The sequence below is a fragment of the Oncorhynchus nerka genome, linkage group LG6, assembly GCF_034236695.1.
Source record: "Oncorhynchus nerka isolate Pitt River linkage group LG6, Oner_Uvic_2.0, whole genome shotgun sequence".
NCBI lineage: Eukaryota > Metazoa > Chordata > Actinopteri > Salmoniformes > Salmonidae > Oncorhynchus > Oncorhynchus nerka.
Genome location: NC_088401.1, coordinates 59,347,105 through 59,491,283, shown reverse-complemented (window position 1 = coordinate 59,491,283; position 144,179 = coordinate 59,347,105). Strand labels below are relative to the sequence as shown.

The 144,179-nt window shown below is 45.9% G+C and overlaps 3 protein-coding genes across 10 annotated transcripts in view; 1 reads left to right on the top strand and 2 right to left on the bottom strand.

Moving 5' to 3' along the window:
- npm1b (nucleophosmin 1b) overlaps positions 1 to 488 on the bottom strand; it is a 21,333-nt gene extending 20,845 nt beyond the window's left edge. Inside the window, exons 1-2 of the mRNA XM_029662217.2 lie at positions 407 to 488; positions 31 to 113 (exon numbers count right to left, since the gene is read on the bottom strand). Of these exons, the coding sequence (XP_029518077.1) occupies positions 31 to 113; positions 407 to 458 (135 nt within the window). The 5' untranslated portion in view covers positions 459 to 488. The remainder of the gene's footprint in view (positions 1 to 30; positions 114 to 406) is intronic.
- A 4,598-nt stretch (positions 489 to 5,086) lies between these two features.
- Positions 5,087 to 16,266, bottom strand: tlx2 (T cell leukemia homeobox 2). 4 transcript variants are annotated; one of them, XM_029662210.2, is made up of 5 exons: positions 15,196 to 16,266; positions 9,474 to 9,692; positions 8,761 to 8,998; positions 6,030 to 6,210; positions 5,087 to 5,593 (listed from the first exon to the last, which is right to left on the bottom strand). In XM_029662210.2, the coding sequence occupies exons 1-5, from the start codon at positions 15,659 to 15,661 to the stop codon at positions 5,525 to 5,527; spliced, it is 1,173 nt and encodes a 390-aa protein (XP_029518070.1). In that variant the 5' UTR covers positions 15,662 to 16,266; the 3' UTR covers positions 5,087 to 5,524. The 4 variants fall into 4 exon arrangements, with proteins under 4 accessions (XP_029518070.1, XP_029518072.1, XP_029518071.1 ...); XM_029662212.2 differs by having other exon boundaries at positions 5,087 to 5,447; XM_029662211.2 differs by having other exon boundaries at positions 8,761 to 8,995.
- Positions 16,267 to 43,281: 27,015 nt separating this feature from the next.
- Positions 43,282 to 126,439, top strand: adad1 (adenosine deaminase domain containing 1 (testis-specific)). Of its 5 annotated transcripts, none has more exons than XM_065019749.1 (13): positions 106,756 to 106,882; positions 110,664 to 110,784; positions 115,476 to 115,649; positions 117,282 to 117,422; positions 117,523 to 117,690; positions 117,817 to 117,891; positions 118,072 to 118,197; positions 123,776 to 123,899; positions 124,376 to 124,513; positions 124,628 to 124,860; positions 125,169 to 125,409; positions 125,566 to 125,698; positions 125,914 to 126,439. In XM_065019749.1, the coding sequence occupies exons 3-13, from the start codon at positions 115,484 to 115,486 to the stop codon at positions 126,025 to 126,027; spliced, it is 1,659 nt and encodes a 552-aa protein (XP_064875821.1). In that variant the 5' UTR covers positions 106,756 to 106,882; positions 110,664 to 110,784; positions 115,476 to 115,483; the 3' UTR covers positions 126,028 to 126,439. The 5 variants fall into 5 exon arrangements, with proteins under 5 accessions (XP_064875819.1, XP_064875821.1, XP_064875820.1 ...); XM_065019748.1 differs by having other exon boundaries at positions 124,355 to 124,513; XM_065019746.1 differs by having other exon boundaries at positions 124,343 to 124,513.
- The last annotated feature ends 17,740 nt before the right edge of the window (positions 126,440 to 144,179 follow it).

Genomic DNA, 144,179 nt, shown 5'->3' with positions numbered 1-144,179 from the left:
TCGATCTCAGAACTGGCATCAAAATCTTACTGCTTTGAGTGACAGCTGATGATCCGCATCATCGTCCTCCACCTCGACTTTGAACTCCTTTTTGTCCGATTTGAGTGCACAACCTGATGTTCACAACACACAGGTTAGCAAACTCTAAGCAAATAGCTGTAGACATTCTACATTGAAAACAGAAACATAACAGTATCATTGATAACAAATTAAGCTAGCTAGCCTGCTAGCTTGCTAGCTAACAAAAGAGGGTATTGCTGAATTGGCGCGAGAAGCTCATATGCATTGCTAGCTTAATATAGATATTTGGTGTGTTTGGGAGAGTTATAGCTATGTAACAAAGTACAAATGTCTGCTATTACTAACTGTGCACTGAAATTTATCGTGGCAGTACAGACGTGCTCACCAAATAAATACATTTGAGGTCTGGTTAAATCTGGGACGCTATCCTCCGCCATTTTCCCCCTGAATGTTATTGTTCTGTTCCGTAAAGGCAAGTGACAGCTCAGGTACCCAATGGGATAGCTAAAAGGGAGTTGTGGAAATCATATTCGTCCAATCGAATCAAAGCCTGGGTGGGACAAAAAGGGGGAACCCCACTGTGGTTTATGTCCAGCAGATGGAGACATTGCAAAGGAACTATAAATAATCCTGTGATACTTGAGATTTGAAAATCTACTGTAGTATATGATATTGCTGTTTTGTAATGGTGAAACACTTGCCATTAATATTGGGTATACTGGGTATACTTTTATACCTGTGTAGTAACACTGTACATCTGTAGCCCTGAAGTGTTTTGAAAGGCTGGTCATGGCTTACACCAACACCATCATCCCAGAAACCCTAGACACACTCCAATTCGCATACCGCCCCACATATGACGCAATCGCTATTGCACTCCACACTGCCCTTTCCTACCTGGACAAAAAGAACACCTACATGATAATGCTAGTGATTGACTACAGCTCAGCGTTCAACACCATAGTGCCCTCAAAGCTCATAACTAAGCTAAGGACCCTGGGACTAAACACCTACCTCTGCAACTGGATCTTGGACTTCCTGACGGGACGCCCCCAGGTGGTAAGGGTAAGCAAAAACACATCTGCCATGCTGATCGTCAACATGGGGGTCCCTCAGGGGGACTTAGTCCCCTCCTGCACTCCCTGTTCACCCACGACTGTGTGATTTAGCACGACTCCAACACCATCATTATGTTTGCAGACGACACAACAGTGGTAGGCCTGATATCACCGACAATGATGAGCCTATAGAGAGGAGCTGTCCCTCAACTTGAGCACGACAAATGAGCTGATCGTAGACTACAGGAAAAGGAGGGCTGAGCCCCCGAATCACATCGACGGGGCTGTAGTGGAGCAGGTCGAGAGCTTCAAGTCCCTATGTGTCCCCATCAAAAACAAACTATCATGGTCCAAACACACCAAGACAGTTGTGAAGAGGGCACGACAATGCCTATTCTCCCTCAGGAGACTGAAAAGATTTGGCATGGGTCCCCAGATCCTCCAAAGATGTTACAGCTGCACCATCGAGAGGCTACTAGGTACTGGTTGCGTCACCGCCTGGTATGGCAGCAGCTCGGTATCCAACCACAAGGTGCTACAGGGGGTAGTGCGTACGGCCCAGTACATCACTGGGGCCAAGCTTCCTGCCATCCAGGACCTCTAAACCAGGTGGTGTCAGAGGAAAGCCCTAAAAATTATCAAAAACTCCAGCCACCCAAGTCATAGACGGTTCTCTCTGCTACCACACGGCAAGCGGTACCGGAGCGCCACGTCTAGGTCCAAAAGGCTTCTTAACAGCTTCAAAATCCAAGCCATAAGAGTGCTGAACAGTTTACGCTGCTGCTATTCGCTGTTTATTATCTATGCATAGTCAATTTACCCCTACCTACATGTACATATGACCTCAATTACCTTGACTAACCCATACCCCTGCACATTGACTCGGTACCGGTAGCCCCCGTATATAGCCTCATTATTGTTATCTTATTGTGTAACTTTTTTTTGCTTCATTTATTTAGCAAATATTTTCTTAACTCTTTCTTGAACTGCATTGTTGGTTAAGGGCTTGTAAGTACGCATTTCACTGTAAGGTCTACACCTGTTGTGTTCGGTGCATGTGACAAACACAATTTTATTTGATGTACTACAATAATATTGCTACTTTTGTCAGTGCACAGTATTGGAGTAGTGTTTGACATAAGGAGCTGTCCCTATTTCTCCAATTACATAAACCACTTGCTGTGCAAAAACAAAAATACTATCTACAACATGTTAATTCAGCGTTGTGTAAAAAAAACTGTTTCTACTAGGTACAAGACCAACCTAACTTAAAGTGTTGCAATGGGTCAAAAGAACAGGAGCAATTTTGGGGGGTCACATTATTTTAATGTATCTTCATTCCTATTAAGGATTTTGAAATGCTTGTGTCTTCTAGATCAATTAAGTGTTTATCGTTGGTTTGTCAGCTGTCCTGTTTTAAAAGAGATTTAGTGTCGCAACCTCATGCAGGTTCAAGGTGAAAAGCATTTATGCTACGACTCAATAGAAACAGAGCACACATTAAAGGTGACTGACCCATATCACACATATAGCTTAACTCAAAGAGATGCCTGTATTATCATACATCCAGAAGGAATGGCGGTGTTTCATGCATGTGTGAAAGAGCCTAAGGTTTGAAGTCTTGTTTTGTGTAGCGAAGTCTGCTCTGGCTTGTCTCAAGAGCCCTTTGTGCAGGTGATACATGGCCCCATGCACTCAACCAACACTTTTCTTCCAGGTACCCTGTGAATCATAAGAGGGAGCACTCTCATGTCACCACGATCAGGTAGCTCTGGACTGATGCCACAAAGACTACTGTCATTACGACAAGGCGACTCCGCCACTCCACAGGTCAGGTTGCACTTGAAGTGAAATATCATACTATACTAGCTTGTGTGTTAAAACACTGAAAGTTAATGCTATTTATTTCTCCAAGCAGAATGTCTCTGGTTTGGTGACAACAACACGCTTACTGTACACATGCCCTTAGTAGCTACATATACCTTTAGGACGACCCCAACTTGTAATATTAAATCCATTTTGTTTAATAAAAATACATTTTTAATTCAGTGAGAGAACTAAATTGCGTGGCTATTCTTAATAATTTAGTTAAGGACAAGATAAAATATATTTTGCCGATTAGATCTATTTAACAGGAAAACAACAAAGATCCCAATCTCCTGTGAGACCTATGGACTGGGTTTATTTAATCAGCAGCAGCATTTTGGCTTATCTTTGACGTGTGTTGACTTCTTCCCACCAAAGCGAATCTTCAGTACAAAACATCCGTGCTTCATTCAGAAGTTTTCATTCAGAAGTATTCATTCAGAAGTATTTTGAAGTCGTACACATGCTACTAAAGATGCCAGACCCCACTGAGGGTTGAGGAAGAGGGCAAAAAAACAAAAACCTTTTTTTTTCTCACACTCTCAACAGATTGAGTGTTGGAACCAATTGGAAAATGTAGAGGTCTTCGATACTTCTCTTTGAGTGTGAACCACTTGTTTATGTATTTAACTCGTCACAGGTTTCATTCACACAAAGGCAGCTGAAGAGGTTGGGTGAATGCTGGTATGGTATCCAAAGGAAGTATTTTATATAGGCTTTTTGACTGTAAATGGATCCAAAATCACAACTGACCATATAGTTTTTTTTGCTTTCGATACGCTTTAAGAAACTGGAAAAGGGGAATCTGTATTAATAGAAAGGGGTAGTCGCAGTTCTAACATATGATGTGTAGTAGTGTTTTGGTGCCCTGATTGAAAACAGAGTACCTGATAGGAATCCTGATGTACTTTGAACCTCTTGTTCTAGTGTGGTGACATTTTATTGGATACGGGTAAGGCGCTTTAGTGGAAAGGGTAAAAAAACATACTCAGCTTTAGAAAAAAAAGTTTTTAAGCACCTGTAGCAAAACACAATGCACGATTTTGAAAACAGTAAGGATGAGGTATTTTTGTAAAATGGGCCAAGTCACGTCTTAATGGTATCTGAGACAGCAGGATGAAAGAGGCCCATGGTCTGGGCAGAGGAAATGGGGGTTGAGTAGGCGTCACCTGGACAACTGCCTGCAATTGACAGGATCTCAACCAGGCGAGACACCCTCTAAACCGACAAAACACGCAGTCTCCGTGCAGAAAGGGTGGCAGACAGTTGTTTTGAACTATGGAGATCCTACTACTTGGGTAGACTGATGCTGTTGATATCACCAGAAAATGGATGTGGTTGAACGTGAGATTTTGCCAGGATTCTAACGTTGAGTTCCAGGGGGTGTTTTCTGGGCTTTTTGTAAACAGTACAACAAGGGAACACTACACAATGGAATAGTACTACTTCCTGGTGTAGGCAACCATCTGTGATCTACGCGAAGTAGAGAGAGTGATGCCTCATTTACAAACAAGAAAACTGCAGTTATAAAATGCCCCACCCTAGAGATCGATGTAGATTAGCAGTGTGTTGTACTTCCAGATAGGACATTTTTGTTTTGACTTGACATGGATGATAATGGAAGTTGACAACTGTCCAATGTCTCTAGGTAGACATGGATATTTGTGGATCACAGACCCCCAAGGTCTAGGGTTTTAGAACAAACTGTTCAGAAGACATCCCTCCTGGGCCTCGTTTCCCAGAGAATTCGCTGCGTTGGGTTAATTGTTGGATTCGGACTTTATGTGCATCACTAGCATCCAAGCAGTCTCACAGAAAAACATTGTTGTAATAAAACGTATATATTGTACCTCTCGCTTTACTGATAAGAGCACTCTATGCAAAACGTTTAACCTTTTCTGGTGTTATGTGAAACATGGCCTGCTGGTTTGGCTGTGGAGATGAAGTTGTCATAAGGATGGAATATTGGAATGAATTAGAAACACTGAAAGATTCCAATAAGTGTGGCATAGTCAACAACATCATGTTGATAGATTAGAGGACACTTAGGAGGTATGAAAACGTGTGAAACTGTGTGATTGCGTGAAATGTTGCAGTTATCTTTTCTGGTGAAAGAACAACAACAAAAGAGAGGCTTCCAATGTTGATCATCTTTTCAAAAAGTCATGATATCATTTAATATAAAACACCTTAAAAGGTGTAAAACACCTTATGAGTAATCCTCGAACAGATACCACTTGCAAACTGCAGTCAGGGAAAGGATCCACCTGGAAGGCTGGTGACTGCAACGGCAATTCCAAGTGCACACAGAAATATTTGAAACATGCATTACTACATTGTACAGTCAAAAGCAAAGGAATGGGATCCAGTTTTGTTGCCGTATGGCTGAGAGTCAGTGCTCCCTGTTGGCAACAGGACAGTCTTGATGGTAGGCATCTACCGATGTGTCTGTTAGTGGTCTGGTAGTGAGGATTTCGCTTCGTCCTCTGTTTAGACAGACAGCTGAAGGGAGAGTGAAAATCTAGTGTAAGGTAGGAAAATGACTTGAGAGAATCAGGTCTGAAAAAAACTTAGTAGACTCATTGATCATAGTCCATTTCAGTGGAACTAAACGTATATCTGTCCATGCCAAGAAGTCCACATATGATCTATAAAAGAGAATACGTGGTTTGTAAAGAAATACATAGACAAAACGTCATATCCTATAGGTTTGTCCTTGTCCTTAATGGCAGTTGGTATGCAGATTAAATAAGGATATAATGTCAATTTTAATCATCCAAAACATATTACTGTACAATCCCACAATGCAACAGGCTTTACATAAAATACATTTGAATGCTAAGGCCTCAGGCTCCTCATATGCATCCATCTAGATATGAGTGGTCACTCCCCAACAAATGGCCCACCCACATTTTCCCTTTGAAAAATCAGCAATATTACTATTATATTCTTATTATGAATCACACACACACACACACACACACACACACACACACACACACACACACACACAAACAACCTCCCCCCCAAACACACACACACGATCATTCAGACCACAGATGCCAGGGAGGTGACGGAGGTCACCTTGTTGTCCTCCGCCCAGGGCTGTAGGTTCTGTAAGGCGTACAAGGAGGAGTTGTGCAGACAGAGAGGGTCCTGCTGCAGGGGCTGGCTCAGGGTCTTCTGAAAGGCCTCCTGTTGGAGCTGCAGCATCAGACGGTTGGCCTGCTGTCTCTCTGCCTCGCGCTCCTCGGCTGTCTGTCTCCTGGTTCCACAGTGGGGAAAAGGGCCATTTCAAAACAGTGCCTAAATATTCATACAGTATGTCACCATAAATACTACTTTCAAATGCAAATGCCAAATGCTTCCTGAAATACAAGTATTCAGTCCACGACAAAGTGATAATGTATTGTTAAAAATAACAACATAAAAAAAATGGATAACCTGATTATTTTACTTCTTTTTGACCCTTATTTCCTTTGGATTACCGTTATTTAATTTTCATGAAAACAATGATGTATGTCATTCTCACATGGATATTATACTGTATGTGTTTACATGTGATTGTTAGGCCTGCATGTGCAACAGGGTCAGAAAAACACCTCTAAAATGCTGTTTCATACACACCATCCTCCTTTCATTAGCCACACGTTATTGCTAACTACATTATCCTAATCCGATTTCGTTGCTGTTCATTTGATCATATGCTTGTTACTAGCGTAGCCGTCCCACAAATACATCCTTCATGCACATCCTATCTACACACTATGGGGAAATACCATAAATCACACCAAAACTAGCTCAGAAATCAGGAAAGTGAGTTAGCCAATTCCCTGGTTATTCATGATATGCCATCGAGACGTTCTGTTTTTCATCTGTGTTTTGAATTTCAGAATTCAACAGAGATGCAACTGATCACTAAAATACAAACTGTACCATTACATTTAATTGTCCTTCAAAACAGATCTTGATGTTTTCTATAGAAAACATGGCCCTGTGTCGACACCTTGCATACAAATACCTATTGAAATAAGATCTCAGGCTTTACTCTTACACCTGGTATTAAAATGTGTCGTGTGCCAGCTTTTCCCATATCAGGTGAAGGTCCACCAGATCGGATTACAGGACACATTTTAATGCAAGGTGTGCCAGAGCCTATGAGTCAAGATGACTCAGACAAACAGGAACTACTTCTACATTCATTCCCTTTAGGTCCTTGTTTGACATCAAGGTTAAATAAAGGCAAGGTATTATCATTTGATAGTCCGCTCATTTATTTCATATGACCATAAAAAAACAGTTTAAGTGAATTAGGGGAAGAGTTTCTGCCATGGACAATGCACTCAACTATTCAGACTAGTGGGTCAGTATTGCTTTTTTCCCCCTTTATTTAACTAGGTAAGTCAGTTAAAGAACAAATTCCTATTTTCAATGACAGCCTAGGGACAGTGGGTTAACTGCCTTGTTCCGGGGTAGAACAACAGATTTGTACCTTCTCAGCTCAGGGATTCAATGTTGCAACCTTTCAGTTACTAGTCCAACACTCTAACCACTAGGCTACGCTGCCATCTTTGGACAGCACCATTCCAGAAAGACTTTTAAGAACAGGGCTAATTGTGCTTGGTCAAGGGAATTGGCCTCTAAAAACAAGTAGGAGCTAAGCTAAGCAAAAAAAGGTGTTTCACTGTCACAACAAAAAAAATGGGCCAGGCACATTATCAACCACAGGAATATAGTATATTCATATAACACATCACAAAAGCTGGCTCACCACAAAAGCAAAGCAATTCACTACCATATTTAAATGGATGCACAGTTATTTTGTGTCACTTCCCACATCAGTCTAATGTATCATAATGCTTCAGTCTAATGTATCCTAATGCTTCAGTCTAATGTATCATAATGATTCAGTCTAATGTATCATAATGCTTCAGTCTAATGTATCATAATGCTTCAGTCTAATGTATTATAATGCTTCAGTCTAATGTATCATAATGCTTCAGTCTAATGTATTATAATGCTTCAGTCTAATGTATTATAATGCTTCAGTCTAATGTATCATAATGCTTCAGTCTAATGTATTATAATGCTTCAGTCTAATCTATCATAATGCTTCAGTCTAATGTATCATAATGCTTCAGTCTAATGTATCATAATGCTTCAGTCTAATATATCATAATGCTTCAGTCTAATGTATTATAATGCTTCAGTCTAATGTATCATAATGCTTCAGTCTAATGTATCATAATGCTTCAGTCTAATGTATTATAATGCTTCAGTCTAATGTATCATCATGCTTCAGTCTAATGCATCATAATGCTTCAGTCTAATGTATCATAATGCTTCAGTCTAATTTATCATAATGCTTCAGTCTAATATATCATAATGCTTCAGTCTAATGTATCATAATGCTTCAGTCTAATATATCATAATGCTTCAGTCTAATGTATCATAATACTTCAGTCTAATATATCATAATGCTTCAGTCTAATGTATCATAATGCTTCAGTCTAATATATCATAATGCTTCAGTCTAATATATCATAATGCTTCAGTCTAATGTATCATAATGCTTCAGTCTAATGTATTATAATGCTTCAGTCTAATGCATCATAATGCTTAAATCATAATGCAGCAAGTACAATGGACAGCAGTTTTGATAAAGAATATCTCCTTTCTTGAAATAATGAATGACATAAAAGGAACCATTAAAAATGCATTACCACTGAAAGTGTTGAAGAACGTCTAGAAGTTTGTTGCTGTAATGGGTTGCTGTAATGTGTTGCTGTAATGTGTTGCTGTAATGGGCCCCTACCTCCATTTTGTCCTCCTGTTCTGGAACCAGGTTTTGACCTGTGCGTCCGTCATCTTCAGGGCCTTGGCCAGGGTGGCGCGCTCCGCTGACGCCAGGTATTTCTGCCGGTGAAAGCGTTTCTCCAGCTCGCAGATCTGCACTCGGCTGAACGAGGTACGGGGCTTTTTTCTCTTGGGTGGTGTCCTGTTCTGATAGGGGTGGCCGATGCGCCGGGTCACGGAGAAGGGCGAAAGGGCTGCTGAGAGAGAGAGAGAGAGAGAGAGAGAGAGAGAGAGAGAGAGAGAGACTATGTTCATTTTTCAGAGACAAACCGTGGTCAAGCAAGAACCTTCTCTGACATATTATACCTTTGCCATAGATTTAGTATGCATGATCACCTGTGTATATTTTATGGGGGATTTTGTTGTCCTTCCCTAATTCAACTCAATATTCCAGCATGTATCTTCTTTTTTTTTACTAGGAATTAGCCAACATTGGTTAATGGTTCATCACTGGCTATTACCCGTTGTAATATGATTACAAGTTTTTTTTTTTAAAAGGTCCTATATTCATGTTTTCCTCATATCTAACGCATATAGTACAAACGGTACACAGAGTTTTGTCCTATGGACCTAAGCATTTTGGTATTTTAACATCCCTTATGGAAACCAGGAGAAAACCAACCAGGCCAAGATGAAAGGCACATTTTAAAGAAGACCAGGGAAGTGACTCACCTGGACAAGTACCCTTTCGAAAGGGATAGTCTGCAAGTGGGCCAGTGTCTCGCAGGTGAGCGAGTTCAGGGTAATAGTGTTTGGCTAATGTTTCCATAGAGCTCCAGGTAGGGACCCTGCCGATGTCCCCCTTGGGGAGAGGGCAGAGGCCTGGCAGGGCCGGGGGGGCTCCTGGCCTCCCACTGGGGTCTCCTGCTTGTCTGTCCTCTGCCTGCTCCGCTAAAGAAAGGGAGACACAGTCAGGGACCCATGTGGAGCTGTGAGGGGTAGGTGGGGGTACTCAGGAAGTACCCTCTCATTGCTTTTATCTCAGATGGGGATTGTCATTTAGTACAATAAGTGCCTTCAGCTGATTGGTTAGGCCAAAAGTATCACATTTGGTTTGATGCCAGTTCATTACAGTCGGCTATCTAACCTATCCAGTTCTACATAGTAACTTAGGTGATCTGTACAAGCTACATTTGTTTACTTTTTTACTCATTAAAACTTAATACAAAAGAAAAGTACCAATCTCAAGCATTTTATGGTAAAATATTTATACCATATTGTCTATTGTGTCAGGCATGAGTAAACAGAACATTCACAAATGTAATATAATATGTTGGATATAGAGCCCTTTTCAAGTCCTATACCCATCTACATCCATAACATGTAAAACAGACGTTTCTGTCGAAGGGAATCAGGAGCAGGCTTCCTTGTTCCTCACAAGCTGTTTGCCTGGTTGTCTTACAGTATGTTTATTGGTCTAGTTCTGTCTGAGAGCTCACCAGCAGCCAAACTGCATATAAAACATCTCCATAGGTGCCCTGGGGGACCATTGCTACTGTGTTGAGAATGTAGTAACCTGGATTCAGTGTGAACAATCTAAATTAATTTTCCACTGAGGCACTTTGGAGATGAGATGAAACACTAATGAAACACAAGCCACATAATGCACTCAACAATCATTTCAAATCACTCTCAACCTCTCTGATTGGTTATAAACATCAATGGCAAACAACAAATGATTCACACATGATCCAAAATATATATATTTCAAAATGTAAATTGGGTACATTTGTAATTGAATTGTAAACACTGACTGCAAGTACTTTTGAATAGGTATTTTTAATCTAGAGAGGGTCCAACCCTTCTTTGCCTGAGGATAGAGATGAATAGGTCACACATTTGGAGTAAGCATGTCTGCTCCAGGCTCAACATGCAGGTCTGGGTACAGATAATACCACATTAGACTTCTATTTCAGGCCATCTGTGGACCAGCTAATGGACCAGGCACATACAAGCACGTTCACATGCAACCCAAGAGTAACACGCAAACAGACTGCCACCCAGTCAAACTTGCTAAAGGGCACCTTCAACCTAACTTGAATTCTGACACAAGATTGTCTGAATAAACAATTAAACCATATGAAATGTAACAATATTCCTATGGATGATGATTGACTGATTCATTTCACAGTAGAACAAAATACATCATGCCATAGGTTTTTATTTGAGTTTGTCTGTGATGTCCCTATTTATGACCAGCTTCCAAATAGAGAACCGAGTGTGTGGTAGTATCCCACTAAATGCAGCAGTGTGCCAAGAGCCCAGAACACACCTGTCTGTCATCAAAACATGCAGCCCTTTATGGAACAAGGTAGTTAGTTCAATTTAGCCCTCAGCCTCTTTACAGTAATAATCATTATAATGTGATGTGATTGCGTTTAATAATCAGCCCATATTACAAAGGACATCAATAAGTTGTTGTCCGAATGTTTATACATGCACAGACAATTACCACAATAATGTTATTCATTGAAGATATACTGTAATTTCCCATAACTGGGCAAGACCAAATATGGAGAGAGTGGTAGACCAGATTTCCCTCAAAGTCTCAAGGTCACTGAATTTCACAAACCAGAGAAATCTTGTTATGTATTTCACTTCATTCAATAGTTGTATTTTATTTTCACTTGAATGTTGCATAGAACATTTTCATGAACACATTGCAGGAATTGTTCTGATGTATTTTGCTCTAAGGGATGACGACGGAAATGGTGGAGAATACTACATCTGATGCCTGGGTAATATGATTTAGCATAAGCTATAAAAAAAATTATTCTACCTTAGAGAATATGGGCCCATAATAAAACCACTTATACCTAATAACACATTTCTGTGACAGCGCCTCTCCTCCCCACTGCGGATATTACCTGTGTAGCAATCTAATAAATATATATAAAGGATTCTAACGGGGATATTGAAATATAACATGAACATATTGCTATTTATTACACTTTGAGGCAAAACAGAGCCACTTGCCCACGCAATACTGGCTGAGAATAGAAGCAACTTCCCGAGAAAACTGTCCAGCTTTCCCCATCAACACCACCATTACTGCCGCCATCTTTAAATAAATGTATTTGCGGGGAAGATCATTATTTCTGACAAAGATAAAGCACTGTTATAATAATGCAATGAGATGTATAGGCATAGTCTTACCTCAATGTCTATTATGGGACCTTACAAAGGTACAGCAAGCAGGTACAATGTAATCACTTCGTATTATACATTGTACATACAACGGTAGTAGTATCTGTTACTGTATCTGTGGTTGTGTAATTACATGGCATTAATGTATTTTATGGTAGGCTATATAATGTTTTTACTATAGACACTAATCAGCGTCCTAATGCTAAATTCTCAAAATACATTGATTATTGCCGGTATGGATGCCATTCATTAAATTACAGTTACCTTACTTTAAGATTATAGTGTGTATTTTACAATATTTTACCAGGTTTTATGGCAATACATGCAGATATTGTAAAAATGAAAATACCTCTGGGCCTACATTTCGATTTGAAGTATCCTAGATGCCCATTTCTCCAGAACTTAGAGCAACTTTGTTTATTGACTTGAGGGGAAAAATCAGTTTATGCACTTCTCTGCTTCATTAACCTGAAAACTGCCAAGAAGTCAATCAACATAGAAACATGTGTTATTCCCTTTCAGCGCCTTCCAATATGTTCAGATACAGTATGTCCGGTCTGTTGTGAATATCACATCTCCAATCGTAGGCCTGTTCGCTGTTTCACTTGCTTTGACACTTGCGTGAAATTCAGCGCTGCAATCCAATATGAGAGGGAATTATTTAAAAAAGGAGAGGTCTATTTCAAGCATCCAAAGAAACGCTTTACGGTTTCAGATATGAATTTAGGTTAAGCCAACTGAACAGACAAGTGCTGACTGCTGAGCTAAGTCCATCCAGCAACTAAGAGTTACATTTTATACCATATTTATTACAATGTTTATTATTTTTAAACGTGGAAATACAATTTGCCCCTTATGCTACAATAAAAAAGTATTAACTCAAATGAAAATCGATGGGAGTGGGATTTAAAAAATAAATGTCTCAAACAATGTTGACAAATGGCTACACTGTAATATCCTACTTTAAGCACTTTCAATAAATCTCAAAACATAGGCATTTGTCTCAAATGGTGATCACCAATGATAACAAAAAGTGATCGCTTAAAAGGAATGTCTTGGTGGATGGTTGACGATGAGGCTATAACCAACACCAAAGATAAACCAAATGAAACAAGTGGCCCGTTGTGACTATGAATACAATTGATAAGCATATTTACATAAGATATTTTACAGTTGACATATCGTTCTCTGGTTTAAATAATTAATTAGGAAAGAACATCATTGTTAATATTTAATGCGAGCCAATACATAATGGTCTTCATTTCCATCTTCATGGTGGTGACGTCAAGCCAGGAAAACTAATTTCTCGGCCGCGTGGGGGTGAGATTATGGTCATCGTAGCCTAAAATATACAGGCCATCGAACTGCCAGCCCGTCGAATTAAGTTTTCATTTGCACGGCAGTTAAGTTACTACTAGCCCTTTCTATAATACTAAAATGAAATAAAATGTGAAACAGTAGGCCTATGCTGTAATAGGCCTATCATGGCCCATGCAACCCTTAGTGTTGTGCCTTTTTCTAATGGCTAATCGAAAACACCAGAGTCTATGTGAAAAAAGGATTATGACATAAGCATAACATATTTTGATCTGTCGTGCTTTTGCTAGGCCTAATATTTGAGAAATTGACTTTTCCAATATCCTAAAACGCGAGAAAAACGTTGGTCAAATGATTCCGGACCTGCAGACCTATACAGTAGGTCCTATATTCACAATCACAGCCACCATACTTGGATTACTTCTTCTTCTTTTTGTAAAATATATAGATAATTAAGTACACCTGCCAATGTCATAGAGATATAGAAGCGTTTACAAATTGACGTGAAGCATTTGAAATATTATCCAATTTACCTTGACAAGTCAATTCAATGGTTTATGGGTGAAATAAACTGTCCGACCGTACGCTAAATGTTTAGATGTCATACTTCAAAGTTTGTGAAGAATTTGTCACAATTCTTTTCCCTTTTTTTGTTTTCTTTCAGTTAGGCTGGACGTAAGAGAGGATAATTGTTTTACACTGTGTTGAAGATAGTTCTATTAAAATAAGACAGCGGTTATTCAATAGACCTAGGACACGAATTGCGTTGATGCTTTGCATTTATTGGCATGATATTCAACGCGGAAAGGGAAATATCAAATAACCCCGTGTATGCTAAACACAAAAAAATAGCATGCTTGTCAGGTGTTGATAGTGACGGCTATCTTCTCTCTATTTAGTTGGGTGTATACACAACTATAGGCCTATAAATAGCCCAGTAGAGTCCAGACAAAATTATTTAGGTAGCCCACCTGCAGGACTGCATCCTCAAAGACTTGCCGTAGAATAAATCGTTACATTTAGATCCTATTATTGGACGAGGCTATAGGCCTATTGGCCGCAATGACTAAGACAGAGCTACTATGCCTCAAAAAGTAAACGTAATAATGATAACACTACGCTAGAAAATGGTTGGTTTTAATTGTTTTTATTATAGTAAATTGTTATATTGTTATTAGACTGTTACAATAAGCAATAATAATAGCCTATAAACAACAGCAATACTCACAGACATAACAGTTAATCTATTATGTTTTATTATAGCCTATTGACACTGATGTTGCTATTATTAAACCACATTTGGATGGTGTTGAATGGTACATTTTATATTCAGAAATAAATCAGGTGTTCTGCATTTGGAAAAACAGTCATTTCTTCAAATCATGTCATCCATTTTGTATGGTGAGCTATTAATTTGATTAGGATGACGAGGGGATTTATCAACGTTATCCCCTCCATGCATATGGATTGAAAGCCGCAATCTTAACAGTTGACATTATACCCATATAATTATACAAATGTACATAACATAAACTATTAACAATACCTGCAAGTATTCACTTGCCTTTTAAATGAACTAATATGATATAGACAGGACTTGATGTAGAATCGAATTCCTCACGCCATATGCCCAGTCGCACATATGGTTTGATAAATGAGTCTGTCACAAAATTGGCTACCATGCCTTCTTAAAAGTCAAGATGCTAAAAACAAAATCCTAGGCATATGCCATACTTTTAAGGATGTGGGTTAAACTGTCAAACAACAGTTAAAGGTGACCTTTTAATGAATTCCATTTAAGTTTGGACCTCCTTTCCACTGGAAAATATGTAATATGTCTATGGAGAAATCCATGAAGCAATAGTCCCATTTTGTGACAGAATTGTAGTCTAAATAAACATAAATGCTCAGAAATGTAGGTGAATCTTACCAGTGAGTCTGTCTTTTGCGAATCTTCTACTGCTCTCCATCCACGGGAAGGTGAAGTTGGCCGCATTTCCCATACTTGTCATTGAAGTCACTGAGGGGATGCAAGCCGCGAGGCAAGGCGGATGGCTAGGAGGTGGCGGATTCGGTGGCATGGGTCTGTGAGCTGGTACCCTGATAACACCACCGGCGTTCCCTCCGTTTACGTTAACGTTCATGTTCATGCTCACATTCATGTTCATATTCACGTTATAGGAACCAGCGAGCCCAGCCGCCATGGAGCAGGCCGGGTTATAGACGCTGTTATAGCCATTGGTGTAAACGTTCGTGTAATCCGTGTCGCTGGTTCGGTTGGGCAGCATGCAGCTGCTGGACGGGTCAGTGCTGTTCAGTATCTGGTCTATTCCAAAGCTGATGGGCTCGTGTTGCTGGTGTGTCTGGTTAACCTCTTCAATCCCAGTGTTCTCCATTGCTGTATTGATGTTAGCGTCTCAAAACGACTCATATGTTGATTTTTTTTAAAGTATGCTCTATATTTGTTTTCCGTGTTGTCGCAGTATCAGGCGCATAAATGATACCCACGTCTGTGTTCAGGTTGTTTTAGCCTAAAGATACTTCCTTGAGCAGTGCGCGACCCACACCAACCGAAGCGTTGCCATTATCTGTCCCGAAGACATAGATACGGAGTAGGCTAAAATGCAATGTTAATAATCCATCGGGATAGATTGGGAGTCTTAAAATGCATATCCATCACATTGTAGTATGTCCTTTAACATATTTGTTTGCACATATCACAGTAATCGATATAGATTAATAGCCTATTGGTCATGTAAAATAGTTAGCCAGACTACTTACAGCCAAATCCGCAATTTGAGAAATTCCCAAATTCCTTTGAAGAGGATACTGGTGCCCTGTTCTGGCATTATTATTACGACATGTCCAAAAGCAGAGGGCATTTGCGACTCAACCTCTTCGTATCAAAAGATGCAGCAAAATGAAGTGTTAACTGTGCTAAACATGAGTATTAATTGGAAAAGATTGCTCTGTTACAGTGCGTCTTGAAGTGATTTCAACAGCTGAGACACCCCTTCTGCCTAAATCGTGCCATTCGGTCATCCATTGGCCCCCGCATTTCCAGTTAGACAATGTTTTGTAGCCTGCTCCCTTCTCTTAAAGAACCCGCAGCCAATTTCCAGTAGCAGTCTGTGCTGTGCTGTATGACATATAGATTACAGTCTATCAAATGTATAAATGTGTTTAATTAGGCTGCGTAGGCTATCACCAACCTTAATCCCACTATAAAAAGATGACATGAACAACTGCCTAATAGATATGGACTGTCATGCATGATGGAACTATGTTTAATTGCTATGTAACTATGGGTTTTACATCCCTGTCTATTGCCCTTTCATTGTATGTCTGATAGCAGTCAAATAGTCTAACTCAGAATTTCAACTAATTTACCATTAGGCCGATGGAAATCGCCTTATTACACACCATTAACACTGTACATCAAGAAGACAACCGTTAGTGAGGTGGGAAGTTGGAGTATAGGGCAGGCTGTTTAATCATGATTATGACAAGATTGTCTTCTTCCATCAGCGTCATGCCAGTAGAAAAACATATCTCGGGCAGAAAACTGGGAATCTTGCACTTGTCCACTTGTGCATGAACAACTCAGAAAGACATAAACATGGTCCCGCAATAAGGCCTATTCAATGGAACTTTTCATAAAATAAATGAAGATAGACTAGTGCATGGATATTAGGCCAACATTATGCCAATAATATCCATTATAGAATACTGGCTTGCCTTTGATAATGCAAAACACAGTGTTGATTGGCACAAATGATTGAACCTTTCTCTGCCTGAAGCAAGAGGACGGATTGCTCAGTCTAAATGTAATAAACATGAAAAATGACTCATAATAAAACTGCAACACCGGGAAAACGAATGTATTATATGATCGTTTTATTACGGACTTATTTCAGCTTCCGTGCGAATGAAGATATTTCTCAACTGCTCAAACTGGCTAAAGGGAATCATACAAATCAATTCTATGAATTTAAAACTATATTAATAATGGACGATGACACGTGAAACGACAATAATGGGGGTAGTGTAAACCTTTGTTTGTTTTTAAATGTGATCGAATAAAATAAAGAGGGGACGAATATTTTGGAGCCATCATTGGAAGCGCGTAAAATTGAACGATATTGCTGTTAAACTGCCTAACTGTTGATATCACCTTGGCGACGACAGGCTATGCCATTGGACATGTGGGCGATGGATGCGTCATTATGGCTAAATGAATGTGTAAAACGTCCATGATGTATCACACAACATATCCAATTGGTGACATAATGGTTATTGGAGAGGCTCTCTCTTTCGTTCTTCACAATGAAACCTCGAGAGCAAAAGGAGGATGTCTCGCTGTATCTGCGCGAGCCCTAAGGTCATAGTAAGGTGGCATTTTACCCCGCGACAGTTAAATCTACCCACATGCAGCATAGTGTGAATTAGTGGAATGAGCGTAATGCAGGTCTATGATAAACCTTGACAACGATTTTGATTGACTAAAATAGGCTAATTGTATGGGAATGGGACACGTCATTGCCTTATAGGCTAATTGATCATGCCAATAATTGATGTAGCCTTGGCTCATATGTATTGTAACAGAACACTGTAGTCTGATTGACTTATCTCAATTATAGATTCATCTGTTACATTCTACCCTCCTTGGACGCGTTTATTATCGAGGAGGGACTCATTGAGAAGAGTATGTGAAAAGCATTCATAACTGCATCATTTCTTTGCCCTGTTATTGACTTCAATTAAATTATCTTTCAAAGAGCCTAACGGTGTTCATTGACGGTCCAGTTTCTTATCTATAGGCCAGCGAGTTATAGTCACTAATGAAGGCTGCGTTTACACAGGCAGCCTAATTCTGATCTTTTCACACTCGTTTGTCTTTTGACCAATCGGATCAGCTCTTTTGTCAATAATTGGCGAACATATCAGAATAGGGCAGCGTTTTCTAAACTCAGTCCTCGGGACCTCAACGGGTGCACGTTTTGGTTTTTGTCCTAGCACTACACAGCTGATTCAAATAATCAAAGCTTGATGATAAGGTGATTATTTGAATCAGCTCTGTAGTCCCACGGGGGGGGGGGGGGGGGGGGGGGACGTGCACACCTTGGGGTCTCGGGGACCGAGTTTGGGAAACGCTGAATAAGGCTACTTGTGTAAACACAGCCCTGTTAAATACAAAACAAATTCGAATGATGCAACATAATATAGCCTTTAATTATGTCTAGTTTATCATATGTTCTAATTATTTTGAACCTAAGAAGCTCTCTCGTTATTGAACCTGACAACGTGAGCCTACCTAACTGGTGTTTCATTTCATTACGTTCATTACCAGCTCATACTGAAATTAAACTAATCAGGCAGGCAAAACATAGTTAAACCTGTATTTTCTAACACAATCGAATAATCCACAAATAAGACCAAACAATGACAGTTTCGAAAAAATCGAATAAAACTCAAAGACAACATTTTTGATCAAGATATATAAACAATAAACCGTAAGTGAATTAAGGTACATTCATAAAACGTGAAACTGTGGATGAAGCATTTGCCTTCAGAAAAAAATCACTGATATTTCTGTTAAACTTGGACAAGGATTGCATCATATTAAGATTTAAACCAATTTAATCAACCTCTCCCTCAAATGTGTGTGTGTCCCCGCCCTCCTCCTTCGCAAGCTGCTCTCTGCGTGCAATCCCCTTCTCAAATGGCAATATGAAGGCCCTTAGCTGGTTGCCCAGAGGCGATGTCTATGGCGGCTTCCATACAGCCGGTGATGAATCGTTATCTCCAGGCAGTGTTGCTCGTCTGGGTAATAAAGTACCAGCAAAGCACAAACAAAAGGAATTTGTCACAGTTGGTTCCCCGATATATTATAGTGACCCCCCAACCTCTGGCGTGTGCAACGTTTCTGAAAAAGGCTTCAAGAGATTTGCAAACAACTGCGATAGTTTGCACAAAAAGGAGCCATAATAGAAAGTGAGTCCTCTAAGAAAATGTCAAATTATGATGTAAATGCTGCAGTGAAAGGGCAATAAAACAATATTGTGAATAAAAAATCGTCAAATTGGAACAAAAACAGTTTTTGTGATCATTTTAAGGGCACAGGCACTTACTTGTCTGCTCGTTTTAAGCTAAAGGTATATAATTCTGTGCTGTGCACCAGTCACTGATGGCTGCTGATGCCGTATATGAAGTCTATATTCTATGATAGTGGTTATTCATACCTTGACTCATTGCATTTGTAATAATCATCATAAAGCAGACAACATATTCATAATTAGTACAAAGGTTTATCTTTAGGTTCTATTAACATAATAATAGGCCAATAACAGCCTGCACAGACTGTACAATAATAATAGCCTAATAATAATAATGTATATAGCCTATCACTCAATAATTATGTTGTTATATAGTAATTATTATCACTTTGCTGTTACGTCTATTCTTATAGCCTTTATTTTCGATAATCACAAGAAAATAGAGAATATGATGTTGTTTAGCTTTGTTATGGCGAAGGAAAATGGAAGAAAAGCGCCTGCATTGACTCCTGTCACTCAGGCAGGCTCGCTCTATTTGGTGCGTCTGTTCCAAAGCTCTCCACTCGAGGATGTCGTGCATTACGCTGATGAGCCTGCATGTCATCCCGAACCATTTGCATTCGCTAGGCTCTCTGCCTGTTTTGCTTTCTGCTGTAATTAGGTTGAATTCAGACCAGATAGAATTACATTATTCTGCATTTCGAGCTACAGTCCTTGACTCCCAGCTCCCCGGGGATAACCTGGCGCCTCCTGCCCAGATCAGACAACTGTAACCGGACTTAGTCGACGGACCACTCTGGGAAAAAAAGAAAAACGCTGAGATGCAGGCTCTTCAGGAGTATTGAGAGACCGTAGGCTACAAGAAGCAGCATGGCTCAAGAATCTTGAATAACGTAAATTGACAAGGCCCTGGAAAAGGTGACTTTTGCTTCACTAATTAGAAGAGGATAATTATGGCCTATTGTTACTGTCTCCACAGCAATATTGGGATGTAGGATTTTTTTGGTGCAAATTATTTTCACTCGTCAAATTGCATGAAGACTGCTGTAGGATCTGTAGTGGTTATATTGTTTTAACATTTCATGCTTTAATTTAAAAAGTATTCAATTATTATTATTATTACTATTATTATATAAAATATATGTATTCATATTATTACTAGGCATATTTGTATTATTAAGCTATCATTGATATGAATAATAAATAGCCTATTATTATTGCTACTGATGTTTTCTAATACAGCTACCAACATTGTTTTCCTCATCAGAACAGTTCATCATTGTAATGTAAATCATTTCCCACTTTTGCATCTTTCATTAAAAGTAAATAAAGATGTTATAAATTGAATTGCAGATGCTGGTCATTTAAGGGTTTTGTTCTGAAACCTGGAACCATTTATTACATTTGTCAAAATGTTAGCATTTCAGCATTGTTTCTGAAATATTGACCTCTAGTATCGATTAGATAACAGTTTCACTCCCAACCTCAACTTTTTCGTTTCAAAGTGAATTCTAGAGACTGGGCAACTTTTGGTTATTTTTTTATTTAAGCTTTATTTAAGTAGGCAAGTCAATTAAGAACAAATTATTACTTACAATGACAGCCTACCCTGGGCAAACCCGGACGACGCTGGGCCAAATGTGCACCGCCCAATTGAACTCCCAATCACAGCCGGATGTGATGCAGCCTGGATTCGAACAAGCTACTACAGTGACGCCTTTTGCGCTGCGATGGAGAGCCTTAGACCGCTGTGCCACTCTGGAGTCCACGATATTTAGATACATATAATTTACCCATGATATAATCAATCAATTTTAACTTACTTGCAGTTTGTCAAATAGATTATTGACAAAGAAGTTGGAGCTGGGTGATTGACTCATAAGTGTGCAGATACATGATACATATTCTCCATCCTACTTACTTACTCTCTGAGTGGTGGTAAGCAATTCACCTCATTTAGACTTGATCAAATTATTATTTTGTATATAAAAAAGGTTATGATTTCAACTAAAATAATATTACCTCAATGAAGAATGCGATGATTCATTGTAAAATCTTAAAGGTCCAATGTAGCCGTTTTTATATCAATATCAAATAATTTGGGTAACAATTAAGTACCTTACTGTAATTGGTTTTCAATAAAAATAAGAATAATTACAACAACAAAAAATAGCTTCTTAGCAAAGTGCCATTTCTCAAGCAAGAATATTGCTAGGACTGTGTGGGAGTGGACTGAGTGGGGAGGGAAAAACTGAAAACTAGCTGTTATTGGCAGAAAGGTTTGGAACTCTCTTTCTTATTGGTCTATTAACACATTTACCACATGGTGATGTCACCAGGCAGACCATAACTCCATCCCACCAAAACAGGCTGAAATTCCAGGCAGTCTTTTCAAACAGTTCTTACACTAAAACGGCATTATCATAATTTTCACAATTTCACAGTATTATTCCAACCTCATGGTGTGGAAATATACTGTATATAAAACACAGGAAATCATGTTTTTGGCTGAACTGGGCCTTTAATGAACAAAAAGATATTTGCACATTTCTGGTCAGATATACAGAAACAAAGAAAACGTCAGAAAAGTATTAGCAATGAATGATCAGCTTTACTGTAGCCAAATAGGCATTGTAATAATGATGCAATACAGGTCAGAAATGAATTGCAGATCGTTTTGGGGGTTTATTCTATAACAAACACTACAACAAGGACTTGATGAGAATGTATGTTGTGGCTCAAGAACCTAAATAACAGTGGGCTGTTATTCATATTTTTGTGAGAGAAAAAAAAACATTTTGTGTAGCAGAAACATAATTACACACAGACTACAGGTATCATTTGCCAGAAAAGTGAGTGTTTTAGTTTTTAGAGCACGTTGACATATCCCTTTTTCATTAATTGTATCCCAAACTTTTTGTGTTTGTTGAGCTGTGGCTGCTATGCTGCCTGTTGGGTTCAGGGCAGTCCATGGTTGTACACATGCGTTGCATTGAAGTGTAATTGGGCGTATCATTGGCTTTGTGTTGTTTACAAACTGAGCTGCATGAGCAGTAATTTAATTCCCTCCGCCGCAATGAGGAGCCACCGGCCGGCCGGCTGTCAGCTCGCCACCCCAGGCTCTGTTGAAGCAGTGTGGCCTGGAGGCTTGCTGGAGAGAGGGACCTTGTGTTAGCAACTGGTAGCTATAATACTCAATACCCCAAACCCTATGAAAACCCATTAAACGAGGGACCATGTCTGGAGAACATAGCGGACCGAGGTTTAGGCCTATACAGATCTGATGAAGGGCGGCAGGTAGCCTAGTGGTTAAGAGCGTTGGGACTGTCACCGAAAGGTGGAAATCCCGAGCTGCTAAATTACATAAATGTAATTAACATGCAATACATAATAGGATTTCAACCAAGTAGAATAGCGCTTTAGGACGAGGGGTGGCTGAATGCAACAATGACCATTCAAGCTGAGTAAAATCAAAACGGTTTGAGTCATCAACGTGTGTAGGCTAGTGGTTTGGAAAATTCAATGGACGATTTGGTTAGAACCTTTAGAACCTTAAATGTACAGTGTGTTTCTCCATTCAGAGAGAGAAGGAAAGTGGGTGGGATGGAGCAGAGTGATAGACATCATAGTGACGGGGCAGGCGTATGCTCAGCATCGAGTTTAAATAAATGTGCTATATTACCCAGACTTAAGCCGAGTCAAACAATTGATTGATTGCTTATGTTTTCCTTACTATGTCTATGATGATGAGCGTGGAGAGTGATTGATGACTGCTCAAAGTCTTCCCCATCAGTTAATAGCTGGAGTTGTTAACCAAAACAGTAGTGGTAATTAGTTGTGCACTTCTAATGATAAGTAATCATGTTGTTCATGTGGTGTTTTGTATTTTGCCACCCAGTGATCTCAAATACTCATTAGTATTATAAAATCATTATAAAAAATAACATGTAGCCTTCCAAGCACAACATTTTTCCTAAAATGTGTCACTAAAAGGTGGAATGCCAGGTAGACCAAATGAAGCCAAAACATTGAGGTACTGTGCTATATAACATGGTGTAGCCAATTCAAACAGGGTAGGCATGCCTACCCCCCCTCACCTTTTAAAGTTCAGCTGGATCATACAACAGGGTGCAGTCATTTTTCATAAAGAACATTCTGAGGCTGGATCGATGATAACAGTATGTTTGGCTGGAAAAAGGAGGGGAAAATAAAAGGCATAAAGGAGCAGGGTCCTGTGAGTCAGTGTGAGTGTGACCATTGCTGCCGTGGGGATATTGCCCTGACTACATTTATCATTAATAATATCAATTTCACAGGTGCCTGACGCAGGTGCACCAACAGACAGATGAAAACGCACTCTGCCTCCATTTCTCTCTCAGTCTCTTTCTCCCTCCCAACCTCAATGCCCTCTGTCACATCAGGGCCGTTTCCGCCGCCGTCGTTCATAAAAAGCGAAAGGACCTCTGTTGCACAACAATATTTATTTGCTCAATAGAGCTTTTAATAAAAGCTCAAGGCGGGAGAGGAAATCTGAAATAAGTCGGATTTTGCTGTCAAGAAACAGAATGCATTACCCGTACACTTCATACGGTGGATGCTGGCTCGTTGATCTCTGTTATAGCTGCCTGGCTGTTTTAACATGAGAGCTCAGCCAAACCGAGGCCCTTAGCGCCAACCAGTCCGGCTAATTACGTTTTCCATCTCGACAAGAAGAGCTGAGGATCCTTCCGATGTTATTAATCATAATGAAGCCAATGCAATAACCACCATGCATCATGCCTCTGTCAGTCCGATAGTTTGCCATTTGCAAGCACCAGTATTATTTTTTGTATTTTAATGGCTTTAGTTTAAACCAAATTAACGTACTCCGTATTCTCACTGCTCCATGGCGATAATCATGTATGGATGAGTTGACCCTTTTAGCAACATCCACCTTTACGTTTTTTCAGAGCGATTTTGTCAGGTGTCCCTTTAAAGCAAGTCCATAATTTAAAAAAATAACAAAGTGTTACCAATGTGTTTAAGGTAAAAAGCTGAGGGAACGGCCTGCAGAAATGTAATCACTCTCAATTTCATAGACAGAGCTATGGATGCAAAGACTGACCGTCCATGATACCAAAAATGATAGTTTTAACCATGTTTTGAGGCTAAAGTGTTTGCTTACATTATTTACAACCATTGGAGTAAAACCAGCTTGTATGTGGGTTCTGATGGGGTATGACTGTTGAACTTAGCTCGTGAGACATAAGTTATCCACTTCAATAATCAATGGGTGTATATTATTAATTTAAGTCCTAAAATGTATATAGCAACTAAGGAGTCAAGCTTTAACGGGAATACTGTGTGTAACCTTTAACTGTCAAAATATTGAGAGAATGCTAATGTACATGAGGTGTTTTTCATACCAGAAACAGGCACATGCTATGCAATATTGGTCTAAAAATCGACCACAAGTCTCTTTGACAAATAAAACACATGAATCATGACATGACCTCTGGTGGTAGTTCATTGGAAGAGTATAGAGACATGTTCTGTGATTTGATGTTGTGACTATGTTGTGACTTGAGACAAGCCTTGTCTCGAGGTGTTGATGGCCAGCTATAGCTTGTGTCATCCGGTCTGGCCTCTCTACAGAGCCTTGAGTGACCGACCAGAGAAAAGTTTCTACATCTGCATTGCTTGCTGTTTGGGGTTTTAGGCTTGGTTTCTGTATAAACACTTTGTGACAACTGCTGACGTAAAAAGGGCTTTAAAAATACATTTGCCTCTACAGGAGCGGTGGGTCCCATGCGGGACGGTTGAGCTAACGTAGGCTAATGCGATTAGCATGAGGTTGTAAGTAACAAGAACATTTCCCAAGACATAGGCATGTCTGATATTGTCAGAAAGCTTAAATTCTTGTTAATCAACTGCACTGTCCAATTTACAGTAGCTATTACAGTGAAATAATACCATGCTATTGTTTGAGGAGAGTACACAGTTATGAACTTGAAAAGTTATTCATAAACAAATTAGGCACATTTGGGCAGTCTTGATACAACATTTTTAACAGAAATATAATGGTTCATTGGATCTGTCTAAAACTTTGCACATACACTGCTGCCACCTTGTGGCCCAAATCAAAATTTCGCCTGCACTGGAATAATACATTATGGCCTTTCTCTTGCATTTCAAAGGTGATGGTACAATTTTTAAAAATTTTTAAAATGTATTTTTATTATCTTTTACCAGATCTAATGTGCTATATTCTCCTACATTCCTTTGACATTTCCACAAACTTTAAAGTGTTTCCTTTCAAATGGTATCAAGAATATGCATATCCTTGCTTCAGGTCCTGAGCTACAGGCTCAAAATAGCACTACAACTTACTATTGAGAGTAAGAATAGTAGAATTAACCAGGTGGAATTTTAACATTTGGTTGTGCATCAGCGTTTTTTCTCTTGTTATGTCAGTCACTGACAGTCACTCAATTAGCCATGTCAGCTAACAATTTTTAGATTGGTATTTAGCCGATCCAGCTATCTAATCACACAAGGCACATGAGGGGCCCTGACTTCCAGTGGGCCCCCATTCATTTTGATAGTCATTCTCACTTCGATATCATGACATAAGTCATTACAAAATGTGTAGAATTGCAAGAAATTAGCTTTAAAATGGTCAAAATCTATGTTGACTCCATGACAGAATAGGTAGAATTGCAGAAAACTTGCTTTAAAACTGCAATATGTTCTCTACGCACTGTGGCGAAATGTGCAGGATTGCAGAGAATTCACTTTAAAATGTAAATGTTTCTCTCTGCTATTAAGAGGGGGGCCACAAAAATGTTTTGCCGTGAGGTGGGGGGCCCTCCAACCAAATCTCGCTTAGGGCCCCCAAAAGGCTAGAACCGTCCCTGATGGTAGACCTCTGTGAGTTTCATCTTTGTGTTTAATAACACAGAGAAAAATGAAAAGATCCTGAAGGAAACCGTGCTACCAAATGTTGTTATCCGGAGAGACACTGCCATAGATGTAATTTATTGTGGTTCAGTCTATCACCTCAGGCTTCCTTTAATAAATCCCCAAACTAACAAACAGGTGAAGAACATTTCTCCTCATCATCTTTCCTTTCTGTGGTTCAACAAAAAGACCCAATATAATGACTTCATTACAAGATGACGAAATAGGGTCAAATTGATCTGGTCAGTCTTTTACTAACTTCATCAATCTTGGAAATACAATCGCACACTGTCCACCCCTAAGTTATCTTCGCCCTTTAGGAGTTGGTGATAGAGATTCATTTTCTAAGAAGGGAACCCATTCTCCCATGTGTAATTAAGAGTATCCAAATAAACTAGATGTTAGCCCTGAAGACGAACACTTGGAAACAAATAAAGGACTAATGAAGAAATGATTGCACTTTCAGTATAGGGAAGAAATGAATCTTAAGGCAGTAGAACGCGTAAGCACATCACTGTTTTTCTCATTGATTCAAATCATCTGTGGGTGATTAACAAATCTCAACATACGGTAAGCATTTCACGTCATATGAGGCTTTGAAAACACGTGCAGAATGTCATTGTTGAGTATCAGTGTGTTAAGAGCTTGAGGTACAGACCACACACATACATTTTCATGACTTGCCTTTACAAACAGATTGAAGAAGGACACAACAGCTAATTTGTGGCATGCGTACATCCTGACCTGAGAGGTACACTCATTCATTCTACAGGCGAGTATCTACAGCAGATTTGAGATCAACGGCTGTTAATTATAACAAGATGAAATCTGTATTAATAGAGAGAGTATGCTTCATTACTCCTTGCTTAACCTATAGTGCCTTTTGTAGTCAAATTCATAATGGGTGTCTTCTCTCGGATCTCCTCAGACATTTTTGATAATACCTTGTTTTTAAGATATAGAATGAATCAAATCATTGGTGAAACCTTGAAGTTAACCTATTACCTGCATGATATTTTTTTGCCAAGCTGTCGTGGTCTTGTGAAGGCTACTTCGTGGTACTTAAGTTATAGTTAGTGTAACTTTCTCACAATTAAAATGTGTCTCATAGTTCACATAATCCCAAACACGTTTTCTGTTTCTCCAAAGTGTATGCATTTTTTCGAGTGTTTACTTTTTAGGCAAGATAACTGATGGCAGATCAACCCTTTGAGCCATATGCGATGAAAGGTTTTGACTACAGAGATGAAAGTTTGTGAATTCCACACTACAACTGAGTCTCTGATTACAAAGGGGGCCAATCCACTTGCAGTGTCTGCATTCTAGTGGCAGGGACCAATACATGGTCATAGTGCCAAAGCGATGTCCGTCAGCTATTTCAGGTTTTCATGTTCAGCTGTCATGTTATGTTTCTTTTTTAATGGTCAAACATTCATCTTAAATGTGTAAATGTCATATGTACAGTACCAGTCAAAAGTATGGACACATCTACTCATTTATTGTTTACAATTTTCTACATTGTAGAATAATAGTGAAGAAATCAAAACTATGACATAACACATATGGAATCATGTAGTAACCAAAAAAGTGTTAAACAAATCAAAATATATTTTATTTTGAGATCCTGCTGACAGCTTTGCACACTCTTGGCATTCTCTCAACCAGCTTCATGAGGTAGTCACCTGGAATACATTTCAATTATCCTCTCTGAAATATGTCGTCCCACCTTGCCAACAGCCAGTGAAAGTGCAGGGCGCCAAATTCAAAACAACAAAAATCTCATAATTAAAATTCCTCAAGCATACAAGTATCTTACACCATTTTAAAGATAAAATTATCATTAATCCAGCCACAGTGGCTGATTTCAAAAATGCTTTACAGCAAAAGCACCACAAACGATTATGTTAGCTCACCAACAAGTCTCAGAAAAATCCAGCCATTTTTCCAGCCAAAGAGAGGAGTCACAAAAAGCACAAATAGAGATAAACTTAATCACTTAGCTTTGATGATCTTCATCAGATGACACTCATAGGACTTCATGTTACACAATACATGTATGTTTTGTTCGCTAAAGTGCATATTTATATTTTAAAAATCTCATTTTACATTGGCGCGTTACGTTCAGTAGTTCTAAAACTTGCACTGATTTTGCAGAGAGCCACATCAAGTTACAGAAATACTCATCATAAATGTTGATTAGAATACAAGTGTTAAACATGGAATTAGAGATATACTTCTCCTCAATGCAACCGCTGTGTCAGATTTCAAAACACTTTACGGAAAAAGCAAACCATGCAATAATCTGAGTACAGCGTTCAGACAACAAAGCAGCCAAAAAGATATCCGCCATATTGGGTAGTCAACATTAGTCAGAATTAGTGTTATAAATATTCCCTTACCATTGATGATCTTCATCAGAATGCACTCCCAGGAATCCCAGTTCCACCATAAATGTTTGATTTGTTCGATAATGTCCATCAGTTATGTCCAAATATCTTCTTTTGTTATAGCGTTTGGTAAACAAATTCAAAAGCGCGTTCAGGTTGCGCCGAACGTCGGACGAAAAGTTCAAAAAATTCCGCTACAGCCCGTAGAAACTTGTCAAACTTAGTATAGAATCAACCTTTAGGATGTTTTTACCATAAATGTTCAATAATCAAATCAAATCAAATGTATTTATATAGCCCTTCGTACATCAGCTGATATCTCAAAGTGCTGTACAGAAACCCAGCCTAAAACCCCAAACAGCAAGCAATGCAGGTGTAGAAGCACGGTGGCTAGGAAAAACTCCCTAGAAAGGCCAAAACCTAGGAAGAAACCTAGAGAGGAACCAGGCTATGTGGGGTGGCCAGTCCTCTTCTGGCTGTGCCGGGTGGAGATTATAACAGAACATGGCCAAGATGTTCAAATGTTCATAAATGACCAGCATGGTCAAATAATAATAAGGCAGAACAGTTGAAACTGGAGCAGCAGCACAGTCAGGTGGACTGGGGACAGCAAGGAGTCATCATGTCAGGTAGTCCTGGGGCACGGTCCTAGGGCTCAGGTCCTCCGAGAGAGAGAAAGAAAGAGAGAATTAGAGAGAGCATATGTGGGGTGGCCAGTCCTCTTCTGGCTGTGCCGGTGGAGATTATAACAGAACATGGCCAAGATGTTCAAATGTTCATAAATGACCAGCATGGTCGAATAATAGTAAGGCAGAACAGTTGAAACTGGAGCAGCAGCATGGCCAGGTGGACTGGGGACAGCAAGGAGTCATCATGTCAGGTAGTCCTGGGGCATGGTCCTAGGGCTCAGGTCAGTTGAAACTGGAACAGCAGCATGGCCAGGTGGACTGGGGACAGCAAGGAGTCATCATGTCAGGTAGTCCTGGGGCATGGTCCTATGGCTCAGGTCCTCCGAGAGAGAGAAAGAAAGAGAGAAGGAGAGAATTAGAGAACGCACACTTAGATTCACACAGGACACCGAATAGGACAGGAGAAGTACTCCAGATATAACAAACTGACCCCAGCCCCCCGACACATAAACTACTGCAGCATAAATACTGGAGGCTGAGACAGGAGGGGTCAGGAGACACTGTGGCCCCATCCGAGGACACCCCCGGACAGGGCCAAACAGGAAGGATATAACCCCACCCACTTTGCCAAGGCACAGCCCCCACACCACTAGAGGGATATCTTCAACCACCAACTTACCATCCTGAGACAAGGCTGAGTATAGCCCACAAAGATCTCCGCCACGGCACAACCCAAAGGGGTTGTTCCAACCGGAGAATTCCTTTTTCTGTAGAAAAGCACTGGAACGAGAGCTGAGTCTGTCGGGACCGCACGTCACGAGCCTGAGACACTCTGCCAGACCACTTACTCAAACAGCTCTCATGAGCCCCTCCTTTATAATAGAATTCTCAAACCAGTTTCTAAAGACGGTTGATGTCTAGTGGAAGCCTTAGGAAGTGCAACATAACCAATATCCCACTGTATCCACAATAGGGGCTGAGTTAAAAAACTACAAGCCCCAGATTTCCCACTTCCTGGTTGGATTTTTCTCAGGTTTTCGCCTACCATATGAGTTCTGTTGTACTCACAGACATCATTCAAACAGTTTTAGAAACTTCAGTGTTTTCTATCCAATACTACTAATAATATGCATATATTAGCATCTGGGACAGAGTAACAGGTCGTTTACTCTGGGCACCTTATTCATCCAAGCTACTCAATACTGCCCCCATGTCACCAAGAAGTTAACAGGTGTGTCTTGTTAAAAGTTAATTTGTGGAATTTCCTTCCTTCTTAATGCGTTTGAGCCAATCAGTTGTGTTGTGACAAGGTATGGGTGGTATACAGAAGATTGCCCTGTTTGGTAAAAGACCAAGTCCATATTACGGCAAGAACAGCTCAAATAAGCAAGAGAACCGACAGTCCATCATTACTTTCAGAGATGAATGTTAGACATTTCAAGAACTTTGAACATTTCTTCAAATGCAGTCGCAAAAACCATTAAGAGCTATGATGAAACTGGCTCTCATGAGGACCGCCACAGGAAAGAAAGCCCCAGAGTTACCTCTGCTTCAGAGGATAAGTTCAGTAGAGTTGTCAGCCTCAGAAATTGCAGCCCAAATAAATACTTCACAGAGTAAAGTAAGAGACACATCTCAACATCAGCTGTTCAAATGAGACTGGGTGAATCAGGCCTTCATGGTCGAATTGCTGCAAAGAAACCACCACTAAAGGACACCAATAACAATAAGAGACTTGCTTGGGCCAAGAAACATGAGCAATGGACATCAGACCGGTGGAACTCTGTCCTTTGTTATGATGAGTCCAAATTTGAGACTTTTTGGTTCCAACCGCTGTGTCTTTATGAGACGCAGAGTAGGTGAAGGGATGATCTCCACATGTGTGGTTCCCACCGTGAAGCATGGAGGAAGGGGTGTGATGGTGTGGGGGTGCTTTGCTGGTGACACTGTCTGTGATTTATTTAGAATTCAAGGCACACGTAACCAACATGGCTACCACAGCATTCTGCAGCGATACGCCATCCCATCTGGTTTGCGCTTAGTGGGACTATCAATTTTTTTCAACAGGACAATGACCCAACACACCTCCAGCCTGTGTAGGGGCTATTTGAACAAGAAGGAGAGTGATGGAGTGCTGCATGGGATGACCTGGCCTCCACAATCACCTGACCTCAACCCAATTGAGATGGTTTGGGATGAGTTGGACCACAGAGTGAAGGAAAAGCAGCGCCAACAAATGCTCAGCATATGTGGGAACTCCTTCAAGACTGTTGGAAAAGCATTCCAGGTGAAGATGGTTGAGAGAATACCAAGCGTGTGCAAAGATGTCATGAAGGCCAAGGGTGGCTACTTTGAATAATCTAAAATCAAAAATCTAATTTGTTTTGTTTAACACTTTTTGGTTACTAGATAATTCCATATGTGTTATTTCATGGTGTTGATGTCTTCACCATTATTCTACAATGTAGAAAATAGTTAAAATAAAGAAAAACCCTTGAATGAGTAGGTGTGTCCAAACGTTTGACTGATACTGTATATCACAGCAAAATGTGACACTGTGTCACCTCCTGTAGCTTCGTAGCCTATAGAAAGTGTGGTGCATAACTCCCCAGTGAGCTGTTGCAGAGGCTTGTTGGCTACTGGTGTATCAGCACACATCTGAAACTTGATCTTTCACATCTGCGTCTTTCCACCATGGCTAAATCCCTAGCTACTGTAGCCAAGGGATTGTTTTTGTTCCACTGTAATGCAACTTCAACGCTCTTTTCCTTGTACTTCCATAAAAGTGTCAAGATTGAAATATCTGGATTAAGAGAGTAAAGTAGCCACTATTTTCAACATGCTGTTTGAAATTTCTCTGTTGGATGAACTTAGCCTTTTTCCAGGAGGAAAATGCATTAGCCAATAGAAATTAGTAATAAAAAAAGAACCCCCAAAGAAACTAGATATGTCACTTCCTTGAGTAGGACGCAAGTAAATTTATGCCAGGGATTAAAATGTTGGTTGACTAAGTCTCGTGTTATTTCTGTTTCATGCTATTCCATGATAACAGCTTTGTATGCCTTGCAGGTGTTCTTCGAGTTAAGTCCTAGCATTGGCTGGGGCTATAAACTGTTCAACACTCTTGTTACAGGCACCTGTAGCCACTGTCTATATTAAATGACCTATAATGACCTGTTCTTTGGATGGGCTTTTATGTTGTATTTTTTACCTTTATTGCCAATACATGTATCTTTTTGTCTCTGAGTCTTGTGGTCTCTAACTGGGTTGTGCTGTCCATTCAGGAGTCTTAGCTGATGGTTTCTAAACATTTAAACCACCACAACAATAAGTTGACATGGGGAATCATCAACATCGAAACATTCTTCAAAGGGGCAGAAGCAAGCTACCTTAAAACGGCAAGACAACCGAGTCAAAGAGGAGCTTGACAGTTGAACTTTGCACGGCGTGTCCTTACACGTCGGGGCTTCCCGCTAATATTGATGCATTCCCATCTGCCATTGTGTCGGCGAAGCGGAGCGAGATCATAGACAGGGCAGTCTGCAGATCAACAGCTACTCGGCTCCTTACCACGCTCCTCCACCCAGTGACTTGTGGAAGAAAACAGGGAAAGAGTCTGGACAGCGTCTCTTCTCTCAGGCTTATCTGGCCCCTCGGAGCTATCAAGGCTCTTGAAACATTTTGTCGCCATGCAGTCCAGGCTGTTCCATTCCTCCTGATCCTCTGTTCCACCTGTCATCCATCCCACAAGCCCCCTCTGGGTGACCTGATGACAGCTGCCGAACGTGAGGGGATACATAAACCGCCAAGGGGAGGTGTATCGGGGACTTTGGGATTTTTCTAGTCACAAGTTTACTGATCAAAACACGTTTGGTCTAACAAGCAAACAACAAACACAACACTCTTATTTTGTCTGAAAATCAAGAATGAGACAACTCCAGTATTCCCACACAGATTTAGCGATCATTTCGCACGAGCTCCAATAACCGATGAACCCTGTGTAGTTATCTCACTTGTTACTTGGGTGAGGGCTTGATATGGATCTGCAGATCAAGACACCACTTATTCCTTCCAGGATGTGACAAAGCCCTCAGCCACCATGATGGGCTGGATGATCTATGAGGCTGCGCCATTGAAGTCAGTCCATAATAATCCTGTGACAAAGCTGAGGGTGTTTGGGGAAACAGAAATAGTACCATCATGGCTCTATTTCAATAAGCTGGCCCCCAGTCCTTCTGACTGTATCTCACAGCCATCTTATGCTTGACTTGTATTACCTTAACCTTGTCTGATGTAAAAGAGATCGTGTTAATGGCTAAAACAGTGAAAAAAAGACCATGTTGATGAGATATTTCATCTTTGGGGACACAGGACAACCGTTGTATTTTACAAGCACTTCGTTACACCCACAATGGCATCTGCTAAAAACGTGTATGCGGCCAATAAAATGTGATTCGATTTCTTATTATTTGTGTTTAGCACCTATCATCCTTTCTACAAAGGGTGAAAAATCAGGCATGCAGTCTAATACCCAGATTCCGCTGTAAAAGCATGCATGTCTGTCGAAAAAAAACCTGGTTACTTTCAGTCTACCTTTCAAAACAATAACTATCATGCTGGAAAGTTTGCCTGACTTTTTGGTGTATCTCTTCAGCTCCAAATCCATGAGTGATGGCAGTTAATGAAGTGTAGTCACAAGTTCCTCGCTAGCTACCATCATTAATACATTTCAAGCCTTGGTGACTCTGATTCAATCGTCATAAATGAAATAAAGAATGACAGCTGAATAAGGTGATTGAGTATTCTTTGATTATCTAGACACATCATACAACTATTCAAAAGTGATTATATTAATTCCACAAGGTATTTTAACCACGTGTATAGCCTCCATCAACCCTCAAATCTCTAAAAATGAAAACGAGCAACAAATGAACCGTTTTTAGTCTAAACCAATCCCGACCAATCAGCCTAATTCGCTGCGGGTGTGACGGCATCACACTGTTCGTGGTCACTCACTCAGTGCCTGTTTTGGGGATAAAACACTCTTGCCCCACTATGCGGTGCTGCCTAAGCAGGAGGAGTTCTGTAATGAGCCAGCAGGTATCTGCAGCTGGGCCTAACGTAATTTCTCCGCAGCTAAAGAACAGATCCTATGGCGCGTAAGTGGTTGTGATGGATGAGTGCTACAGCTCATCGTTCCCCTCTCATCCTCATCATACCCCCCCCCACCACCACCACCACCCCCGCTGCACCCCCTCGAAGGTTCCCCCTCGAACCCCTTTTTAAGAACGGAGCGGTGACTAACTGGTGCCGGGCCCCGGATCACCTCTCTTCTGTGACATCACCACCATTGGCAGAGGGCTAGTGTTTTGGTTGCCTGTGAGTGCTAAGCATGTCTCCAGCATCAATAATGCAGCGCTCCAGTGGTTGGGGCCTGGGGTTTCAGTGAGCCAAGTATGAGTGCAGCACTTAAGCTGGCATGGCATCCAGTTGTCAGGGGTGTCAATCCCTCATTCCTGTCCAAGGAGGATGAATGGTGTCCCCCCTCTCAAGGGCAGAGAGAAGTTGTCATTGCAGAGAGATGTTGTTGTCGTGGGTCAAGGGACCATGTGGTGGGATATCCATATGCGGTAACTTGAGTAAACACTTGGTAAAGTGGAGATGCGTCGCTGCTCCCTGACTGTTTACACCAGCATGTTTTCAGAAAGCAACCAAGTACACTATCAGGGAATTCTTCATCAAGAGTCAGCTGACCATTTCAAACTTGTGGATCTCATATTCAGCCACCTTTATTATTTCAAATAGTTTGATGTTTGTGTTATAGTTCATTGCAGTTGACTGTTGTTTTTCCTTCAATTCATATATTATTGGAGTCCCAATCTAAAATGGTTCGATACCAAATGACTCAAGTGGTTTAATCAACATTAAAATATGTCTGTTATTAACAGGCTGTTATGAGAGTAGGATGGTAAACTTGTAAAACATAACGTAGCATGCAGAGTTATTTGATTGTAGCATAAGGATCTTTTACGGTAAAGTCTACACCTGTTGTATTTGGTGCATTTGATTTGATTTAAATAAGTGGTATTTGGAGACCATTTTGCAGTCGTTTTGATCGTGGCGTCTCATTTTGAAGAGGATTGTGATATGAGGGGGGCTGGTGGTCAAAAAAGAAGCACACTGGTCTACTAAAAGTGGAAAGTGTTTTATCTCCTCCTTCATGCGTTTAGAATGACAGACCGGACTGGGACACCATCTGTTACAAGTCTTCCTAAACTTGACCCTGTCGCTCTGGGTTTTGACCTCTAGGATTGCGCCGTGACCTGTGGAACGTGGAGTCGTTAAAAAGAGTAAAGGCTTCAATATAAATCACCTCGACATCTGTGGGATTAATCCCGAGTCTGGAGACTTCGCTATTATTACCTGAACACACTAGTTTCAAAACAACTACAACAGGATGAGACTGAAAGGAAAATAGGAGACAGCATTAAATGGCCATAAATCTAGAGAAGGTCCACTTGTCTTCTGTCTTTGGCAGTATTTAACATGACGGACATGAAGACTAGACAACTAGACAACACATTACCCAGGATGCATTCCAGAGCAGCAGAGTAAGGTGCACTTTCACCAGCTCGGGAAAAGTGCTGTCGTTTTCCCTGGCTCTGTTTTTAATCTTTTTCCACCATTATTAAGATGGTGTCTGAGATGCCCAGAGGCAGCAGACTAGCATTTAATTATGTTATTTTTGTCATTTTGATATTGTTTTAGAAAAGGCAAACAATACAGATAATCATTACGTTTTCATTTATTTGCATAATCCACTGGGACACCCTAGGGCAGAATTTTCATGTAAAATGCCTGTTTTGGTTATAATGTGACTTCAGACAAATTTCCTTTACAGTGCCGTTTTCATGGGTAAATAATTGCTACAAAAGTGCTAATTCGGTAATGAGATGGTGCATGAAAGATTATCAATGAGGACTGCCGTAGACCCTGCAAGAACGGTTATAAACAAAAACGAATGAATGAATACGTCATTAGAGCTTATCACCAACTGGAAAGGTGAACCTTCCACCTCAAAAAGCATGAAGCAAAGCACTTCCAAATGTGTTACACTTTCAACAGGCCAGACTCCTCTAACTCCCCTCCCCCAGAGGGCAGCACCTCAGTGGTATTGGAACCTGTAGCTACCATCCCAGCTTCAAGCAGCTCAGTGTAAGGCCTGACCTTGACTCAGCTCTGATGGTGCGATCCTCTCTGCCCCATTGCCCACATCAATATCCATAAAAGTAGTGTAATGATGTATTATGTACTTGCACCATTACATTCCAAAACCGCAGAAGATAACCGAAGGCTTCACTTGGAAGTGTTTTGAGAACTTCTGAGACAACATGTGATTATGATGTCCAAATACCATTTTCTGCTTCATGTGTCATGTTAGTGTTATGGCAGAACACATCAACTTAAGTGGTATAGATGTTTTCTCATATCGTTGTCCCTTTTCGTTGTCCCTTTGAGGAAGAAAATAATGTCTGTGTGTGTGTTGGTGTGCACGTGACAAGTGTGTGCGTGTGCCTGGCTGTGTGCATGTTTTATTATAGAACTGGTGATGTTAAAACTTGATTACCCTTATCAGATGAGCCATCTCCAGCACAAGGCCAAAGAGGCAAATGAAGAAGGATAAGATGGCTTTGTTTGTTTGGCCTCTGTCTGCCACCGGGTGATGTGACGTATGTGAGTGGGGTGTCTGTTTGACTGGGTCCTAGGGCTCCGCTTCACTGGTCTGGTCAATTGATACATGCTGCAGCTATTGATCTGTGCTGGTATTTTAAGTTTGCTGAAGTGTGCTCGAGTTTCCATGCACAACTACTCGGTCTGTTGCCTACCCCATCCATAGAAACCTCCGACATTATGGGTCTCTAAAGGGAGCGGGGTTGGGGGATAGGTTGACCCAGGACTCTAACGGACAGAAGAGGAAAATAGGGGAAACATTTACAACATTTTTGACTCATAGAAGACACTTTATATAGAATAAGGGAAAAATGAGGACATAAAGACCACGAGTCAAAATGACGCCAATGCTTACTATGCCACACACGTTACTGAATACAACTGAATCACATCTGTAAGTGTATCTTAAGTACTTTTATTTGAAGCGAATACATTTAATTGTATTAGTTAATTCAACGGCATTGGAAATTGAACAAGTTATCATTGAACGCAGTAGAGCATCTCCTTATCATATCTACCCTTCAAGCAGTCATAGAAATATTACTCAACACCTGAATGGCAACAAAAACACACGACTCGCGTGGGAAATAAGCTCCAACGAGCCTAATGATGGAAACGGCTTAATGCGTCGGCAACATTACCCAGTCCTCCTCCCCGACGACGGCTGCAGTGGTGTGTAATGTCCATTTGGGACAGCCAGCTAATTTACTGCATCGGGCATATACCCGCTCAGCCATAATGATCACTAAGCCATCAAAGTCTCCCCCTATCACAATCAAACGCTCTCTAGTCACAGCTTCAGCACGAGAGAGCTGGGTTAATTTGAAACCAAAGCTGAGGTTTGAAAAATGACCTTCCCTGTTGTGGCACGTCAGGCTGACAGGAAATATGTGGATGGTGAGGCGTCCTGACATTAATGAGACACCTTGCAGCTGTGGGGGCAGCAGCACAACACAACACCGATCCTCTGACCGGGCCTCTCTCAGTAGAAACTGTCTATCACGGTCTTATTCACAAGAGACCAGCAGCTCGATAAGGGTCCATTTAACTTACTGAAGCTAAATTAATGCATATTTAAAATTGAAAACAAAAATAGGGAAATATACTGTACATAAAAAGCTGTTCTCCAGTGACAGTGCAACTACAGTGTATTTTGTGTAAATCCAGGGCGATTTTGTAACACCACAAAGAGGGTCTCTCAGAACTGGGAACAAACCTCATGAATCAATAGTGATGCTTGTGATAGATATTTGTTACTTAAGTCAGTAAGAGAAATATTAAGACAAATGTGGATCTGACCAAAGCATTGTAAAGGGAAGATACATATGAATGCTAAGAGGGTGTAACTGATCATGTGAATGGCTAAACCAGAATAATGAGGCATCGGGTGCTTCTCCCAAAGGCCACCCTGGGGAAACATCATCTCCACCTCGCCGCCATTGGTCTTCTCCGTAATGGTATCCACATCAGAGACACTGCTGCATTGATTTAGCACTTAGCCCCACCGTCCCATATGAACGCTTATCATTTTGGGCTCCCAGCCAATGTCCAGGCGTCAACGTTACCAATCAATGCTCGGAACTTTGAAGATGGGGGAGGGGTGGGGCAAAGTTGTTTTCAGTTTGATGGTACAGCGATGGGGGAGACAGGAAGTGGTTTACTCGAAGGATGTAAGGCAGCAGATGGTGGAGTCTCTACCAGTCAATCATCTGTTATGATAGTTCTTGGTTTGACACAGCAGATACTCTTTCGGTAACACTGGCCAGTTGCATGAGCATTTCTAAATAGAACATTGCCATAAAATGTGGATGGGAAGGTGATCATGTTTACTGAGTTTGATTGGTATGATTAGGAACATGTCAACAATGGCTAGAATCCATAGGAGAGGGACAGAAGTATTTCAGTGGCAGAGTCAAATGTTTCCCCACTAATGGATGTGACCAGCAGATCCAGTTACAGAACTTATTAATAATACTACATTACAGTACATGTATTATTCAAACCCATTCCTTCAAATGGCAATTTGGATTCTCAAGTGATGGTTAATGTGGTACATCTGTTCACTGCGTTGATACATTTATGGAACGTACGCGCAAGATACAGTAATGGGTTTTTCATACCTCCAAGTGGACAGTAAGTGGCTCTTCTTGACTTTTTCTCACCATAAATCTATCCTAAATCCTTTTTCTTCAGTCAAAGTTCAAAATAACTATAGGCTATGTTACTTCACCCCAAACCAGATCAGACTCTATTGTCCCCAAAGGAAGTATGAAGTGCCATAATGAACTATCTTCCCACATAGTCTGACGTTGGGATGTGTAATTATGTTAGTATAGCCTCCTTAATTAGAAAGGATAGTTCCTACTTCATTGAAGATCGTGTTATGTGCTCTCCAGTTCCAGAGAGGTATAGCCTACCTGTGGCTTTGTTGTGAACCGCAAGCTACAGTATGCGCCTATTACCCCGTGTTTCGTAGTCAGTCACCTCGGAAATAAAGGAGAGAGGAATTGATTCACGGAACTACTGCCAAAAGACAGCAGAAAACACATTTATAATGTTGCATGTAAGCTGCAAACCCTGAGCTCTGGCTTCGTTGACCCTAGGCTAAACACTCATTTGTCTCTACGTGAGCACTTCCCTCGTCTTCCCTGTCAAGCTTTTAACTGAAGAAGTTTCACTGTCATGCTTGATCAGACAATGAGAGAAAATGTGCAACAAATCTCTAAAACATTTCATCGGAAGTCTTATTGGGGCTTTGGCAACAAAACCTCACATCTGACATTGACAAATGAGGCCTCGTGCCGGGATAATAGCAAATGCATTACAGTACTTCAAAGCAAATGGCTCGATAGAATGAGCTCACACAGGCCTGTTGTCTTTTTAGTTTCATATTAAAGCACACCATAACCCCGCCCTCTTCACGTTGGCAGTCAAAAATGAGTGGCATCCATGTTTAATCGGCAAACAGAAGAGTTGTAGAATATTTATTTACGTTTAGTGTTTTGTGCCCTGTGAGCACAGCCACCTCCAGGCAGGAACCCACACCAGCAGAGGAGGAAAGTAATGTGTAATTACAGGAGCTGCAGCAGCTTGCCGGGCAGTAATATGTTAAGTGACTATTAATCATTTCGGTGACAAATAACAAAATAAAAGTTGGACGTGTTTTGCAGGAGACATGGATTTGATCGATGCTCCAGAGGTAAGGCGCAAGTCACCACGACAACTGGGCGTTGTTGAGAAGGCATCCCTATCAGTTACAATCTTTATTATGTTCATCTTCATAAAACAATATCCTTTGATAACTCACTTAATTGTTTTATATTGCATTCTTGAATATATCTTTTTGCAAATGAGTAAATATGAGCGTTTAAAGGAGATGGTTCAGTGAGCAATGCTCATGTGATCAAAAACATTGCCTGAGACCTGAAGACCCACTAGCTCCCTGAGTTATTGCCTCGGCTTTATCTCCGCAGGCTAATGTGGTCTTGAAACGTGTGGACAGACTACATAAGAACAAACAGAAAAAAGGAACATGGAAATCCCCTTTTTTATTTTTCTGTGTTTCGACTCTTCCGCCTGCCCCACTGGTGTGGACTATTAAAGCACTCACGCTACACACTTTATCATTCTTATGACCTTATCTTCGACAACAGTGCTGAGGCGGGTCTCCGCCTCCACCTCTAATTCATCATCCTTTACAGAGACTAATAGGCTAGAGGTGACACTAGGGATAGCCAACCATGATTCTGGGTTTGCTGGAGTAGGCCTCAAATCCACTCGGAGTGAGGAGTTTTCATTTGCCTCAGAGACAAAGCGGTATTCATTTGTTGAAATGCACCCAATTTTCTCCTGTCTAGAAGGAGCTTCTAGGTCAGCGAATCTGAACAGAACATGGTATACTGTAACCTGTGCCTGTAGTACCATAGTGTCTTCATGGTAGACGTTGCTCCTGAGCACAGATCTAGGATCAGATTAGCAGTAGTACAGTAGTTAAAGGGGCTATCTGTAGGTTGATAAACAAATACTACTCTGCCAGGAACAGTAACTGTCGCTGGCTAGAAATGTAGCAACTGCGGTTAGAAAGCTGTGGTTAATGTTAGCTAGAAAGCTAAGTTAGCTAGCATCTGTGATATTGATACCGTAACAAGGCAAAAATACTTTCACACATCATTGCATTAACATGTCAATGTAAGACTGATTTATACTTGACTAATTCTCTACATGCAGTGTCTAGAAAGTGAATTGTTTTTGTTTTGTTTGCAAAAGGCCCTTTTTTCTCATCCTAAACTATATCTCACCAAGTGTACCCTGCACATCCTCCATCACTGGGTGATTACAGATAGGGGGTGAGGGATGGAACCAGAGACAAGCTCTCTCTGCAGTGGAACATGCCTCTTCTCAGGCCAAGTCACAGGCATCAGGCATGATACCTGGCTCCCATCAATCTTGACTGAACGGCAACTACATAAGTTTAGCCGAATAAGATGAGCAGCGCATCAGAGTAGGGGGAAGAAAACCTGTTCACACTGACAGCAAATATACCTCGGAGGGTCGACAAGAGGAAGCGCTGAGTGACTGGCAACGTGGATGACCGCCTCCGGTTTAAGTCTATGTTTCAGTGTGTCTATGTGAGTCTAGGGGTGTGTTTATGCGTGGGATGTGCCAGTGAGCAGTCCCTATTGCACTTGTGTGATCACAAAAAACTGATCATCTCCATTACTATGCAAATACATTGGAATTACTACACTGAACAAAAATATAAATGCAACACACAACAATTTCAAAGATTTTACTGAGCTGCATATAAAGCCATCTTCAATTGCTTTGCAAAGTTTCTGGATATTGTCAGAAACTGGAACAGAGCATCCCAAACATGCTCAATGGATGAAATGTCTGATAAGTATATAAGGTCATTAAATAAGGCCATCAAATAACTGGGACAGGCCATCAAATAACTGGGACATTTTCAGCTTCTAGGAATTGTGTACAGATCATTGCAACACGGGGCCGTGCATTATCATGCTGAAAAATGAGGTGATGGTGGCAGATGAATGGGCCTCATGATCTCCTCACGATATCTCTGTGCATTCAAATTGCTATCGATAAAATGCTATTGTTTTCGTTGTCTGTAGCTTATACCTGCCAATACCATAACCCCACCTCCACCATGGTGCTGTCTGTTCACAAAGTTGACATCTGCAAAGCGCTCGCCCACACAACGCCATCTGCCATCTGTACAGTTGAAACCAGGATTCATCCGTGAAGAGCACACTTCTCCACTGTGCCAGTGGCCATCGAAGGTGAGAATTTGCCCACTGAAGTCAGTCACAATGCCAAACTGTAGTCAGGTCAAGACCCCGGCGAGGACAATGAGCACACAGATGAGCTTCCATTCTTCGGTTGTGCAAACCCACAGTTTCATCAGCTGCCTGGGTGACTGGTCTCAGACAATCCTGCAGGTGAAGAAGCCGGATGTGGAAGTCCTGGGCTGGCGTGGTTACACGTGGTCTGCAGTTGTGAGGCCGGTTGGACGCACTGCCAAATTCTTTAAAACAATGTTGAACATGAAATTCTCTGGCAACAGCTCTGGTGGACATTCCTGCAGTCAGCATGCCAATCGCTCTGCATCTGCAGCATTGTGTTGTGTGAAAAAAATGCACATATTTAATCAGCTTCAAGATATGCCACAGGTGAACAGTCAAGTGAATGGATCATCTTGGCAAAGGAGAAATGGTCACTAACAGGGACACAAACACATTTATGCACACAGTTTGAGAGAAATAATATTTTTGTACGTATGGAACATTTCTGGGATCTTTTATTTCAGCTCATGAAACACGGGAAAAACACTTTACATGTTGTGTTGATATTTTTGTTCAGTGTCGTTCTGGACTTTAGGGAGAGCTGTGTATTTTGACCAATTGCCAGGTTTGAAAGAATCTTTTAAATCCAGTGGTTCAATTTCAGTTAAATGAATCTGAGAAATGACTGAAGAGTTGTGACGTTTCCCTTTAACACTACTTATGAAACTGAAATAAATCAAATAAAATCGGCAATAGGCTGACCGACAGATAAGTCATTAATGCCACCAATACTACCTACATGAACATCCCTGTCACCTTCTGTTTTCCAGAGAGAGAGGGATGTGATTGCACGGATCGGTCTGTACTGGCGATACAGTGACACTCCAGATGGGGAGACAGCAAAGTGAACTGTCATGACAGTGCCTTGATCACACACAATCAAACACTACAATAACAATGTTTGTGGTGCGCAACAAAAAGGAAACTCAACTGCATAAGAGGTACTTTTCACTGGAGAGGAAGTACGCTGTCTGTGACTTAACCCGGAAACCCTGCAACCAGGTTTGATTGAATCTTTTTAAACGGCAGTGAAAATGCTCTCTTTCCTTTTAATAACCCTATGTAACATATGAAGAGGTTTGTTGAGCTTTGGGCCTAGTTGATGGTGTGTTTTTAGCTGATAGTCTGTCTGTGCTTTCATTCCTCCAGTCTAGCAGAGCCTCTACTGTCAAAACCGAATACGTGTCTATATAATGAAGATGGATGACTATGTTGCTGCTGTGTGTGCAGACACTGAGGGAAACAGACAGAGAGGGGGACAAGGCACATAGGGAAGCGTTTCCTCTGTGCACAGTCTTTCCTGTCAGGGCTTTTACAACGTATATCTAATGCTTAGCTAACCTTGGACTACAGTGTCCAAACATTCCAAACACCAAAACAGAGATGTGCTCTGTCTACGCTATGGGTGGGATGCCGGTCCTGCCTTAAGCTCTCTTTCCTCGGAACGCCATCCATTAGTGATGACCTTTGACCCGACCTGTTGTGATCATGTGATAGTGGAACATAGAGGTCAGACAAGCACGGTCAAGTCAGAAGTGTTGATGAGTGAAACTGGGATAACCCCATGGTAGTTTAAAAGATCTGTTTATTGTTTTGATTAGAGGGCACAGATTCCTTGTTATCTAAAAAAAAGGTGGCCTTAATTCAGTTATGCGATCTAGCTGAAGAGAGTAACGTGTATGTCTCTTGATCAACCCGTTTTTCTATAAGAAAAGGGAAAGGTGATGCGTAAATCCAACAATTCAATAGAGTTAATTGTTAAATGCTCTAACGAAATATTCTCTCTGAGCGCTATTAGCCCAAAGTCCTGTATAGGACCAGAATTCATAAACACCTGATAGCTCCAATGAATCCTGCAACTCGATCCAATGAGACGTCGGAGTTGCAGGTAATATTTAGTGACGTCAATAAATATCAGTTTTATTTGGATATAATTGTGGTCATCGCAAAGGTTATTGCTTTCATTGAATTTAATATTTCAAACACTTCAATTTCAGCTTTGACTGTAATTCAATCTGCCAATTGTTTTCAGCAAAAAGCCCATCATCACAAGAAGCTGCTTTTTTTGTGATACAAGATCTGCACATTAATCAACAGCTTTGTGAAATTATGCCTAGAGTACAAACGTTCAGACCTTTCAAGCCATGGTGAATTATTTTAAAGTTAGGTATCTCTTTAAACCCATCTCTTTCATTTCCAGATCATTATGGTTTGGTGGATGTTTGTGAAGTTGGAGAGATTGGATTTGACTGTTAATGAGCACGGTAGACAGAGAGAAATGAACAACATGTCATGACTTCACTCAAATTGTGAGCGCAAATCTAAGCAGTCACTGCAATGTGGTTACACTCTCTCCTCTCCTGCAATAAGGCATTACATGCTTATTGTTGCTATGATATAAGAGGAGCTTATTTCTTAGTGGTTCCTCCTGGAAGGAATCACTTTCATCCTAACTCAGAATCTAATCAGTAGGGTTGTAAAATTCCGGGAACTTTCAATAAATTCCCTTGTTTACCCGAAATCCTCTTTTGCACGAATCCCAGAACCAGGAAGTAATAAGCAGGAAATCCTGCATCCTCCAACCAGGATTTCTGGAGAACCAGGCAATTTATGGAAAGTTACTGGAATTTTGCAAACCTACTAATCAGGTACATACAGTTTGACATATAGCATATTATACTGTAAGGGTGGATAGGATATTAAGCTGTAAATATTTGATTTGTTTACTGATGCATCCACTTAAGTAATTTTTAACTGAGGATTTATAGTATTGGGACTTTACAGGACATATTGTAATGATGATGGTGTCATAAATGACAAATGGCCAAAGTAACTCTTGTGACTCTAGGAACAACCTGCAAGGAGGAGTCGATAGGGGAGAGAAGGATGTTGGCGATATATAAAAAAGAGAAGGAGAGATATTGAGAGAGAGAGAGAGAGAGAGAGAGAGGGAGAGAGAGTAGGTTTTAAAAGGATTTTGTCGGTTATTGACTGGTTGCACTCCTCTGCTAATAGCCATTTAAAGATTATGGGCCTGCTGGTGGAAATCAAGGCCTCCATTGTTCCCCTTATTGCATTCTGGCAGATGGGGGCTGACAACAACACACAGGCTCCCTCCGGGCACACTCACTCGCTGCACGCCCACCTCCATCAGCAAATCTCCTATTGAACCAGCCCTAATAACTGCCCATGCATTATTAATCTACATACGATATTGAAGGCGGAGAAAGCGGCGGGGTGAAAGGGCTTGTGGGCCGGCTGAATGAGGGAAGATTGGTGTTCAGGTGCCAGTCGGAAGGAAAAGGTCCATCCAAAGAGTCCCAGGGTGACCATTTCTCGGAACAGGGCGTACATTCTGATAAAATATAAAATATATATTCATTAAATATCAGATTGCTGATGAAATGAGTGCCATCCATTAGTGGGCAGCCGAGCGACCGGCTAATGTTTCCCGGTCGTACCTGGGTTGGGTGGCTTTTAGCGTAGCTGCCTCTGGAGCTTGTGGGAACAAACTTCTTGATATGAAAAAGTTGGTGGTGGTTAGGTAAGAATGGTGAGGAATAGGAAAGGAACACGGAAAGAATTAGATGCGTGAAATCAACCAAACATTTTGGGGAAATGGAATTGTGTGGTTAGCTGTGTGGTCCCACTGGGCACACACTTGTTGAATCAATGTTGTGTTCACGTCATTTCAATGAAATTACATTGAACCAATGTGGTATAGATGTTGAGTTGACATCTGTGCCCAGTGGGGTGATATTGGGTGATTTGATCATTGATCACAGTTACAGTACAACATCTACATCAGATTCCACAACGAGAACCCATGAACCCTCTCAAACATGTCAACATCTGCTAACAAACGTGTGTATAACTAACAACAAGCATTCACAATCGTCGGGGTGTACATTCTAACATTCACGTGTCGCGTGTGTATTACCTGCAGGATAAACGGTTAACATTTGGAATTGTTTTAGAAAAGCAGCTGAGGCTGCTCTGTGAAGAAAAAGAGGCCTTTGGCAAAGCTCTTTTTCTTCCAGATGATTCCAAATGTGCAGTGTGTGATGAATTGAATTTCCTTTGCCAAAAGGCTCACATTTGAATGAAAAATAATGAACAGTGCCTGAAGATTTCATGTGCCTGAAGATTTCATTATGAAACATGGCCTTTAATTGTGAGGAAATGAAATTCTTCCACTTCAATATGAGTTCTGGAGCAACGACACTGATTACCTAGTGTACTTTGGGGAGAAAATGGCTTGGCCTGTATCAGGATTACTAAACACACAACCTTCTAGCGTATCAACATCCTTAAGTACAACCTCCATTCTGATAGGCTAGCATAGCTAATATGTCTTCACTCCATTGAAACAACCTGAACACGTGTCATGAGATAGGAGAGGCAAGGCTTTTACTGCTCCCTCAATCCACTCAATGGGGGAAGATAGAGGGTGCATGTAATAGCCTATACGTTTCAGTAGGTGAAGATAGAGGGTGCATGTAATAGCCTATACGTTTCAGTAGGTGAAGATAGAGGGTGCATGTAGTAGCCTATACGTTTCAGTAGGTGAAGATAGAGGGTGGAGGTAGTAGCCTATACCTCTCAGTAGGTGAAGATAGAGGGTGGAGGTAGTAGCCTATACCTCACAGTAGGTGAAGATAGAGGGTGGAGGTAGTAGCCTATAACTCTCAGCATGATTTAACAAAGCACCACTCGCTGCCCTCAGATGTCTCTCCCCTCCTCGTGAAGACCTGCCTGGATGAACGCTCCAATTTCATCAGATGCACAGACATGAGAGGAAAAGGAAAACTAATAACCTGCTGGCGGCGAGCCAAACTAAAGACGATTAGCCTTGGGTCGCTTCCAGAGAAAACATGCCAGCACGCCATTTGCTTGCATGATCATAATTTGCACTCCTCTGTCAGGTCGAAAGAAATAGAGGGAGGAAAGAAGAAGAAATGAGGAAATGCCATCAGCATGGACATGGATTGGGTGATGTGAGTGGTGCATGGACAAGGACATGGGTTGGGTGATGTGAGTGGTGTATGGACAAGGACATGGGTTGGATGACGTGAGTGGTGTATGAACAAGGACATGGGTTGGATGATGTGAGAGGTGCATGGACATGGACATGGTTGGGTGATGTGAGAGGTGCATGGACATGAACAGGGCAATGTGAGAGGTGAATGGACATGTTTGGGTGATGTGAGTGGTGCAAGGAAACGGGCTGGGTGATGTGAGAGGTGCATGGAGAAGGACATGGGCTGGGTGATTTAAGAGGTGCATGGGCATGGTTGGGTGACATGAGTGGTGCATGAACATGGGCTGGGTGATGTGAGAGGTGCATGGACAAGGACATGGGTTGGATGATGTGAGAGGTGCATGGACATGAACATGGACATGGGTGGGTGATTTGAGTGGTGCTGTTACATGTACATGGTTGGGTGATGTGAATGGTGCACGGACATGGACATGGGTTTGGTGTTATGAGAGGTGCATGGATATGGACATGGTTGGGTGATGTGTGTGGTGCACAGACACTAAAATGGTTTGGGTGATGTGAGAAGTGAATTGACATGGACATGGTTTGTTGATGTGAGAGGTGCATGGACATGGACATGGAATGGTTGATCTGAGAGGTGCATGGACATGGACATGGGTTGGGTTGGGTGATGTGAGAGGTGCACAGACAAGGAAATTGTTGGGTGATGTGAGAGGTGCATGGACATGGGCTGGTTGATGTGAGAGGTGCATGGACACGGTTGGGTGATGTGAGTGGTTCATGGACATGGGCTGGGTGTTGTGAGAGGTGCATGGACATGGACATGGTTGGGTGACGTGAGAGGTGCATGGACATGGGCTGGGTGATGTGAGAGGTGCACGGACATGGTTGGGTGATGTGAGAGGTGAATGGACTTGGTTTGGGTGATGTGAGAAATGCATGGGCATGGACATGGGTTGTGTGACTTGCATGGACATGGACAATTGCTGGGTGATATGACAGGCGCATGGACATGGACATGGACATGGGCTGGGTGATGTGAGAGGTGCATGGACATGGTTGGGTGTTGTGAGAGGTGCATGGACATGGGTGGGTGATATGACAGGCACATGGACATGGACATGGACATGGGCTGGGTGATGTGAGAGGTGCATGGACATGGTTGGGTGTTGTGAGAGGTGCATGGACATGGGTGGGTGATGTGAGAGGTGCATGGACATGGACATGGACATGGGTTGGGTGATGTGAGAGGTGAATGGACTTGGTTTGGGTGATGTGAGAAGTGCATGGGCATGGACATGGGTTGTGTGACTTGCATGGCCATGGACAATTGCTGGGTGATATGACAGGCGCATGGACATGGACATGGACATGGGCTGGGTGATGTGAGAGGTGCATGGACATGGTTGGGTGTTGTGAGAGGTGCATGGACACGGGTGGGTGATATGACAGGCGCATGGACATGGACATGGACATAGGCTGGGTGATGTGAGAGGTGCATGGACATGGTTGGGTGTTGTGAGAGGTGCATGGACATGGGTGGGTGATGTGAGAGGTGCATGGACATGGCCATGGGTTGGGTGACGTGAGAGGTGCACGGACATGGACATGGGCAAGGTGTTGTGAGATGTTCATGGACATGGACATGGACATGGGTTGTGTGACTTGCATGGCCATGGACAATTGCTGGGTGATATGACAGCCGCATGGACATGGACATGGACATGGGCTGGATGATGTGAGAGGTGCATGGACATGGTTGGTGTTGTGAGAGGTGCATGGACATGGGTGGGTGATGTGAGAGGTGAATGGACATGGACATGGGTTGGGTGATGTGAGAGGTGAATGGACTTGGTTTGGGTGATGTGAGAAGTGCATGGGCATGGACATGGGTTGTGTGACTTGCATGGCCATGAACAATTGCTGGGTGATATGGCAGGCGCATGGACATGGACATGGACATGGGCTGGGTGATGTGAGAGGTGCATGGACATGGTTGGGTGTTGTGAGAGGTGCATGGACACGGGTGGGTGATATGACAGGCGCATGGACATGGACATGGACATGGGCTGGGTGATGTGAGAGCAGCATGGACATGGTTGGGTGTTGTGAGAGGTGCATGGACATGGGTGGGTGATGTGAGAGGTGCATGGACATGTACATGGACATGGGCTGGGTGATGTGAGAGGTGCATGGACATGGTTGGGTGTTGTGAGAGGTGCATGGACATGGGTGGGTGATGTGAGAGGTGCATGGACATGGTTGGGTGACGTGAGAGGTGCACGGACATGGACATGGACATGGGCTGGGTGATGTGAGAGGTGCATGGACATGGTTGGGTGTTGTGAGAGGTGCATGGACATGGGTGGGTGATGTGAGAGGTGCATGGACATGGACATGGGCTGGGTGATGTGAGAGGTGCATGGACATGGTTGGGTGTTGTGAGAGGTGCATGGACATGGGTGGGTGATGTGAGAGGTGCATGGACATGGGCATTGGTTGGGTGACGTGAGAGGAGCACGGACATGGACATGAGCAAGGTGTTGTGAGATGTTCATGGACATGGACATGGACATGGGTTGTGTGACTTGCATGGCCATGGACAATTGCTGGGTGATATGACAGCCGCATGGACATGGACATGGACATGGGCTGGATGATGTGAGAGGTGCATGGACATGGTTGGTGTTGTGAGAGGTGCATGGACATGGGTGGGTGATGTGAGAGGTGCATGGACATGGACATGGGCTGGGTGATGTGAGAGGTGCATGGACATGGTTGGGTGTTGTGAGAGGTGCATGGACATGGGTGGGTGATGTGAGAGGTGCATGGACATGGACATGGGCTGGGTGATGTGAGAGGTGCACGGACATGGTTGGGTGTTGTGAGAGGTGCATGGACATGGGTGGGTGATGTGAGAGGTGCATGGACATGGGCATGGGTTGGGTGACGTGAGAGGTGCACGGACATGGACATGGGCTGGGTGATGTGAGAGGTGCATGGACATGGTTGGGTGTTGTGAGAGGTGCATGGACATGGGTTGGTGATGTGAGAGGTGCATGGACATGGACATGGACATGGGCTGGGTGATGTGAGAGGTGCACGGACATGGTTGGGTGTTGTGAGAGGTGCATGGACATGGGTGGGTGATGTGAGAGGTGCATGGACATGGGCATGGGTTGGGTGACGTGAGAGGTGCACGGACATGGACATGGACATGGGCTGGGTGATGTGAGAGGTGCATGGACATGGGTGGGTGATGTGAGAGGTGCATGGACATGGACATGGACATGGGCTGGGTGATGTGAGAGGTGCATGGACATAGTTGGGTGTTGTGAGAGGTGCATGGACATGGGTGGGTGATGTGAGAGGTGCATGGACATGGGCATGGGTTGGGTGACGTGAGAGGTGCACGGACATGGACATGGACATGGGCTGGGTGATGTGAGAGGTGCATGGACATGGTTGGGTGTTGTGAGAGGTGCATGGACATGGGTGGGTGATGTGAGAGGTGCATGGACATGGACATGGACATGGGCTGGGTGATGTGAGAGGTGCATGGACATGGTTGGGTGTTGTGAGAGGTGCATGGACATGGGTGGGTGATGTGAGAGGTGAATGGACATGGGTTGGGTGATGTGAGAGGTGAATGGACTTGGTTTGGGTGATGTGAGAAGTGCATGGACATGGACATGGACATGGGCTGGGTGATGTGAGAGGTGCACGGACATGGTTGGGTGTTGTGAGAGGTGCATGGACATGGGTGGGTGATGTGAGAGGTGCATGGACATGGGCATGGGTTGGGTGACGTGAGAGGTGCACGGACATGGACATGGACATGGGCTGGGTGATGTGAGAGGTGCATGGACATGGGTGGGTGATGTGAGAGGTGTATGGACATGGACATGGACATGGGCTGGGTGATGTGAGAGGTGCATGGACATAGTTGGGTGTTGTGAGAGGTGCATGGACATGGGTGGTTGATGTGAGAGGTGCATGGACATGGGCATGGGTTGGGTGACGTGAGAGGTGCACGGACATGGACATGGACATGGGCTGGGTGATGTGAGAGGTGCATGGACATGGTTGGGTGTTGTGAGAGGTGCATGGACATGGGTGGGTGATGTGAGAGGTGCATGGACATGGACATGGACATGGGCTGGGTGATGTGAGAGGTGCATGGACATGGTTGGGTGTTGTGAGAGGTGCATGGACATGGGTGGGTGATGTGAGAGGTGAATGGACATGGACATGGGTTGGGTGATGTGAGAGGTGAATGGACTTGGTTTGGGTGATGTGAGAAGTGCATGGGCATGGACATGGGTTGTGTGACTTGCATGGCCATGGACAATTGCTGGGTGATATGACAGGTGCATGGACATGGACATGGACATGGGCTGGGTGATGTGAGAGGTGCATGGACATGGTTGGGTGTTGTGAGAGGTGCATGGACACGGGTGGGTGATATGACAGGCGCATGGACATGGACATGGGCTGGGTGATGTGAGAGGTGCATGGACATGGTTGGGTGTTGTGAGAGGTGCATGGACATGGGTGGGTGATGTGAGAGGTGCATGGACATGGGCATGGGTTGGGTGACGTGAGAGGTGCACGGACATGGACATGGACATGGGCTGGGTGATGTGAGAGGTGCATGGACATGGGCATGGATTGGGTGACGTGAGAGGTGCACGGACATGGACATGGACATGGGCTGGGTGATGTGAGAGGTGCATGGACATGGTTGGGTGTTGTGAGAGGTGCATGGACATGGGTGGGTGATGTGAGAGGTGCATGGACATGGACATGGACATGGGCTGGGTGATGTGAGAGGTGCATGGACATGGACATGGACATGGGCTGGGTGATGTGAGAGGTGCACGGACATGGTTGGGTGTTGTAAGAGGTGCATGGACATGGACATGGAATGGTTGATCTGAGAGGTGCATGGACATGGACATGGGTTGGGTTGAGTGATGTGAGAGGTGCACAGACAAGGAATTGTTGGGTGATGTGAGAGGTGCATGGACATGGGCTGGTTGATGTGAGAGGTGCATGGACAGGGTTGGGTGATGTGAGTGGTTCATGGACATGGGTTGGGTGTTGTGAGAGGTGCATGGACATGGACATGGTTGGGTGACGTGAGAGGTGCATGGACATGGGCTGGGTGATGTGAGAGGTGCACGGACATGGTTGGGTGATGTGAGAGGTGAATGGACTTGGTTTGGGTGATGTGAGAAATGCATGGGCATGGACATGGGTTGTGTGACTTGCATGGACATGGACAATTGCTGGGTGATATGACAGGCGCATGGACATGGACATGGACCTGGGCTGGGTGATGTGAGAGGTGCATGGACATGGTTGGGTGTTGTGAGAGGTGCATGGACACGGGTGGGTGATATGACAGGCGCATGGACATGGACATGGGCTGGGTGATGTGAGAGGTGCATGGACATGGTTGGGTTTTGTGAGAGGTGCATGGACATGGGTGGGTGATGTGAGAGGTGCATGGACATGGACATGGGCTGGGTGATGTGAGAGGTGCACGGACATGGTTGGGTGTTGTGAGAGGTGCATGGACATGGGTGGGTGATGTGAGAGGTGCATGGACATGGGCATGGGTTGGGTGACGTGAGAGGTGCACGGACATGGACATGGACATGGGCTGGGTGATGTGAGAGGTGCATGGACATGGTTGGGTGTTGTGAGAGGTGCATGGACATGGGTTGGTGATGTGAGAGGTGCATGGACATGGACATGGACATGGGCTGGGTGATGTGAGAGGTGCATGGACATGGACATGGACATGGGCTGGGTGATGTGAGAGGTGCATGGACATGGGCATGGGTTGGGTGACGTGAGAGGTGCACGGACATGGACATGGACATGGGCTGGGTGATGTGAGAGGTGCATGGACATGGTTGGGTGTTGTGAGAGGTGCATGGACATGGGTGGGTGATGTGAGAGGTGCATGGACATGGACATGGGCTGGGTGATGTGAGAGGTGCATGGACATGGACATGGACATGGGCTGGGTGATGTGAGAGGTGCATGGACATGGTTGGGTGTTGTGAGAGGTGCATGGACATGGGTGGGTGATGTGAGAGGTGCATGGACATGGACATGGGCTGGGTGATGTGAGAGGTGCACGGACATGGTTGGGTGTTGTGAGAGGTGTATGGACATGGGTGGGTGATGTGAGAGGTGCATGGACATGGGCATGGGTTGGGTGACGTGAGAGGTGCACGGACATGGACATGGACATGGGCTGGGTGATGTGAGAGGTGCATGGACATGGGTGGGTGTTGTGAGAGGTGCATGGACATGGACATGGAATGGTTGATCTGAGAGGTGCATGGACATGGACATGGGTTGGGTTGGGTGATGTGAGAGGTGCACGGACATGGTTGGGTGTTGTAAGAGGTGCATGGACATGGACATGGAATGGTTGATCTGAGAGGTGCATGGACATGGACATGGGTTGGGTTGGGTGATGTGAGAGGTGCACAGACAAGGAAATTGTTGGGTGATGTGAGAGGTGCATGGACATGGGCTGGTTGATGTGAGAGGTGCATGGACAGGGTTGGGTGATGTGAGTGGTTCATGGACATGGGCTGGGTGTTGTGAGAGGTGCATGGACATGGACATGGTTGGGTGACGTGAGAGGTGCATGGACATGGGCTGGGTGATGTGAGAGGTGCACGGACATGGTTGGGTGATGTGAGAGGTGAATGGACTTGGTTTGGGTGATGTGAGAAATGCATGGGCATGGACATGGGTTGTGTGACTTGCATGGACATGGACAATTGCTGGGTGATATGACAGGCGCATGGACATGGACATGGACCTGGGCTGGGTGATGTGAGAGGTGCATGGACATGGTTGGGTGTTGTGAGAGGTGCATGGACACGGGTGGGTGATATGACAGGCGCATGGACATGGACATGGGCTGGGTGATGTGAGAGGTGCATGGACATGGTTGGGTGTTGTGAGAGGTGCATGGACATGGGTGGGTGATGTGAGAGGTGCATGGACATGGACATGGGCTGGGTGATGTGAGAGGTGCACGGACATGGTTGGGTGTTGTGAGAGGTGCATGGACATGGGTGGGTGATGTGAGAGGTGCATGGACATGGGCATGGGTTGGGTGACGTGAGAGGTGCACGGACATGGACATGGACATGGGCTGGGTGATGTGAGAGGTGCATGGACATGGTTGGGTGTTGTGAGAGGTGCATGGACATGGGTTGGTGATGTGAGAGGTGCATGGACATGGACATGGACATGGGCTGGGTGATGTGAGAGGTGCATGGACATGGACATGGACATGGGCTGGGTGATGTGAGAGGTGCATGGACATGGGCATGGGTTGGGTGACGTGAGAGGTGCACGGACATGGACATGGACATGGGCTGGGTGATGTGAGAGGTGCATGGACATGGTTGGGTGTTGTGAGAGGTGCATGGACATGGGCTGGGTGATGTGAGAGGTGCATGGACATGGACATGGACATGGGCTGGGTGATGTGAGAGGTGCATGGACATGGACATGGACATGGGCTGGGTGATGTGAGAGGTGCATGGACATGGACATGGGTTGGGTGACGAGAGGTGCATGGACATGGACATGGGCTGGGTGATGTGAGAGGTGCATGGACATGGTTGGGTGTTGTGAGAGGTGCATGGACATGGGTGGGTGATGTGAGAGGTGCATGGACATGGACATGGGCTGGGTGATGTGAGAGGTGCATGGACATGGTTGGGTGTTGTGAGAGGTGCATGGACATGGGTGGGTGATGTGAGAGGTGCATGGACATGGACATGGGCTGGGTGATGTGAGAGGTGCACGGACATGGTTGGGTGTTGTGAGGTGTGTATGGACATGGGTGGGTGATGTGAGAGGTGCATGGACATGGGCATGGGTTGGGTGATGTGAGAGGTGCACGGACATGGACATGGACATGGGCTGGGTGATGTGAGAGGTGCATGGACATGGGTGGGTGATGTGAGAGGTGCATGGACATGGACATGGACATGGGCTGGGTGATGTGAGAGGTGCATGGACATAGTTGGGTGTTGTGAGAGGTGCATGGACATGGGTGGGTGATGTGAGAGGTGCATGGACATGGGCATGGGTTGGGTGACGTGAGAGGTGCACGGACATGGACATGGACATGGGCTGGGTGATGTGAGAGGTGCATGGACATGGTTGGGTGTTGTGAGAGGTGCATGGACATGGGTGGGTGATGTGAGAGGTGCATGGACATGGACATGGACATGGGCTGGGTGATGTGAGAGGTGCATGGACATGGTTGGGTGTTGTGAGAGGTGCATGGACATGGGTGGGTGATGTGAGAGGTGAATGGACATGGACATGGGTTGGGTGATGTGAGAGGTGAATGGACTTGGTTTGGGTGATGTGAGAAGTGCATGGGCATGGACATGGGTTGTGTGACTTGCATGGCCATGGACAATTGCTGGGTGATATGACAGGCGCATGGACATGGACATGGACATGGGCTGGGTGATGTGAGAGGTGCATGGACATGGTTGGGTGTTGTGAGAGGTGCATGGACACGGGTGGGTGATATGACAGGCGCATGGACATGGACATGGGCTGGGTGATGTGAGAGGTGCATGGACATGGTTGGGTGTTGTGAGAGGTGCATGGACATGGTTGGGTGTTGTGAGAGGTGCATGGACATGGGTGGGTGATGTGAGAGGTGCAGGTGGACATGGACATGGGCTGGGTGATGTGAGAGGTGCATGGACATGGGCATGGACAGGTGCACGGACATGGACATGGACATGGGCTGGGTGATGTGAGAGGTGCATGGACATGGTTGGGTGTTGTGAGAGGTGCATGGACATGGGTGGGTGATGTGAGCATGGACATGGGCATGGGTTGGGTGACGTGAGAGGTGCACGGACATGGACATGGACATGGGCTGGGTGATGTGAGAGGTGCATGGACATGGGCATGGAATGGGACGTGTTGCACGGACATGGACATGGACATGGGTGGGTGATGTGAGAGGTGCATGGACATGGTTGGGTGTTGTGAGAGGTGCATGGACATGGGTGGGTGATGTGAGGTGCATGGACATGGACATGGACATGGGCTGGGTGATGTGAGAGGTGCATGGACATGGACATGGACATGGGCTGGGTGATGTGAGAGGTGCACGGACATGGTTGGGTGTTGTAAGAGGTGCATGGACATGGACATGGAATGGTTGATCTGAGAGGTACATGGACATGGACATGGGTTGGGTTGAGTGATGTGAGAGGTGCACAGACAAGGAAATTGTTGGGTGATGTGAGAGGTGCATGGACATGGGCTGGTTGATGTGAGAGGTGCATGGACAGGGTTGGGTGATGTGAGTGGTTCATGGACATGGGCTGGGTGATGTGAGAGGTGCATGGACATGGTTGGGTGTTGTGAGAGGTGCATGGACACGGGTTGGTGATATGACAGGCGCATGGACATGGACATGGGCTGGGTGATGTGAGAGGTGCATGGACATGGTTGGGTGTTGTGAGAGGTGCATGGACATGGGTGGGTGATGTGAGAGGTGCATGGACATGGACATGGGCTGGGTGATGTGAGAGGTGCATGGACATGGACATGGGCATGGGTTGATGTGAAGGTGCATGGACATGGGCTGGGTGATGTGAGAGTGCATGGACATGGGCATGGGTGACATGGACATGTGGGTGATGTGAGGTGCATGGACATGGACATGGACATGGGCTGGGTGATGTGAAGGTGCATGGACATGGTTGGGTGTTGTGATGCATGGACATGGGTGATGTGATGTGCATGGACATGGACATGGGCATGGACATGTGAGAGGTGCATGGACATGGGCATGGGTTGGGTGACGTGACATGGACATGGACATGGGCTGGGTGATGTGAGAGGTGCATGGACATGGGTGGGTGTTGTGAGAGGACATGGACATGGACATGGAATGGTGGGTGATGTGAGAGGTGCATGGACATGGACATGGACATGGGCTGGGTGATGTGAGAGGTGCACGGACATGGTTGGGTGTTGTAAGAGGTGCATGGACATGGACATGGAATGGTTGATCTGAGAGGTGCATGGACATGGACATGGGTTGGGTTGGGTGATGTGAGAGGTGCACAGACAAGGAAATTGTTGGGTGATGTGAGAGAGGTGCATGGACATGGGCTGGTTGATGTGAGAGGTGCATGGACAGGGTTGGGTGATGTGAGTGGTTCATGGACATGGGCTGGGTGTTGTGAGAGGTGCATGGACATGGACATGGTTGGGTGATGTGAGAGGTGCATGGACATGGGCTGGGTGATGTGAGAGGTGCACGGACATGGTTGGGTGATGTGAGAGGTGAATGGACTTGGTTTGGGTGATGTGAGAAATGCATGGGCATGGACATGGGTTGTGTGACTTGCATGGACATGGACAATTGCTGGGTGATATGACAGGCGCATGGACATGGACATGGACCTGGGCTGGGTGATGTGAGAGGTGCATGGACATGGTTGGGTGTTGTGAGAGGTGCATGGACACGGGTGGGTGATATGACAGGCGCATGGACATGGACATGGGCTGGGTGATGTGAGAGGTGCATGGACATGGTTGGGTGTTGTGAGAGGTGCATGGACATGGGTGGGTGATGTGAGAGGTGCATGGACATGGACATGGGCTGGGTGATGTGAGAGGTGCACGGACATGGTTGGGTGTTGTGAGAGGTGCATGGACATGGGTGGGTGATGTGAGAGGTGCATGGACATGGGCATGGGTTGGGTGACGTGAGAGGTGCATGGGACATGGACATGGACATGGGCTGGGTGATGTGAGAGGTGCATGGACATGGTTGGGTGTTGTGAGAGGTGCATGGACATGGGTTGGTGATGTGAGAGGTGCATGGACATGGACATGGACATGGGCTGGGTGATGTGAGAGGTGCATGGACATGGACATGGACATGGGCTGGGTGATGTGAGAGGTGCATGGACATGGGCATGGGTTGGGTGACGTGAGAGGTGCATGGACATGGACATGGGCTGGGTGATGTGAGAGGTGCATGGACATGGTTGGGTGTTGTGAGAGTGCATGGACATGGGTGGGTGATGTGAGAGGTGCATGGACATGGACATGGACATGATGGCTGGACATGGACATGGACATGGGTGGGTGATGGACAGGTGCATGGACATGGTTGGGTGTTGTGAGGTGCATGGACATGGGTGGGTGATGTGAGGTGCATGGACATGGACATGGGCTGGGTGATGTGAGAGGTGCACGGACATGGTTGGGTGTTGTGAGAGGTGTATGGACATGGGTGGGTGATGTGAGAGGTGCATGGACATGGGCATGGGTTGGGTGACGTGAGAGGTGCACGGACATGGACATGGACATGGGCTGGGATGTGAGAGGTGCATGGACATGGGTGGGTGTTGTGAGAGGTGCATGGACATGGACATGGAATGGTTGATCTGAGAGGTGCATGGACATGGACATGGGTTGGGTTGGGTGATGTGAGAGGTGCACGGACATGGTTGGGTGTTGTAAGAGGTGCATGGACATGGACATGGAATGGTTGATCTGAGAGGTGCATGGACATGGACATGGGTTGGGTTGGGTGATGTGAGAGGTGCACAGACAAGGAAATTGTTGGGTGATGTGAGAGGTGCATGGACATGGGCTGGTTGATGTGAGAGTGCATGGACAGGGTTGGGTGATGTGAGTGGTTCATGGACATGGGCTGGGTGTTGTGAGAGGTGCATGGACATGGACATGGTTGGGTGACGTGAGAGGTGCATGGACATGGGCTGGGTGATGTGAGAGGTGCACGGACATGGTTGGGTGATGTGAGAGGTGAATGGACTTGGTTTGGGTGATGTGAGAAATGCATGGGCATGGACATGGGTGTGTGACTTGCATGGACATGGACAATTGCTGGGTGATATGACAGGCGCATGGACATGGACATGGACCTGGGCTGGGTGATGTGAGAGGTGCATGGACATGGTTGGGTGTTGTGAGAGGTGCATGGACACGGGTGGGTGATATGACAGGCGCATGGACATGGACATGGGCTGGGTGATGTGAGAGGTGCATGGACATGGTTGGGTGTTGTGAGAGGTGCATGGACATGGGTGGGTGATGTGAGAGGTGCATGGACATGGACATGGGCTGGGTGATGTGAGAGGTGCACGGACATGGTTGGGTGTTGTGAGAGGTGCATGGACATGGGTGGGTGATGTGAGAGGTGCATGGACATGGGCATGGGTTGGGTGACGTGAGGGGTGCACGGACATGGACATGGACATGGGCTGGGTGATGTGAGAGGTGCATGGACATGGTTGGGTGTTGTGAGAGGTGCATGGACATGGGTTGGTGATGTGAGAGGTGCATGGACATGGACATGGACATGGGCTGGGTGATGTGAGAGGTGCATGGACATGGACATGGACATGGGCTGGGTGATGTGAGAGGTGCATGGACATGGGCATGGGTTGGGTGACGTGAGAGGTGCACGGACATGGACATGGACATGGGCTGGGTGATGTGAGAGGTGCATGGACATGGTTGGGTGTTGTGAGAGGTGCATGGACATGGGTGGGTGATGTGAGAGGTGCATGGACATGGACATGGACATGGGCTGGGTGATGTGAGAGGTGCATGGACATGGACATGGACATGGGCTGGGTGATGTGAGAGGTGCATGGACATGGACATGGACATGGGCTGGGTGATGTGAGAGGTGCATGGACATGGACATGGGCTGGGTGATGTGAGAGGTGCACGGACATGGTTGGGTGTTGTGAGAGGTGTATGGACATGGGTGGGTGATGTGAGAGGTGCATGGACATGGGCATGGGTTGGGTGACGTGAGAGGTGCACGGACATGGACATGGACATGGGCTGGGTGATGTGAGAGGTGCATGGACATGGGTGGGTGTTGTGAGAGGTGCATGGACATGGACATGGAATGGTTGATCTGAGAGGTGCATGGACATGGACATGGGTGGGACATGGGTGATGATGAGAGGTGCATGGACATGGTTGGGTGTTGTAAGAGGTGCATGGACATGGACATGGAATGGTTGATCTGAGAGGTGCATGGACATGGACATGGGTTGGGTTGGGTGATGTGAGAGGTGCACAGACAAGGAAATTGTTGGGTGATGTGAGAGGTGCATGGACATGGGCTGGTTGATGTGAGAGGTGCATGGACAGGGTTGGGTGATGTGAGTGGTTCATGGACATGGGCTGGGTGTTGTGAGAGGTGCATGGACATGGACATGGTTGGGTGACGTGAGAGGTGCATGGACATGGGCTGGGTGATGTGAGAGGTGCACGGACATGGTTGGGTGATGTGAGAGGTGAATGGACTTGGTTTGGGTGATGTGAGAAATGCATGGGCATGGACATGGGTTGTGTGACTTGCATGGACATGGACAATTGCTGGGTGATATGACAGGCGCATGGACATGGACATGGACCTGGGCTGGGTGATGTGAGAGGTGCATGGACATGGTTGGGTGTTGTGAGAGGTGCATGGACACGGGTGGGTGATATGACAGGCGCATGGACATGGACATGGGCTGGGTGATGTGAGAGGTGCATGGACATGGTTGGGTGTTGTGAGAGGTGCATGGACATGGGTGGGTGATGTGAGAGGTGCATGGACATGGACATGGGCTGGGTGATGTGAGAGGTGCACGGACATGGTTGGGTGTTGAGAGGTGCATGGACATGGATGTGAGAGGTGCATGGACATGGGCATGGGTTGGGTGACGTGAGAGGTGCACGGACATGGACATGGACATGGGCTGGGTGATGTGAGAGGTGCATGGACATGGTTGGGTGTTGTGAGAGGTGCATGGACATGGGTTGGTGATGAGGGTGCATGGACATGGACATGGACATGGGCTGGGTGATGTGAGAGGTGCATGGACATGGACATGGACATGGGCTGGGTGATGTGAGAGGTGCATGGACATGGGCATGGGTTGGGTGACGTGAGAGGTGCACGGACATGGACATGGACATGGGCTGGGTGATGTGAGAGTGCATGGACATGGTTGGGTGTTGTGAGAGGTGCATGGACATGGGTTGATGTGAGAGGTGCATGGACATGGACATGGACATGGGCTGGGTGATGTGAGAGGTGCATGGACATGGACATGGACATGGGCTGGGTGATGTGAGAGGTGCATGGACATGGTTGGGTGTTGTGAGAGGTGCATGGACATGGGTGGGTGATGTGACATGGACATGGACATGGGCTGGGTGATGTGAGAGGTGCATGGACATGGTTGGGTGTTGTGATGGGACATGGGTGGGTGATGTGAGAGGTGCATGGACATGGACATGGGTTGGGTGATGTGAGAGGTGCACGGACATGGACATGGACATGGGTTGGACATGGACATGGGTGGGTGATGTGAGAGGTGGACATGGACATGGACATGGGCTGGGTGATGTGAGAGGTGCATGGACATGGAGGTGCATGGACATGGGTGGGTGATGTGAGAGGTGCATGGACATGGACATGGGTTGGGTGATGTGAGAGGTGCATGGACATGGACATGTGCATGGACATGGGTGGGTGATGGACATGATGTGAGGTGCATGGACATGGACATGGACATGGGCTGGGTGATGTGAGAGGTGCATGGACATGGACATGGTTGGGTGCATGGACATGGGCTGGGTGATGTGAGAGGTGCATGGACATGGACATGGGTTGGGTGATGTGAGAGGTGAATGGACTTGGTTTGGGTGATGTGAGAAATGCATGGGCATGGACATGGGTTGTGTGACTTGGGACATGGACAATTGCTGGGTGATATGACAGGCGCATGGACATGGACATGGACATGGGCTGGGTGATGTGAGAGGTGCATGGACATGGTTGGGTGTTGTGAGAGGTGCATGGACACGGGTGGGTGATGACAGGTGGACATGGACATGGGCTGGGTGATGTGAGAGGTGCATGGACATGGTTGGGTGTGGAGTGACATGGGTGGGTGATGTGAGAGGTGCATGGACATGGGCATGGGTTGGGTGATGTGAGAGGTGCACGGACATGGACATGGACATGGGCTGGGTGATGTGAGAGGTGCATGGACATGGGCATGATGTGAGTGAGAGGTGCACGGACATGCATGGACATGGGCTGGGTGATGTGAGAGGTGCATGGACATGGTTGGGTGTTGTGAGAGGTGCATGGACATGGGTGGGTGATGTGAGAGGTGCATGGACATGGACATGGACATGGGCTGGGTGATGTGAGAGGTGCATGGACATGGACATGGACATGGGCTGGGTGATGTGAGAGGTGCACGGACATGGTTGGGTGTTGTAAGAGGTGCATGGACATGGACATGGAATGGTTGATCTGAGAGGTACATGGACATGGACATGGGTTGGGTTGAGTGATGTGAGAGGTGCACAGACAAGGAAATTGTTGGGTGATGTGAGAGGTGCATGGACATGGGCTGGTTGATGTGAGAGGTGCATGGACAGGGTTGGGTGATGGGTGGTTCATGGACATGGGCTGGGTGTTGTGAGAGGTGCATGGACATGGACATGGTTGGGTGACGTGAGAGGTGCATGGACATGGGCTGGGTGATGTGAGAGGTGCACGGACATGGTTGGGTGATGTGAGAGGTGAATGGACTTGGTTTGGGTGATGTGAGAAATGCATGGGCATGGACATGGGTTGTGTGACTTGCATGGACATGGACAATTGCTGGGTGATATGACAGGCGCATGGACATGGACATGGACCTGGGCTGGGTGATGTGAGAGGTGCATGGACATGGTTGGGTGTTGTGAGAGGTGCATGGACATGGGTGGGTGATGTGAGAGGTGCATGGACATGGACATGGGCTGGGTGATGTGAGAGGTGCATGGACATGGTTGGGTGTTGTGAGAGGTGCATGGACATGGGTGGGTGATGTGAGAGGTGCATGGACATGGACATGGGCTGGGTGATGTGAGAGGTGCACGGACATGGTTGGGTGTTGTGAGAGGTGCATGGACATGGGTGGGTGATGTGAGAGGTGCATGGACATGGGCATGGGTTGGGTGACGTGAGAGGTGCACGGACATGGACATGGACATGGGCTGGGTGATGTGAGAGGTGCATGGACATGGTTGGGTGTTGTGAGAGGTGCATGGACATGGGTTGGTGATGTGAGAGGTGCATGGACATGGACATGGACATGGGCTGGGTGATGTGAGAGGTGCATGGACATGGACATGGACATGGGCTGGGTGATGTGAGAGGTGCATGGACATGGTTGGGTGATGTGAGAGGTGCATGGACATGGACATGGACATGGGCTGGGTGATGTGAGAGGTGCACGGACATGGTTGGGTGTTGTGAGAGGTGCATGGACATGGGTGGGTGATGTGAGAGGTGCATGGACATGGACATGGACATGGGTGGGTGATGTGAGAGGTGCATGGACATGGACATGGACATGGGCTGGGTGATGTGAGAGGTGCATGGACATGGTTGGTGCATGGACATGGTGCATGGACATGGGTGGGTGATGAGAGGTGCATGGACATGGACATGGGCTGGGTGATGTGAGAGGTGCATGGACATGGTTGGGTGTTGTGGACATGGGTGGGTGATGTGAGAGGTGCATGGACATGGGCATGGGTTGGGTGATGTGAGAGGTGCATGGACATGGACATGGACATGGGCTGGGTGATGTGAGAGGTGCATGGACATGGTGGGTGTTGTGAGAGGTGCATGGACATGGACATGGAATGGTTGATCTGAGAGGTGCATGGACATGGACATGGGCATGGGTTGGGTGATGTGAGAGGTGCATGGACATGGGCATGGGTTGGGTGACGTGAGAGGTGCACGGACATGGACATGGACATGGAATGGTTGATCTGAGAGGTGCATGGACATGGACATGGGTTGGGTTGGGTGATGTGAGAGGTGCACAGACAAGGAAATTGTTGGGTGATGTGAGAGGTGCATGGACATGGGCTGGTTGATGTGAGAGGTGCATGGACAGGGTTGGGTGATGTGAGTGGTTCATGGACATGGGCTGGGTGTTGTGAGAGGTGCATGGACATGGACATGGTTGGGTGACGTGAGAGGTGCATGGACATGGGCTGGGTGATGTGAGAGGTGCACGGACATGGTTGGGTGATGTGAGAGGTGAATGGACTTGGTTTGGGTGATGTGAGAAATGCATGGGCATGGACATGGGTTGTGTGACTTGCATGGACATGGACAATTGCTGGGTGATATGACAGGCGCATGGACATGGACATGGACCTGGGCTGGGTGATGTGAGAGGTGCATGGACATGGTTGGGTGTTGTGAGAGGTGCATGGACACGGGTGGGTGATATGACAGGCGCATGGACATGGACATGGGCTGGGTGATGTGAGAGGTGCATGGACATGGTTGGGTGTTGTGAGAGGTGCATGGACATGGGTGGGTGATGTGAGAGGTGCATGGACATGGACATGGGCTGGGTGATGTGAGAGGTGCACGGACATGGTTGGGTGTTGTGAGAGGTGCATGGACATGGGTGGGTGATGTGAGAGGTGCATGGACATGGGCATGGGTTGGGTGACGTGAGAGGTGCACGGACATGGACATGGACATGGGCTGGGTGATGTGAGAGGTGCATGGACATGGTTGGGTGTTGTGAGAGGTGCATGGACATGGGTTGGTGATGTGAGAGGTGCATGGACATGGACATGGACATGGGCTGGGTGATGTGAGAGGTGCATGGACATGGACATGGACATGGGCTGGGTGATGTGAGAGGTGCATGGACATGGGCATGGGTTGGGTGACGTGAGAGGTGCACGGACATGGACATGGACATGGGCTGGGTGATGTGAGAGGTGCATGGACATGGTTGGGTGTTGTGAGAGGTGCATGGACATGGGTGGGTGATGTGAGAGGTGCATGGACATGGACATGGACATGGGCTGGGTGATGTGAGAGGTGCATGGACATGGACATGGACATGGGCTGGGTGATGTGAGAGGTGCATGGACATGGTTGGGTGTTGTGAGAGGTGCATGGACATGGGTGGGTGATGTGAGAGGTGCATGGACATGGACATGGGCTGGGTGATGTGAGAGGTGCACGGACATGGTTGGGTGTTGTGAGAGGTGTATGGACATGGGTGGGTGATGTGAGAGGTGCATGGACATGGGCATGGGTTGGGTGACGTGAGAGGTGCACGGACATGGACATGGACATGGGCTGGGTGATGTGAGAGGTGCATGGACATGGGTGGGTGATGTGAGAGGTGCATGGACATGGACATGGACATGGGCTGGGTGATGTGAGAGGTGCATGGACATAGTTGGGTGTTGTGAGAGGTGCATGGACATGGGTGGGTGATGTGAGAGGTGCATGGACATGGGCATGGGTTGGGTGACGTGAGAGGTGCACGGACATGGACATGGACATGGGCTGGGTGATGTGAGAGGTGCATGGACATGGTTGGGTGTTGTGAGAGGTGCATGGACATGGGTGGGTGATGTGAGAGGTGCATGGACATGGACATGGACATGGGCTGGGTGATGTGAGAGGTGCATGGACATGGTTGGGTGTTGTGAGAGGTGCATGGACATGGGTGGGTGATGTGAGAGGTGAATGGACATGGACATGGGTTGGGTGATGTGAGAGGTGAATGGACTTGGTTTGGGTGATGTGAGAAGTGCATGGGCATGGACATGGGTTGTGTGACTTGCATGGCCATGGACAATTGCTGGGTGATATGACAGGCGCATGGACATGGACATGGACATGGGCTGGGTGATGTGAGAGGTGCATGGACATGGTTGGGTGTTGTGAGAGGTGCATGGACACGGGTGGGTGATATGACAGGCGCATGGACATGGACATGGGCTGGGTGATGTGAGAGGTGCATGGACATGGTTGGGTGTTGTGAGAGGTGCATGGACATGGGTGGGTGATGTGAGAGGTGCATGGACATGGGCATGGGTTGGGTGACGTGAGAGGTGCACGGACATGGACATGGACATGGGCTGGGTGATGTGAGAGGTGCATGGACATGGGCATGGATTGGGTGACGTGAGAGGTGCACGGACATGGACATGGACATGGGCTGGGTGATGTGAGAGGTGCATGGACATGGTTGGGTGTTGTGTGCATGGACATGGGTGGGTGATGTGAGAGGTGCATGGACATGGACATGGACATGGGCTGGGTGATGTGAGAGGTGCATGGACATGGACATGGACATGGGCTGGGTGATGTGAGAGGTGCACGGACATGGTTGGGTGTTGTAAGAGGTGCATGGACATGGACATGGAATGGTTGATCTGAGAGGTGCATGGACATGGACATGGGTTGGGTTGAGTGATGTGAGAGGTGCACAGACAAGGAAATTGTTGGGTGATGTGAGAGGTGCATGGACATGGGCTGGTTGATGTGAGAGGTGCATGGACAGGGTTGGGTGATGTGAGTGGTTCATGGACATGGGCTGGGTGTTGTGAGAGGTGCATGGACATGGACATGGTTGGGTGACGTGAGAGGTGCATGGACATGGGCTGGGTGATGTGAGAGGTGCACGGACATGGTTGGGTGATGTGAGAGGTGAATGGACTTGATTTGGGTGATGTGAGAAATGCATGGGCATGGACATGGGTTGTGTGACTTGCATGGACATGGACAATTGCTGGGTGATATGACAGGCGCATGGACATGGACATGGACCTGGGCTGGGTGATGTGAGAGGTGCATGGACATGGTTGGGTGTTGACAGGTGCATGGACATGGACATGGGCGGGTGATGGGTGATGGACATGGTTGGGTGTTGTGAGGGTGCATGGACATGGATGTGAGAGGTGCATGGACATGGACATGGACATGGGCTGATGATGAGAGGTGCATGGACATGGTTGGGTGTTGTGAGAGGTGCATGGACATGGGTGGGTGATGTGAGAGGTGCATGGACATGGACATGGGCTGGGTGATGTGAGAGGTGCACGGACATGGTTGGGTGTTGTGAGAGGTGCATGGACATGGGTGGGTGATGTGAGAGTGCATGGACATGGGCATGGGTTGGGTGACGTGAGAGGTGCATGGACATGGACATGGACATGGGCTGGGTGATGTGAGAGGTGCATGGACATGGTTGGGTGTTGTGAGAGGTGCATGGACATGGACATGGGTTGGTGATGTGAGAGTGCATGAACATGGACACATGGACATGGACATGGTTGGGTGTTGTGAGAGGTGCATGGACATGGGTGATGTGAGAGGTGCATGGACATGGACATGGACATGGGCTGGGTGATGTGAGATGGACATGGACATGGGTTGGGTGATCGTGAGAGGTGCATGGACATGGACATGGACATGGGCTGGGTGATGTGAGACAAGTGCATGGACATGGACATGCATGGACATGGGCTGGGTGATGTGTGAGAGGGTGCATGGACATGGGGGTGGGTGATGTGAGAGGTGCATGGACATGGACATGGGTGGGAGGTGGGACATGTGACATGGGCTGATGTGTGCATGGACATGGACACATGGGGTGGGTGATTGTGAGAGGTGCATGGACATGGGGACATGGGTGATGTGATGGTTGGGTGTTGTGAGAGGTGCATGGACATGGACATGTGAGATGGTTGGACATGGACATGGGCTGGGTGATGTGAGAGGTGCATGGACATGGACATGGACATGGGCTGGGTGATGTGAGAGGTGCATGGACATGGTTGGGTGTTGTGAGAGGTGCATGGACATGGGTGGGTGATGGAGGTGCATGGACATGGACATGGGCTGGGTGATGTGAGAGGTGCATGGACATGGTTGGGTGTTGTGAGAGGTGCATGGACATGGGTGGGTGATGTGAGAGTGCATGGACATGGACATGGACATGGGCTGGGTGATGTGAGAGGTGCATGGACATGGTTGGGTGTTGTGAGAGGTGCATGGACATGGGTGGGTGATGTGAGAGGTGCATGGACATGGACATGGGCTGGGTGATGTGAGAGGTGCATGGACATGGTTGGGTGTTGTGAGAGGTGCATGGACATGGGTGGGTGATGTGAGAGGTGCATGGACATGGGCATGGGTTGGGTGATATGAGAGGTGCACGGACATGGACATGGACATGGGCTGGGTGATGTGAGAGGTGCATGGACATGGTTGGGTGTTGTGAGAGTGCATGGACATGGGTGGGTGATGTGAGAGGTGCATGGACATGGACATGGACATGGGCTGGGTGATGTGAGAGGTGCATGGACATGGTTGGGTGTTGTGAGAGGTGCATGGACATGGGTGGGTGATGTGAGAGGTGAATGGACATGGACATGGGTTGGGTGATGTGAGAGGTGAATGGACTTGGTTTGGGTGATGTGAGAAGTGCATGGGCATGGACATGGGTTGTGTGACTTGCATGGCATGGACATGGGGTGATATGACAGGCATGGACATGGACATGGACATGGGCTGGGTGATGTGAGAGGTGCATGGACATGGTTGGGTGTTGTGAGAGGTGCATGGACATGGGTGGGTGATATGACAGGCGCATGGACATGGACATGGGCTGGGTGATGTGAGAGTGCATGGACATGGTTGGGTGTTGTGAGAGGTGCATGGACATGGGTGGGTGATGTGAGAGGTGCATGGACATGGGCATGGGTTGGGTGACGTGAGAGGTGCATGGACATGGACATGGACATGGGCTGGGTGATGTGAGAGGTGCATGGACATGGGCATGGGGTGATGTGAGAGGTGCACGGACATGGACATGGACATGGGCTGGGTGATGTGAGAGGTGCATGGACATGGTTGGGTGATGTGAGAGGTGCATGGACATGGGATGGGTGATGTGAGAGGTGCATGGACATGGACATGGACATGGGCTGGGTGATGTGAGAGGTGCATGGACATGGACATGGACATGGGCTGGGTGATGTGAGAGGTGCATGGACATGGTTGGGTGTTGTAAGAGGTGCATGGACATGGACATGGAATGGTTGATCTGAGAGGTGCATGGACATGGACATGGGTTGGGTGAGTGATGTGAGAGGTGCACAATCATGGACATGGTTGGGTGATGTGAGAGGTGCTTGGCCATGGGCTGGTTGATGTGAGAGTTGCATGGACAGGGTGGGTGATGTGAGTGGTTCATGGACATGGGCTGGGTGATGTGAGAGGTGCATGGACATGGACATGGTTGGGTGACGTGGAGGTGCATGGACATGGGCTGGGTGATGTGAGAGGTGCACGGACATGGTTGGGTGATGTGAGAGGTGAATGGACTTGATTTGGGTGATGTGAGAATGCATGGACATGGACATGGGTTGTGTGACTTGCATGGACATGGACAATTGCTGGGTGATATGACAGGCGCATGGACATGGACATGGACCTGGGCTGGGTGATGTGAGAGGTGCATGGACATGGTTGGGTGTTGTGAGAGGTGCATGGACACGGGTGGGTGATATGACAGGCGCATGGACATGGACATGGGCTGGGTGATGTGAGAGGTGCATGGACATGGTTGGGTGTTGTGAGAGGTGCATGGACATGGGTGGGTGATGTGAGAGGTGCATGGACATGGACATGGGCTGGGTGATGTGAGAGGTGCATGGACATGGTTGGGTGTTGTGAGAGGTGCATGGACATGGGTGGGTGATGTGAGAGGTGCATGGACATGGACATGGGTTGGTGATGTGAGAGGTGCACATGGACATGGACATGGGCTGGGTGATGTGAGAGGTGCATGGACATGGTTGGGTGTTGTGAGAGGTGCATGGACATGGGTGGTGATGTGAGAGGTGCATGGACATGGACATGGACATGGGCTGGGTGATGTGAGAGGTGCATGGACATGGACATGGACATGGGTTGGTGATGTGAGAGGTGCATGGACATGGGCATGGGTTGGGTGCATGGACATGAGAGGGTGCACGGACATGGACATGGACATGGACTGGGTGATGTGAGAGGTGCATGGACATGGTTGGGTGTTGTGAGAGGTGCATGGACATGGGTGGGTGATGTGAGAGGTGCATGGACATGGGCATGGGCTGGGTGATGTGAGAGGTGCATGGACATGGACATGGCATGGACATGGGCTGGGTGATGTGAGAGGTGCATGGACATGGTTGGGTGATGTGAGAGGTGAATGGACTTGGTTTGGGTGATGTGAGAAATGCATGGGCATGGACATGGACATGGACATGGACAATGTGAGGTGATGCATGGACATGGACATGGACATGGGCTGGGTGATGTGAGAGGTGCATGGACATGGTTGGGTGTTGTGAGAGGTGCATGGACATGGGTGGGTGATATGACAGGCGCATGGACATGGACATGGGCTGGGTGATGTGAGAGGTGCATGGACATGGTTGGGTGTTGTGAGAGGTGCATGGACATGGGTGGGTGATGTGAGAGTGCATGGACATGGGCATGGGTTGGGTGACGTGAGAGGTGCACGGACATGGACATGGACATGGGCTGGGTGATGTGACATGGACATGGGCATGGGTGATGAGAGGTGCAGAGGTGCATGGACATGGTTGGGTGTTGTGAGGCATGGACATGGGTGGGTGATGTGAGAGGTGCATGGACATGGACATGGAATGGTGGGTGATGTGAGAGGTGCATGGACATGGACATGGGTGGGCTGGGTGATGTGAGAGGTGCACGGACATGGTTGGGTGTTGTAAGAGGTGCATGGACATGGACATGGAATGGTTGATCTGAGAGGTGCATGGACATGGACATGGGGGTTGGGTGATGTGAGAGGTGCACAGACAAGGAAATTGTTGGGTGATGTGAGAGGTGCATGGACATGGGCTGGTTGATGTGAGAGGTGCATGGACAGGGTTGGGTGATGTGAGTGGTTCATGGACATGGGCTGGGTGTTGTGAGAGGTGCATGGACATGGACATGGTTGGGTGACGGAGAGGTGCATGGACATGGGCTGGGTGATGTGAGAGGTGCACGGACATGGTTGGGTGATGTGAGAGGTGAATGGACTTGGTTTGGGTGATGTGAGAAATGCATGGGCATGGACATGGGTTGTGTGACTTGCATGGACATGGACAATTGCTGGGTGATATGACAGGCGCATGGACATGGACATGGACCTGGGCTGGGTGATGTGAGAGGTGCATGGACATGGTTGGGTGTTGTGAGAGGTGCATGGACACGGGTGGGTGATATGACAGGCGCATGGACATGGACATGGGCTGGGTGATGTGAGAGGTGCATGGACATGGTTGGGTGTTGTGAGAGGTGCATGGACATGGGTGGGTGATGTGAGAGGTGCATGGACATGGACATGGGCTGGGTGATGTGAGGTGCACGGACATGGTTGGGTGTTGAGAGGTGCATGGACATGGGTGGGTGATGTGAGGGTGCATGGACATGGGCATGGGTTGGGTGATGTGAGAGGTGCACGTGCACATGGACATGGGCTGGGTGATGTGAGAGGTGCATGGACATGGTTGGGTGTTGTGAGGTGCATGGACATGGGTTGGTGATGTGAGAGGTGCATGGACATGGACATGGACATGGGCTGGGTGATGTGAGGTGCATGGACATGGACATGGACATGGGCTGGTGTGATGTGAGAGGTGCATGGACATGGGCATGGGTTGGGTGATGGGTGCATGGACATGGACATGGACATGGGCTGGATGTGAGAGGTGCATGGACATTGGGTGTTGTGGGTGGGTGGGTGATGAGAGGTGCATGGACATGGACATGGGCATGGAGTGGGATGATGTGAGAGGTGCATGGACATGGACACACGACATGGGCTGGGTGATGTGAGTGCATGGACATGGTTGGGTGTTGTGAGAGTGCATGGACATGGGGTGGGTGATGGAGAGTGCATGACATGGACATGGGCTGGGTGATGTGAGAGGTGCATGGACATGGTTGGGTGTTGTGAGAGGTGTATGGACATGGGTGGGTGATGTGAGGTGCATGGACATGGGCATGGGTTGGGTGACGTGACGAGGTGGGACATGGACATGGACATGGGCTGGGTGATGTGAGAGGTGCATGGACATGGGTGGGTGTTGTGAGAGGTGCATGGACATGGACATGGAATGGTTGATCTGAGAGGTGCATGGACATGGACATGGGTTGGGTTGGGTGATGTGAGAGGTGCACGGACATGGTTGGGTGTTGTAAGAGGTGCATGGACATGGACATGGAATGGTTGATCTGAGAGGTGCATGGACATGGACATGGGTTGGGTTGGGTGATGTGAGAGGTGCACAGACAAGGAAATTGTTGGGTGATGTGAGAGGTGCATGGACATGGGCTGGTTGATGTGAGAGGTGCATGGACAGGGTTGGGTGATGTGAGTGGTTCATGGACATGGGCTGGGTGTTGTGAGAGGTGCATGGACATGGACATGGTTGGGTGACGTGAGAGGTGCATGGACATGGGCTGGGTGATGTGAGAGGTGCACGGACATGGTTGGGTGATGTGAGAGGTGAATGGACTTGGTTTGGGTGATGTGAGAAATGCATGGGCATGGACATGGGTTGTGTGACTTGCATGGACATGGACAATTGCTGGGTGATATGACAGGCGCATGGACATGGACATGGACCTGGGCTGGGTGATGTGAGAGGTGCATGGACATGGTTGGGTGTTGTGAGAGTGCATGGACACGGGTGGGTGATATGACAGGCGCATGGACATGGACATGGGCTGGGTGATGTGAGAGGTGCATGGACATGGTTGGGTGTTGTGAGAGAGTGCATGGACATGGGTGGGTGATGTGAGAGGTGCATGGACATGGACATGGGCTGGGTGATGTGAGAGGTGCACGGACATGGTTGGGTGTTGTGAGAGGTGCATGGACATGGGTGGGTGATGTGAGAGGTGCATGGACATGGGCATGGGTTGGGTGACGTGAGAGGTGCACGGACATGGACATGGACATGGGCTGGGTGATGTGAGAGGTGCATGGACATGGTTGGGTGTTGTGAGAGGTGCATGGACATGGGTTGGTGATGTGAGAGGTGCATGGACATGGACATGGACATGGGCTGGGTGATGTGAGAGGTGCATGGACATGGACATGGACATGGGCTGGGTGATGTGAGAGGTGCATGGACATGGGCATGGGTTGGGTGATGTGAGGTGCACGGACATGGACATGGACATGGGCTGGGTGATGTGAGAGGTGCATGGACATGGTTGGGTGTTGTGAGAGGTGCATGGACATGGGTGGGTGATGTGAGGTGCATGGACATGGACATGGACATGGGCTGGGTGATGTGAGAGGGCATGGACATGGACATGGACATGGGCTGGGTGATGTGAGAGGTGCATGGACATGGTTGGGTGTTGTGAGAGGTGCATGGACATGGGTGGGTGATGTGAGAGGTGCATGGACATGGACATGGGCTGGGTGATGGAGAGGTGCACGGACATGGTTGGGTGTTGTGAGAGGTGTATGGACATGGGTGGGTGATGTGAGAGGTGCATGGACATGGGCATGGGTTGGGTGACGTGAGAGGTGCACGGACATGGACATGGACATGGGCTGGGTGATGTGAGAGGTGCATGGACATGGGTGGGTGATGTGAGAGGTGCATGGACATGGACATGGACATGGGCTGGGTGATGTGAGAGGTGCATGGACATAGTTGGGTGTTGTGAGAGGTGCATGGACATGGGTGGGTGATGTGAGAGGTGCATGGACATGGGCATGGGTTGGGTGACGTGAGAGGTGCACGGACATGGACATGGACATGGGCTGGGTGATGTGAGAGGTGCATGGACATGGTTGGGTGTTGTGAGAGGTGCATGGACATGGGTGGGTGATGTGAGAGGTGCATGGACATGGACATGGACATGGGCTGGGTGATGTGAGAGGTGCATGGACATGGTTGGGTGTTGTGAGAGGTGCATGGACATGGGTGGGTGATGTGAGAGGTGAATGGACATGGACATGGGTTGGGTGATGTGAGAGGTGAATGGACTTGGTTTGGGTGATGTGAGAAATGCATGGGCATGGACATGGGTTGTGTGACTTGCATGGACATGGACAATTGCTGGGTGATATGACAGGCGCATGGACATGGACATGGACCTGGGCTGGGTGATGTGAGAGGTGCATGGACATGGTTGGGTGTTGTGAGAGGTGCATGGACACGGGTGGGTGATATGACAGGCGCATGGACATGGACATGGGCTGGGTGATGTGAGAGGTGCATGGACATGGTTGGGTGTTGTGAGAGGTGCATGGACATGGGTGGGTGATGTGAGAGGTGCATGGACATGGACATGGGCTGGGTGATGTGAGAGGTGCACGGACATGGTTGGGTGTTGTGAGAGGTGCATGGACATGGGTGGGTGATGTGAGAGGTGCATGGACATGGGCATGGGTTGGGTGACGTGAGAGGTGCATGGACATGGACATGGGTGATGATGTGAGAGGTGCATGGACATGGTTGGGTGTTGGAGAGGTGCATGGACATGGGTTGGTGATGTGAGAGGTGCATGGACATGGACATGGACATGGGCTGGGTGATGTGAGAGGTGCATGGACATGGACATGGACATGGGTGATGTGAGAGCATGGACATGGGCATGGGTTGGGTGATGTGAGAGGTGCACGGACATGGACATGGACATGGGCTGGGTGATGTGAGAGGTGCATGGACATGGTTGGGTGTTGTGAGAGGTGCATGGACATGGGTGGGTGATGTGAGAGGTGCATGGACATGGACATGGACATGGGCTGGGTGATGTGAGGGTGCATGGACATGGACATGGACATGGGCTGGGTGATGTGAGAGGTGCATGGACATGGTTGGGTGTTGTGAGGGTGCATGGACATGGGTGGGTGATGATGAGAGGTGCATGGACATGGACATGGGCTGGGTGATGTGAGAGGTGCATGGACATGGTTGGGTGTTGTGAGAGGTGCATGGACATGGGTGGGTGATGTGAGAGGTGCATGGACATGGACATGGGTTGGGTGATGTGAGAGGTGCACGGACATGGACATGGACATGGGTTGTGTGGAGGTGCATGGACATGGATGTGAATTGCATGGACATGGGTTGGGTGATGTGAGAGGTGCATGGACATGGACATGGACATGGGCTGGGTGATGTGAGAGGTGCATGGACATAGGTTGGGTGTTGTGAGAGGTGCATGGACATGGGTGGGTGATGTGAGAGGTGCATGGACATGGACATGGGCGGGTGACGTGAGAGGTGCATGACATGGACATGGACATGGGCTGGGTGATGTGAGAGGTGCATGGACATGGTTGGGTGTTGTGAGAGGTGCATGGACATGGGTGGGTGATGTGAGAGGTGCATGGACATGGACATGGACATGGGCTGGGTGATGTGAGAGTGCATGGACATGGTTGGGTGTTGTGAGAGGTGCATGGACATGGGTGGGTGATGTGAGAGGTGCATGGACATGGACATGGGTTGGGTGATGTGAGAGGTGAATGGACATGGTTTGGGTGATGTGAGAAGTGCATGGACATGGACATGGGTTGTGTGACTTGCATGGACATGGACAATTGCTGGGTGATATGACAGGCGCATGGACATGGACATGGACATGGGCTGGGTGATGTGAGAGGTGCATGGACATGGTTGGGTGTTGTGAGAGTGCATGGACATGGGTGGGTGATATGACAGGCGCATGGACATGGACATGGGCTGGGTGATGTGAGAGGTGCATGGACATGGTTGGGTGTTGTGAGAGGTGCATGGACATGGGTGGGTGATGAGGGTGCATGGACATGGGCATGGGTTGGGTGATGTGAGAGGTGCACGGACATGGACATGGACATGGGCTGGGTGATGTGAGAGGTGCATGGACATGGGCATGGACATTGGGTGATGTGAGAGGTGCACGGACATGGACATGGACATGGGCTGGGTGATGTGAGAGGTGCATGGACATGGTTGGGTGTTGTGAGAGGTGCATGGACATGGGTGGGTGATGTGAGAGGTGCATGGACATGGACATGGACATGGGCTGGGTGATGTGAGAGGTGCATGGACATGGACATGGACATGGGCTGGGTGATGTGAGAGGTGCATGGACATGGTTGGGTGATGTGACATGGACATGGACATGGACATGGGTGATGGACATGGTTGGGTGTTGTGAGGTGCATGGACATGGACATGGAATGGTTGATCTGAGAGGTGCATGGACATGGACATGGGTTGGGTTGGGTGATGTGAGAGGTGCATGGACATGGACATGGTTGGGTGTTGTGAGAGGTGCATGGACATGGACATGGAATGGTTGATCTGAGAGGTGCATGGACATGGACATGGGTTGGGTTGGGTGATGTGAGAGGTGCATGGACATGGGCATGTTGGGTGATGTGAGAGGTGCATGGACATGGACATGCTGGGCTGGGATGATGAGAGGTGCATGGACATGGGCATGGGTGATGTGAGAGGTGCATGGACATGGGCTGGGTGATGTGAGAGCATGTGGACATGGACATGGACATGGGCTGGGTGATGTGAGAGGTGCATGGACATGGTTGGGTGTTGTGTGAGGGTGCATGGACATGGGTGGGTGATGTGAGGTGCAGGTGCATGGACATGGTTGGGTGATGTGAGAGGTGGACATGGACATGGACATGGGTGTTGATGAGATGTTCATGGACATGGACATGGTTGGGTGTGTGACTTGCATGGACATGGACAATTGCTGGGTGATATGACAGGCGCATGGACATGGACATGGACATGGGCTGGGTGATGTGAGAGGTGCATGGACATGGTTGGGTGTTGTGAGAGGTGCATGGACATGGGTGGGTGATGTGAGAGGTGCATGGACATGGACATGGGCTGGGTGATGTGAGGTGCATGGACATGGTTGGGTGTTGTGAGAGGTGCATGGACATGGGTGGGTGATGTGAGAGGTGCATGGACATGGGCATGGACATGCATGGACATGGACATGGACATGGGCTGATGTGAGAGGTGCATGGACATGGTTGGGTGTTGTGAGAGGTGCATGGACATGGGTTGGTGATGTGAGAGGTGCATGGACATGGACATGGACATGGGCTGGGTGATGTGAGAGGTGCATGGACATGGACATGGACATGGGCTGGGTGATGTGAGAGGTGCATGGACATGGTTGGGTGTTGTGAGGGTGCATGGACATGGGTTGGGTGATGTGAGAGGTGCATGGACATGGACATGGACATGTGGATGATGTGAGAGGTGCATGGACATGGTTGGGTGTTGTGAGAGGTGCATGGACATGGTGGGTGATGTGAGAGGTGCATGGACATGGACATGGGTTGGGTGATGTGAGAGGTGCACGGACATGGACATGGACATGGGCTGGGTGATGTGAGAGGTGCATGGACATGGGTGGGTGATGTGAGAGGTGCATGGACATGGACATGGACATGGGCTGGGTGATGTGAGAGGTGCATGGACATGGTTGGGTGTTGTGAGAGGTGCATGGACATGGGTGGGTGATGTGAGAGGTGCATGGACATGGACATGGGTGGGCTGTGATGAGAGGTGCATGGACATGGTTGGGTGATGTGAGAGTGCATGGACATGGGCATGGGTGGGTGACTGAGGTGCATGGACATGGACATGGACATGGGCTGGGTGATGTGAGAGGTGCATGGACATGGAGAGGTGCATGGACATGGGTGGGTGATGTGAGAGGTGCATGGACATGGTGGACATGGGTGATGGACATGGACATGGACATGGGCTGGGTGATGTGAGAGGTGCATGGACATGGTTGGGTGATGTGAGAGGTGCATGGACATGGACATGGACATGGGCTGGGTGATGTGAGAGGTGCACGGACATGGTTGGGTGTTGTGAGAGGTGCATGGACATGGACATGGAATGGTTGATCTGAGAGGTGCATGGACATGGACATGGACATGGGCTGGGTGATGTGAGAGGTGCACGGACATGGTTGGGTGTTGTGAGAGGTGCATGGACATGGACATGGAATGGTTGATCTGAGAGGTGCATGGACATGGACATGGGTTGGGTTGGGTGATGTGAGAGGTGCACAGACAAGGAAATTGTTGGGTGATGTGAGAGGTGCATGGACATGGGCTGGTTGATGTGAGAGGTGCATGGACAGGGTTGGGTGATGTGAGTGGTTCATGGACATGGGCTGGGTGTTGTGAGAGGTGCATGGACATGGACATGGTTGGGTGACGTGAGAGGTGCATGGACATGGGCTGGGTGATGTGAGAGGTGCACGGACATGGTTGGGTGATGTGAGAGGTGAATGGACTTGGTTTGGGTGATGTGAGAAATGCATGGGCATGGACATGGGTTGTGTGACTTGCATGGACATGGACAATTGCTGGGTGATATGACAGGCGCATGGACATGGACATGGACATGGGCTGGGTGATGTGAGAGGTGCATGGACATGGTTGGGTGTTGTGAGAGGTGCATGGACACGGGTGGGTGATATGACAGCATGAGCATGGACATGGACATGGGCTGGGTGATGTGAGAGGTGCATGGACATGGTTGGGTGTTGTGAGAGAGTGCATGGACATGGGTGGGTGATGTGAGAGGTGCATGGACATGGACATGGGCTGGGTGATGTGAGAGGTGCACGGACATGGTTGGGTGTTGTGAGAGGTGCATGGACATGGGTGGGTGATGTGAGAGGTGCATGGACATGGGCATGGGTTGGGTGACGTGAGAGGTGCACGGACATGGACATGGACATGGGCTGGGTGATGTGAGAGGTGCATGGACATGGTTGGGTGTTGTGAGAGGTGCATGGACATGGGTTGGTGATGTGAGAGGTGCATGGACATGGACATGGACATGGGCTGGGTGATGTGAGAGGTGCATGGACATGGTTGGGTGTTGTGAGAGGTGCATGGACATGGGTGGGTGATGTGAGAGGTGCATGGACATGGGCACGTGATGCACGGACATGGGGACATGGGCTGGGTGATGTGAGAGGTGCATGGACATGGTTGGGTGTTGTGAGAGGTGCATGGACATGGGTGGGTGATGTGAGAGGTGCATGGACATGGACATGGGCTGGGTGATGTGAGAGGTGCACGGACATGGTTGGGTGTTGTGAGAGGTGCATGGACATGGGTGGGTGATGTGAGAGGTGCATGGACATGGACATGGACATGGGCTGGGTGATGTGAGAGGTGCACGGACATGGTTGGGTGTTGTGAGAGGTGCATGGACATGGACATGGAATGGTTGATCTGAGAGGTGCATGGACATGGACATGGGTTGGGTTGGGTGATGTGAGAGGTGCACGGACATGGTTGGGTGTTGTGAGAGGTGCATGGACATGGTCATGGAATGGTTGATCTGAGAGGTGCATGGACATGGACATGGGTTGGGTTGGGTGATGTGAGAGGTGCACAGACAAGGAAATTGTTGGGTGATGTGAGAGGTGCATGGACATGGGCTGGTTGATGTGAGAGGTGCATGGACAGGGTTGGGTGATGTGAGTGGTTCATGGACATGGGCTGGGTGTTGTGAGAGGTGCATGGACATGGTTGGGTGACGTGAGAGGTGCATGGACATGGGCTGGGTGATGTGAGAGGTGCACGGACATGGTTGGGTGATGTGAGAGGTGAATGGACTTGGTTTGGGTGATGTGAGAAATGCATGGGCATGGACATGGGTTGTGTGACTTGCATGGACATGGACAATTGCTGGGTGATATGACAGGCGCATGGACATGGACATGGACATGGGCTGGGTGATGTGAGAGGTGCATGGACATGGTTGGGTGTTGTGAGAGGTGCATGGACACGGGTGGGTGATATGACAGGCGCATGGACATGGACATGGGCTGGGTGATGTGAGAGGTGCATGGACATGGTTGAGTGTTGTGAGAGGTGCATGGACATGGGTGGGTGATGTGAGAGGTGCATGGACATGGACATGGGCTGGGTGATGTGAGAGGTGCACGGACATGGTTGGGTGTTGTGAGAGGTGCATGGACATGGGTGGGTGATGTGAGAGGTGCATGGACATGGGCATGGGTTGGGTGACGTGAGAGGTGCACGGACATGGACATGGGCTGGGTTATGTGAGAGGTGCATGGACATGGGCTGGTTGATGTGAGAGGTGCATGGACAGGGTTGGGTGATGTGAGTGGTTCATGGACATGGGCTGGGTGTTGTGAGAGGTGCATGGACATGGACATGGTTGGGTGACGTGAGAGGTGCATGGACATGGGCTGGGTGATGTGAGAGGTGCACGGACATGGTTGGGTGATGTGAGAGGTGAATGGACTTGGTTTGGGTGATGTGAGAAATGCATGGGCATGGACATGGGTTGTGTGACTTGCATGGACATGGACAATTGCTGGGTGATATGACAGGCGCATGGACATGGACATGGACATGGGCTGGGTGATGTGAGAGGTGCATGGACATGGTTGGGTGCTGTGAGAGGTGCATGGACACGGGTGGGTGATATGACAGGCGCATGGACATGGACATGGGCTGGGTGATGTGAGAGGTGCATGGACATGGTTGGGTGTTGTGAGAGGTGCATGGACATGGGTTGGGTGATGTGAGGTGCATGGACATGGACATGGGCTGGGTGATGTGAGAGGTGCATGGACATGGTTGGGTGTTGTGAGAGGTGCATGGACATGGGTGGGTGATGTGAGAGGTGCATGGACATGGGCATGGGTTGGGTGACGTGAGAGGTGCACGGACATGGACATGGACATGGGCTGGGTGATGTGAGAGGTGCATGGACATGGTTGGGTGTTGTGAGAGGTGTATGGACATGGGTGGGTGATGTGAGAGGTGCATGGACATGGACATGGACATGGGCTGGGTGATGTGAGAGGTGCATGGACATGGTTGGGTGTTGTGAGAGGTGCATGGACATGGGTGGGTGGGTGATGTGAGAGGTGCATGGACTTGGGCATGGGTTGGGTGACGTGAGAGGTGCACGGACATGGACATGGACATGGGCTGGGTGATGTGAGAGGTGCATGGACATGGGCATGGGTTGGGTGACGTGAGAGGTGCACGGACATGGACATGGACATGGGCTGGGTGATGTGAGAGGTGCATGGACATGGTTGGGTGTTGTGAGAGGTGCATGGACATGGGTGGGTGATGTGAGAGGTGCATGGACATGGACATGGACATGGGCTGGGTGATGTGAGAGGTGCATGGACATGGACATGGACATGGTTGGGTGTTGTGAGAGGTGCATGGACATGGGTGGGTGATGTGAGAGGTGCATGGACATGGACATGGACATGGGCTGGGTGATGTGAGAGGTGCATGGACATGGTTGGGTGTTGTGAGAGGTGCATGGACATGGGTGGGTGATGTGAGAGGTGCATGGACATGGGCATGGGTTGGGTGACGTGAGAGGTGCACGGACATGGACATGGACATGGGCTGGGTGATGTGAGAGGTGCATGTACATGGACATGGTTGGGCGATATGAGAGGTGCATGGACATGGTTGGGTGATTTGAGAGGTGCATGGATGCTGACATGGGCTGGGTGATGTGAGAGGTGCGTGGACATGGGTTGGGTGACGTGAGAGATGCACGGACATGGACATGGGCTATGTGTTGTGAGAGGTTCATGGACATGGACATGGTTGGGTGATGTCAGTGGTGCACAGACACTAACATGGTTTGGTTGATGTCAGAAGTGAATGGACATTTACATGATTGGTTGATCTGAGAGGTGCATGGACATGGACATGGGTTGGGTGATGTGAGAGGTATATTGACATGGACATGGGTTGGGTGATGTGAGAGGTTCATGGACACGGTTGGGTGATGTGAGTGGTTCATGGACATGGGCTGGGTGCATGGCCATGGACATGGTTGGGTGATGTGATAGGTGAATGGACTTGGACATGGTTGGGTGATGTGAGAGGTGCTTTGACATGGGCTGGGTCATGTGAGAGGTGCATAGACATGGACATGGGTTGAGTGATGTGAGAGGTGAATGTACATGGACACTGTTGGGTGATATGAGAGGTGCATGGACAAGGACATTGGCTTTGTGATGTGAGAGATGTATAGACATGAACATGGGTTGGGTGGTGTGAGAGGTGCTTGGACATGGTTGGGTGATGTGAGAGGTGTATGGACATGGGTTTGTTGATGTGAGAGGTGCATGGACACTGACATGGGTTGGGTGACGTGAGAGGTGCACGGACATGGACATGGGCAAGGTGTTGTGAGAGGTTCATGGACATGAACATGGACATGGGTGGGTTTATTTGAGTGGTGCTGTTACATGTACATGGTTGGGTGATGTGAATGGTGCACGGACATGGACATGGGTTTGGTGTTATGAGAGGTGCATGGATATGGACATGGTTGGGTGATGTGTGTGATGCACAGACACTAAAATGGTTTGGGTGATGTGAGAAGTGAATTGACATTGACATGGTTTGTTGATGTGAGAGGTGCATGGACATGGACATGGAATGGTTGATCTGAGAGGTGCATGGACATGGACATGGGTTGGGTTGGGTGATGTGAGAGGTGCACAGATAAGGAAATTGTTGGGTGATGTGAGAGGTGCATGGACATGGGCTGGTTGATGTGAGAGGTGCATGGACACGGTTGGGTGATGTGAGTGGTTCATGGACATGGGCTGGGTGCATGGACATGGACATGGTTGGGTGATGTGATAGGTGAATGGACTTGGACATGGTTGGGTGATGTGAGAGGTGCTTTGACATGGGCTGGGTCATGTGAGAGGTGCATAGACATGTACATTGTTAGGTGATGTGAGAGGTTCATGGACATGGGTTGGGTGATGTGAGTGTGCATGGACATGGGCTGGGAGATATGAGAGGTGCATGGACATGGGCTGGGTGATGTGAGAGGTGCATGGACATGGGAATGGTGACGTGAGTGGTGCACAGACATGGAATTGGGGTATGTGAAATGAGAGGTGCATGGACATGGACATGGATGAGTGATGTAAGAGTTTCATGGACATGGGTTGAGTGATGTGAGAGGTGCATTGACATGGACAAGGACATGTGCTGGGTGATGTGAGAGGTGCATGTACATGGACATGGTTGGGCGATATGAGAGGTGCATGGACATGGTTGGGTGATTTGAGAGGTGCATGGATGCTGACATGGGCTGGGTGATGTGAGAGGTGCGTGGACATGGGTTGGGTGACGTGAGAGATGCACGGACATGGACATGGGCTATGTGTTGTGAGAGGTTCATGGACATGGACATGGTTGGGTGATGTCAGTGGTGCACAGACACTAACATGGTTTGGTTGATGTCAGAAGTGAATGGACATTTACATGATTGGTTGATGTGAGAGGTGCATGGACATGGAAATGGAATGGTTGATCTGAGAGGTGCATGGACATGGACATGGGTTGGGTGATGTGAGAGGTATATTGACATGGACATGGGTTGGGTGATGTGAGAGGTTCATGGACATGGACATGGTTGGGTGATGTCAGTGGTGCACAGACACTAACATGGTATGGTTGATGTCAGAAGTGAATGGACATTTACATGGTTGGTTGATGTGAGAGGTGCATGGACATGGAAATAGAATGGTTGATCTGAGAGGTGCATGGACATGGACATGGGTTGGGTGATGTGAGAGGTATATTGACATGGACATGGGTTGGGTAATGTGAAAGGTGAGTGGACATGGGTTGGGTGATGTGAGAGGTGGAATGACGTGGACATGGGTTGGGTAATGTGAGAGGTGAGTGGACCTGGGTTGGGTGATGTGGGAGGTGCATGGACAAGAACAGGGCGATGTGAGAGGTGCATGGACATGTTTGGGTGATGTGAGTGGTGCATGGACATGGACATGGGTTGGAAGATGTGAGAGGTACAAGGACATGGACATGGTTGGATGATGTGAGAGGTGCATGGACATGGGCTGGGTGATGTGAGAGGTGCATGGACATGGACATGGGTTGGAAGATGTGAGACGTGCATGGACATGGTTGGATGATGTGACAGGTGCATGGGCATGGACATGGTTGGGTGATGTGAGAGGTGCATGGACATGGACATGGACTGGGTGATGTGAGAGGTGCAAGAACATGGTTGGGTGATGCGAGAGGTGCGTGGACAAAGACATTGGCTGGGTGATGAGAGAAATGCATGGACATGAACATGGGTTGGGTGATGTGAGAGGTGCATGGACATGGTTGAGTGATGTGAGAGGTGCATGGTCATGGACATGGGCTATGTGTTGTGAGAGGTTCATGGACATGGACATGGTTGGGTGATGTCAGTGGTGCACAGACACTAACATGGTTTGGTTGATGTCAGAAGTGAATGAACATTTACATGGTTGGTTGATGTGAGAGGTGCATGGACATGGAAATGGAATGGTTGATCTGAGAGGTGCATGGACATGGACATGGGTTGGGTGATGTGAGAGGTATATTGACATGGACATGGGTTGGGTAATGTGAGAGGTGAGTGGACATGGGTTGGGTGATGTGAGAGGTGGAATGACGTGGACATGGGTTGGGTAATGTGAGAGGTGGAATGACGTGGACATGGGTTGGGTAATGTGAGAGGTGAGTGGACATGGGTTGGGTGATGTGGGAGGTGCATGGACAAGAACAGGGCGATGTGAGAGGTGCATGGACATGTTTGGGTGATGTGAGTGGTGCATGGACATGGACATGGGTTGGAAGATGTGAGAGGTACAAGGGCATGGACATGGTTGGATGATGTGAGAGGTGCATGGACATGGGCTGGGTGATGTGAGAGGTGCATGGACATGGACATGGGTTGGATGATGTGAGACGTGCATGGACATTGTTGGATGATGTGACAGGTGCATGGACATGGACATGGTTGGGTGATGTGAGAGGTGCATGGACATGGACATGGACTGGGTGATGTGAGAGGTGAGTAGACATGGACATGGGCTGGGTGAAATGAGTGGTGCATGGATATAGACACGGGATGGGTGATGTGGGAGGTGCATGGACATGGACATGGGCTGGGTGATGTGAGAGGTGCATGGACAAGAACAGGGCGATGTGAGAGGTGCATGGACATGTTTGGGTGATGTGAGTGGTGCATGGACATGGACATGGGTTGGAAGATGTGAGAGGTACAAGGACATGTACATGACAATGTGCTTTGGTGATGTTAGAGGTGCATGGACATGGTTTGGTAATGTGAGTGGTACATGGACATGGGCTGGGAGATGGGAGACATGCATAGACATGTTTGGGTGATGTGAGTGGTGCATGAATGTGGACATGGTTGGGTGATGTGAGAGGTGCATGGACATAGACATGGGTTCAGTGATGTAAGAGGTGCATGGGCATGGACATGGACATGGGCTGGATGATGTGAGAGATTCATGGACATCGACATGGGTTCGGTGATGTGAGAGGTGCATGGGCATGGACATGGACATGGTTGGGTGATGTGAGGGGTGTATGGACAAGGACATGGATTGGGTGATGTGAGAGGTGCACGTACATGGACATGGTTGGGTGATGTGAGAGGTGCATGGACATGAAGAGGGTGATGTGAGAGGTGCATGGACATGGACATAGGTTGGACGATGTGAGAGGTGCACGAACATGGGTTTGGTGGTGTGAGAGATTCATGGACATTGGCTGGGGGATGTGAGATGTGAATGGACATGGTTGGGTGATGTAAGAGGTGCATGGAAAACGACCGGTGATGTGAGAGGTGTATGGACATGGACATGGTTGGCTGATGTGAGAGGTGCATGAACATGGGTTTGGTGGTGTGAGAGATTCATGGACATTGGCTGGATGATGTGCGATGTGCATGGACATGGACATGGGTTGGAAGATGTGAGAGGTACAAGGACATGGACATGACAATGCGCTTTGGTGATGTTAGAGGTGCATGGACATGGTTTGGTAATGTGAGTGGTACATGGACATGGGCTGGGAGATGGGAGACATGCATAGACATGGTTGGGTGATGTGAGTGGTGCATGAACGTGGACATGGTTGGGTGATGTGAGAGGTGCATGGACATAGACATGGGTTTGGTGATGTGGAAGGAGCATGAACATGGGCTGGGTGATAATAGAGTTATGTGGGCATGGACATTGTCTGGGTGATGTGAGTGGAGCATGGACACGGACATGGGTTGGGTTATGTGAGAGGTGCATGGACATGGACATGGGCTGGGTGATGTGAGTGGTGCATGGACATGGGCTGGGTGATGTGAGTGGTGTATGGACATGGGTTGGGTGATGTGAGAGGTATATTGACATGGACATGGGTTGGGTGATGTGAGAGGTGGAATGACGTGGACATAGGTTGGGTAATGTGAGAGGTGAATAGACATGGACATGGGCTGGGTGAAATGAGTGGTGCATGGATATGGACACGGGATGGGTGATGTGGGAGGTGCATGGACATGGACATGGGCTGGGTGATGTGAGAGGTACAAGGACATGGACATGACAATGCGCTTTGGTGATGTTAGAGGTGCATGGACATGGTTTGGTAATGTGAGGGGTACATGGACATGGGCTGGGAGATGGGAGACATGCATAGACATGGTTGGGTGATGTGAGTGGTGCATGAACGTGGACATGGTTGGGCTATGTGAGAGGTGCATGGACATAGACATGGGTTTGGTGATGTGGGAGGAGCATGAACATGGGCTGGGTGATAATAGAGTTATGTGGGTGGACATGTCTGGGTGATGTGAGTGGGGAGATGGACATGGACACGGACATGGGTTGGGTTATGTGAGAGGTGCATGGACATGGACATGGGCTGGGTGATGTGAGTGGTGCATGGACATGGGCTGGGTGATGTGAGTGGTGCATGGACATGGGTTGGGTGATGTGAGAGGTATATTGACATGGACATGGGTTGGGTGATGTGAGAGGTTCATGGACATGGACATGGTTGGGTGATGTCAGTGGTGCACAGACACTAACATGGTTTGGTTGATGTCAGAAGTGAATGGACATTTACATGATTGGTTGATGTGAGAGGTGCATGGACATGGAAATGGAATGGTTGATCTGAGAGGTGCATGGACATGGACATGGGTTGGGTGATGTGAGAGGTATATTGACATGGACATGGACTGGGTGACGTGAGAGGTGCACGGACATGGACACGGGATGGGTGATGTGGGAGGTGCATGGACATGGACATGGGCTGGGTGATGTGAGAGGTGCATGGACAAGAACAGAGCGATGTGCATGCATATAGACATGGGTTGGGTGTTAGAGTTGCACGGATATGGACTTTTTTTGGGTTATGAGACAGGTGCATGGAGGTGCATGGACATGGTTAGATGTGCATTGACATGGTTTGTTAATGTGAGAGGTGCATGGACATGGTTGTGTGATGTGAGAGGTGCATGGACATGGACTTGGGTTGAGTGATGTGAGAGTTTCATGGACCTGGGCTGGGTGATGTGAGAGGTACATGGACATTGTTTGGCACAGGGCGAGGTTGAGACCCAGGGTCTCGAGCTTGTTGACGAGTTTGGAGGGTACTATGCTGTTAAATGCTGAGCTGTAGTCGATGAACATCATTCTCACATAGGTATTCCTCTTGTCCAGTTGGGTTAGGGCAGTGTGCAGTGTGGTTGCGATTGCGTCGTCTGTGGACCTATAGAGGTGCATGGACATGGACATGTGCTGGGTGATGTGAGAGGGCCATTGACGGGTGATGTGAGAGGTGCATGGACATGGGTTGGGTGATGTGAGAGGTGCATGGACAAGGACGGGTGATGTGAGAGGTGCATGGACATTGACATGGTTGGCTGATGTGAGAGGTGCATGGACATGGACATGGGCTGGGTGATGTGAGAGGTGCAAGGACATGGTTGGGTGATGTGAGAGGTGCAAGGACATGGTTGGGTGATGTGAGAGGTGCATGGACATGGGCATAGTTGTGTGATGTGAGAGATGCATGGACAAGGACATTGGCTGGGTGATGAGAGAAGTGCGTGGACATGAACATGGGTTGGGTGATGTGAGAGGTGCATGGAAATGGTTGGGTAATGTAAAATGTGCTTGGAAATGGGCTTGGTGATGTGAGAGGTGCATGAATATGGGCATAGGCTGGGTGATGTGAGTGGTGCATGGACATGGACGTGTTATGTGAGAGTATTATGGACATGGACATGGGTGATTTGGGAGGTGCATGGACGTGGACATGGGTGATGTGAGAGGTGCATTGACATTGGCTGGGTAATGTGAGAGGTGAATGGACATGGACATGGGTTGGATGATGTGAGAGGTGCATGGACATTGGCTGGGTGATGTGAGAGGTGCATGGACAAGGACATTGGCTGGGTGATGAGAGAAGTGCATGGACATGAACATGGACGTGTTATGTGAGAGTAGCATGGACATGGACATGGGTGATTTGGGAGGTGCATGGACGTGGACATGGGTGATGTGAGAGGTGCATTGACATTGGCTGGGTAATGTGAGAGGTGAATGGACATGGACATGGACTGGGTGATGTGAGAGATGCATGGACAAGGACATTGGCTGGGTGATGAGAGAAGTGCATGGACATGAACATGGTTGTGTGATGTTAGAGATGCATGGACAAGGACATTGGCTGGGTGATGAGAGAAGTGCATGGACATGAACATGGGTTGGGTGATGTGAGAGGTGCATGGAAATGGACATAGGCTGGGTGATGTGAGTGGTGCATGGACAAGTTCTTGGATTGGGTGATTTGAGAGGTGCATGGACATGGACGTGTTATGTGAGAGTTGCATGGACATGGGTTTGGTGATGTGAGAAGTGAATGGACATGGTTGGGTGATGTGAGAGGTGCATGGACATGGACATGGGTGGATGATGTGAGTGGTGCATGGATATGGACATGTGTTTAGTTTTGTGAGAGGTTCATGGATATTGACATGGTTGGGTGATGTGAGTGATGCATGGACATGGACGGGTTATGCGATATTGACATGGACATGGGCTGGGTGATGTGAGAGCTGCATGGACATGGACATGGACGTGGGCTGGATGATGTGAGAGGTGCATTGACATGGACATGGACATGGGCTGGGTGATGTGAGTGGTACATGGACATGGACATGGTTGTGTGATGTGAGAGGTGCATGGACATGGACATGGGCTGGGTGATGTGAGTGGTGCTTGAAGAGATTGAGGAGATGGAGGAGAATGAAGTCAAGGGATATACAAAGGGCTGTTTGATTTATGGCAGATCTTTCAGAAAAGTTGTGTCAACCACTAAGGGAGCGTCCTGATGTTCAGTTATCTACAGACAATAGGCAATAGAGAATGCGAGAGAGGGTGAGAGAGAGAGGGTGATAGAGAGAGAGGTTCATAGACAGAGATGGGGTTCTAGAGAGAGAGATATTGTAGTAGAGAGAGGTTGATAGAGAGAGAGAGGTTGATTGAGAAAGAGAGAGAGAACAGAGAGAGAGAGAGCGGTTGAACATGGCTGGCGCCTGTTAGCCCTCTATCCCTCCCATTAGCTCTGTCATCATCTGATCCTCAAAATGGAGAGGAACCATATGCATCATCCAGGTTGCAGTCATACAGTTTAGATATGGTGCAGACTGACTAAATGTATACATGGATTCATATGGAAATGAATGCATGTTATTAAGGGTCTAAGCCTCTCAGTGTTATCTACCTTTTATCTACCAATGGATGCCATAGATACTGTACATACTGTTGGTCTGGTTTCCAAATGGCTGTTTGCAGGGCTGCACATCAAAGCACTAGACTATTGAACAATACTTAGGCCATAGGCTATGACATGCACTGGAACCCCTATCATATACCATGAACAAAAATGTAAAACACAACCATTTCAAAGATTTGACTGAGTTACAGTTCATATAAGGAAATCCGTCAATTGAAATGAATTCAATAGGCGCTGATATATGGATTTCACATGACTGGGAATACAGATATGCAACTGTTGGTCACAGATACCTTAAAAAAAGATAGGGGCATGGATCAGAAAACCAGTCAGTATCTGGTGAGATCACCATTTGCCTCATGCAGCACACCACATATCTCCTTCACATAGAGTTGATCAGGCTGTTGATTGTGGCCTGTGGAATGTTGTCCCACTCTTCTTCAATGGCTGTGCGAAGTTGCTGGATATTGGCGGGAACTGGAACACGCTGTCATGCATGTTGTTAGAGAGCATTCCAAACATGCTCAATGGGTGACATGTCTGGTGAGTATGAAGGCCATGGAAGAACTGGGACATTTTCAGCTTCCAGGAACAGTGTACAGATCCTTGCGATATGGTGCCGTGCATTATCATGCTAAAACATGAGTTAATGGCTGCGGATGAATGGCACAACAATGGATCTAAGGATCTCGTCATGGTATCTCTGTGCATTCAAATTGCCATCAATGAAATGCAATTGGATTCGTTGTCCGTAGCTTATGCCTGTCACAAAGTTGTCTGTAGCTTATACTCTGTTCACAAAGTTGACATCAGCAAAAAGCCCGCCGACATGATGCCATACACACTGTCTGCCATCTGGTCGGTACAGTTGAAACTGGGATTCATCTGTGAAGTGCTCTCTTCTCCAGCGTGCCAGTGGCCATCGAAGGTGAGCATTTGGCCACTGAAGTCGGTTACGATGCTGAACTGCAGTCAGGTCAAAACCCTGGTGAGGACGACGAGGACACAGATGAGCTTCCCTGAGATGGTTTCTGACAGTTTGTGCAAAAATTATTTGGTTGTGCAAACCTACAGTTTCATCAGCTGTCCGGGTGGCTGGTCTCAGACGATCCTGCACGTGAAGAAGTTGGATGTGGAGGTCCTGGGCTGGCGTAGTTACACGTGGTTGCGGTTGTGAGGCTGCTTGGACATACTGCTAAATTCTCAAAAATTACGTTGGAGGCGGCTTATGGTAGAGAAAAAACATTAAATTCTCTGGCAACATCTCTGGTGGACATTCCTGCAGTCAGCATGCCAATTGCAAGCCTCCTCAAAACTACAGACATCTGTTGCATTTTGTTGTGTGACAAAACTGCACATTTTAGAGTAATCTTTTATTGTCCCCTACACACGATGCACCTTTGTAATGATCATGCTGTTTAATCAGCTTCTTGATATGCCACACCTGTCAGCTGGATGGATTATCTTGGCAAAGGAGAAATGTTCAATAACAGGCATTGAAACAAATTTGTGCATAACATTTGAGAGAAATAAGCTTTTTGTGCATTTGGAAATTTTCTAGGACATTTTATTTCAGCTCATGAAACATGGGATATGTTGCATTTATATTTTTGTTCAGTATATTATCAAAATCAGGACAAATATCCAGCAGCAGCCAAGTCTAAGCCTCCTGCAGCAGCAATAGCAAATTATCTCAAGAACATAGTGCCAAGAACCAGTGGGGGGTGTTTTTGAAGCATCTTTGGATGTGTGCACAAATATGCCAGAGAGGAGAGAGAGAAAGAGAGAGAGCGAGAGAGAACGAGAGAGAAAATTGGAGCCTTCGGGCTGAAGATGAATGGATGGGGGGAGTGCAGCAGTGAGAGGTCAAAATGAACACCATCTGGGTACATGAAAGGGGGGGAGTGAAACAAACAAAAGCACCAGTGGTGCCAGCATGTAGCCAGCACGCCCCCCAACCCCCCTATACTCCCTCCGTCCAACATCAGGTGGAGGGTGTAGGCCGGCCATCACTCACTCACAGGCCCCCTTATTCCCCGTGGGCACAGATCATTGCCAAAGGAGCTACAGGCCACTTGCCGGCTGACAGTCATCTCCACTAATGGGCCTGGCTGTTTATTTTGTACTGCCTGGAAGTGGATTAGCAGGGGTAATTATGGTTAATGATCTGCCTGCATCACCCCAGTGATCTGTAGTCACCCATTGTTGGCTAGTTGTGTTTTAGCCACCAGTACATTAATATAGTATAATGTTACCCATTAGCTATCGGAGTGTGGTGGACAATTAGGCAGGCGAGAGTAGTTGATCAAATTGAAGGACTTGAATGGGAGTAGCAGTACTGATAACTCAAAATAGGCAAATTATTGTTTTGCAAGGCACGATTGAAAGTCTGATCTGTTGTCAAAAGTTCTAAATGTTTTTGGTCGATAATAATACATGCTGATCAATGGTAAGGGTGGTTTTCTGCTCTGCAGGTTTTGGGTTGACATTGCTGTAACAATGCCTCAGTGGATCTATTAACTACAAAACAAAATTATGGAGTAGAAATAGATAAACAAAACAAAACTGATAACAGGTTTATCAATAAGTCATTCTTGTTATAGTTGGCACAACATGTTAATCTTTCCACGTTTATTTACTTGTGACATATTTGCCAACAGGGTGATGGTTGACTGGAAAAAAACAAATGAAGGTGCAGACTTGATTGATGACATTCTGTGTGGTTTTATGAGCAAGCTATAAATCATCTAAGTTGATGAATTTTTCACTTTATTTATGAACACACCTATTACAGGAAATCCACAGTAATGTTGAATGTGGATATTTCCGAGACATTTCGAGAGTAAAATGAAAATGGGAAATGTTCCTGTAGCTCTAATGTTCAGCATTAATCCTCTTCTTCATAAGCTCTGTCATCTTATAATGCAGCATTATTGGGAACAGGAGACTCTTCCCTTGAAAAGCAACATGCTAGTTCTCCTCAGCAGAAATGGATCAATTGAAAGGGACATCCAAAAATGACATTTCAAAGAACAACCTTTTTTTCCCCACATACATCCATCTTCAAAATGTGCCAGTAATAGCAACAAAGTGGTTTTTCCCCCCAAATGAAGTTTTGCTTGATCGAATCAGGGGTCAGAGAAACATATTTTCGCATGAAAATGACAGGACACATCAGGGTTAAGCCAATTACAGCCTGTTAAACAGGGATTTTAGTGTCTCCATTTCAGTCACATTTTCCTGCCTTTTCCAGTAATTTTTGAAAGCCTTCAAACTGTAATAAAATATCACTTTTTGTGCATTTGTGCATTAAACGCTTATGGCCTCATTGCATTTTTCTCATCATAATCACATTTTCCTCTAACCTTCCCTCCCGTCTATTCCTATCTCCCTTTAAAGCACTTTGGTCTGTTTCGGTGAAGAAGACACTAGGGCTTGGGGTATAACTGTTACAAATGGAAAGCTTCGGCTGGGGCCCCCTCTCTTCCGGATGGCGTCAAGTGTTGATTTGGCTGCGCTAGAGAGAGGACCCGACCTCCTGGGGACTTGATAATGCTGATCATTACCCATAATGCCGCTGGAGACCCCAGGCCCCCACTTAGACGTGGTACTCCCAGAGTCCTCACAGTGTGATGTACAGTGGCTTGTGAAAGTATTCACCCAGTTGGCATTTTTCCTATTTTGTTGCCTTACAACCTGGAATTAAAATAGATTTTTGGGGGGGTTGTATCATTTGATTTACACAACATGCCTACCACTTTGAAGATGCAAAATATGTTTTATTGTGAAACAAGAAATAAGACCAATAAAAATAAAACTTGAACATACATAACTATTCACCCCCCCAAAGTCAATACTTTGTAGGCCGATCTTTTGCAGCAATTACAGCTGCAAGTCTCGTGGGGTATGTCTCTATAAGCTTGGCACATCTAGCCCCTGGGATTTTTGCCCATTCTTCAAGGCAACACTGCTCCAGCTCCTTCATGTTGGATGGGTTCCGCTGGTGTACAGCAATCTTTAAGTCATACCACAGATTCTCAATTGGATTGAGGTCTGGGCTTTGACGAGGCCATTCCAAGACATTGAAATGTTTCCCCTTAAACCACTCGTGTTGCTTTAGCAGTATGCTTTGTGTCATTGTCCTGCTGGAAGGTGTACCTCCGTCCCAGTCTCAAATATTTGAAAGACTGAAACAGGGTTCCCTCAAGAACTTCCCTGTATTTAGCACATCCATCATTTCTTCAATTCTGACCAGTTTCCCAGTCCCTGCCGATGAAAAACATCTCCAATTCTCCATCTTCACTGTGGGGATAGGGTTCTCGGGGTGATGAGAGGTGATGGGTTTGCGCCAGACAAAAAGCTACATTTTAGTCTCATCTGACCAGAGTACCTTCTTCCATATGTTTGGGGAGTCTCCCACATTCTTTCATTAAGCAATGTCTTTTTCCTGGCCACTCTTCCGTAAAGACCAGCTCTGTGGAGTGCATGGCTTAAAGTGGTCCTATGGACAGATACTCCAATCTCCGCTGTGGAGCTTTGCAGCTCCTTCAGGGTTAACTTTAGTCTCTTTGTTGCCTCTCTGATTGATGCCCTCCTTGCCCTCCTTGCCTTGGCAGGTTTGTCTTGTTTCCATATTTTTTCCATTTTGTTGTTGAATTTTTACCCCTTTTTCTCCCCAATTTCGTGGTATCCAATTGTTTTTAGTAGCTACTATCTTGTCTCATCACTACAACTCCCGCACGGGCTCAGGAGAGACGAAGGTTGAAAGTCATGCGTCCTCAACCCAACCAAGCCGTACTGATTCTTAACACAGCACGCATCCAACCCGGAAGCCAGCCGCACCAATGTGTCGGGAGGAAACACCGTGCACCTGGCAACCTTGGTTAGCGCGCACTGCGCCCGGCCCGCCACAGGAGTCGCTGGTGCGCGATGAGACAAGGATATCCCTACCAGCCAAGCCCTCCCTAACCCGGACAACGCTAGGCCAATTGTGCGTCGCCCCACGGACCCCCCGGTTACGACAGAGCCTGGGCGCGAACCCAGAGTCTCTGATGGCACAGCTGGCACTGTAGTACAGCACCCTTAACCACTGCGCCACCCGGGAGGCCATTCTTTCCATTTTTTAATAATGGATTTAATGGTGCTCCGTGAGATGTTCAAAGTTTCACACAAAATTTCACACATTCTTCTGTTTTGGCTCTGTACTTCAGCACTTTGGATTTAAAATGATACAATGACTATGAGGTTAAAGTGCAGACTGTCAGCTTTAATCGGAAGGTATTTTCATCCACATTGGATGAACCTTACAGCACTTTTTGGGGGACCCAAAGTATTGGGGCAAATTCACTTAGAGTACCAGTCAAAAGTTTGGATACACCTACTCATTCAAGGGTTTGTAGAATAATAGTGAAGACATCAACACTATGAAATAACACATATGGATTCAGGTAGTAACCAAAAAAGTGTTAAACAAATCAAAATATGTTTTATATTTGAGATTCTTCAAAGTAGTCACCCCTTGCCTTGATGAAAGCTTTGAACACTCTTGGCATTCTCTCAACCAGCTTCATGAGGTAGTCACCTGGAGTGCATTTCAATTAACAGGTGTGCCTTTTTAAAAGTTAATTTGTGGAATGTATTTCCTTCTTAATGCGTTTGAGCCAATCAGTTGTGTTGTGACAAGGTAGGGGTGGTAGTCGCAAAAACCATCAAGAGCTATGATGAAACTGGCTCTAATGAGGACCACCACGCGAAATGAAGACCTAGAGTTACCTCTGCTGCAGAGGATACGTTCATTAGAGTTAACTGCACCTCAGATTGCAGCCCAAATAAATGTTTCACAGAGTTCACGTAACAGACACATCTCAACATCCACTGTTCAGAGGAGACTGCGTGAATCCGGCCTTCATGGTTGAATTGCTTCAAAGAAACCACTACTACTAAGGACATCAATAAGAAGAGACTTGCTTGGGCCAAGAAACACGAGCAATGGACATTAGACCGGTGGAAATCTGTCCTTTGGTCTGATGAGTCCAAATGTGAGATTTTTGGTTCCAACTGCCGTGTTTTTGTGAGAAGCAGAGTAGGTGAACAGATGATCACCGCATGTGTGGTTCCCACCGTGCTGGTGACACTGTCTGTGATTTATTTAGAATTCAAGGCACACTTAGCCAGCATGGCTACCACAGCATCCTGCAGTGATACGCCATCCCATCTAGTTTGTGCTTAGGGGACTATCATTTTGTTTTTCAACATGACAATGACCCAACACACCTCCAGGCTGTGTAAGGGCTATTTGACCAGGAAGGAGAGTGATGGAGTGCTGTATCAGATGACCTGACCTCCACAATCACCCGACCTCAACCCAATTGAGATGGTTTGCGATGAGTTGGACAGCAGAGTGAATGCCAAGAGTGTGCAAAGCTGTCATCAAGGCAAAGGGTGGCTACTTTGAACAATATAAAATATATTTTGATTTGTTTAACACTCTTTTGGTTACTACATGATTCCATATGTGTTATTTCATAGTTTTGATGTCTTCACGATTATTATACAAAAGAAAAACCTTTGAATGAGTAGGTGTGTCTGAACTTGGACTGGTACTGTATATGTGTATTGAAGTAGTTAAAGGTTTAGTATTTGATCCCATATTTCTAACATACAGTGACTACATCAAGCTTTTGACTCTGAAAAATAGTTCGATGCATACACATAAGTGAATTTGTCCCAATACTGTTGGTCTCCTAAAATGGGGGGACTATGTACAAAAAGGGCTGTAATTCCTAAACGGTTCACCCATTATGAATGAAAATACCTTCAAATTAAAGCTGACAGTCTGCTCTTTAAGCTCAAAGGCATGGTATCATTTCAAATTCAAAATGCTGGAGTACAGAGCCAAAACAACCAAACGTGTCACTGTCCCAATACTGTTGGAGCTCACTGTATGTGCAGGCCTAATATGTTTTACCTTAATGCATTAACCTGAAAGTGCTTATGTGCCTGCCATTATCGTAACGCAGATCTATTAAGTTGTCAAAATATGGCTCAAAATGTGATTGCATTGGGTGCAATCACATTTTGATGGATGATTGCGATCAAATTGTGGGCAATGACTTCAAAATAAGGATGAAGGTCATAAACGGAAGGGGGCATGCTGGCAGTCTGCTCCCATTCACACATTCATTTTTGTGTTTGGCTGCCAACCGGTTTGACATCCTGCAACCATCTCGAGTTCTCACTATTAACCCTTCCCTACCTAGGCGACTCTGGTTGAACAGAGATGGTGCTCCAGGTGTTGGAGAGAGGGGCGGAGCTCGTTTAATGAAAGCCCTTGCATCTGGATCCGATTAATCATCCGTCAGCATCCCGCCGCCGTCTCTGCCCCTAACGAAACCCCAGCATGCCTTGCAACGAGGCACTTTAATTACTTTCTGTGGTGCTGAATGGCGGAGTAGAAGACACCCCGACAGTGACAGACAGGTGCAGCGATCCTGATTCATTAAAATAAAACAAACGGGTGGAGGGAGAATAAACAGGAGGACAAGAAGATGTGCTATGAGGCGGAGGCGATGGGATAGTGGACGGGGGGCGGGGCTTTGATTTGCTGCGTGACAAGGGTGGCTTTCCGCCTTCAGGGCCTGACATGGATTTATATAGAAGGGGGGCGTGCTGCTTGTCCCGTTCATGTCCTCAGGCCTTTTCTCTAGTCCCAGTGAGGGGACAGAATGCTCACGTGTCTGACTGTCACATGCTGGAGAGCCAGACCAGTGCATGGCTGTCAATAGAGGATTAACTTAATAAAGAAACTCTCTAGTGATTCATCTGTCTAATGGTTGTATATTTGATATTGATATATTTAATCATCTGGGTTAAGAAATCAAATAATATGACATCAAAATGTTCAATATTTCTAAATGCTGCAACGATGTAAACGGTCAAAATTGACAACTTTTTCCATTTAAATCTCAATCTTATATTCATTCTAGTCTTAAATAGCTAACTTTAAGGGTGGAGAAAACTATCATTCACCCCTATGGCAGGAGGGCGGTAAGTTTGTTGCTGGATCGAATCTCCGAGCTGACAAGGAAAAAAATCTGTCAGTCTGCCCCTGAGCAAGGCAGTTAACCCACTGTTCCCCGGGCACTGAAGATGTGGATGTCGATTAAGGCCTCTCTGATTCAGAGGGGTTGGGTTAAATGCTGAAGACACATTTCAGTTGAATACATTCAGTTGGACAACTGACTAGGTATCTCCCTTTCCCTTTTATGTCTTTGAAAGCTGACCTGCAGTGCCAACATCCTAAAGCTTCCACACAGAGTTGCCATATCTCAGCTGAGCGTGTAAGAGAAACACAGATGAGCAACAACGATGTGGAAAGGACCAGCATGTTTACTACCTCCATCTGAAATCAAATACTACAAGCTGCCAGGAGGTCAGGCCATTATGAAAACCCAGCATAAACTACAGTAAATGTATTACCAAATATTATTGGAGAAAAAAAATCAATTCATCCATCCAAACCATAAGCAACATCTATATCAGAGATCATCCACAGCTATTGCTGCTTGAGAAACCTTTCCATAGTCCAGAAAGAATATGAGATATAAAAACAGACCTTAATGACTTAAAAAAGAAAAGAAACGATCAACATCTGACAACATGGTGGAAAGCTCAATGGCCTATTCGCAGCAATAAACAGTAGGGCAATCATTTCTAACGAGCTGAAAAGCCATCAGTCACAATATGAAAACACAATTTGCTTGGATTATTGACGATATTATTGCTGGGTAATTATCAAATTGTGTGTTAATGACTTTTAATATATTAGCTAGCTAATTAGGCTAAGCTGATGCGTAGATCCGAGAGGCGTACCAATGGGTGGTTAAAATGTAATTTGACAGAAATGAGTATTTAAAGAGCCACTAAGTCATTACCATGCATGCACAGGAGAAGACGCATCCGCTACAAGAAATCATTAATAGAAAGGTTTGATTTGACAGGGTATGACTTTTCATTTTTTCCATTTCTCAATGAAAAAGAACAAAGTAAAGCAACTTTTGCAAATTAGGTTTCTTTACCACTTTCCCACAGAGGCAGGCAAGGCATATATCAGTCATTGTTGTCATGATTAGGGTACTTGGAATCCATCATGTAAATGCCAAGATAATGTAGGAAGGAGAGTCTACGTCACCTAGCAGTGGGCTAAACATGGGAAATTAGAGTGCTATACGCCACCTTATGGACACATATTGTATTAGTATTATCCAAGCCAATGCATGGTAGGTGTTCTCACTGGCTTTGTTTCAAGAAAATAAATGGCACATTATTTGTTTTTTTTACATTTACAGGCAGGTACAGCATTTCCCCCCTTTTATTTAAAATAAAATATTTTTTAAAATTCTGTGTGCTTGTTTCTCGTCAACAACATCATAAAAACTGATTGGACACACAATTTAAATACAGAAGCCCAAAGTAACTTATCTACAAAAGTAAATAAAAACCACTGTCTTATGTAAAAGCATTTTATTGCTGTGTACGGTAGTTAGTGTGAGGAAAGTAAACAGCCCTGTAAAAGCTACGTGCCATTTGTTGTTTTCATATCTGAACAGTGACACGTAACAAACGGCATTCTTTAACCGTGATGGATTTGACATGAGACGAAACTGTTTGATTGTTTTCAGTTACGAGTCTGTGCCCATCCCAAAAAAAAAAGCAATTTGAAGAGCCAGACTGCCTCGCCCTACTGTCTAATATGAGACTCCCTCTATTTGGCTCAAGTCTGGCTGGAGTGCCGGTAATATTAGCTCCCACTTTATTGAGAGATCCATTAATCGTAGCCTTCTGCCTGTGACCCCTGACCTCCCAGACTGACCCTTTAACATCGTGTTACTGTCTGGCACAGATAACTTCTGTACCAGCCCCCTTGGTTCTCATGAGTGGCAGCAGTTCCCTTTGTAGCTAAATCATTAGACGGCAATGAAAATAGGACCAGGGGAGAACTTTATGCAATCAAACACTGCCGTAATATGCAGCTTCCCTGCTAATAACCATGGGTAGTGTTTCACTGGAGCGAACATTTATCAGGATGTATATGCAATCCTTTTTTCTTTTTTGCAGTTATGGTAATAATAATTGTCTAAAATTATGATAGGAATAACTATCCAAATAATACAAAATATGCTTATTCGGTTGTTACTAGCTTTTTCATAGGTGTTCACTAGACATATTTATTTTAAAAGGGTCCAATGAGCTCGTTTTTATCTCGATATCAAATCATTTCTGGGTAACAGTTAAGTACCTTACTGTGATTGTTAATAATAATGACTTCTTAGCAAAGAGTCATTTCTCAAGCAAGAATTTTACTAGGACTGTCTAAAGTGGTCAGAGTAGGAAGGGGTATACTGAAAAATATCTGTTATCGGCATATCTCGTTATTGGTCTACTTTCTAATTTACCGCCTGGTGATGTCACCATGCAGGCCAAAACTCCATCCCACCAAAACAGGCTGAATTGTCAGGCGGTCTTTTCAAAAAGCTCTTACACAAATGATCATTTTCACAATTTCACAGTATATACTGTACTCTATATCATCTACTGCATCTTGCCATCTTATGTAATACATGTATCACTAGCCACTTTAAACTATGCCACTTTATGTTTATATACCCTACACTACTCATCTCATATGTATATACTGTACTCTATACCATCTACTGCGTCTTGCCTATGCCCGTCTGTACCATCACTCATTCATATATCTTTACGTACATATTCTTTATCCCTTTACACTTGTGTGTATAAGGTAGTAGTTGTGGAATTGATAGGTTAGATTACTCGTTGGTTATTACTGCATTGTTGGAACTAGAAGCACAAGCATTTCGCTACACTCGCATTAACATCTGCTAACCATGTGTATGTGACAAATAAAATGTGATTTGATTTATTCCAACCGCAGTGTGGGAATATATATGAAACACAGGAAAATTACATTTCTGACTGCACTGGGCCTTTAATTTTGCATTAAGTAATTTAGGTATCATTTTTCCAGCGCTTCAGAGAACAACTTCATCCACCATAAAAGTACCAAACAGAAAAAATAATTCTGTAACTTTATATAAGCCATAGATGTCTTCAACAAACTGCACTCTGCCCGTTTTAGACAGCCAGAGCTTAGCTAGGACGAGTGTTGAAAGCAAATACCTGATTGTATTAGTGTCTCCCTTTAAGCTGTTGTCACCTAGCTGACCGATTATGGGCAATTACCTGATCTGTCGGAATCCCAGCCGAATAGATTGAATTCGGATTGATTTCTGCCCAGGAAAGAGGAGGGAATTTAAAGGCTTTTTTAATTGGGTATTTGGTGTGAGCTGATCTGAACACCATGGCCTTCCCAGGGGATCCTTTATAGGGCAATAATGGCATTGGGCTGCAGTCTCGTCTGCTGACTCCCTCCCAAGGCCATAACCCTGCATTTGCTCTGAGTGCTTTTCTATTATGCATTGATAGTTGAGCATCAATCAATAAGTGGAACCAAAAACCCAGCGAAACCAACTTCTTAAGTGTAAAACTCCTCTTAATACCGGGCCTTTCAAACAACTTAACCTGGACGCTTTCTCTCTTCTGCTCCCTCAGCACTTTGAACACATTTCCAGGTGCCTGGCGACAGTGTGTTTTATTTAGCAGGCTGGGTCTACAGTATGTGTTGGGGGTGAAAATGCCCTGTGCTTGAGTCATAACTCAAACTGTTAGGAATAAATATAACATGCGTATGATGAAAGAAGAAGCCCTATTTGATGGAAACCTGACCACCGGTAAGGGTGGTTCTCGGTAAGGGTCACAACTAGGTCTATTTCTTATTTTTGCTTTGAGAGCATGTGCAGCCATTTGTTTTTAGCCTACACAATTTTGTGTGACCTTTGTCGATTCCACATAATGGTCACAGTGAAAAAACAATACATTTCGTAATTGTTGTTAGCATATGATTGTATTTATATCTTTGTATTACCATGTTTTGCGATAACAGCTTTAATACAAAATTTTAAAATGATCATTCTAAACGGAGGACATATGAAGCCAAAAAATATTATTCTACAACAGTCACCTTTCATATTACCAGGCACTGCCATAGTTTACTACGTGGGGAGGATTCTGGGAAAGAATCTGTGGGAGAACTCAGTCTGTCCTATAGTATAGTATTTAACTCAGTCTAGAACTCAGTCTGTCCTATAGTATAGTATTTAACTCAGTCTAGAACTCAGTCTGTCCTATAGTATAGTATTTAACTCAGTCTAGAACTCAGTCTGTCCTATAGTATAGTATTTAACTCAGTCTAGAACTCAGTCTGTCCTATAGTATAGTATTTAACTCAGTCTAGAACTCAGTCTGTCCTATAGTATAGTATTTAACTCAGTCTAGAACTCAGTCTGTCCTATAGTATAGTATTTAACTCAGTCTAGAACTCAGTCTGTCCTATAGTATAGTATTTAACTCAGTCTAGAACTCAGTCTGTCCTATAGTATAGTATTTAACTCAGTCTAGAACTCAGTCTGTCCTATAGTATAGTATTTAACTCAGTCTAGAACTCAGTTTGTCCTATAGTATAGTATTTAACTCAGTCTAGAACTCAGTCTGTCCTATAGTATAGTATTTAACTCAGTCTAGAACTCAGTCTGTCTTATAGTATAGTATTTAACTCAGTCTAGAACTCAGACTGTCTTATAGTATAGTATTTATTCACTCAGTCTAGAACTCAGTCTGTCCTGTAGAATAGTGTTTAAGAGAAATACTGTAAGAGGGAGGCGGTCACAGCTTTGACTCGCCACATAATACACAAGCCCACGTCTAAATCTCCCATAAGCCCCGTCCCCTTCAGCCTGCAAGTCACCACTAATGCACCTTTTCCTTTAGGACAAAGTCCAAGACGCCGTAAGGTTATCTGCTGCGAATTTCTCGGAATTGGCAAGTTCACCTTTCCCTGTGTTCAGATGATAGGAAGCGATAGTCAGAGGGATCGATTGCCGATTATTGTTGATATGTATAATGTATGTCTTGGTCCGACATATTCAACCACAGTAAATTCAAACCGACTGTGCTGTAAAAAAACTCATGAAACAGGCGAAATAGTAATGTCCACTCTTATGTTGTTTTCTGGGTAATGCGGTTTATTGGGTTTGCACCATGATCTGATCAACATTGCTTGGTAGCAGATTTATCCTTCAAGAAATGTCCACTATTTCCTTGGATTTAATTGCATACACACATAACCTCACATTGTTCAACCAAAAATAAACAATTTGGTGTTATTAAGGTTCCATTGCTAATAGTAAATAATGCATCATGGTTATCAACTGATGGTGTTGAGCTCATTCACTGGGCTCCACCTAAAGAGTGATTCTTATTGGATTGAATTGCTATAGGCTTCAGAGGACTGTAGTAGTGAAAGCATAATTGAGAACATTTGTTCTTATCAGTGAGAGTGAAACACCTTCTCAGATGGCCTCTAGTTTACCCCTACTGCATGTCTTAGAAGGCCCAAGGAATCATCTAAGTCATCATTATTACCAGAAGGTGGGCTTGTGCCTTAATGGTTATGTACTCTTGTTCAAGGCATTCAAACTGTAACTTCCCTGATGTGGAGTCAGTTTTAACTCGTTTAACACCACTGCTACAGTATAAACATTCTTAGTGAACCCGCAGTGCGTTTTTCCTTAATCTGACAATGATTGAATTGGGACAATGGTTCAGCTTGTGAGATATAACACCATCACGCCCCAGTCGTCTGTTGAGAAATCACCCATCCACCTGTCGATCTACAGTATAGAAATGGGTGAAAATTACAGCATGAACAACTGTCAAAGATATTAATAAAGAACAAAACTTGTTTTTTATGCATCAATGACCAACCAATACTTGAGGAAGTTGTATAATGATACCATCAATACAAAGTAACAAAAATGTCCCCCATCAACCCTGCTCCTGGAAAACCTAAGAAGTAGAGGGAGGTGCCCTGGTGAAGCAACAAGGCACTCCAATCTACTTTGGTTACACAAACTTTGTTTACAGCCTCAATACATCAGAGCCCCGAGCCTTCTCCACTCCGTCTACCATCTGCTCGTGAAGAATCTGTTTCACTCGATGAGCCAAGCCCAGCCTTTATTGGTCCTAATGGCACTATCAGCTGAGCCGCCAAACCCAATTACTGCTTAAAAAGGGAGGCCACCCCAGCTAATCATGGCCGCCTAACCTGATTTCCCTGTGATGAAGAGAGGGGATAAAGAGCAGTTAATGGAGGGAGAATGATCTCTCAAATACAAAAAACTCAATTCATTTCTCCAGGAGAGCAATCTGTCTGATTCAGCCTTAATGGAGTGGAGTTTCATTAGACACCAGGCCTTAGTAGTAACACCGATGTCCCCTTATCAACCAAATGACAAGATTTTCGACATCAAACGGGTCCCACTCATAAGTGCCATGTTGGAAGGATAATATAGTATACATGAGCTAGAATCATAGTCAATTCACCTAGATGTGATATTAAACACTTTTGGGGGGGATTTGTTGAATGTGGCAACAGTACCAACTGATATTCTGCAGAAGCTTAAAGCACTTCAAGTGGCTTACCTGATGTCATGTGACATAAGTATGATGATCATTGCATCATACTTAGCATGCATTAAGTCACTTTAGCATAGATGCCACATTTGTCAAATCACCCTAACAACCTGTTTTCTCACCCTTTTAAACGGAATATAATTTGCTTGCTTATACAGGATTTGTATAGAGGCATTGTGAAGGCTTTACTACATTCAAATTCAAAGTACTCATCATTCATCACTTATCAAGTGTTGCAACCTTGGCATGACCAGTGAACAATCTCAACTGGAGTCATGGACTGCTTATAACTAGGCCTAACTGACATCACTGCCCATCACCTGAGGGAGAATTCAAGAATAATTGACATTGGCCACTCAACAGTATTTACTACACAGTAAATTGTTCACTAGTTACAGTATACAAGGTCAGCAGCAGGTATGTTGTCCTGGACATTCCAGGGATACCAAGGGAGCATATTAGGTTCATGTGTAAAAAATATATGACTTTTTATGGAAATTTGAGTTAAATGATGGGTTCCTGGAATTCAATCAAAGTGAGTATCCCATCCCTCACTGAGTCAGATGTGGAAAGACCTCAGGCTTTTCCCATGTTCTGTCTCTGACTATAACCTGTATACATTTCCTATCAATTTAATGTCTTTGTATGTCTTTCTGGGAATGAGTCATAAGGGCAGAGTACGACTGGCAATCTGTGCACATGGAAGGACGACACAGCAGCACACACACACACACACAGACAGATATGATCCAGAGGGCACTGGTTGGCTAGGGCACAGGGCCACAGCCAGGGTCTGCAGACGGACATTAGGCCAAGCCCAAGTTAAAATCCTATTAGTTTGAGTTGGGAATCGGATTATCGTCGTCGAGAATCACTCGTCTGGCAACTAGGGTCTAATTTATGCCAATCAACGACAATTATTGAGGGGAAGGGAGCTCCTATTAGAGAACCTCATCCACTTAGTCTAATGAATGGGGAAGATTCAATCTCTGCTGTGGAGACGGAGCATTGGGGAGCTGCAGCTGGAGGCGATTGCTCCAGGCTGGAGAGCCAGTGCTGTTATTTATCAACAAGGGGGTGCTGTCAGGGCAAACATGAGCTGGGGAGAGGGCACTCTATGGTAGGGGCATTGCAGAGGCTAATGGCATATTTCTGTATTTCTCTGATAGAAATGTGTCACTCCCTAATCTATGGTCATCCATCAAAACAAATGAAAGATTATGAATTTGCTAACAAATTTCATAAACTAGGGATAGTTTTCTGCCAAAATCACACATGTCATTTAATACATTGAGGGATTGGCTTCTAGGGCCATCTAATGATGTGACTCAGACACCAAATGCAGAATTACAGTTCACATTCACCAAATGTAAAATTATAGGGTGTCAATGACTTTCTGTCACATCAGTTGCATTACATATTGAACACAGTAAATTGTTAGATTTTCTAAAAGGTAGATAGATATTTGTTATAAACTGTAGACGGGTATTGAAACAGAAGGGTTCAAATGTAGTCATGTATTTATGTGTAAATACTGCCCTCTAGTCTCAGAGTTGCAAATAGTAGGCTTGAAGCTCTTCACACAAAACAAGCACAAAGGTCCAATAATGCATTCAGTATCAGAAGAAAATCAATGACTTACTATGGCAAAATAAATGGTCCCTTTCTGTAATGAATGGCAAATGATAAAATCATATTGGCAGACACACAATCATAGCCTGATCCCAGACAGGTTTGTGTTTTTGCATACTCAATTGTCATAGTCAAACTAAACATGTTTGGAATAAAAAATCCATAAGGAGTTGCCAAGAGAGTACAAACAGACTTGGCACCCCGGCAAACACAATCCCCACATTGGCCACCCATTCAATTAGCCCTCAGCTGGAATCTATGAATGGAGATGAACATCAGTGTTTCCTGGGTCAAACATTTTTCCATGCTACTATATATATATATATATATATATATATATATATTTATTTTTTTCTCATGTTGATACTACTTAAATTCTAACGCAAATCCCAAGTGAGATATTTGGGAATATGGCCCAAAAATATGTAACGCCTGGCAAAAACGTTAAGTGCCCTAATTTGCATTCACCTTGGTTTCGGAATGTTTTGACACGACACTCAAGAAATAACCTATCAGTGACCTGCATCCTTTAAAATTTCAACTGCATTCATGCAGAATCTGCTGAGTGACTGACCCGCTAGCCGCACTTGACATTCAAGACAGCAGGTAACGTTAGGTGCTGTTTTTGAATTAGCTAGCTGGTTATCAGCTAGTATAAAATGACTATTTTGGAAATGTTTGTCAATAGGTACCTAGCCAAGTAACTATTTAGCTACAGTAACGTTAACTATATCCCCACGTGCAATAACTAGCTTCACACAGTTCTACAAGATGTTGGCTAACTCGCTACATAGTCAACACACGTTTTAGCTATCAGCAAATTGAATTTGATTTTGACGACGTGCTAGCTAGGTAGATACCGTTTGTAAACGCAGAGACGCAGTAATGTAACTAGCGTTAACTACATGACTAGCTACTGCATAGGCCGCGTTTACCTAATGACGACTGAGATCCGTCACGCGTAATTTCTAGTGATGTGCAGTTCGCGACTATTTTTTACCGGGGCTGCACGCGCGCCACCGGCACCTGGCTAGACCTTCCTTTTTCTGGATAGGCCTAATTAAACATTTAATTATTAAAGTGATAGGCTGAAGAACTTTGTAGAATTTAGATAATTTTGAATACACACATGGATTATAATAAACAAATGGATAAGACTGTTCTATTCTCTTTGATTTAGTTTATTTTGCAACTCGGACATATGACTGAATAGATGACATACTGACTGAACTGAATGAAGGATGAATTAAATCAAATATGTTGGAATGATGAGTTTCAGGCATCATGAATGCTCTGCACTTTATTTGTCTAGTAGGCAAATAGGCCTACATTGGGGTATAATGACTATGGCTGCAGGCCTCCAGAAGGGCATCTTCTGAGGCTGAGGGGTGCTTTTCCGAAGGCGCGTGGTGCTGTATGGAGATCACAAGCTCTGTCGCGATGGGAGGGAATAACCTATTTGGAGACTACCTAAGACCACTACAACATAGTTATTGTAAAGTGTGGAAATAAGCTTATGCCAGATTTAGTCTACGTTTAACCTCTCCCTTGTTCATTTCAATGTCCATATGTCCATGACTGATTTTCATATAAATCATGTAAAATTGTTTTAAATTCATATGAACCCCTCTTACACAATATGCTTTGGCAAGATTTTTAGCGATGAAATATATATCAAAATAGTCGATTAAAAAAATATATTTTGAGTGTCAAAGACTACAGTGGTCATACGTAATTCATATAGTCATCAATTATTCTTCTATGTTTCATTATTCCTGGCAGATACTACTGGTTATGATTCATTATTCCTGGTAGATACTACTGGTTTTGATTGCAGATGGAGCCCAGCGAATGTGATGGTGCAATATTGAATTAGTCATATTTTGATAAGGTGGATGCATGGGGATGTCCACGTCACCCAGAGATATGCCCATGCTGTGGAGATACACCTAGCAGACTGAAACTTCACTGTTTTAGGCATAATACAGCTAATGCTGTCCAGACTTGCGCTGGCAAACAAATCCATTGCATTCGCTACCTAAATGTGAAGTAAACTCAACTGAGGATTAATAGAGAATGTAGACTTTTAACTTGAAAATGTGCAGGATACCTCTTTCCCTGACTTCAGTTTTTTTTTATACTGTGTTATGCTTTAGTGATGGGCATTCCGGCTCTTTTCAGTGAGCCGGCTCCTTTTGCTCCCAAACGGCTCTTTAAAAAAAAAAAAAGGTTGTATTTTTTCAAGTCAAACAGTTTGTGATAGTTTGACTATGATTGGTGTTAAAACAATTCTTATTAAATTAAATCATACTCTACCTTAACCACAATGTATTTGAAAATGCATTGGTTTGTTATGAAAAAGAATGCTATTAAACATTTGCATTTAAAGTATAACTTTTTTACTGTATATCAACAAAGTGCATATAAATGTAACAATTCAAAACGAACACAATCTGAACAGCATAATATAATATTGCACCATATCAAAGAAAAATAAATAACAATTAGCAAAACTGCAGCATCCCACTTAAAACATTAAACTGGTCCCTCTTTTTTTTCTTTTTTTTTTTCTTTTTTTTTCTCTCTCTTCTTTATTGCCATGTTATAACCAGCAGCACACAGCAATGCTGACCATGTTTTGCTTTTATAAGAGATTTGCATTCAGAAATGCAAGCTGCCTCACTTTCGAGGGCCTGATGTGGTGTCTTCTCTCAGTAATTATTTGTCCCGTTTTCGATAAGGCCCTCTCAGAGGGAACGGATGTGGCCACTATGCAGAGTCTCCCTGTCATGACTTTAGATAGCCGTGGGTAGACAGAGGCCTTGTTCTTCCACCAGCTCAGAGGATCTGCAGATCTATGGAGGAGGGGCTCCTTCTATTAGGATCGGACCTCCATTATGGCATCTGCTGAGCGATTCCTTCGTGCTGCATCCCGGGTTGCTCTCTCGTCAAACAGCAGACGTTTGTGGCACTACTGCTGGTGCTTCTGCTCCATCTGATCCCTCTTCTTCCTGTTGCCCTGGTGCCTGAGCCAGCTGACTGCTGGGGCTGTCCCTCCCTGCTGCTGAGGTTATTCTTTGAAGAGCCTCATCAATCGTTCTGGCATCACTGAAGGCTACATTCTTAAACCTGGGGTCAAGTGCAGTGGTTTCTGATAGCACGTGATTATATTCCATTCTGTGGAACTTTCTGTACATTGATGAACATAGGGTGTCCATCAACTCTGTCACATGTCCTGTGGTTACTTTGCTTCTCTCTGGCGGTTGGCTGTGATTCGCTGCAGACCCTTACACAGGAGTATCATTTTTGAGGCTGTCATATAGCTGAAAAGAGAGACCAGTAACTTATTAGTTCAGGTTCATGTTTTGTCTACTGATAGTACATTCTCATCTACTGCTCATTTACATATATAATACAGGATTAAATAATGATGTAGTAATAACTGCTTACCGTACCTCTCTCCACTGATTTCCACAGTGACCTGCTCAAAGGGTTCCAGGCCTCTGTACACCTCATCCACCTCCCATTCCTCTTGGGTCAGAGCATCAATAGGTGCATTGACAATGGCCAGGGTAGAGATGATGGCATCCTTTGACTCAAGAAACAGCCTCAACATATAAAATGTTGAATTCCATCTTATATTACAGTCTTGTTTAGGCCCATCTGGCATTGTGTAGACTTGAGTTTTTCAGCACCTACTGTGCTCCTGTGGAACTATTCCACAGCTGCTTTCACAGCTGCTTTCAATTTGTCCAGCTAGACATCGAAAAGTCTTCAATGAAGTGACATGTAACCGACATGTAAGAAGTGGTTACCCTTGATGTCCAGCAGTCAGTGGTAAGGCAAACTGCAGTAGCTTTTGGGACTCTTTCCCGCACTGAAGCCTGTGTGCTCTCGTACAGTTGTGGAATAAGTGATTTTGAAAGTGGAATTGTGTACATTGGATTTAGACTATTGCTATAATTTCTAAAACCTCCGTCCTCCACGATGGAAAATGGCTGGAAATCGGTTGCAATCATTTTAGCCAATTCAATATCAATTTGGCCTTGTTTTGCTACAGACATAGACTTTGGCATAAACTGGTCCATAGAAGCCTGCGTTGCTGTGGGTTGCGGAGTAGGCCTACTTGACTGAGTGGATACATCTACACGTGTGGAGGTGGTGGCTCTATCACTAGCAGGCCCGCTAGTTTCTCGACCCTCCGCTACAGCTAGCTTTACAGTTGGGTGCACAGTTCGCATATGCTGGTGTAGGTTGTGCGTAGAACAGGCTTTATATGAGATTTTGTTTTGGCAAATTCTAAACTGCTCTAACATTGACTACATTATTAAAATGCATCCAAATGCTACTGTGCTTCCGACTCATTTTCCAGCTGTTGTTTTCACAGCTGTCCTTCCTAGCTCTCCTCGGCTGCTAAGTGTGTGACAGTGAGTGAGTTGGCTCGGCCCTCCCTCACGCATCTTTGGTTCATTGGTTGACACTGCGTGTCTGATTGACAGGAACAACAGGTGAGACTTAGTCTGAGCAGACAGTCAGAACGAATGTGTGTGCGCTTGAGCATTTAGGCCTATATTTAATTTTTTCGTTCTTTGAATTAGTTAATTCTATTAATTTAAATCTTAATTTTTTTATAAATAGATTTGTCTCTTCTGATATGCGAGCCGGCTCCCAACGTTCACCTACAAGAGCCGGCTCTTAGAGCCGACTCGTTCGCGAACGACCCATCACTCCTCACTTGCCGTATGGTGTACGTTTTTGTTTTTGTTTTGTTGGTGAGATGGAACTGCCAAAACTCTGAAAGGTATTATTGTACGTCATTGGTTCCTTCATGAACACCTCCCCTCTCAAGCATCCCATTGCCCCTTTGAGTCAAAAGGGAAATAAAAGTATTTTGAGTAATTTCACTCCCGACTGCCGAACACCTGCGCTCACCATCATTAACAGATCCAAAGGACACTGTCTACCGGCCGCCTCCCACTAGTACAGCAGGCGGGAGGCTGGAGCGACACCGTGTGCTAGCTAGCTCCACTGTGCGATAGTTTGCTAGTTAGCTAGCTAGCACACCGTGTCGCCTCCGCCTGCTGTGTACTGGAGAAAACCATGCCCGACAGGCAGCGGCAAAGGACACTGTCTACTGGTGTTGCCCCCACCGCTAACTACTCAGGCACACAGTAGGTGGAAGGCGGGGGGCCATTGCTGTGTGCTAGCTAGATAGCTAGATAGCTAGCACACGGTGTGGCTCCCACCTGCTGTGTACTGGAGGCCTCCTTAGGACTAGCTGGCACACACTGTTCTCCGCTCGCACCTGCTGAACATCTGCCCTCACCGTTATTAACAGAACTGCAGGGAAACAGTGCCAGACAGGCTGGGGCGATGGACACTACCGGTGTGTAATTGATCATTCTGCAGGCAGCAATAACAGCATGGAGAAGGAAAAATACATATTTGCACGATGAAATGTAATGAATTCATTATTGAATGGTGTGATTGAGACTAGAGGTCGACCAATTAATCGAAATGGCCAATTTTAATTAGGGCCGATTTCAAGTTTTCATAGCAATCGGTAATCTGCATTGTTGGACACCGATCATGGCCGATTACATTGCACTCCACGGGGAGACTGCATGGCAGGCTGACTACCTGTTATGCGAGTGCAGCAAGGAGCCAAGGTAAGATGCTAGATAGCACTAAACATATCTTATAAACTATCTTAACATAATCACTAGTTAACTACACATGATTGATGATATTACTAGTTTATCTAGCTTGTCCTGCGTTGCATATAATCGATGTGGTGCCTGTTAATTTATCATTGAATCACAGCCTACTTCACCAAACGGGTAATTTAACAAGCGCGTTTGCAAAAAAAGCTTGGTCGTTGCACCAATGTGTACCTAACCATAAACATCGCCTTTCTTAAAATCAATACACAAGTATATATTTTTAAACCTGCATATTTAGTTAATATTGCCTGCTAACATGAATTTCTTTTAACTAGGTAAATTGTGTCACTTCTCTTGCAACAGAGTCAGGGTTTCTGCAGCAGTTTGGGCCGTCCGGCTCGTTGTGAACTGTGTGAAGACCATTTCATCCTAACAAAGACAGCCAACTTCGCCAAACGGGGGATGATTTAACAAAAGCGCATTTGCGAAAAAAGCACAATCGTTGCACGACTGTACCTAACCATAAACATCAATGCCTTTCTAAAAATCAAAACACAGAAGTATATTTTTTGAAACCTGCATATTTAGTTAAAAGATATTCATGTTAGCAGGCAATATTAAACTATGGAAATTGTGTCATTTCTCTTGTGTTCATTGCACGCAGAGTCAGGGTATATGCAACAGTTTGGGGCGCCTGGCTCGTTGCGAATTAATTTGCCAGAATTTTACGTAATTATGACATAACATTGAAGGTTGTGCAATGTAACAGGAATATTTAGACTTATGGATGCCACCCGTTAGATAAAATACGGAACGGTTCTGTATTTCACTGAAAGAATAAACGTTTTGTTTTCGAAATGATAGTTTCCGGATTTGACCATATTAATGACCTAAGGCTCGTATTTCTGTGTGTTATTATGTTATAAATAAGTCTATGATTTAATAGCGCAGTCTGACTGATCGGTGGTAGGCAGCAGCAGGCTCGTAAGCATCCGTTCAAACAGCACTTTCCTGCATTTGCCAGCAGCTCTTCGTTGTACTTCAAGCATTGCGCTGTTTATGACTTCAAGCCGATCAACTCACGAGATTAGGCTGGCAATACTAAAGTACCTATTAGAACATCCAATAGTCAAAGGTATATGAAATACAAATGGTATAGAGAAATAGTCCTATAATAACTACAACCTGAAACTTCTTACCTGGGAATGTTGAAGACTCATGTTAAAAGGACCCACCAGCTTTCATATGTTCTGAGCAAGAAACTTAAACGTTCGATTTTTTTACATGGCACATATTGCACTTTTGCTTTCTTCCCCAACACTTTATTTTATCCTTATTTAAACCAAATTGAATGTTTATTTATTTATTTGAGACTAAGTTGATTTTTATTGATGTGTTATATTAAGTTAAAATAAGTGTTCATTGTTCATTCAGTACTGTTGTAATTGTCATTATTACAAATATATATATATATACTGCTCAAAAAAATAAAGGGAACACTAAAATAACACATCCTAGATCTGAATGAATGAAATATTCTTATTAAATACTTTTTTCTTTACATAGTTGAATGTGCTGACAACAAAATCACACAAATTATCAATGGAAATCAAATTTATCAACCCATGGAGGTCTGGATTTGGAATCACACTCAAAATGAAAGTGGAAAACCACACTACAGGCTGATCCAACTTTGATGTAATGTCCTTAAAACAAGTCAAACTGAGGCTTAGTAGTGTCTGTGGCCTCCACGTGCCTGTATGACCTCCCTACAACGCCTGGGCATGCTCCTGATGAGGTGGCGGATGGTCTGAGGGATCTCCTCCCAGACCTGGACTAAAGCATCCGCCAACTCCTGGACAGTCTGTGGTGTAATGTGGCGTTGGTGGATGGAGTGAGACATGATGTCCCAGATGTGCTCAATTGGATTCAGGTCTGGAGAACGGGCAGGCCAGCCCATAGCTTCAATGCCTTCCTCTTGCAGGAACTGCTGACACACTCCAGCCACATGAGGTCTAGCATTGTCTTGCATTAGGAGGAACCCAGGGCCAACCGCACCAGCATATGATCTCACAAGGGGTCTGAGGATTTCATCTCGGTACCTAATGGCAGTCAGGCTACCTCTGGCGAGCACATGGAGGGCTGTGCGGCCCCCCAAAGAAATGCCACCACACACCATGACTGACCCACCGCCAAACCGGTCATGCTGGAGGATGTTGCAGGCAGCAGAACGTTCTCCACGGCGTCTCCAGATTCTGTCACGTCTGTCACATGTGCTCAGTGTGAACCTGCTTTCATCTGTGAAGAGCACAGGGCGCCTGTGGCGAATTTGCCAATCTTGGTGTTCTCTGGCAAATGCCAAACGTCCTGCACGGTGCTGGGCTATAAGCACAACCCCCACCTGTGGACGTCGGGCCCTCATACCACCCTCATGGAGTCTGTTTCTGACCGTTTGAGCAGACACATGCACATTTGTGCCTGCTGGAGGTCATTTTGCAGGGCTCTGGCAGTGCTCCTCCTGCTCCTCCTTGCACAAAGGTGGCGGTAGCAGTCCTGCTGCTGGGTTGTTGCCCTCCTACGGCCTCCTCCACGTCTCCTGATGTAGCGCCTCCATGCTCTGGACACTACGCTGACAGACACAGCAAATCTTCTTGCCACAGCATTGATGTACCATCCTGGATGAGCTGCACTACCTGAGCCACTTGTGTGGGTTGTAAGACTCCGTCTCATGCTACTACTAGAGTGAAAGCACCGCCAGCATTCAAAAGGGACCAAAACATCAGCCAAGAAGCATAGGAACTGAGAAGTGGTCTGTGGTCCCCACCTGCAGAACCAATCCTTTATTGGGGGTGTCTTGCTAAATGCCTATAATTTCCACCTGTTGTCTATTCCATTTGTACAACAGCATGTGAAATTTATTGTCAATCAGTGTTGCTTCCTAAGTGGACAGTTTGATTTCACAGAAGTGTGATTGACTTGGAGTTACATTGTGTTGTTTAAGTGTTCCCTTTATTCTTTTGAGCAGTGTATATATATATATATATATATATATATATGTGTAAATCGTCCGATTAATCGGTATCTGCTTTTTCTGGTCCTCCAATAATCTGTATCGGCGTTGAAATATTATAATCGGTTGACCTGTAAAAAAAAAACTTTATTTGGACCTCTAATGGAGACAGCTTTGTAGACCTTAAACCTACAGTCTGCTCAACAAACAAACTTGAGAACGAATCATTTGGGGTGCTGCAGTTTGCAAAATATATTTTTGCTTATCGCCCGCATGGCAGTCAAGCAATGCATTCCAACTAGATAGCTATTCTCTCTTACCAACAACTTCAAAAATGTGTAAATACTGCCCTCTAGTGTCAGTTGCCATCACAATTCAATAACGAGCAAAAGAGCAGAGACTGGTATCCAGGCTACTGGAAGTTGGGCGAGGCCTGTTTGCAGTCCAGTGCAAAACCCTATGACCAACTTTGGGAAAATAACACACGGCTGCTATGTATGAATAACATGTTACTCTTTTTCTACAGTTTCCAAGATGGCTTGGACTCGAGGTGGATCATTTCGTGGTTCTAGGGGTGCCAGCTTTGCCCAAATCCTCAAGAAAAATATTTGTGCCCCACCTGGATTGGCAGTGGCATATGTGTCTCCGGCTGTCTCAGAAATGAACAAAAACCTATTTGACCCGGCATGCAACACCAATTGTAAGCTTAAGTAAATGTTGTGAAAGGGATGGGTCCGGTTGGTTTGTTCTTACGGTGGATGGGTCCTGTTGGTGTGAACGGGATGGGTCCTGTTGGTTTCTGTGCTTACGGTGGATGGGTCCTGTTGGTGTGAAAGGGATGGGTCCTGTTGGTTTCTGTGCTTACGGTGGATGGGTCCTGTTGGTTTGTTCTTACGGTGGATGGGTCCTGTTGGTTTCTGTGCTTACGGTGGATGGGTCCTGTTGGTGTGAAAGGGATGGGTCCGGTTGGTTTGTTCTTACGGTGGATGGGTCCTGTTGGTGTGAAAGGGATGGGTCCTGTTGGTTTCTGTGCTTACGGGGGATGGGTCCTGTTGGTGTGAAAGGGATGGGTCCGGTTGGTTTGTTCTTACGGTGGATGGGTCCTGTTGGTGTGAAAGGGATGGGTCCGGTTGGTTTGTTCTTACGGGGGATGGGTCCTGTTGGTTTCTGTTCTTACGGTGGATGGGTCCTGTTGGTGTGAAAGGGATGGGTCCGGTTGGTTTGTTCTTACGGTGGATGGGTCCTGTTGGTGTGAAAGGGATGGGTCCTGTTGGTTTCTGTTCTTACGGGGGATGGGTCCTGTTGGTTTCTGTTCTTACGGGGGATGGGTCCTGTTGGTGTGAAAGGGATGGGTCCTGTTGGTTTCTGTTCTTACGGTGGATGGGTCCTGTTGGTGTGAAAGGGATGGGTCCTGTTGGTTTCTGTGCTTACGGTGGATGGGTCCGGTTGGTTTGTTCTTACGGTGGATGGGTCCTGTTGGTGTGATAGGGATGGGTCCGGTTGGTTTGTTCTTACGGTGGATGGGTCCTGTTGGTGTGAAAGGGATGGGTCCGGTTGGTTTGTTCTTACGGGGGATGGGTCCGGTTGGTTTGTTCTTACGGTGGATGGGTCCGGTTGGTTTGTTCTTACGGGGGATGGGTCCTGTTGGTGTGAAAGGGATGGGTCCTGTTGGTTTCTGTTCTTACGGTGGATGGGTCCTGTTGGTGTGAAAGGGATGGGTCCGGTTGGTTTGTTCTTACGGTGGATGGGTCCTGTTGGTGTGAAAGGGATGGGTCCTGTTGGTTTCTGTGCTTACGGTGGATGGGTCCTGTTGGTTTCTGTTCTTACGGGGGATGGGTCCTGTTGGTATGAAAGGGATGGGTCCTGTTGGTTTCTGTGCTTACGGGGGATGGGTCCTGTTGGTGTGAAAGGGATGGGTCCTGTTGGTTTCTGTGCTTACGGGGGATGGGTCCTGTTGGTGTGAAAGGGATGGGTCCGGTTGGTTTCTGTGCTTACGGTGGATGGGTCCTGTTGGTGTGAAAGGGATGGGTCCGGTTGGTTTCTGTGCTTACGGTGGATGGGTCCTGTTGGTGTGAAAGGGATGGGTCCTGTTGGTTTCTGTGCTTACGGGGGATGGGTCCTGTTGGTGTGAAAGGGATGGGTCCGGTTGGTTTCTGTGCTTACGGTGGATGGGTCCTGTTGGTTTCTGTTCTTACGGGGGATGGGTCCTGTTGGTGTGAAAGGGATGGGTCCTGTTGGTTTCTGTGCTTTGTGAAGGTGAAAATGGCCACCCATCCCACTTTGGCACTAGCACCAGAAACTGATGTTTGGTTGTCTTGTTGTTCTGCCACAGGTGGTGGCATCAGATCGAAAAGCATTCCCCAAGAGTTGATTGACCGATACAAGCGGGGTGAGACCCACGCAGTGTCAGCTCTTTACCAGCTCTCTCAGGTTCTACAGTTCCAGGTTGAGTTAAAGGAAACGGTAACCACAGGTACGTCTCAAACCATGTCCTCCATTGATCCTCCATCCATAGGCTCTTATTCATGGCAGTGTATATACATGTTCAGTAATATGATGTGATGACTGTCCAGGTAACATCCCAGGCTTCTACTTTGCCTTCTGTGTCGTGATTGACGGGGTGAAGTACAAGACTGGGATGGGGATCAATAAGAAGGAGGCCAGGGCCAGTGCAGCTCAGCTGGCCCTTGAGGACCTGCTGCCCACCTTGGATGGTGATTCTCTGCTTCCAGAGGCGTTGGGTGAATAGCTGTACCAACTAGTTTGATGAAATGTCTGTAATTGGAAATCGATTTTCAATTTAAATTCAATGTTTTAGGGAATGGTTTGTAAATGGACTGTCAATATAAGATAGTGTGTGGTTTCAGATGGCCCTCCTCCCTTGCCAGTGAAAGAGAGTCAGTCTACAGGCTCAGAGATCCATCCTAGAAGAACCGTTTATGGCAAGTCATTTATTTTTTAATTATTCAGTTATTTTATTTATGTTTTGTAGTTGTTGGAAAGCACATTGTTTGTCAAAGTTGCTTAAAACTATTAGATTTTGATCTGCAAACGATGACATGTTAGGGGTTGTTTCTGGACATTAAGCAGTGATGGTGTTTTTCCCCCCTACTGTACCGCAGAGCGTCAGAACCCCATCAACGAGCATGTTCCCCAGGCAGTGAGAGAGCTGCTGAGTAAGCTGATGGACAGCTACCCCGAGGTCTCTGCCTGCAGGAGCACAGTGGCAGCATTTATCACTCAGTCACGTAATTAAGGAGGCACTTGGGAGACACTCTTTTTCCATGTCTGGTTATTTATTGGCTACATTTAAATGTTATATGCAGTACTGTGCAAAAGTTTTAGGCAGGTGTGAAAAAATAGACATGTTAATAGATTATATTTAGCAATCAACTAAATGCAAAGTGAGTGAACAAGGAAAATCGAAATGAAATCCATATTTGGTGTGACCACCCTTTGCCTTCAAAACAGCATCAATTCTTCTAGGTACACTTGCACAAAGTCACAGATTTGTAGGCATATAGTCACGTGTATGATTAAACAATTATACCAAACAGGTGCTAATGATCATCAATTCAATATGTAGGTTGAAACACAATCAGTAACTGAAACACAAACAGTTGTGTAGGAGGAATACAACTGGGTGAGGAACAGCCAAACTCAGCTAACAAGGTGAGGTTGCTCAAGTCAGTTTGTCAAAAGTCATACATACCATGGCAAGACTGAGCACTGCAACAAGACATAAGGTCTTTATACGGCATCAGCAAGGTCTCTCCCAGGCAGAAATGTCAAGGCTGACTGGGGTTTCCAGATGTCCAAGCTCTTTTGAAGAAGCACAAAGAAACGGGCAACGTTGAGGACCATAGACGCAGTGGTCGGCCAAGGACACTTACTGCAGCAGATGAAAAACACATCATGCTTACTTCTCTTCACAGCCCGAAGATGTTCAGCAGTGGGACCCTGGTACACCCATCTACTGCGTGGAGAAGTCTGGTCAGAAGTGGCCTTCATGGAAGACTTGCGGCCAAAAAGCCATACCTCCGACGTGGAAACAAGGCCAAGCGACTCAACTATGCATGGAAACACACGAACTGGGGTGCAGAAGAATGGCAGCAGGTGCTCTGAACTGATGAGTCAACATTTGAAATATTTGGCTGTAGCAGAAGGCAGTTTGTTCACCGAAGGGCTGGAGAGCGATACACAAATGAGTGTCTGCGGGCAACAGTGAAGCATGGTGGAGGTTCATTGCAAGTTTGGGGCTGCATTTCTGCAAATGGAGTTAGGGATTTGGTCAGAATGAATGGCCTCAATGCTGAGAAGCACAGGCAGATACTTATGCATCATGCAATACCATCAGGGAGGCATCTGATTGGCCCCACATTTTTTTCTGCAGCATGACAACGACCTGGAAATGATGGTATGGCACCCACAGACCCCTGATCTCAACATCATTGAGTCTCTGGGATTACATGAAGAGAGAGAAGCACCCGAGGCTGCCTAAATCCACAGAAGAACCGTGGTTAGTTCACCAAGATGTTTGGGCCAACCTACCTGCCGAGTTACTTCAAAAACTTTGTGCAAGTGTATCTAGAATAATGGATGTGTTTTTGAAGGCAAAGGGTGGTCACACCAAATATTGATTTATGTAGATTTTTCTTATGTTCACTCACTTTCCATTTTGTTAATTGATAAATCTAAACTACTACCATGTCTATTTTTGAAAGCATTCTTACTTTACAGCCTTTTTTCACACCTACCTTAAACTTTTGCACAGTACTGTACACACACAGTGTATTTGGAAAGTATTCAGACCCCTTGACTTTTCTACATTTTGTTACGTTACTTATTCTAAAATTGATTAGTTCCCCCACCATCACACAATACCCCATAATGACAAAGCAAAAACAGGTTTTTAGAAATGTATACAACTTTTCAAAAAAAAAAAGTATTCAGACCCTTTACTCAGTACTTTGTTGAAGCACCTTTGGCAGCGATTACAGCCTAGAGTCTTCTTGGTTATGACGCTGCAAGCTTAGTACACTTGCATTTGGGGAGTTTCTCCCCTTCTTCTCTGCAGATCCTCTCACTCAAGCTCTGTCATGTTGGATGGGGAGCGTCGCTGCACAGTTCTTGTCAGGTCTCTCCAGAGATGTTCGATCGGGTTCAAGTCCAGCCTCTGGCTGGGCTACTCACGGACATTCAGAGACTTGTCCCAAAGCCACTCCTGCGTTGTCTTGCCTGTGTGCTTAGGGTTGTTGTCCTGTTGGAAGGTGAACCTTCGCCACAGTCTAAGGACCTCTCTCTGTACTTTGCTTCGTTCATCTTTCCCTCAATTCTGACTGGTCTCCTGGTCCCTGCCACTGTCAAACATCCCCACAGCATGATCCTGCCACCACAGTGCTTCACCGTAGGGATGATGCCAGGTTTCTTCCAGACATGACGCTTGGCATCAGACCAAAGAGTTCAATCTTGGTTTCATCAGACCAGAGAATCTTGTTTCTCATGGTCTGAAAGTCTTTTGGTGCCTTTTGGAAGACTCTAGCGGGCTGTCGTGCCTTTTACTGAGGAGTGCCTTTCGTCTGGCCACTCTACCATAAAGGCCTAATTGGTGGAGTGCTGCAGAGATGGTTGTCCTTCTGGAAGGTTTTCCCATCTCCACAGAGGAACTCTGGAGCTCTGTAAGAGTGACCATCGGGTTCTTGGTCACTTCCCTGACCAAGGCCCTTCTCCCCCGATTGCTCAGTTTGTCTGGACGGCCAGCTCTAGGAAGATTGTTGGTGGTTTAACCTCATAGTCCGCCCCATCCCGCATGCGGTATCGTTACTACAGCCTCAAGCTCATTACCATAACGCAACGTTAGCGATTTCTAAAAATCGCAAATGAAATGAAATAAATATGGCTGCTCTCAAGCTTATCATTTTCTTAACAATTCTGTCGTCTCAGATTTTCAAAATATGCTTTAGAACCAGAGAAAATCAATAATTTGTGTAAGAGTGGTGATAGCTAGCTTAGCATTTAGCGTTAGCATTTAGCACGCAACATATTCACAAAAACCAGCCAAGGAATCAAATAAAATAATTTACCTTTGAAGAACTTCAGTTGTTTCAATGAGGAGACTCTCAGTTTTTCCTGAAAGATTCTTGTGTAGGACACATCGTTCCCTTTTGTTACTATGCATTTGGCTACCGAAACTAACCGAAAATTCAGTCACCTACACGTCAAACTTTTTTCCGAATTAACTCCATAATATCGACTGAAACATGGAAAACGTTGTTTGAATCAATCCTGAAGGTGGTTTGTCATATATCTCTCCATTGAAAGCACCGTCCTTGAAGCCTGCTTTGTTGTCTGATTCGAATGGAAAAATACTGGGAGCTGACTTTTGCGCACCAAATGCCACGCAGACACCAAGCGGGACACTTGGCAATTGTAGTCTCTTATGGTCAATCTTCCAATGATATGCCTACAAATACGTCACAATGCTGCAGAGACCTTGGGGAAACAAGATAAAGTGTCCGTTGATTCCTGTCGCATTCACAGCCATATAAAGGCGATCATGGAAAACGTAGCCTCAAAAATCATGTTCATTTCCTGGTCGGTCATACATCTTGGTTTTGCCCGAAGCATTTGTTCTAAGGGACTCACAGTGAAAATATTTGCAGTTCTGGAAACGTAAGATTCTCTTCTTTCCAAAACTATCAATTCCAAGCATATTCGAGCATCTTTTCGTGACAAAATATTGCGCTTAAAACGGGCACGTCTTTTTATCCAAAAATGAAATACTGCCCCTAGAGTACTAACAGGTTAACACATCTTCCATTTAAGAGTGATGGAGGCCACTGTTATTGGGTACTTTCAATGCTGCAGACATTTTTTGGTACCCTTTTCCTCGACACAATCCTGTCTCGGCGCTCTACAGACAATTTCTTCGACCTCATGGCTTAGTTTTTGCTCTGACATGCACTGTCAACATTGGGATCTTATATAGACAGTTGTGTGTCTTTCCAAATCATGTCCAATCAAATGAATTTACCACAGGTGCCTCCAATAAAGTTGTATTAACATCTCAAGGATGATAAATGGAAACAGGATTCGACTGAGCACAATTTCGAATACTTATGTAAATAAGGGTCTAGATGCTTATGCACAATTTATTTTTTATTTTATTTTTTATTTCATGGATTTTTTTCCCCAATTTTAGCCGAAAATAAAATACCCAAATCTTCCTGCCTGAAGCAAGGATATGCATATTCTTGGTACCATTTGAAAGGAAACACTTTGAAGTTTGTGGAAATGTGAAAGGAATGTAGGAGAATATAACAAAATAGATCTGGTAAAAGATAATACAAAGTAAAAGCCAACGTTTTTTTTGTACCATCCTTGAAATGCAAGAGAAAGGCTATAATGTATTATTCCAGCCCAGGCACAATTTTGATTTTGGGCCACTAGGTGGCAGCAGTGTACATTTACATTTACATTACATTTAAGTCATTTAGCAGACGCTCTTATCCAGAGCGACTTACAAATTGGTCCGTTCACCTTATGACATCCAGTGGAACAGCCACTTTACAATAGTGCATCTAAATATTTTAAGGGGGGGGGGGGGGGGGTGAGAAGGATTACTTTATCCTACTCCTTAAAGAGGTGGGGTTTCAGGTGTCTCCGGAAGGTGGTGATTGACTCCGCTGGCCTGGCGTCATGAGGGAGTTTGTTCCACCATTGGGGGGCCAGAGCAGCGAACAGTTTTGACTGGGCTGAGCGGGAACTGTACTTCCTCAGTGGTAGGGAGGCGAGCAGGCCAGAGGTGGATGAACGCAGTGCCCTTGTTTGGGTGTAGGGCCTGATCAGAGCCTGGAGGTACTGAGGTGCCGTTCCCCTCACAGCTCCGTAGGCAAGCACCATGGTCTTGTAGCGGATGCGAGCTTCAACTGGAAGCCAGTGGAGGGAGCGGAGGAGCGGGGTGACGTGAGAGAACTTGGGAAGGTTGAACACCAGACGGGCTGCGGCGTTCTGGATGAGTTGTAGGGGTTTAATGGCACAGGCAGGGAGCCCAGCCAACAGCGAGTTGCAGTAATCCAGACGGGAGATGACAAGTGCCTGGATTAGGACCTGCACCGCTTCCTGTGTGAGGCAGGGTCGTACTCTGCGGATGTTGTAGAGCATGAACCTACAGGAACGGGCCACCGCCTTGATGTTAGTTGAGAACGACAGGGTGTTGTCCAGGATCACGCCAAGGTTCTTAGCGCTCTGGGAGTATATGCAAAGTTGTAGACTGATCTAATGAACCATTGCATTTCTGTGAGATTTTCTATCAAGACTGCCTAAATGTGCCTAATTTGTTTAGTAATAACTTTTCATGTTCAAAACTTTGCAGTCTCCTCAAATAATAGCATGGCGTTTTTTCACTGTAATATCTACTGTAGTAGATAGTATAGTTAGATGAAGAATTGAAGTTTTCTGCCAACATCAGACATGTCTATGTCCTGGGAAATGTTCTTGTTACTTACAACCTCATGCTAATCGCATTAGCCTACGTTAGCTCAACCGTCCCGCAGGGGACCCACCGACCCTGAAGAAGTTTTAAGAAAAAACATTTTTTTTTTGCTTTTTTATTATAGGATATTGTGTGTGTAGATTTCTGAGGATTTTTATTTTATTTAATCCAATTTTGAACAAGGCTCTAACGTAACAAAATGTGGGAGAAGTCAAGGGGTCCGAATACTTTCTGAAGGCACGTTTGAATTATATTAGATACATTTTAAGTTGCTATTATGAATGTTACCGGTAAATGTGTTCTCTGTGCGTGGCTCATGAACATCCATCTAGCCAGTGGATGTGAAGTGGTGGCCATTGGAACAGGGAATTACAACACTAAGGAGAGCGCTACACCAAATGGACGGGTTCTTCACGACTCCCATGCAGTTGTAACAGCAAGGAGATCACTGATGCGGTACATTTATCTCAATCAGTGTATTCATGAATGTGAAAAAACATCCCTTCAAAACACCCTTTTTTCTTTCTATCCACGGAAGCAAAGATGGTTGTGAGAAAGTTTAAATTGTTCTTATGTGGTTCCTGTTGTATTTCCTGGAACTTTTTCATGCTCTGAGAACACTGCTTAGATCATGTAATTTACAACATCGTAAGTCAGTCAAGGGCAATTACAAATGAACCTGACAAAGCTGGTTATATGTTTTCCAACCCCTCTCACTACAACCCAGCGATATTCAATAACAGTTCATTCATTCATTCACTGCCTCCTACAATGTTCTCCCTATAAACTTTAGAGCACCAAGATTCCATACAAACATTCCCTTATTTCACATTACTTTCAGGGTACCAAATATGCATTAGTTTGTAGTAGTTACCTGTATAATCATGTTTTATTTGCAGTTATCTGTACAGGCACCTGTTGCTGTTCTTTAGTAAGAATCGCAGCCTTGAGGAGAAGTCCATGTTCCAGCAGGACAAGAACACCAAGCTGCTCAGTCTGAAGAGCAACATCACGCTCCACCTGTACATGAACCAGATGCCCAAAGGAGCCGCCCAGATCCCATCCAATCTGTTAGTGACTGGCAACTCTAAAACTCCTTATGCCCCACCAGTACTCAGCTAATAGGCTGGAAAATATCGACTTGGCTGTCTGTCCCTTCAGCCTTGATCTTTTTCTCCCCTCAGGCGCCTGAACCCCCTCTCCATCTCAGCCTGGGAGGTGAACAACCAGATCAGCCTGCACGTGACGGTGGAGGGCAAGGTGTTCTCAGTCTTCTCCCCCACCTTCGACCAGGCCGCCTCCAGGGTGGTTAGCATGTCGGCCAGTGACAAGATCACCCAGTGGCAGGTGCTGGGTTTCCAGGGAGCCCTGCTCAGTCACTTCATTGAGCCCATCTACGTCAGCAGCATCCTCGTAGGCAAGTCCCTCAATCATAGGTTACACCTCAATAGTCTGAAAAGCAATGTTTGTCAACTCCAGTCGTATGTAGCCCAGTGGACACCACGTTTGTGTTCTATCTCTGCACTAACACACCTGATTTAACGCATCAACTGATCAGGTCATCGAGCACGTAAGTTGTATCAGGTGATGTAGTGCTGGATTGGAACAAAAATGCTCATTCTCTCCTAGTCTTTCCTTCTGGGCTGATTCCAAAGAATAGATTTCTTTCAAATGGTGTAGAATGAAGGCGAGTGCTTCTGCCATCGTCCTCATCCTCAAATGCAGGCGACGTGAGCTGCTGTGACGTGCGGGGCATGGAGATTGCGGTGAACCAGCGTGTGGACGGCATCACCCCCCGCCTACCCATGTACTACTGCGTGTACCGGCCCCACATCAGCCTGGTGCCCACGGCGTGCCCTGAGGGTGGCGCAAACACCAACGCCCAGTGGAGCCATGGCATCAACTGGAGCCAGGGGGACGTCTCCCTGGAGGTGGTGGACGGCCTGGAGGGCAAGACGGTGGAGGCGTAAGAATATTTCATAGTCAGACTTTCCCCAAATGTTCTGAAATAAAATGCACTTCATGACATGAATTAGGCCCCATTCTGGCTTGAAAACCCAGGGAATCTACAGGTGATCTGTTAGCTGATTCTTCACGACGGCCATGTTGATTTGTGTGTCAGGTCTCCATTTAAGAGCGGCCCTGCCCTGGCCAGTCGCCTGTGTAAAGCAGCCATGCTGAGTCGCTTCAACCTGGTGGCCCAGGAGGCTTCAAGACGGGACCTGCTAGCTACAGTCTCCTACAGAGAGGCCAAGGTAATAAAAACGCTCCTCTCGTCTCCCCCCACCACGGTTGGGCTCCATTCAATTTGAATTCATGCCCTGCCCACTAGCTCCACTAGGAAACCATGAGTGGGTGTGGGACAGGATCAATTACAAACCCTCTCAGATGTTACCTTTCACAAACGTGTGATGTCTCCTGTCCCATTGTTTAGCATTAATAACCCATGTCCCATTAATGGGTTTTCTAGATGATGGCCAAGCCCTACCAGGAGGCCAAGAGTGTGCTGAGGTCCTACTTAGCGCAGCAAGGCTACGGCTCCTGGGTGGCCAAGCCTCCAGTGAGCGATCACTTCAGCATCTGAGAGGACCCCAGCGTGACTCTTCACTAAAAAATACATTTGTGAAACTTCTCCACCTACACTTGAACAGAAAACGACATCAAAAAGCATACCTCAGCAGGACAAATGGGAGCATAAAATAATAGGTTGACATGATGCCCTTAAACTGCAAGTTAATCTTCCATAGCCTGTAAAGTTAAGATTATTATGAAAAATGGTTAATGAGGTTTTTATTTGTTTAATGTGTTTGTTTTTTTATAGATGTGTCACAATTTGTTAGAAGGCACAAAAAACACGTTTCTGAAAAAGTTTTTCTCATAGATTTTTAATGTTCTATTTAGTTCTGTGGTCACATTGTGCATTATGCTTTGAGATAAGAAATTGAATATAAATAAACCTCTCAAATGATGTTTGGCAATAATATCAGTAGATTTAATTGATTGTGTGCTTTTTGACAAAGAACTATGCCATTCAAAGTTGAAGGTAAGACTTTCTCTGTAATACAGCCAAGATATTGTATGAACTAGTCCAGTCAACTCTTGTGGCTGACGGGAATTCATGCAATGATCTTCATTATGCATGCAACCAGAGCAATTCAAAACATGATTGAATTTAGGCTAAGGGTCTGCAATGCATTTAAATCAATCATCCAACGTGCTCTCATCAGGAGTTTGCATGCACCTTGACATTGCACACGAGAACAAGTCAATTGCATACAAATGTATTATCAGTTTGTAGGAAGTCATGTTGTGTGTCAGAGGTCCGTAGTTGTGATTTAGCCTTGCATTGATACCGCCAGTGGTTTCACAAGCTGATCCCACCATCTAAGAACGAGCACGGTCTTTACTATAAACACACACACACACAGGAAATGCTATGGTTTCCTGTGCAGGCGACGCAGCATATCATACCACTCGTTTTAATGTTTACACAGCCCTATTTTGTTGTATTAACCTGGCTTCTTTTTTACTTCCTTGTATACAGGAAGTCTCCCATGCATTAAGGGACCCGACGCTCCAGGATCAAACACCTGAATAGTATGTATGAACCACTCTAGATCTGCTGTTTGTGGCATGCCTGGATGGGTTATCATGTAAAGCCTGGTATTTATGCAAATATGCTGCAAGGCTGGATGCAAAATTGTTCATAGTGAAGGTGTCACTGTAGTGATATGAATGGAACACATTGATATTGAAACTGTCTTGATACGAGCCTTGGACGCTGATGTCCGCTCAGACGTACATTGTCATTGTTTATCTGAATTACATGTTAAACATTCATTGACGAGTGACTACTGTCAAGGCTTGGTTTGGATGCATGGAATTGTCCTTTCATGTTGAGCTAGTATATAGAAGATACTGTGGTGTATGAGGCATTTGGTTATTGACGTATTCAAGTCAAGGCGGTTGTCCAAACGGGGATGGCCGAAAATTCTGCTGGTACACAAGGGGTTGGCCAGAGAGGGTCATTATCTGATTCTTAAATCACCGACTCCCAAATAACTGATCCAGATCCTTGTTATCAGAAGGTGTGTGAATCATATATTTGTAATAGTAATGAATAGGATCTCTGTGATTAAAGTGCTTGGCACAGCAGCCCCGTTGAAATAGTAGATGCAGAGATAAACAGGATATCCAGTTCTCTTGATGTGGTCGCACACTGCTTTTTAGGCCTACCTCTCATTTGGGTAAGCTAGATTTAGGTCATACAGCCCGTGTTTAGAATAGTCATGTTTGAGGCACAATGTTAAGAACTTGATCCTGGAAAACGTTTCCTGTTCACATAAGATGGGTGGGTGGCCCGACGCATACGAAGGGAAGGATTGGCAGTAGAATAAAGTCAACCCGCAGATGCGTTTGTGTGCTTGTAGCCTTTTGAGTGGTTTACACATTACTGGAAGGCAGCTACTTGGGCTATGTTTTAGAACAGCAAAATGACTGTTTAAGCCCTTCTAAGATTCCAATGTGTTTAAGGAGCTTCAACACATTGCATTAGCTACATCATATTCATACTACTGGTGATGTCAATGTTTTTTTTTTAGGCCAGGTGCAGGAGACCAGCCCACCGTAAACATGAATCACTACATTACCCGAGCTTGAGGTTAGAATGTCATTTACATTTACTACCATTATGTGGATGAGGACGAGCTCATTTTCCATCCATGGACTTTAATTGTTTATTGCCCTATAACTGAGAAGGGAATTCCCCCTCCTACAGAGGTCACCTATAGGAACCCACCTCCTAAGTTGGCCTGCCTTTCACTCTCGATTTTAGCATAGACCCGGCAACAATTTGTTCAAACCACAGTATGACTTACCATAGTACGCAGTCAGATATTGTGATATTCCATTGAAACATACAGTAGGAGACGGAAGGAAGCTCAGTAGAGATGAAATTAGATGCAGCTGAGAGCCCCACACCTCCGAACTATCCCCACATGGGCCGATAAGCAATTTATACTTGTACAATGAAGTGGTCCCACGAGCTGCGAACGTAGGAGCCCACCTAAGTCTAGGCAACGAGGATTCCAGATTCGGGCAAAAGGGCATTCGACTCTTGGTCTTACTGCGCCGAACTCTAATTCACATATAATTAACGATAAAACGAATAAATTTAAATGCATCTTATTTGCTACATTAGTGTTAGCAATGTTTAACCCTAAAAAAAACAAGTAAATTAATTTCAAATACTTTTAATTGCAAATTTATTATCAAGGTTATAGGAACAGTCCATGTGTAGAAATCAAAATATAATAAATATGTAATAAATACATAAATAAATAACTTAATTAGAGCTTTTTAGAAGCTTAAATACATTATAGTTAACAGACATTGAGAACTCAAACACTTGCATTCAGAGCAGTTCAGGCACAGTATATGGATATCACATCATTAAACAGAACCTACAGTAGCCCCTTCCTTCATTATGTAGGGCTTTCATACCAGGTTAAGGACATCCAGTTAGACATATAAATATATATATATATTTTAAAAGCTGGTGTTACACAAATTGTTAGAGATAATATATATAGTATCAGTGCAATGACAATCTACTTCCTGTGACCCCATCCTCCCCCCATGCAACTGGGAGCTAGAACCTATTTTATCATGGGGACCGTTGGGCAGATAGAGCTTTAGCTAAACTGATCATATTCTCCATGAACTCCTTGCAAGACTTTTTGGACAGCGGGTTCTCACGGCTGCATTCTGACGAGTCCGTTCTCTGAGGAGATAAGGTATGATTTAGTCTAACGCCATGTAAAGTGGTACACCAACTTATATGAGCCGACCTGTTTACTAAGAACATATATCTATATATTTGTGGCAAGACGTTTAGGGAAAGTAATAAGACTTACGATATCATCAGATGTCTTTTGTAGGACCGTCAAAATCCTGTTGATATGATGCTGCAGATTTCTGTTGTCATTGAGGTGGTTCAGTTGTTGAATAGAACAGGCCAGTGCTCCAGCAATGCTTTTCTGCAACCGAGAGAAAGAGACGTAACTGTTTGCCCTGGGGCTCTTTGATTTTGTGACATGGAAAAAGAGGCTGTGGATTAGTTGTGGTGAATTGCACTGCCAAGACGGGAGTGGGTTTTAGTTGTTCAAAGTGCTATTTGAAATGAGTTGAACCACCGTCTGCAACCTTGCTGTGTTTCCTGTACTAGTGGTCTTCTATGAACCGTCGAAGCCAAAATAATGCTTTAGCAAGTCAGAAACCCAGCTAGGGCTAGAGGCTACATGTGAGTGGAAAGGTTAAGGGCTACTGTGTTGTACATTTGCAGATATCAGTTGTTGAACATGTTTAGTTAGCCTTACCTCTACATCCGCTGGAGACGGAGCATAGAAGAATGTATCTTCTTCTGGCTACAGAACAATATGGAAAAAGAGAAATGTTAGTTGATCACAGAAATACATTACAATTATTTGAACACCTCTTATGTCATGAAGGGACTTACACATGTAATATTTATTTGTAGTCGTTCGATTCCTTTTGCAATTTTCAAGAAATTGGTAGCCGGGCTTCCTTGAAGACCAACTGAGAGAAAAAGCATCAAAAAGGCAATCCTGAATATGTTTTCCATGATAAACTGAAGGTCTTGTAGGCAGAGTCCTGTGAGGTGTATACGAAGGGAGGTCTGGAGTCTGTAAATGTTTGTCATCTTAGATTGTTAGCAGTCTTTTATATACCCTGCTGTGTGGAAAATCAAAGGGTGGGTTGAATTTATTGCTCTAGATATTACCACATGCAAGCAGCTATATTTTTCCTCTTGATGACTGTTGGGATTTTTTGCTTTGCATAGTTGTTACAAGGTGGTAAAATCCCCTTGGTGACATATAGTGGCACAGCATTAGACAGTACACAGTAGATAGACTTTTCAATTTGTGGTGGTGAGGGGTGATTCTTGAGCTGACTTGTGGGTTTACTAACGTGTCATCTGGAGTTTGTGGTCGTTGGTCAGTTCTGAGCATCACTTACAAAAGATTTTCTCTCCAAGGAAAGGGAGATACCTCTAAATATCAAATGTGTTGCTTTGTCCATAGCTCCTTTAAAATATTCCCATCTCTGGTTAAGATGTGCCAGTTGAAAAGCCATTACAACAAAGAAACTACAACACAATTGTGCATGCAGAGAGCCACATTTTTCTGCAAAGTTGCTTCAGGATCAGTTATTATTTTCCCTCAACATGTGATCAGTTAATTATGTTGCTGCCAACGTGTGATCACTTGTTGATCTCTCTCTCTCGCTGTGTCTCTCTCGCTGTGTCTCTCTCTCTCGCTGTGTCTCTCTCTCGCTGTGTCTCTCTCGCTCTCTCTCTCGCTGTGTCTCTCTCTCTCGCTGTGTCTCTCTCTCTCGCTGTGTCTCTCTCTCTCTCTCGCTGTCTCTCTCTCTCTCTCTCACTGTCTCTCTCTCTCTCTCTCGCTGTGTCTCTCTCTCTCGCTGTGTCTCTCTCTCTCTCGCTGTGTCTCTCTCTCTCTCGCTGTGTCTCTCTCTCTCTCGCTGTGTCTCTCTCTCTCTCTCTCTCGCTCTCACTGTGTCTCTCGCTGTGAGTCTCTCTCTCGCTGTGTCTCTCTCTCGCTGTGTCTCTCTCTCTCGCTCTCACTGTGTCTGTGTCTCGCTCATGCTGTGTCTGTGTCTCTCTCTCTCTCTCTCTCTGTGTCTCTCTCGCTCTCTCTCTCTCGCTGTGTCTCTCTCTCGCTGTGTCTCTCTCTCTCTCGCTGTGTCTCTCTCTCTCTCGCTGTGTCTCTCTCTCTCTCGCTGTGTCTCTCTCTCGCTGTGTCTCTCGCTGTGTCTCTCGCTGTGAGTCTCTCTCTCTCGCTGTGTCTCTCTCTCTCTCGCTCTCACTGTGTCTGTGACTCGCTCATGCTGTGTCTGTGTCTCTCTCTCTCTCTCTCTCGCTGTCTCTCTCTCGCTGTGTCTCTCTCTCTCGCTGTGTCTCTCTCTCTCGCTGTGTCTCTCTCTCTCTCGCTGTGTCTCTCTCTCGCTGTGTCTCTCTCTCTCGCTGTCTCTCTCTCTCGCTGTGTCTCTCTCTCTCGCTGTGTCTCTCGCTGTGTCTCTCTCTCTCTCTCGCTGTGTCTCTCTCTCTCTCGCTGTGTCTCTCTCTCTCTCTCGCTGTGTCTCTCTCTCTCGCTGTGTCTCTCTCTCTCTCGCTCTCGCTGTGTCTCTCGCTGTGTCTCTCTCTCGCTGTGAGTCTCTCTCTCTCGCTGTGTCTCTCTCTCTCGCTGTGTCTCTCTCTCTCTCTCTCTCGCTCTCACTGTGTCTGTGTCTCGCTCATGCTGTGTCTGTGTCTCGCTCTCACTGTGTGTCTCTCTTGCTCTCGCTGTGTCTGTGTCTCGCTCTCGCTGTGTGTCGCTTTCGTTGTGTGTGTCTCGCTGTGTCTCTCGGTCTCGCTGTGTGTGTGTCTCGTTGTCTCGGTCTTGCTGTGTCTCTCTCTTGCTGTGCGTCTCTCTCTCATTGTGTGTGTCTCTCTCTCGCTCGCTCGCTGTGTGATTAAATTCAATTGACTTTATTGACATGGCAAGTTAAATTACTTACATTGTCAAAGTATACATATAAAGAAAAAATTATTTTATTTATATACATACATACATACATACAGTGGGGAGAACAAGTATTTGATACACTGCCGATTTTGCAGGTTTTCCTACTTACAAAGCATGTAGAGGTCTGTCATTTTTATCATAGGTACACTTCAACTGTGAGAGACTGAATCTAAAACAAAAATCCAGAAAATCACATTGTATGATTTTTAAGTAATTCCAAGATGCGTGTAGTTTTTGGTGTGTTCTAATAGAATTATGTCCAAATAGAATTTATATTTGGCATCCTGATTTCCGGACCTTTTTTGGAATGTCATTGTATTTGTTTTTTAGATTTAACGGTCAGAGCCCAGGTCTGACAGAATCTGTGGTTAACGGTCAGAGCCCAGGTCTGACAGAATCTGTGGTTAACGGTCAGAGCCCAGGTCTGACAGAATCTGTGGTTAATGGTCAGAGCCCAGGTCTGACAGAATCTGTGGTTAACGGTCAGAGCCCAGGTCTGACAGAATCTGTGGTTAACGGTCAGAGCAGAATCTGTGGTTAACAGGTCTGACAGAATCTGTGGTTAACGGTCAGAGCCCAGGTCTGACAGAATCTGTGGTTAACGGTCAGAGCCCAGGTCTGACAGAATCTGTGGTTAACGGTCAGAGCCCAGGTCTGACAGAATCTGTGGTTAACGGTCAGAGCCCAGGTCTGACAGAATCTGTGGTTAACGGTCAGAGCCCAGGTCTGACAGAATCTGTGGTTAACGGTCAGAGCCCAGGTCTGACAGAATCTGTGGTTAACGGTCAGAGCCCAGGTCTGACAGAATCTGTGGTTAACGGTCAGAGCCCAGTTCTGACAGAATCTGTGGTTAACGGTCAGAGCCCAGTTCTGACAGAATCTGTGGTTAACGGTCAGAGCCCAGTTCTGACAGAATCTGTGGTTAACGGTCAGAGCCCAGTTCTGACAGAATCTGTGGTTAACGGTCAGAGCCCAGTTCTGACAGAATCTGTGGTTAACGGTCAGAGCCAAGGTCTGACAGAATCTGTGGTCATCTGTGTACAGCAGACCCTCCTTAATGGGAGACAGCAGCACCATGTCATCTGTGTACAGCAGACCCTCCTTAGTGGGAGACAGCAGCACCATGTCATCTATGTACAGCAGACCCTCCTTAGTGGGAGGCATCAGCACCAGGTCATCTGCGTACAGCAGACCCTCCTTAGTGGGAGACAGCAGCACCAGGTCATCTGTGTACAGCAGACCCTCCTTAGTGGGAGGCATCAGCACCAGGTCATCTGCGTAGTGGGAGGACATCAGCACCAGCACCAGGTCATCTGTGTACAGCAGACCCTCCTTAATGGGAGACAGCAGCACCAGGTCATCTGTGTACAGCAGACCCTCCTTAGTGGGAGACAGCAGCACCAGGTCATCTGCGTACAGCAGACCCTCCTTAGTGGGAGACAGCAGCACCATGTCATCTGTGTACAGCAGACCCTCCTTAGTGGGAGGCATCAGCACCAGGTCATCTGCGTACAGAAGACCCTCCTTAGTGGGAGGCATCAGCACCAGGTCATCTGTGTACAGCAGACCCTCCTTAGTGGGAGACGGCAGCACCAGGTCATCCTGCGTACAGCAGACCCTCCTTAGTGGGAGGCATCAGCACCAGGTCATCTGCGTACAGCAGACCCTCCTTAGTGGGAGATGGCAGCACCAGGTCATCTATGTACAGCAGACCCTCCTTAGTGGGAGGCATCAGCACCAGGTCATCTATGTACAGCAGACCCTCCTTAGTGGGAGACAGCAGCACCAGGTCATCTGCGTACAGCAGACCCTCCTTAGTGGGAGACAGCAGCACCAGGTCATCTGCGTACAGCATACTCTCCTTAGTGGGAGGCATCAGCACCAGGTCATCTGCGTACAGCAGACCCTCCTTAGTGGGAGGCATCAGCACCAGGTCATCTGCGTACAGCAGACCCTTCTTAGTGGGAGACAGCAGCACCAGGTCATCTGCGTACAGCAGACCCTCCTTAGTGGGAGACAGCAGCACCAGGTCATCTGCGTACAGCAGACCCTTGATTTCAGTGTTGTGTAGGCTGATGCCAGGTGCTGCCGATTTCTTCTAATGTTTTTCCCAATTCGTTAATGTAGATGTTAAATAGTGTTGGACTTATTGGGCAGCCCTGTTTCACTCCACGTCTCTCCACGTTGCTTGTTGCCAATTTTAACCGCACATTTGTTTTTAGTGTACATTGATTTAATTTTTTTTTTTTTTTTTTTTTACCTTTATTTAACCAGGCAAGTCAGTTAAGAACAAATTCTTATTTTCAATGACGGTCTAGGAACAGCGGGTTAACTGCCTGTTCAGGGGCAGAACGACAGATTTGTACCTTGTCAGCTCGGGGGTTTGAACTTGCAACCTTCCGGTTACTAGTCCAACACTCTAACCACTAGGCTACTCTGCCGCCCCAGAGTAGCCTAGTAATAATAACATCATATGTTTTCCCTCCAATACAACTTTCTGTTTGTTTATAAAAATACCTTAATGACAAATTGTATCAAATGCTTTCTTGAAATCTACAAAACATGAGTAGATTTAGCCTTTGTTTTGTTTTACTTGTTTGTCAATTGGAGGGTGTAAATGTGGTCTGTTTTACGATAATTTTTTAGAAATCCAATCTGGCTTCTGCTCAGGTCGTTGTGTACATCAAGGAAATGATGTAGTCTGCTATTTATGATACTGCAGGACATTTTCCCCAAGTTGCTGTTAATGCAAATTCCTCTGTAATTATTTGGGTCAAATTTGTCTCCATTTTTATAGATTGGTGTGATCAATCTTTGGTTCCAAATACTGAGGAAAATGCCTGCAGTGAGGATAATGTTGAAGAGTTTGAGTATAGCCAATTTGAATTTGTGGTCTGTATATTTGATCATTTCATTTAAAATACCATCAACACCACAGGCCTTTTTGGGTTGGAGAGAGCATAGTTTTACCAATAATTCTTCTGATAGTCTTTGACTGCTGATTCAAGGATTTGTCATTTTTGTTCTGGGCTCTTTGTTATATTGCTATAGAGCAGTGGTTCTTAACCTGGGTTCGATCGAACCCCAGGGGTTCGGTGAGTCAGTCTCAAGGGTTCGGCGGAGGTCAAGACACACATCCGACTCATATGATTCGTGATGACACGCCCCGCTTGGCCATCATTGGCTGCAGGTGATCACGCTACATCGCTTGGCCTATCTGTGCTGCAGGGAATTTGGTGCGCTCAGTAGTCGACTTGTGACTGTCGTGATGGTACGTCTTGTGATTTCTTTCTTAATATTTTAATCCCTTCATACTTACTATGTCGAGCAAAAAAAGAAAGTGGTTGGACGAATATGTACAATATGGATTCACATGTATAACGGAACGTGATGGGAGTCAGCGTCCTAACTGCATGATTTGCAATGCCAAGTTGAGCAATTCTAGTCTAGCACCGGCAAAACTAAGAGAACACTTCCTTAAGCTGCATGGAGATGGAAAATACAAGAACACAACGCTCGCTGAATTCAAGGTGAAGAGAGCCAGATTCGATGAAAAGGCTACTCTGCCTGTTCTCGGCTTTTTACCCATCAACAAACCGATCCTCACAGCATCGTACGAAGTTGCTTACCCGATCGCAAAGCAGGGCAAACCACACACCATTGGTGAAACACTCATAAAACCAGCTGTGTTGAAGATGGCGAATATCATGCTGGGAAAAGAGGCTGAAGTTAAGTTATCCCAAATTCCTCTTTCAAATGACACCATCAGCGACAGAATAGAGGACATGAGCAAAGACATCTTGGCTCAAGTAGTTGCAGATCTGATTTCAAGCCCGGCAAAATTCAGCCTTCAACTCGACGAGACCACAGACGTTTCCAATCTAAGCCAGCTTGCTGTATTCGTGCGCTATGTGAAAGACGACGTGATAAAGGAAGATTTTTTATTTTGTAAGCCTCTTACAACAACAACTAAGGCAGCCGATGTACAGAAACTTGTGGATGACTTCTTCAAAGACAACAATCTTTCGTGGGATATGGTTTCTGCAGTTTGTTCGGACGGAGCTCCAGTCATGCTGGGAAGAAAGTCTGGTTTTGGTGCGCTAGTGAAAGCCGATGCACCACACATCATTGTTACACATTATATTCTGCACAGGCATGCGTTGGCAACAAAAACCTTGCTTCCAAAACTGGCAGAAGTATTAAAAATTGTAGTGGAATGCGTGAACTATGTGCCAACTAGTGCTCTGAGGCACCACATCTTCAGTGAGCTGTGTAAAGAAATGGGCTCTGAATTCGAGGTACTTCTGTACCATTCTAACGTTCGGTGGTTATCCCGGGGACAGGTGCTGAATCGTGTTTTTGCTGTGCGTGTGGAATTAGCCCTGTTTTTGCAAGAGCACCAACATTGTCATGCAGATTGTTTCAAACATTCTGAGTTCATTCTCATATTAGCGTATATGGCTGATATCTTCACAGCTCTCAATCATCTCAATCAAAAGATGCAGGGCGGTGGAGTCAACATCATCGAAGTGGAGAAAAACCTGAAGGCTTTTCAAAAAAAGCTACCGTTATGGAAACGACGAACAGAGAACGATAACTTCGCAAACTTTCCCCTGCTGGACGACTGTGTAAGTAAGATTGAAGATGTATCTGGAATCGGAGACATTTCTGTACCCGCGGAACTGAAGCAAGCAATTGCCACGCACTTAGATGAGCTTGCAAAGTCTCTCCACGGATACTTCCCTACAAGAGAGTCATATCCAGCATGGGTGAGACAGCCGTTCACGTTTAGTGTTGAGACAACAGATGTCAATGATGAATACTTCGATGAAATCATTGAAATTCAGCAGAGCCAGGTTCAACAGCAACTCTTCAGAACAACAACGATTTCAACGTTTTGGTATCAACAAATGGTAACGTACCCTGTTATTGCTAAGAAAGCTCTGGAGATTTTCATACCGTTTGTAACAACATATCTTTGCGAGCAATCCTTTGAGGATGGACATAAAAATGAAGAAAAGGAACAGACTTTGTTGCGAAAATGACATGAGAGTGGCACTTGCCAAGGTGAAGCCGCACATTTCTGAACTGGTCTCTGAAAGGCAACAGCAGAAGTCAAACTGATTCGCAGTAAATATTCATTATTATGTTTTTGTTTTTGTGTGAAAATCATGTTTTGATGATTTTGTTCTTTGAACACAGTGATGTTGATGCACGGTTAATTTTGTGCACCAGTAAAATAGATTTGAATTTGAAAAAAATCAGGGTTCGGTGAATGCGCATATGAAACTGGTGGGGTTCAGTACCTCCAACAAGGTTAAGAACCACTGCTATAGAGGTTTGCAAAGTGATTTCTCCACATATCCCCATTTTGGATAGCCAATTCCTATCCAAAATGGTTTGTTTAATTTATTCCAATTCTCCAAGAAGTGGTTTGATTCTATGGATTCCTCAATTCCATCCAGTTGATTTCTAATGTGCTGTTCCTGTGTTGTTCTTAGGGTGTGTTTGTATTGTTTCCCCATATTGAAGGAGTTTATTTTTGTTGTCTGGTTCTCTGTGTTTTTGATTAGATATATTTCTCAATGATTTTCTTAGATTTTTGCAATCATTATCAAACCATTTTTCTTGATCTGTTCTTTTTGGTTTTCTCTTATGTTTCTTTAGATTAGGAGGCTAATTTGTCAAATATAAAGTTTGTTCCAAACGGCCAAGTTTACACCTTCATTGCTGTAGGAGAATGTTAAGGCTAAACCGTTGTCCAGGAGAGATTGTATTTTTTGGCTACTAATTGCTTTTTGGTAGATGTCTGTACTGTTTGCACTCCATCTATAGGCCTGTTTAGTACCATGTCATTTATCGGGCCGTGATGCTTCATGGCTGGGTTCCGCTCTTCTCAGATATACTGTGGTCTGATAGGGGTGTCAGTGGGCTGACTGTGAAGGCTCTGAGAGACTCAGGGTCTAGGTCGGTGAGGAAGTTGTCTACAGTGCTGCTGCCAAGGGATGAGCTGTAGGTGTACCTACCAAAAGAGTCCCCTCTCAGCCTACCATTGACTATGTACAGACCCAGTGTTCAACAGAGCTTCAGGAGCTGTGCTCCATTTTAGTTTTTCACTTTGTCATAGTTGTTTCTGGGGGGGGGGGGAAAGGTTGTTTGCTTCCTGGTAGGTGTTTATCTCCATGACTGTTAATAGTGTCTGGTTATTTTGCTGTTCTAGCATTCAGGTCTCCACAGACCAGTACGTTGCCTTGGGCCTGAAAGTGACTCCTCTCTCCCTCTAGAATGGAGAAACTCTCTTCATTGAAGTAGGGTGACTCTGAGGGGGGAATGTATGAGGCGCAGAGGAAGACGTTTTTATCTGATAAGATAGCCTCCTTGTTGATTTTTACCAGATAAATAGTTTTCCTGTTCTGATCAATTCGATTGAATGAGTTAGGTCAGATTTATACCATATTAGCATTTCCCCCGAGTCTCTGCCCTGTGTGATTCCTTTTCATTTAGTGGATGGTATGATTATCTCCCTATAACCTAGTGGACAGCCAGTGGATGGTATGATTATCTCCCTATAACCTAGTGGACAGCCAGTGGATGGTATGATTATCTCCCTATAACCTAGTGGACAGCCAGTGGATGGTATGATTATCTCCCTATAACCTAGTGGACAGCCAGTGGATGGTATGATTATCTCCCTATAACCTAGTGGACAGCCAGTGGATGGTATGATTATCTCCCTATAACCTAGTGGACAGCCAGTGGAAACATCACCTCTGCACCATGTTTCCTGTAGTACCACAACATCAACATCAGCAATTTCTTTCAGGAAGTCTAGAGTTTCTGCTCTTTAGCCCAAAAGCAGAGGACTTCAATCCTTCGAAATTCCAACATGCAACGTTAAAAGATTTCATAACTGTTTTTTCTTTACCTTCAAAATGGGACAAACACCCACAATCCAACAAGAACTAATGAAATAGGATTTTTCAATAAACGTAAACTCTTTATTGTGCAAATATAATTTGTTTATAATTTAAGATGTCATTTGTGTTATGCTACTTGGGTGGATGTAGTGTGAGGGTGGAGTTCTTGTGCTCATCTTACCATGACCCTCGGCCTATCACGTGAGCATAGCAGACTCAGCCTGTGTTTAATGTCACTCATTTGGTTGGTGGGGGCTGGGCCAGTTGCTCCTCTCACAGCCTGTGCGTAGCTCTGCCTGCCGGGCTGTGGCTCCTCCAAGTGTGGGTCTGCGTTGGGGGTGGTAGGCCTTGTCTGAAGCTGGGGTGGTCTATGCTGCTCTGGCTGTGGTGGGCATTGAGGTTGGTGGTGCTGTGGCCGTGGCTGGGGGGGTCCATTGGTGCTGGTCCGGGGTGTTGTCTCAGTGATTTCGGAGGGTGGGGGAGATTGCTCCGCTGTTCCTGGGTGGAGAGGTTGGGCTGCGGTTTAAAGCAACGCCCTTGAGAGTCTTGGCAAGGATGTGTGTGTGTGTGTCTATCTCTCGCTGTGTGTGTGTGTGTGTCTCGCTCTCACCCTTGCTGTGTGTCTCGCTCTCTCTCTCGCTCTGTGTGTGTCTCGCTCTCTCTCGCTGTGTGTGTGTCTCTCTCTCTCTCTTGCTGTGTGTGTGTCTCGCACTCTCTCTCGCTGTGTGTGTCTCTCTCTCTCGCTGTGTGTGTGTGTGTGTCTCTCGCTCTCTCTCGCTGTGTGTCTCGCTCTCTCGCTGTGTGTGTGTGTCTCTCTCTCTCTCTCTCGCTGTGTGTCTCGCTCTCTCTCTCTCGCTGTGTGTGTGTCTCTCGCTCTCTCTCTCTCTTGCTGTGTGTCTCGCTCTCTCTCTCTTGCTGTGTGTGTGTCTCACACTCTCTCGCTGTGTGTGTGTCTCGCACTCTCTCTCGCTGTGTGTGTGTCTCTCTCTCTCTCTCTCTCGCTGTGTGTGTGTCTCACTCTCTCTCTCTCGCTGTGTGTGTGTCTCTCTCTCTCTCTCTCGCTGTGTGTGTGTCTCTCTCTCTCTCTCTCTCGCTGTGTGTGTGTGTCTCTCGTGCTCTCTCTCTCTCTTGCTGTGTGTGTGTCTCTCGCGCTCTCTCTCTTGCTGTGTGTGTGTCTCTCGCGCTCTCTCTCTTGCTGTGTGTGTGTGTGTCTCGCGCTCTCTCTCTTGCTGTGTGTGTGTGTGTCTCGCACTCTCTCTCTCTTGCTGTGTGTGTGTGTCGCACTCTCTCTCTCGCTGTGTGTGTGTCTCGCACTCTCTCTCTCTCGCTGTGTGTGTGTCTCTCTCTCTCTCTCTCTCGCTGTGTGTGTGTCTCTCTCTCTCTCTCTCTCTCTCGCTGTGTGTGTGTCTCTCGCGCTCTCTCTCGCTGTGTGTGTGTCTCTCGCGCTCTCTCTCTTGCTGTGTGTGTGTCTCTCGCGCTCTCTCTCTTGCTGTGTGTGTGTGTGTGTGTCTCGCTCTCTTTCTCTCGCTGTGTGAGTTTCGCGCTCTCTCTCTCGCCGTGGGTGTGTGTCTCGCTCTCTCTCTCTCTCACTGTGTGTGTCTCTCTCTCTCGCTGTGTCTCTCTCTCTCGCTGTGTGTGCCGCTCTCTCTCTCTCGCTGTGTGTGTCTCTCTCTCTCTCGCTGTGTCTCTCTCTCTCTCACTGTGTGTGTCTCTCTCTCTCGCTGTGTCTCTCTCTCTCTCGCTGTGTGTGTCTCTCTCTCTCTCTCTCTCTGTGTGTGCCGCTCTCTCTCTCTCGCTGTGTGTGTCTCTCTCTCTCGCTGTGTGTGTCTCTCTCTCTCTCTCGCTGTGTGTGTTTCGCTCTCTCTCTCTCACTGTGTGTGTCTCTCTCGCTGTGTCTCTCTCTCTCTCGCTGTGTGTGCCGCTCTCTCTCTCTCGCTGTGTGTTTCGCTCTCTCTCTCTCTCACTGTGTGTGTCTCTCTCGCTGTGTCTCTCTCTCTCTCTCTCGCTGTGTGTGTTTCGCTCTCTCTCTCTCTCACTGTGTGTGTCTCTCTCTCTCACTGTGTGTGTCTCTCTCTCTCGCTGTGTGTGTTTCGCTCTCTCTCTCTCTCTCGCTGTGTCTCTCTCTCTCTCTCACTGTGTGTGTCTCTCTCTCTCGCTGTGTGTGCCACTCTCTCTCTCTCGCTGTGTCTCTCTCTCTTGCTGTGTCTCTCTCTCTCTCGCTGTGTGTGCCGCTCTCTCTCTCTCTCACTGTGTGTGTTTCGCTCTCTCTCTCTCGCTGTGTGTGTTTCGCTCTCTCTCTCGCTGTGTGTTTCGCTCTCTCTCTCTCTCTCGCTGTGTGTGTTTCGCTCTCTCTCTCTCTCGCTGTGTGTGTTCTCTCTCTCTCTCACTGTGTGTGTCTCACTGTGTCTCTCTCACTGTGTGTGTCTCTCTCGCTGTGTCTCTCTCTCTCTCGCTGTGTGTGTTTCGCTCTCTCTCTCTCTCTCACTGTGTGTGTCTCTCTCTCTCTCACTGTGTGTGTCTCTCTCTCACTGTGTGTGTCTCTCTCTCTCTCTCTCTCGCTGTGTCTCTCTCTCTCTCGCTGTGTGTGCCACTCTCTCTCTCTCGCTGTATGTGTTTCGCTCTCTCTCTCTCTCTGTGTGTGTCTCTCTCTCGCTGTGTCTCTCTCTCTCTCTCGCTGTGTGTGCCGCTCTCTCTCTCTCGCTGTGTGTGTCTCTCTCTCTCTCACTGTGTGTGTCTCTCTCTCTCTCGCTGTGTGTGTCTCTCTCTCTCTCGCTGTGTGTGTCTCTCTCTCTCTCGCTGTGTGTGTCTCTCTCTCACTGTGTGTGTCTCTCTCTCGCTGTGTGTGCCGCTCTCTCTCTCGCTGTGTGTGCCCTCTCTCTCTCTCGCTGTGTGTGTCTCTCTCTCTCTCTCGCTGTGTGTGTCTCTCTCTCTCTCACTGTGTGTGTCTCTCTCTCTCTCGCTGTGTCTCTCTCTCTCTCTCGCTGTGTGTGCCGCTCTCTCGCTGTGTGTGCCGCTCTCTCTCTCTCGCTGTGTGTGTCTCTCTCTCTCTCACTGTGTGTGTCTCTCTCTCTCTCACTGTGTGTGTCTCTCTCTCTCTCACTGTGTGTGTCTCTCTCTCTCGCTGTGTGTGTCTCTCTCTCTCTCTGCTGTGTGTGTCTCTCTCTCTCACTGTGTGTGTCTCTCTCTCTCTCGCTGTGTGTGTCTCTCTCTCTCTCGCTGTGTGTGTTTCGCTCTCTCTCTCTCTTGCTATGTGTGTCTCGCTCTCTCTCTCTCTCGCTGTGTGTGTTTCGCTCTCTCTCACTGTGTGTGTCTCACTGTGTCTCTCTCACTGTGTGTGTCTCTCTCGCTGTGTCTCTCTCTCTCTCGCTGTGTGTGTTTCGCTCTCTCTCTCTCTCACTGTGTGTGTCTCTCTCTCTCTCACTGTGTGTGTCTCTCTCTCTCACTGTGTGTGTCTCTCTCTCTCTCTCTCTCGCTGTGTCTCTCTCTCTCTCGCTGTGTGTGCCACTCTCTCTCTCTCGCTGTGTGTGTTTCGCTCTCTCTCTCTCTCTGTGTGTGTCTCTCTCTCTCGCTGTGTCTCTCTCTCTCTCTCGCTGTGTGTGCCGCTCTCTCTCTCTCGCTGTGTGTGTCTCTCTCTCTCTCTCGCTGTGTGTGTCTCTCTCTCTCTCGCTGTGTGTGTCTCTCTCTCTCTCGCTGTGTGTGTCTCTCTCTCTCTCTCTCGCTGTGTGTGTCTCTCTCTCTCACTGTGTGTGTCTCTCTCTCGCTGTGTGTGCCGCTCTCTCTCTCTCGCTGTGTGTGCCGCTCTCTCTCTCTCGCTGTGTGTGTCTCTCTCTCTCTCTCGCTGTGTGTCTCTCTCTCTCGCTGTGTGTCTCTCTCTCTCTCGCTGTGTGTGTCTCTCTCTCTCTCACTGTGTGTGTCTCTCTCTCTCGCTGTGTGTGTCTCTCTCTCCGTGTGTGTCTCTCTCTCTCACTGTGTGTGTCTCTCTCTCTCACTGTGTGTGTCTCTCTCTCTCTCGCTGTGTGTCTCTCTCTCTCTCGCTGTGTGTGTTTCGCTCTCTCTCTCTCTTGCTATGTGTGTCTCGCTCTCTCTCTCTCGCGCTGTGTGTGTCTCGCGCTCTCTCTCTCTCGCGCTGTGTGTGCCTCGCGCTCTGTGTGTCTCGCGTTCTCTCTCTCTCGCTGTGTGTGTCTCGCGCTCTCTCGATGTGTGTGTCTCGCTCTCTCTCTTGCTGTGTGTGTGTCTCGCGCTCTCGCTCTCTTCTCTCTCTTGCTGTGTGTGTGTGTCTCGCGCTCTCTCGCTGTGTGTGTGTGTGTCTCTCGCTGTGTGTGTGTGTCTCGCTTTCTCTCTCTCTCTCTGTGTGTCTCTCTCGCTCTCTCTCGCTGTGTGTATGTCTTGCTTTTCTCTCTCTCTCTCTGTGTGTCTCTCTCGCTGTGTGTGTGTCTCACTCTCTCTCTCTTGCTGTGTGTCTCACTCTCTCTCTCTCTCTCTCGTGTGTGTGTGTGTCTCGCTCTTTCTCACTGTGTGTCGCTGAGATGATTTCTAGGTCTTGACCTTACAACCACATGGATGGTCTATGCGGTCTGGGCCTCTGCCCAATTATTGGCGGCAATGGACTGCAAGATAATACAAATCCTAACATCTTTAGATGGGTAACACTGATAATATAAAAGTGATTTAAATATTCATGTGATGCTGGGTGATTCAATCAAATGTATTTCATAAAGCCCTGTTTTAAACTCGATAGAAGCCCTTACACTTCATAATTGTATTTTCAATTGACTTATGCAATTTGAATGAGGGGAAAACCATTGTGAATATTGACACAGGTAGGAATGACTAGCAGAAAACAAGCATTTTATCAATTGAGTGCAATATGAGAAAGGAAACTTTGAGTAGTGAAAACTACGGAATAGTTTTTAGGTTGACATTTTAGAAAATGTATATTCCCTCCCTACTGGTTGAGAGAAACTGCTCAGCATTTTTTATGTCTGTTCACAATGTGTTTCTATTGGGCTAGTGCACTGCACAAACCCTGTCAAAGTATTATTGTCTTGGTGTTGTCTGCAGAACCGTAGGGGCATTGATGTGGACGTCGCTGCTCCCGTCACATTGTAGGGTTCAGAAAGTCCTGTTCCTCACCCCGACCTCCACATTTTACTACGATTGTGAAAAATGGTCTGGGACGAGAAAAAAGTATTCTGATATCGAGCTGCAGTATATTC

Excerpts from the sequence above, each read along its gene's own strand:
- tlx2 (XM_029662210.2), bottom strand. The coding sequence starts at position 15,661 with ATGGAGAACACTGGGATTGAAGAGGTTAACCAGACACACCAGCAACAC. Across the intron at positions 9,693-15,195 it reads CGCAAAAGACAGACTCACTG|CGGAGCAGGCAGAGGACAGA; the intron begins GTAAGATTCACC and ends CCCTTTCTTTAG. Across the intron at positions 5,594-6,029 it reads CCTGGGCGGAGGACAACAAG|ATCATATGTGGACTTCTTGG; the intron begins GTGACCTCCGTC and ends TCTCTTTTATAG.
- adad1 (XM_065019747.1), top strand. The coding sequence starts at position 115,484 with ATGGCTTGGACTCGAGGTGGATCATTTCGTGGTTCTAGGGGTGCCAGC. Across the intron at positions 117,423-117,522 it reads AAAGGAAACGGTAACCACAG|GTAACATCCCAGGCTTCTAC; the intron begins GTACGTCTCAAA and ends ATGACTGTCCAG. Across the intron at positions 124,861-125,168 it reads CGTCAGCAGCATCCTCGTAG|GCGACGTGAGCTGCTGTGAC; the intron begins GCAAGTCCCTCA and ends CCTCAAATGCAG.